This window comes from Vanessa cardui, chromosome 22, assembly GCF_905220365.1.
Source record: "Vanessa cardui chromosome 22, ilVanCard2.1, whole genome shotgun sequence".
NCBI classification, from domain to species: Eukaryota; Metazoa; Arthropoda; class Insecta; order Lepidoptera; family Nymphalidae; genus Vanessa; species Vanessa cardui.
Window position 1 is genome coordinate 10,633,286 of NC_061144.1, and position 144,179 is coordinate 10,777,464.

Sequence of the window (144,179 nt, forward strand, 5' to 3'; positions counted from 1 at the left end):
GTTTAATACTATACTAGCGACCTGTTCCGGCTTCGCACGGGTGCAATACTAATACTAAATATAGTACAGAATTTGTTTATTTACGACATCACATTGCAAACTTCTAAAATTATCAGTGTTTCTTTACTATATTGTTCATGTATTATATACACAACCTTCCCCTTGAATCACACTATCTATAAAAAAACCGCATCAAAATCTGTTGCGTACTTTAAAGATTTAAGCGTACAAAAGGACATAGGGACAGAAAAAAAGCGACTATGTTTTATACTATGTAAAGATAATGATATACAAAATCTATCTACATAAGTTGTTTAATACTTTCGAATTTATTACAGAAGAGCTGTGTGAAGGTTGAGTAAGCCAGTATAATTACAGAAGAGAGAACTTAAGCTCCACAGCTGGCAGCGCATTGGCAGTGTCACGAATGTCTAAATGTCAAGAGCGAGGATGAGGTGGCTGCTTTAAGGCTATGTATTTTTTATACAATAATTTGTTATCTTTGTCAAATGAAACAGTAAGCTATATTATTATAAGGTTCAAGTGATATGTTTCAAGCATAAAAATAGAGTAAAAAAAGTCTCTCAAATCCTCATATATATAAAAGACTATGACTGTCAGGGAATGTAGACACAGCTTAAGTCACATAATACCTAAAGACTTTTATCCCAGAAACTTTGTATATTTAAAAATTAAAAAAAAAAGAACATGGAATTTAAGACAATGTTCTAAATTTAAATGATTTAATATGAAGCACGTCTCATTTAATAATATTAAATATAAAACCTTTTTCGAAACTAGATTTTTTCAGTTAGGCATTATAAAAACAACCTTTCGTTACTTAAATATAGATTTAACATGATAATAAAAATGCAATAGACATTTAATAAACATCAAATAATATTTGTAAAAAGTTTCAAAGCAAAAAGGTTTTACTTCTACGATTTCTTCTCAATCATAATTAAACTACTACACTATGTTCAGCCGTCATAACGTCACTTCATTTACTTAAAATACTTTTTAACCGACTTCAAAAGTTCAGAAGTTATCAATTCGTCTATATTTTTTTTTTATTTTACCTCATCCCGGGGTGAACCGATTTTGATTTTATTTTTGTTTGAAAGTTAGTGCTTCCCATGTATGGTACTACGACCATTTTAATTTGATCCAATTCTGATGATGGTATCCATATGAAAATTATATAAGTCTTAAATTTGCGTTATGCATGTGTGCGACAAATGGATAAATAACTCAAAATCACGCCAACCAATTTTGATTATTCTTTTTTTACAGTTCTCATCATCCCTTGTAATATAAATTAAAATCTCTGAATTGTTTTGAGATCATAAAGTAAATGTTCCAACAGAACAAAATCTCCCCTTTACAGTCTGTACCTCAAATCTCTTTGGAAGGTAGATTTTTGACGCCTGCTTTAATCGGCTGCTTATAATACTTATAATCCTTGGACGTTTTACTTTTTACGTATGAAATTAATTCTTTACAATGTACAGACAGCATAAAACATATTTTTATTGTTTTAATATTTTCCAGGTGAAGCATTTCTAGTATGATTGTAATCCATTTTGTTTTTAAAAGTAAAGTAAGCCAGCCTGTAAATTTCCCACTACTGGGCGAAAGCCTCTTCTCCCATTAACGAGAGGCTTTGGAACATATTTTGTTTTTACAGAAGTGGATTTGTTTCATCTGTGAAAGATTTATAAAATAGCAATTATTAATAACAACATTTAATAATATCTATTAAAATATGAAAATAAGAACATTTTAAATAAATAAACTCAAGCATTAACTTAAAATTATTAAACAATAAAATAAATTTTAAAAAGTCAGATGTATTTTTTTATTATTTTCTATTTTAACATTTATTTGCCTCAGGTACGGATTACATCCATACACATATATCCATACACAAAGTGATAATCTAAAACATAACAACTAACTAAAAATATACAAAGATAAAAATTGTATAGTTTTGTTAAAATAATACCTTTCTCACAATGTCGTTGCTGACGGTACAGTTGTCAGAGTTATAAGCGGTTGGATTTAATTGTTCGGAACTGGGGTCCAGCTTATCTAAAAAATACCACATCCCTCCTGTTATGAAAATTAAACAAAAAGGTTACATATTTTGTGTTTATGGTTAAAAGATTATATTTTGTACGTGTTACTTTTTATTTCTGTGTTCTCTGGGATGTTTATTTATATATACATATATATACTGTACATTTTATACTTAGAAAATGTATATTTAACATTCTTTATTAAATATAATCAATACAAAGTATGAAACTGGATTATTACATTATACTTAAGAACTAATTTAAAAAAAATGTCGTATGATATCCAGTTGAAATGTAATTGTTTTCGTAGTACGTATTAGATTATTTACTTTTATTTAAAATCCCGTGTGAACAAAAAATAACTTAAATAATTTTGTACGAAATGATAGAAAGAGACAGAGCGGTTAGGATAGTGAGGGAAAGGTCGCCTAAAACATAACGCTTTTTCTTACGTTACCATTTCGGCCAGTTCTACTGTGAGGCGCGGGAAAGAAATTCGCTATAAGACGTAGAAATTATATGGCGTTTGCTTATGTTAGAATAATTTGATGTCCGAAAATCCACAGCGCGGTTTTTAAGACATTTTTTGCCTCCTTCAACCACCCTGTGGTAACAACAACAACAACAACAACAGCCTGTAAATTCCCACTGCTGGGCTAAAGGCCTCCTCTCCCTTTGAGGAGAAGGTTTGGAACATATTCCACCACGCTGTTCCAATGCGGATTGGTGGAAGCAATGCGGGTTGGTGGAAACCCTGTGGTAACCACACCGATATTACTTGGGAACCTTCAAGAAAAAAGCATCCTCCTTAGTTAAAGGCCGGCAACGCACCTGCAACGTCCACTGGTGATACAATGTCCATTGGCGGTAGCCATCACTTTCCAAGTAAAACATGTGAGCCTTCTGCTCGTTTGCTCGTTCTCTCTGAAACATTAAAAAATGCAATTATCGGTTTAAATGCCGTCTAACCAAAGAAACATGTTAGCGATTGATATAAGAGATGATAATAAGAAAAATCTTTAGGACATGTTCGGACATTTTTACAGAACCAGCGTATCGTATCAAATAAATGCGAACGAGATCTTAGTAGTTTTAATACCGTACTTAAGTAAGTGTAGTTACCAAATGTAAGTGGAACTAAGTCTTCTTTCACGCTAAAAAGGATATCTCGAAGTTAGCGCTGGTACAATCCGGATTTGAAGGGTCCGAACACGAAACTATCGCGTGTCCCGGCGAGATCTTGGCTAAGTTTCTCGACGAATTTATGTTAGTCGACCTTTTTGTTTCTTAAAAACTATTCCTGTAAACAATATCTACTTATCTTCTTTGATATATTAATGTATTATTCGTTTAAGAACCCAGTACTGTAATGTTTATGTATTGAAGTATAAACAAATCCTAGTATTTATTCATGGCTTAGGTCGGTTGTCGGGCTAATAGGCAAAATTATGGTGAGTGGTTATAGAGTTGAGATGGCCCAGTGGTTAGAACGCGTGCATCTTAACCGATGATTGCGGGATCAAACCCAGACACCACTGGATATTCATGTGCTTAATTTGTGTTTATAATTCATCTCGTTCTCAGCGGTTGAAGGAAAACATCGTGAGGAAACAGGAAGAAATTCTGCCACATGTGTATTAAACCAACTCGCATTGGAACAGCATGGTGGAATATGTTCAAAAACCTTCTGCTCAAAAAGGGAAAGGACGTCTTAGCCCGGTAGTGGGAAATTTATACATTGTAAGCATTTCAGGTACATATAGGTCTATGATATTTATTTCCAAACCAGTGGTACATTTTAGGCACTTAATTAGTATGAGAATCGCTTCTTTATCTGGGTAGGTGCTCCCCACTAATTCTACCGCCAAAAAGCAATCCTTAGTATATTTGTGTTCCTATTTGAAGATTGACCCTGTGTATCTACAGGCACAAGGGACACATAGGATTTATCTTTCCGAACGGGGTTTACTTTTTGACACATATTGATGTGTCTAAAAGTAAAACGCTTATATATTGAATACCGATTTGTATTTTGCCTTGTGTTGTTGAAAAGTTCTGGAGTAATCATAACAATAATTTAGATGATTACTTTAACGCCTGAAACATTCCATCCAACTATTTTATGGACCTGAGTAATAAACAAACAAAATAATTTTATATTTTATTATTTATTGATGTTATCAATATAAATCACAAATTATAAAATATAAGGTGCGCGGAAAATTCTTATATAATCAAAGAAATATAGATATTTAGAATTTATTACTCAATAAAGTTTCAATCGTAACTTTTAAACACACAATCCAACACTATTTTGGCCAACACAGCCAATGTGTACCAATTCATAGCCAACGTTAACACCAACTTTTAGTCTAACGTCATTTATAGGATATAGTTGAAAATAACGTGAATGTATATTTGGTCCGCTATGCACATCCTGAGAACAGTCAGGTGTCACGACCTATATTTTATTTATGAGATCCATTCCTGTGCTGTTCTAGTGATGTAGATTGTTTTTTCATTCACTTTTTTATTATCGATAAAATTTAAGTAAAGGAAGACCACCTTAAAAACTACATAATTATATCAATTATTTTTAACACAGTGTACAATGTGTGAACAAATTTCATACTTCTGTTTAAATACTTATCAAAATGAATCATATTGTTTTCAAGACTGTTTCAATTCATAGAACTTACAATAAGTCATATAAATAGTGTCATTTCTTTTTTTTAATCCTTAACCAAATAAATTAAATTGTATTCAAAATTGATTCCATACCTGTAGATCAATTTTTACATTTTTCAAACCGTATATTCCATTCAAAAGATATTAGGAATTTTAAATTAACATGGTTATTTTTATTACTAAAGTTTACTTAAGTTGTTTTATAAAGAACATGGTAAATATCTCGAAATTATTAACTTTAGATATTAGGAATTAAAAAAAAAAGAAAAATGTTCAATATAAAATTCGATAAAGCTAAAATCTCATAAGATAATAGGTTTATAACGTTTGCGAAAATTTACCATAAAATGTAGCATTTCACATTCGCATTTTTCCCAATTACCGGAAAGTTTTTTATGATTCTTTCAACCAAAAAAATTCAGCCAGCTTTAGTGCGGTATACATTAAAGCATTGTGCATTATGTATGAAGTTATAAACAACAGATAATAAATAAACTCATAACAAACAAAAGCGAGTAAAACTCGTGCACTGGAGCTTACATAAATAGAAATGTAAAAAGTAACTTATTTTATTTACATATTCTGACCCGACTTACTTCTTACTACGATTAACTCAAAATAAAAATAGACTAACAACTTAATGACAAACAGGTACAGATTAAACAAAATTTATCGATATTCTTCAAACATCACTACTGCACTTGTAGTGGAACCCTTTATGAAGAAATTCCAGCGTTTCGTTGCGCTCTTACAGGAGTTGGAGTTAAGACTATATTATATTTTTATTTGAAAAAAAAATCTCATTTGCTTCTAAAAACTATAGACAATATATCTTCGCTTATATGCTATCAAAGGATTCCTATAGATATTTGATTGGTAAGCCGGAATATCAAAGATTTTATGCACAAATTTGAAATTAGACATTATTCGATCACACGCCAAATCGTAATTATTCTGCCAAAAATGATTAGTAAAAATCAGATATACGTCACAAAATTCAATTATTAATTATTATCCTATTTTACTTTAAATAATATTAAATTTTAATTGACAACGAATAATCTTTACTAACAATGAATCCTGGGTAAGAATAAGTTCGAATCTTTCGAAGCTAAGTTCGACCTTGAACTCGAATTTAGTGTCAAATATGACACTGACAACAATTATTATTATATTTGAAGGGTCATCGCCTATGACATTGGCGAAATAATCTGTGCCCTCTCGACGCAAAGCGAAGGCACAATTTAAAAAAAAAAGAATTTATATATTTGAAGGGCATACCAATGGAGTACTTAGTGATATCGAGTGGATTATTTTTATTTATTAATTGTATTGTATTTGGGCACACAGAATCTTTATTTAATAAATAAACATAATAAAGAAAAATAAGTCTTCATAAAAGACCGTCTGAATTTGTTCGCGTATAATATGTATATAAGCAAAAAAGAGACTACGTCTAAGACACCAAGGTTGGTAACAGTCTGCGGAAGAAGGGTTTACCACATCACATTTACAATGCACTAGTAGTCAAGTAATTTAGTCTTAAGCCTGGTATCACACTGTACACAAAATATATGAAAACACTATTGTCTATCAATCTAGTGCATTTCCTTCAGAAATCGTATTATTTCGACGGTTAAATTTGAAATATGAAAGTTATTCCATTGTTCCATTTTCAAACTTCACGTTCCATAAATTGATTTGAATTTTACATTTGGAAGAAGTGACTTTAAATTGAAGGAATGGGGTGTTGTGACGTCATCATAAATTCAAAATGGCGGAGGTAAATACGTTTTTTTCTTCAGCTCTCTTTGAAATTCAAGTCAGAAATCTATTTAAATACATTATTTCTCCTTAGAGTCTCCGTCAAATGTTTGGCATCGCTCCCGAAACTCGTTCAATAAATAGGCGACCGCGTGACGCCTACGTATAGTCGGAAGCAATTATATGTATCATTTATACGGTTGATTGTGATTCCAACACTATGGATCTATTCTGCTTTCTACCGTAAAAACCTACCTTGCTTTTATTTATAATTTAAGCTATGATTGAAATTTCGTCATATTAATTTTTTTTTTTTAAATTACTTTAAGACTTGACAAGATAAATTAAATGTCAACCGATAAATCAATAATTCATTTTGTTTATTTATTTATATTTTATTACACTTATTATTATATATATATTTTACTTGGTGGTAGAGCTTTGTGCAAGCCCGTCTGGGTAGGTACCACCCACTCATCAGTTATTCTACCGCCAAATAGCAGTACTCAGTATTGTTGTGTTCCGGTTTGAAGGGTGAGTGAGCCAGTGTAACTACAGGCACAAGGGAAATAACATCTTAATTCCCAAGGTTGGTGGCACATTGACGATGTAAGGAATAGTTAATATTTCTTACAGCGTCATTGTCTATGGGTGATGGTTATCACTTACCATCAGGTGGCCCATATGCTTGCCCGCCAACCTATAACATAAAATAATAATAATAATAAAGTATTTACACAGTAAAGGAATCTTTGGTCAGTTGAATTAAACACTGTAATAAATTTGAACTTTATGAGTTGTGTGACCATTATTATTCAGCCAGACCCGACTGTGACTAGGTACTCATCTAACAAAAAACATACTACTTTGCGGCAATCACACGTATGAATGGTATGATGAGGGAGATTCACGATCAATTTTAGATATCAGTTTCACATGCGAATTCGGAAAGATTACATGATACATCACAAGTCATCAGACCAAAGTCCTCTTCCACCGTTACCTATGATATACTATCGATGTCTTGTGATCAGAGAACATCTTCTAAGAAGATAGATAGCTCATCGGAAAGCAGAGAAAGTGTTGTTACTGATCATCCCCGTTTAATTTCAATTTATGAGGCAATGACCAGCGAAAACACGGAACAGATAAATGAAGGTCTAGGTTTGTGGTGAAGAATTACTCTATGTCTTTGAGGACAAAAGAGGTTTAACTAAGAATGTAAGTGAGGATGGCATGATTAGTATGCTTACTTTTATTTATATGTAAGATGAAATCGTCACTACGGTGATAATGCGTTCGAAATTTAAATTTTGAAGAAGTTTGAGAAATTCAGATATGCCTGTAAACCTCTTACAATATCATTGTTTATAAGCATGTGTAACCTTTATGCGGAATATTGGCTAACAGCCAATAAAAAAACAGCCCCATTTCATGACTGATTTCACATAAAATACTAAGCTTCATTTGTTTTTTTTTATTATGCATACTTTTCATTTAACGACAGTCTTTTGTAAAACAGTTTGGACTGAGCACTTAAAAACAGTTTGTTTCAAATATATTTTTAAAATTAAGACGATTTTTGAAAACGATCTTAATATGGATATATTTTATTGTAACGATTTATATCAACTTGGAGACAGTATTCGACTACAAACTAAGCATTTCGAATTTACAATTCTAGTGACAGTTTGGCATCTCGGCGTTATGGGGTGGTTTGGTTCGATATTTGGACGACCCTGTGACGCCTTTGTACAGTCAGCGTAATATTAAACAACTAAAAAAAAAAATCTAATACGATTTTTAAATTCTTGAACTACGTAGACCAGACTTTATCAATCTGTATTTAATTATTGTAGTCTGGTAAAATTAAAAAAAAAAAAAAACGTAATGATACCTCATTAGAATTTAATATTTATTTTTTTATCATTAATTTTTTTTTTTTTTAATTAATGTCATAGTTTTTAATTGGTGATTTTTATTTTATGACCTATTATATTTTTTATACGTTTACTGTTTCTTAATCATAAATAAATAAAATGCATTAAGTTCTCAATTAAAAAAATAACACAAAAAATCATGAATCAGTTTCTTAATTAAGTATTAAACTCATTTAAATCTAGCTAATCATTATTTTAAAATACGCCGCTTAGTCGCTAACTGTACTTATTTCCTTATAGAATTTCAGCCTGCAAGTCTTTTTATTGCATTTCATTTCGGAACGATGACCTCACATACCAAACTGTCAACGGTCCCACACCCTTGCAACTACAGCCACGATAAAACCTTGTCGTAGTAAACACTCACGATTGCTTTTATAACGTCATGCGAGCAATTTATGTCGCGCCATTTTAAATTGTATAAAAATTTCAAGATGGCGCCACGCTGCGAAAGTCGGTACGTTTCGATTTACACTGTAAATGTTTTCATTTTCGTTTACTTAGGGTGCGTCGTCAATCGTAATTTCTTCGACGGCAAAGCAATTTTAAGAGGTGTAATAAAATTTTCATAAAGTTTTACGATCCAATAGAGCGTTATGACAGTAAAAATATAAGATCGTTCCTCACTCAACGTCTTATAGTTTCAGAGATTATTGTTACCTACTTGATTACTTTTAAGACGATACTCGATATTGACCTCGACTTCCCAGACTTACCCCTAGGCTGTTTCTAATAAACTGAAAGCTATTGAGTATCGAAATATTTGATGTAACCTAAATTTAAGATTAATATTAATATCTAGGTTTTTCGTGAAAACTCAGATTTCAAATCATCCCACAACCTACATAAATATTTGAATACAGACGACATAGCGCGAAACGATATTTCCGGTAACCAGCTAACCTGACAGCCGTTGATAAATATACAACCGCACGTTCTAACCGTTTTTCGATGAGATAAATTTAACAGTAGCATAATAACCTACCTATAGTATAAAACACTTCTGGGTCATCACGATATTAAGTACTAGCGACCCGCCCCGACTTTGCACGGGTGCAATCTGTGGCGTTGCTTTAGGGCCAGGTGGTGCGGTTCACAAGGGCCCCGGAGTTCAGGGGGCCCTCTAAACCAAACCGTGATATTCTAGCTTCTGAAGCTAGAAAATCACGACCCTGCGCACAAGATTTCTTATTTGATATCTGTAAATGTAAAAGATAATTATCAGTTAAAGAGGGATGGGAAAGAGAGGGTGAAGGCCTAATTATTTTTCTATGCACCAGGGCCCTTCCTCACCTAGCTACGTCATTGGGTGCAATACTGATTTAATTGTATTGCTTAGTTCAAAAAAATCAGTAAGTAAATAATAAAGACGTAATATAAAGATTATATAAGTTGATAGTAAAAAACTTTGACTTTCTATTGTTATTAGATATTTTACGAATTGTATTTTACGAGTTCACGGGTACTTTAAGTAGGTGCCTACATTATAAAAAGACAGTACGTATAGACTTTTCCAGATTACAAACAATAGTACCCTGTACTATAACCTGATTACTGCAAATTGAAAATTATAACTTGGTGCTGAAAATTATAACTTGTTTGTGCAAGCCCGTCTGGGTAGGTACCAATAACAGTACTCAGTATTGTTGTGTTCCGGTTTGAAGGGTGAGTGAGCCAGTGTAACTACAGGCACAAGGGACACAACATTTTAGTTCCCAAGGCTGGTGGCACATTGAGAATGTAAGGAATAGTTAATATTTCTTACAGCGTCATTGTCTATGGGTGATGGTTACCACTTACCATCAGGTGGCCCATATGCTCGCCCGCCAACCTATAACATAAAAAAATAATAATAATAAAGTATTTACACAGTAAAGGGATCTTAGGTCAGTTGAATTAAACAATGTAATAACTTTGAACTTTATGAGTTGTGTGACCATTATTATTCATCCAGACTCGACTGTGACTAGGTACTCATCTAATCTAGCGATGGTGACCACGTACCATCAGGTGGCTCATATGATCGTCCGCCAACCTATACCATAAATAAAATCGAACAGTTTTCCCAACAAATTATACACTTTTTAATTATAAGTTACATAACGAGTAACTGCAACTTTTGCCACAATAGCTGTGTATAGATTTCTTAATTTCATGTTAGCGCACGCAAATACTTCAATGAAAAAAAAAGTTTTATTTTTTTTTTAATTTGTCTGCACTCTGGTGTTTTAACTTGACTAAGAACTCTGGCGTAACATAGAGTAAGAAAACAATACACAAAACAATCGAGGACTAGTAATTATCAACGTATGTACAAGCGTGTTTTAATTATAAGTGGTGAATATATCAGGATTGATATTTTCTTGGCTGAGCTGGCTGAGCTGGCTGAGCTGGATGCGAGTAGCCGGAGAAAGACCACAGTGGCGTGCGCTTGGAGAGGCCTATATCCAGCAGTGGACAAAAACGGGCTGATGATGATGATGATGATATTTTCTTAATAATCATTTATGTCCTATAAGTTTATAAGTTGAAAGCAAAAAGTTATGAAGTTATTTTTATCATCTCCGTTCCTATTTTTTTGGATTTATACCCCTCTTCCAATTGGTGGTTCAATTATGAAGGCGACGAAACAATGAAAGTTTATTTTATATTTAAAAAAAGTTTTGTCTTATTTTAAAAATAAATTAGACTTTGTCTTTAAATTAGTAGTGTGATGGAGTAGTAAGTTATCTAGGGTCCTATCTATACTTATTACTCTATTATTCGAATCATTTATGAATAGGCTATTTGACAATGCGAAAAATAAACTGTGCATTTTTGTAATCAGTGTATATTATGAATTTAAAAATGATTATTTGCTAACGAAAGTTGAAAATAATACTTAATTTATTCAAAAATCCATAAATTAAAATGCATTTTTTCAAACGATTGTCACGTGTTTAGAGGAGAGTTGAGGCTCTTGAATAAAACTCTTGATGAGTGGTCGAAGGAATGATTTAATGAAAAATTACACCGATATATATACAAAAAATACAAAATAAATTAACCAATCAAAAAACAGTATAAAGAAATAACAAGAAATAAAAGAGACGGAGGATGTCGTTTCGTCTTGCTCGCACACGCTGACGTCACGCGCCGAGCTTCGCGCGCCTCATGCTGGGTCGCGTACTCGCTGCCGCGATGTTATAAATATCGCCCCCGCACGTCGCGTCAGCCATTTCGTTCGAGCGCCGCGCGGAGAGAGGACGACTGCACTGAAGATCGCCGTGTCGACTCGCCATGTGTTGTGTAGTGAAGTGTTGAAGAAAGATGAAGATATGAAGATAAACGAATCTAAAAACAGTCCTTTTCAGGACTAATCTTGTTTCGATACGACTTGAAAAACAGTCCTTTTCAGGACTAATCTTGTTTCGATACGGTATGAGTTTAACGGAGCTTGTAGTGTAGCTGCGTTCGGTATGTGGTCACGGTAGAAGTTAAGCATACCGAGAAATCTTCTTAACTCTTCTATTGTTTTCGGTTAAGATAGTCGACTATTGCTTTTACTTTTTCTTCAGGCGGTTTAATTCCCTCTTTAGAAACGATGTACCCGAGGAATTTGACTTCAGACTGGCCTAGGTTGCATTTGGCGGGGTTGATAGTGATTCCATTCTCTTCGAGTCTTCGTAAAACTGTTCGGAGATGTTCTCGATGTTCGGTTTCATTGTTTGAAGCGATGAGTACGTCGTCGATGAATGGAAACACGTAGTCTAATCCTCGAAGTACTTGATGTATAAAACGTTGGAATGTCTGTCCGGCGTTTTTTAATCCGGGACACATTCGGGGAAATTCGAATAAACCCATTGGTGTTATAATGGCGGTTTTCTCGATGTCTTCTTCCCTTACGCTTAGTTGTTGGTATGCTCGGTTGAGATCGATCGTTGAAAATATTGTTTTCCCGCAGAGATGATACGTAAAGTCCTTGACTCGCGGTACCGGATAGCGATCGGGTTTTGTAATCGCGTTGAGTCTCCGGTAATCGCCGCATACTCGTATGTCACCGTTTTTCTTAGGAACGATGTGCAGTGGCGATGACCATGGGCTTTTACTCGGTCTGCAGAGTCCTTGTTGAATCATGTTTTCGAACTCTTTCTTGACTTTTTCATATCGATGTGGCGGGATCGGTCGAGCGCGACAATGTATAGGCGGGCCTTGTGTCTCGATGTAATGTTCGACGTTAATCTTCGGTTGTAGTTGCATCGCAGTTAGTCGCGTAGTGCCGGGAAACTCTGCTAATATTTCGTGGTAGGCGTTGCGGATATCTATACTGCGGACTGTCGGCGTGTCTGTTGATGTTATAGGAGCGTTGATCTTGAGATTTGTGACGGCGTCAATCAATCTTCGATTTTTTAAATCTACGATCAATTGATGGTGGTTTAGAAAATCGGCTCCTAGTATAGGCTTTGACACGTCAGCAACGATGAATTTCCATTTGTACGGACGTCGTAGGTTGAGATCGAGTTCGAGTGTTTTTTCGCCATATGTTGATATTGTCGTGTTGTTCGCAGCGTACAGTTTGAATGGTAACGGCGTTGTTTTCTGGCCTTGTCTTCTTGGTAGAACGGATATGTTAGCCCCAGTATCTACTAAGAAGGATAGTTTCGTCTTCTTGTCTGTTACGAATAGGCGGTATGATGTAGTAGGAACGCCGGATTCCGCCGCAGCCAACGTTCTTTCTAGTTTAACGAAGCTTCTTTTTTATAGCTGCATGGTGTTGTGCAGCGCCTCGCTTGACTACCGAAACGACGGTGGTAGTAACAGTAGGGTGATGATGATGATTCTTCACGTGTGCGGGATCGGGACGAGCTTCGTTGGCGGGACCGGAAACGTTGACGGTGATAGTTGTATGGCGGTCTTGTATTCGGTCTTGCTTTTAACTCGGCGATTTCGAGAGATAATTTTCGGATTTCGTTTAAAAGAAATTGTGTGTCGGCTTGATTGGTTGATAGCATCGGCGATTGTATTGTAGATGGTTGCGTGGAGACGGCGGCGACCTCTTGTGTCTGTTCCATCATCTTGTCGGCGAGGAGTGCGAGCTCTTCGAGTGTCGTTTTTGAGCTGAAGGTTTCGCTGACGGCTAGGACAGACCGGACGTGTGCTGGTAGGAGTTTGGTCCACATCATACGCAGCGTTGAGTCCGAGACCTTGTCTCTAGCGAGATTTCGCATGCGTCTGAGTAGCTGTGTGGGTTTTTGATCGCCTAGCTCCATCTCGGCGAGAAGTTTTTGGAACTGACGGCTGTCAGATTCCTCGTAGACGGAGATGAGTCGCTCCTTGATGGCCTGGTATTGCTGTTCCTTCGAGACGTTGAATAGGATATCGGATATTTGTTCGATATCCGCCTTTTCTAATTGTACGAGGACCATCTGTGTGAGTTGAGCCTGGCTCCTCTTCAATTCCTCCGTTGCGGCTTCGAAGCTGAGGTACCACAGCCGTGGGTTTTCGCGCCAGAATGGTGGTATTCGCATTGACAGCGCAATACTCGATACTTCTGGGGTGCTTGCGAAGGCTTGTGGCAGAGCTTGCTTGTTGTCTTCCATGGTGTCGAACAGGGATTCACGTCGGGCAGGGATTCGTCGAGCAGGGATCCGTCGAGCAGGGATTCGTTCCAGCAGAAATTTTTTGTAGGTAGCTGGGCAGAGATTCTTCTTCTTCGATAGTATTATTTCTTCAGAGTGCTCTTGTCCGGGGTCACCACTTTAGAGGAGAGTTGAGGCTCTTGAATAAAACTCTTGATGAGTGGTCGAAGGAATGATTTAATGAAAAATTACACCGATATATATACAAAAAATACAAAATAAATTAACCAATCAAAAAACAGTATAAAGAAATAACAAGAAATAAAAGAGACGGAGGATGTCGTTTCGTCTTGCTCGCACACGCTGACGTCACGCGCCGAGCTTCGCGCGCCTCATGCTGGGTCGCGTACTCGCTGCCGCGATGTTATAAATATCGCCCCCGCACGTCGCGTCAGCCATTTCGTTCGAGCGCCGCGCGGAGAGAGGACGACTGCACTGAAGATCGCCGTGTCGACTCGCCATGTGTTGTGTAGTGAAGTGTTGAAGAAAGATGAAGATATGAAGATAAACGAATCTAAAAACAGTCCTTTTCAGGACTAATCTTGTTTCGATACGACTTGAAAAACAGTCCTTTTCAGGACTAATCTTGTTTCGATACGACTTGAAAAACAGTCCTTTTCAGGACTAATCTTGTTTCGATACGACTTGAAAAACAGTCCTTTTCAGGACTAATCTTGTTTCATTACGACGCAAAAAAAACAGTCCTTTTCAGGACTAAACTTGTTTCAACGACGACGCGAAAAACAGTCCTTTTCAGGACTAATCTTGTTTCAATACGACGCGTCTTAACAGTGCTGCTACACGTGTCACAAAACGCTCCTGATTGGTCGGGCTTATGATGAAGTCACTTTCTTGTAAACTTTGGTTTTCTACTATACGTACCACAGATTCAAATACAGGAAAGTAACGTCACCGACCCCTTTGCAGCGCTATATTGTTCAAGTAGCGTTTTTGCGCGCTTTTTAAATATGGAATTTTTAATATGATATTTTTCGGCAAATATGTACCGACTACAAATAAAAAACACAACTTTTTCTGGGTTCCTTAACTTCTACCAAATAATATAAAATGGATTTTAAAAAACAGTCAAATAACCTATTAATGATTCTCAATAATATATTTGTTATGATTAGGCATGCGCCGATTACAGGTTTGACCGACAAGCCAGCTTACCGGTTATACAATTGTACAGAGACAGATTTTACGGCGATTTGATGGTGTTTTGTGTCAAGTATAAAGTGTTAGTACTTATTATTTATTTTTTAATTAATAAAAATTATTCATATAAAAAATAAAGTATTGCTTATGGATATTTTTTTACCAATTGGATAATAATTCATTTACCTAATGAAAAATGATGATCTAAAATCATAGAAGTAATATACTAACGTACCTATGAATGGATTCGACTTTAATACTAATAATAATTGTAATATGCAGTTATTCAATATTTCAAGAATTAATCATAATTCTTAAAAATGATTATTTTTAAACAGTAGTCAAAATAATAAGTGTACATATATACATATGTCAAATAATTTTATAATTTATGTTATATGTAATTGACCCAGTTTTAGTTTGGATTAACGATTATTGCTTACATTAACAAAAATAAGCCTGTACACATAATGAATAAAATAAAATTGAAATCAACGAACAGAATATAACGTAACAAAAATTAAAATGAGCTTGGTATGTAAAGCGACATCTATCGAATAACCTTTAAATTAATTCGTCCTGAATATGCAAGTTTAATTAATTATTCGAATGCATTTAATTAAAAAGAACAGTGTTGTATTATTTATTCCAACCATAACATTTTTCTTTATTTTTAAGTACGGCTTGATGGAGTTTATCAATATGTTATGTTATCTGTCATTTCAATGAACGCAACCAAAGCCAACATTTACATTACGTTGGTAATGTTGGTACTTATGTTTTTCAATTTCAAACGGTTTTCGATTGTGTAGTGTTTTAGAGCGTTTGTCAAATTTATAAAACTTTTATGAAAGTGAAGTCCTTTTTCCAATTATGTCAATTTTTAATGAATTGCTTCCCAAAATCTGTGAAATATCGAATGCTTTTACAAAAAACTTTAATGATGATCTTAAGGTAATATAGTAACAATGTTCAATTTTAATTATAAATACGAACATCCTACAGCTTGAAATTTTATTCCCGCGATATTTTTCATCAATTAATCGAGATATATAGTGCATAAGTGTGTTAAAAAGTGTGATTCGTGTTTAAATGAGTGCTATAAATTCGTTTCCAGGCCGCGTTCCTGTGTTTTGATAAGTTTGAAGAAGAATTTCAAAATGGCAAAGGCAGAACGCGGGACAAGACTCAAAAAGATAAAAGCGCTCTAACAACCCTTCAGAGTATAAATGAAGACGATGGTACGTATCACTATTGTCTACATTCTTATTACTTATTATTAATGTTTATTAAAATTACACATTTAAAATTGTAATATTTATAAAATAACATATGTTCCAATATTTCAAAATTGATCAGTTAAGGTGTCTAACAAATGTATAACGTCAATTGGTTTCAATAAAATAGGGAAATTAAAGAATTTACGAAACGAATTTTAAATGTAAAATAATATAAGTCTCATTCCAACATACAACACAAACAAAATTAAATTATTTTTTATTGTAATTTTAATTGTTATTCTGTATGAATAAGGTACCTAAGAGGAAAAGCTTGATAAAGGTCAAAAATTAAAACAATTCTAAACATAACATTAACAAAAAAATTGACAAAATTATTAAAACTAAAACAATTATAAGGAACTTAACTTTTTTTGAATAATATTACTAAATATTCATAAAAAATACTCATCCTTAAGAATACAAACAAGCAAATGCTGAAACATTTAGATGATTTTTTATATTATCTATAGTTAATCACACAATCAAAACATATATATCATTACATAGAATTTTTTTTTTTTTATTATTATCTGAAAGGAATGTAAATCATTCTTCCAAATAATAATTAAATTTTTGTTAAAAATATTAAAAATAATTGGAAATAGAAATATTATTACTTCTACTATGTACTTGTTTAGATGATTCAGTGAAGGCATTAGAAGAAAAATCAAAACGATCCTCGAGCTCTAAATCAAACGATGATCGTACATCAACGGAAAGTAATGAACGTAGAGGCTCCAAGAAACGTAGCAAAAATGAAGTGGATGGTATGGAGAGCCCTGAACAAGATAAACGACAGAAAAGAAATGCATCAGTTAAGGCACAGAGCATTATTAGTAAACAGGTTTGGAATAATTTTTTATATATTAATATTATTTTTACTAAGTAGCAATGAATATAAATCAAAATGTACCCAATAGAAGCTCACATATCCCCTTTAGAATTGATTAAAAGTACTTTGAAATAAAAACAATAACTCAATCTGCCTACTTTTATTCTCAAATCTGTTGTTTACATCTTGGAAGACATACCATTTTTATGGTTTAGTACGACACAACTTGATGTCGCATCGGCAAAATTCGTAAAACCGATCACATCCGAATTCAGTATGCTATTCCAAATTATCAATATTTATTTCTCATGGAAATATGATCTTTGCACAATCGTAATAACTTGTATTATCATATTATGACCTAATATATTCGTCAATATGATGCGTTGATTTACATGCACTTGCTTTCTCTGACGCGTGATCTGATCTATAGCTACGAATAGCGTCGAATGGCGCGATAGGAAGCTATTTCTATTGGTTGTGTAAATTGGCAGTAAATGGTTTTAATTTCATTCCATTGCATTTTCTGATGCTACATCTAATTTGTGTCGTACTATACCTGTTGTACTGTATGTTAACTGATGCTAATTTTATGTGTTTTGCGACAAGTTGACGGTGTAACTATTTTAATAAATGTTTTAACAGGTGAATGTAAACCTCACTCAGAAACTTCGTCGAGAAGACTCAATTGACAAGTCTGGTAGAAGCCGTCGTCGGGGGAAAGAGGATGACAAAGAAAATGCTGAACCAATTCAACTTGTACAAGGTAGTTAAAATGTCTTCTTCTTTGTCTTGATATAATGCCACAGGTAGGTTTTTGACTATTCTGTTTGAAATCATCAATTTAAAAAATAAATACTTTATCCAAGTAGGCTCTTAAACACTTGTAAATCATCAAGTGTAAAAGATGCACACAATCAAAATTGGTATAAAGGATACTCAGCAAGAATATTCAATAGTTACTTTTTCATCATTAAAATTTAAATATTTACTTGGATTTAATTGATGGCCCAGTGGTTAGAACGAGTGCATCTTAACCGATGACTAACATCGTAAGGAAACCTGCATGTGTCAAATGTTATTCAAATACTGCTGCTACATGTGTATTCCACTTGCCCACATTGTAACAGAGTGGTTGAATATGTTCCAAAACTTCTCCTCCAAGTGAGAGGAGGCCTTAACCCTGCAGTTGGAAAATTACAGGCTATTGTTGTTAATGTTTGTTGGTTGTATTTAATTTGTATCATTGAATTATGAGTGAATTGCATGTTTAATGCATCACATCAAAATTTACAGTTAAACAGGAGAAGATATCCCTGCCACCCGAGCCGATGGACATGGAATGCTTGCCGCTGAATGTGGAGGTTAAACGAGAAGTTGACAAGGACGAGCTAGCCATGCCGCCGCCCTTCGCCCCCGTGCCCAGTTAGTGCAACTATTACTTTTATAACTAAGGAATTTGGATTCCATAGTTATGTTAGGATTAGAAATGACTTGTGCTGCCATACTTTGTATTAGGAATTTGGATTCCATAGCTACGTTAGGATTAGAAATGACTTGTGCTGCCATACTTTGTATTAGGAATTTGGATTCCATAGCTACTTTAGGATTAGAAATGACTTGTGCTGCCATACTTTGTATTAGGAATTTGGATTCCATAGTTACGTTAGGATTAGAAATGACTCGTGCTGCCATACAAAGTAACAAGGGGAATTGGTGGGGTCGAGGTCAGAACTCGGCCCCTAAGAAAAGCTCCATTGAGCTACAAATGGAGCATAGCATGTGAGGTACTTAGAACAACCTAAGTACAAAAAGTTAGTACTAAAAATAGAAAGATTGACGGGTTATTGTATTCACTTCTGGACTATTACTATTGAGTGAAACAAATGATAATGTGTTTTTTTGACTCTAAATCATAATATTTAAGCGTATATGTATATATATTTTAATTTTTATTAAATTTGATAATTTATATATACATACACTTTGCATCCTTTTAAAACCAACTACCAAGTTTCTTACTATTTAAGATTTAATATCATGTTATTTCCTTTATTGATTACTGAGTCAACGCCACTAATATATTACTGTAGAACCGCGTAAAGCTGTACCTAAAGAGAAACCAGAGGAGGTCCCAGAGGAAGAAACTTCAGGGAGACGAAGAACTACGCGAACGCGCAAACAGACAGACACGCTGCCCTCACAACCTGGTATGAATTATATATATATATATATATATATTTTTATGGTATAGGTTGGCGAACGAGCATATGGGCCACCTGATGGTAAGTGGTCACCGGCACCCATAGACAATGACGCTGGAAGAAATATTAACTATTCCTTACATCGTCAATGTGCCACCAGCCTTGGGAACTAAGATGCTATGTCCCTTGTGCCTGTAGTTACACTGGCTCACTCACCCTTCAAACCGGAACACAACAATACTGAGTACTGTTATTTGGCGGTAGAATAACTGATGAGTGGGTGGTACCTACCCTGCTTGCACAAAGCCCTACCACCAAGTGAATACGAGATTACATATAATTACGAGACAGCCAGACAGACAGGCGTCGCCACTTGCTCTAACGTATTAAGTATTATTGTGTTGTTATTTTGGATGTAAAGTTTATTTGTAAGTTAAAGATTATCTGTATGATATAAAATTATTCTATTTTACCTGTATAATTAATTTTAAATTATTTCATAATTTAAAAAGTAATCCTTAATAATAATGTTAGACAGTCTTAAAGACAGTCAAGCAACAAGCAATTTGTTTAATGTATTATTTGTTTTGCAGCCTCAAGCCGATCAACACGAGCGAGCTCCCGGTCCACGAAGCAGACCGACTCCGAAGAGACTCAGCCTGCGGAAGTTCGACCGAAGCGCACTAGAGCCAAAAAGGTGAATATCAAAATCAAAATAAACTTTATTCAAGTAGGCTTTTTTATAAGCACTTTTGAATCGTCATTTTACAATTAAGTGAAGCTACCACCGGTTCAGAAAGTAGATTCTACCGAGAAGAACCGGCAAGACACTCAGTAGTTACTCTTTTTTAACATTTAAAAAATATAACGTCATGTTAATTAAATACAATTATTTCAATTAATGTATCCTGCTTGGAAGTCAACAGGTATTAACTCCACGCTTTTTTATTATCTAATAATTTAATATACATTATGTGATCTTAATTTTAATTTAATTTTAACTAGTAGTCGCCCGTGGCTTCTCTCGCGTTTTAGGTTGTTGGTTGTCATGTGTCAGGCAAAAAAAGTAGCTTATGCCCTATATTGGAGTTCACGTTTGCTTCATACCAAATTTCATCAAATTCAGATCTGTGATTTGGTTGTGAAAGAGCGACAGACAGACAGACAGATAAAGTTACTTTCACATTTATAATAATAATAAATACTCTTTATTGTACACCAAGTAAATAAATCACATATACACGGTTAGATGAAATATGTACAAGAGGCGGCCTTATCGCTAACACAGCAATATTAATATAGATTAAAGATGTGCCAATAGTTCACTTGATGGTCATATTATGTTCTAAAAATTAAACAGTTTTGTTTAGTAGCTTAAATATAAATATGTAAAAAACCACTACTGATTCTATATTTAATATTATTGTAGGGAGCCGAGCCAGCAGTAACTGACACTGAAAAAGAAATCGAAACTCCAGTACAGAATGAAACAGGTATGTCGGTTTATATTATTAAATAAATACAATACAAAGTTTCTATTTTTTGACGACCTCTGCGGTCGAGTGGTGTGTACGCCACTCTGAGGTCCCGGGTTCGATTCCCGGCCGAGTCGATGTAGAAGGTTCATTAGTTTTCTATGTCGTCTTGGGTATGGGTGTTTGTGGTACCTTCGTTACTTCTGATTATCCATAGACCATAACACAAGTGCTTTAGCGACTTACATTGGGATCAGAGTAATGTATGTGATGTTGTCTCATATTTAAAAAAAATAATAATTAATGTCTTCTCTTATTTTCAGTTTCAGCTTCACCGGCTGAAAAACCAAGGACGAAACGCACTCGACGAATCCAGAAGCCAGCGTAAGTATAGTCTCATGTTCCATGGAGCCTCTTTTTCTGTTTGAAACGACTGTCCTCAGCATGTGTAATAGCGTGAAGGATAATGGGAAACGCAATTTATTCAAAGTTAAATGTTTTGTATGGTATTTATATGTATCAGTTAACATTCTTTCAAAGTGAATTCAAGCCTGTGAAATTATCCAGAATATATCAATGTTGATTAATGATTATACACAGTGCTGTGTTTGTGAATGTAATAATTTTTTTCTCAATAGTAAAATAAACACTGTAAATGAATCTCGACTAGAGAAATTTTTTACTCTCTCTTTGAGATAAATTTTGGAGCTATTTCCATCATGCTGCGCCAGTTTTTGAGTCATGGGTCATAGCCCGAATTTGACATGGAATTCTTCATTTTTTTTATGTCATCACTTTGAATAATCCAGTAAATACTATTAAACTCACCAAGCTTAGTCCTAATAATGAAAATATATTTACTTCCAGTGAAAAAGAACCTGAAAAAACTGAAGAAGCTCAACCGCAACCAGAAATAATATCTCCAAAGGAAGAAAGGATATCACAGCCGGAAGTCCATTCACCAGTACTGCCAATGATCAAAAAGACAAATGACAGTAAACTTAAATTACAAGATAATCTGACCAAAAAATTAGAAAATGAAACTGCGCAAAAGCAAACAAATGAAATAAATAAAAATACAGAGCCAGTGACTGATGAAACAGATAATATAAACTTGGATAAAACGAAAGTGATCGGTGTAGCGATGAATGCAACGGTTGTGATATCCAATGATATGGATAAAACTGTCGTTCTTCCCAATGGTGTGTATAACCATGCTCCGGTTACACCCAAAAATGTGGTGAGTGTATTTTCTTATCTATACAAATTAAACAAATGTTTGTCCTTTATTGTAATTACTTCTATCTCTAAAATCAATGTAGTTTAAGTGGTAGTGCCACACTGCATACCTCTCGGTTGCAGTCGAATGGGCCGGCACGCCCGGGGAAGTACCACTCTCTCACTTAAAATCGGCGTGAAGTGGTAGCTATGCTACCGCGTTTCGTCCGGTAAGTGAGAGTTCCGGAGGCCCGATCCCTCTCCCCCCAAAACATGGTTGTGCAGAATTTGGTGACATTACCCCAGGAGGGTACCATCAGCGACTGCGATGGAGAATCCCTCTCTGGGCATCCATACTCAGGACGTACACCGCCTGAGCAGGGATGCCCAGGCTGCCCTCCGAATTCTGGGGGGGGCAATTTTGCGCTCGCCACTGTTCGGGGCAAGCGGAGCAGGCATCATAAGGCAACCCCTACCACACTCGCTGTGGACTTCTGCAACATAAGGGGACTCAACTCCAACTTGAATGCCGTTCACTTTCACCTTGAGACGGCGAAGCCGGCCTTGCTCTTTCTTACCGAGACCCAGATATCTTCTCCTGCCGATACGTCTTTTCTCTCTTACCCCGGGTACAAATTGGAGCATACTTTTGTGCCACGAGCTGGGGTGTGCGTTTACGTCAGAGATGATATCTGCTCTCGACGCCTCGGCAGCCTTGAAGGGCAGGACCTATCAATTATCTGGCTGCGCGTAGACTGCGACGACCATCCGCGAATCTACGCGTGCCTTTATAGGTCCCATAGCGGTAATGCCGAAACCGACCGACTGGTTGAGCACGTCCAATTGGCTACAGATTCCGTGCTGCAGCAGACTCCATCCGCAGAGATCATTATTCTGGGCGATTTCAATGCTCATCATACAGAGTGGCTTGGATCACGCACCACTGATCATGCGGGTAGATCTGTTCTCGACTTCGCTTTGGCTTATGATTTGACACAACTGGTCACCTCGCCAACGCGAATACCGGACGTGGAGGATCATACACCTTCCCTGTTGGACCTTCTGCTGACTTCGCATCCGGACGGCTATAAGATTGTCGTCGATCCCCCTCTGGGCTCGTCGGACCACTGTCTCGTCAGGAGTACAGTGCCAGTTACACGATACTCACGACCTCGTTTCGCGGGCTGTCGTCGCGTGTGGCACTACAAGTCAGCAGATTGGGATGGGATGCGGTCTTTCTTTGCATCTTACCCATGGGGGCGAGTTTGTTTCTCGATGGATGATCCGAGCGTTGTTGCTGACTCTGTCGCCGATGTGGTGCTTCAGGGTATGGAACTTTTCATTCCATATTCTGCGGTGCCCATTGGTGGCAAGTCCCAGCCCTGGTTTGGTCGCCTCTGTAAGACGGCTTCACGCCGAAAATGGGAACGCTACCAAGACTGGGCTAACGCATCGGCGTCTCGTGATACAAACACCAGCACATTCAGAAAGGAATATAACTCTGCCTCCAGGTCCTTCAAAAACGTGATAGCTGAGGCGAAGTCGAAGTACATTGGCAGAATTGGCGAGAGACTGGTGCGCTTCCCATCAGGAACACGTGAATTCTGGTCTCTCGCTAAGGCTGTCCTAGGGAATTTCTGTCAGCCTTCTTTTCCATCTTTGCACAGGGACGGTGAGTCATTGGCCCATACCGCGAAGGAGAAGGCCGATCTTTTAGGGTCTCTCTTCGCGTCGAACTCGGCTCTGGATGACCAAGGAAAGTCACCTCCATCAATCCCGCGATGTGATACGACGATGCCGGAGGTTAAATTTCGGCAAAGTGCAGTTCGGAAAGCACTTCTTTCCTTGGACATTCACAAGTCGAGTGGACCCGATGGCATCCCTCCAATCGTGCTACGGACATGTGCTCCCGAGTTGGCACCGGTCTTAACGCGTCTTTTCCGGCAATCCTACGCATTAGGCGTCGTCCCGAACTCCTGGAAGACTGCTTTGGTGCATCCGATCCCTAAAAAAGGCAACCGCTCAGATCCGTCCAATTATAGGCCTATAGCCATCACCTCCTTGCTCTCCAAGATAATGGAGTCCCTTATTAACTGCCAGCTCCTGCGGTACCTAGAGGAGAATCAGCTGATTAGTGACCGCCAGTACGGTTTCCGTCGGGGTCGCTCAGCCGGTGATCTTCTAGTTTACCTTACTCACAGGTGGGCTGAAGCAGTTGAGAGCAAGGGGGAGGCATTAGCAGCCAGCTTGGACATAGCGAAGGCCTTCGATCGTGTATGGCACAAAGCGCTTCTTTCGAAGCTTCCTTCTTATGGGCTTCCCGGGAAATTATGCAATTGGATTACCAGCTTTTTGGCAGATCGGAGCATCAAGGTCGTTGTCGACGGTGCATGCTCTGAATTAAAATTCGTCAATGCTGGTGTTCCACAAGGCTGCGTTCTATCACCCACTCTGTTTCTTCTGCATATCAATGATTTGTTGCAAATCGGGAACATTCATTGCTATGCAGACGACAGTACCGTTGACACCTTATACACCGGCCGCGCTAATATTTCTCGGGAAAACGTCGAAGAGAACCGGAACAAACTTGTGTCTGAAATCGAGTCTTCGTTAAACGAAGTCTCGAACTGGGGCCGGCTAAATTTAGTCCATTTCAACCCCAAAAAGACGCAAGTTTGCGCGTTAACCGCTAAAAAAACACCATTTGTCGTATCTCCACGATTTGAGAACATCCCGATAGCCGCTACAGGTAGTATCGGAATACTTGGCGTTGATATATCGAGCCTCGTTCAGTTCCGCGGTCAATTGGAAGGCAAAGCCAAATTGGCTTCAAAGAAGCTCGGTGTGCTCAGCAAGGCGAGACAGTACTTCACGTCGGCCCATCGCCTAAAACTTTACAAGGCGCAAATTCGGCCTCACATGGAGTACTGCTCTCACCTCTGGGCGGGTGCTCCCCAGTACCAGCTCCTTCCATTTGACCGCATCCAACGTAGAGCGGCTCGAGTTATCGACGATCAAGCCCTTTCCGATCTCCTTGATCCTTTGGCTTTGCGTAGAGATGTTGGATCACTCTGCATCTTCTACCGAATTTTTCACGGGGAATGTTCCGAGGAATTGTTCGGATTAATCCCGGCTGCTGAATTTCACCTTCGGACATCTCGTCAAAATTCTAAGTTTCACCCGCACCATCTTGATGTCCGAAAATCCACAACAGCGCGATTTCTTAGACATTTTCTGCCTCGCACAACCACTCTGTGGAACCAGCTGTCGCCGGCGGTTTTTCCGAACCGATACGACATGGGAACCTTCAAGAAAAGAGCGTACTCCTTTCTCAAAGGCCGGCAACGCATCTGCAAGCCCCCTGGTGTTGCAGATGTCCATGGGCGGTGGTAGTCACTTTCCATCAGGTGAGCCTCCTGCTCGTTTGCCACCTATTCCATAAAAAAAAAAAAAAAAAAAAAAAAAAAAAGTTTTTATAAATATATTCTTGAAAGGTATGCATACAAGACAATATCTTAATGTCTCAATATAGCTTTTGCTATAAAGTTGGTAATATAATACAATAATTGTTTCTGAATGATATACTCAATTCTAATAATATGCCTAATTAAATTCCAAAATCAAGTGTTAATTAACACAAAGCCTGAAATTTGTTTCCAATCCTCTACCTAAGAGAGTGACTTGTCTCTTTTTGTCGTTGGTTGCGGATTATGAAAGTGAGAGAATAGAGTACATTTGGGTTTGCACTCAACATTGTATTCTATAATATACATATGTTGCGCAGTTAAATAGAATTAACTTGGCATTATAAGTCGAGATGGCCCAGTGGTTAGAACGCGTGCATCTTAACCGATGATTACGGGTTCAAACCCCCAACCACCGCTGTTTCATGTGCTTAATTTGTCTTTATAATTCATCTCGTGCTCTGCGGTGAAGGAAAACATCGTGAGGAAACGTGCATGTGACGACTTTCATAGAAATTCTGCAACATGTGTATTCCACCAACCCGCATTGGAACAGCGTGGTGGAAATATGTTCCAAACCCTCTCCTTAATGGAAGTGGAGGCCTTATCCTAGTAGTGGGAAATGTACAGGCTGTTACTTTACTTTTTTTTTCTTTTATATTTACAATTTATAACATTATTTCCATCATCAGAGTAATTTTTCATGATGACTATTATTTGATAACTAATTTATTATTTATTCCAGTGTCAAATGAACGAAACAGTTGTGTTGGAAACATGTAATCAGACGGTAGTTTTGGACAAACCACAGACAAATGCAATTATGGATGCTACAGTTGTCATTGATAAAGGTAAACGATTAAAATATGCACAATCTTAGTTGGCCATTCTAAAACTATGCTTTATGAGAGTTTTTTTTGTTACACAGTATTGTTACTGGTCGTATAAGTGATTGATTGATTATTGATATTAATGTAAGCAATATTTACATGTACAATACAAGACGACTACCTCCGTGGTCGAGTGGTGTGTACACCGGTTTTCATGGGTACGCCACGCCGAGGTCCCGGGTTCGATTCCCGGCCGAGTCGATATAGATTATCATTAGTTTTCTATGTTGTCTTGGGTCTGGGTGTTTGTGGTGCCGTTGTTACTTCTGATTTTCCATAACACAAGTGCTTTAGCTACTTACATTGGGATCAGAGTAATGTATGTGATGATGTCTCATATTTATTTATTTATTATTTATTTAAGACAAAATCCTGAGTAAAAGCATTTCATGCTAATAACTATACATTTGTCTGCAAATAGTAGTAGTAACTTGCAAAAATTTACAAACTATATTTCTTTTCCCAGATCCAAAAGTAACAAATGTAACGGAGGATAACTCGTTACTAACGGATGACAGTGACAGTATAGAAGTCCAGACTCCCCCCAAAATACCACCACTGCCGCAACCCACGTGAGTATCATGTACACAAAGATATATGTGTGTATGTTACACGAGTTACTGTTAGTTTAGCAGTTGTACACATACTATGTCTACAAAATGTGAATCTCAGCCAAGTCAGGTCAATTAAAGTAGTAATGAGTTTTCTTTCATATGAAATATGTGAAATAAACATTTTCCTCACAAAGTTATAATTTCCTCTCCATGAAATCAATGTGGGTGGGTTCCAAAAAGCTGTAAGAAAGATACTGTTGGTTACATTTATGTATAAGTTATAAAATTAAGCATAAAAGTTTCTCCATAAAAAGAAATGATTAATTAAACTGGTATATATAAATATCAGATCGGCTGTTAAAGAAAAAGTGCAGCAGTTTGAAGAAATGGCTACCCGAGTGACCAGAACGAAGACAAGAGCCATGGCTAAAAAGGTATGAAAAGTTAAATAGACTCAATGCACGAAGTTGTATATTATTACACTGATATATTATGTGATATGTGATAATAATAATGTAGTCCGTAAAAACTCTGCCGTGTGTGTGCGCAAACAGTATTTCCTTGTTTTTGTTTTTTTTATGGAATAGGTTGGCGGACGAGCATATGGGCCACCTGATTGTAAGTGGTCACCATCACCCATAGACAATGACGTTGTAAGAAATATTAACAATTCCTTACATCGTCAATGCGCCACCAACCTTGGGAACTAAGATGTTATGTCCCTTGTGCCTGTAGTTACACTGGCTCACTCACCCTTCAAACTGGAACACAACAATACTGAGTACTGTTATTTGGTGGTAGAATAACTGGTGATTGGGTGGTACCTGCCCAGACGGGCTTGCACAAAGCCCTACCACCAAAAAACTTATACTAAACATCCTTTCTTGGAGTTCAAGTTGGCTTCATACCAAATTTCATCAAATTTGGTTCAGCAGTTGGGCAAAAAAAAAAATGTGACAGACAGACAGGCAGAGTTACTTTTATATTTATGATATTAATATAGATAAATTAGTTAGAATTAATAAAATTATAATAATTGTTATTTTTTTTTTTTTCAGGAGGATAACACAGAGCAAACGCCTCCGGACAAAGTATCCAAAGTTATTCTCTCCGCCGAGACATTGACTAAGATGAACAGTATGATCTTCAACGGGAAAGTAACACAAGTAAGCTATATTGTACAGTTATAACATTTCTCTATATCAAGTATATAAATGTTTGACAAGTCTACATATAATAACAAAAAATATGAAACTATTGTTGATTGTTATAATAAATCTATAATATATATGTTCCTTTCTCTCCTGTAAAAAAAAAAAAAAACAAAACCAATTTACAAGTCAGTTTTACGTAAGGCGCACTTACTAAGCTGAGATGGCCCAGTAGATACAACGCATGCATATTAACCGATGATTGCGGGTTCAAACCCAGGGAAGCACCACTCTATATATTTGCTTAATTTGTGTTATAATTCATCTCAAGCTCGACGGTGAAGGAAAGCATCGTGAGGAAACCTGCGTGTGTCTAATTTCATCGAAATTCTGCCACATTCCACCAACCCGCATTGGAACAGCGTGGTGGAATATGTTCCAAACCCTGTCCTTAATGGATGAGGAGGCCTTATCTCAGCAGTGGGAAATTTACTAGCTGTTACTTTATTACTTTTTTACTTTACTTACTTAGCATTTCTAGATAGCAGATCCGATAACTTGCTACTGTCTCAGTCCAAGATTTACGGGAATTTTTTTTTTTCTTGTATTCCTACCTCTAAATTAAAGAGTTGATATTCTATATAAAACATTACAGGTATCGAGTTCTGCAACGAAGCCACGTGCAAACGTCATGTCTTCAACAAAAATTCCGTCGTCGACTTCGAAACTAAGTGCCATCAATAGAGCGAGAGAAGCAGAGGAGACCCAGACGAGAGAGAAGGAGGATGCCAGAAGTAAAAAAGAAGCGCTTCTCGAAGCAAAGAGAGAGTTGCAGAAAAAGTGAGATAATTAAAAAAAATTTTTTTTTTTAAATTAGTATGCCTATTATATAAAAAAAAAGAATAATTTGATTGTTTTTGGTTTAGTTAATTAGCTTTGTGGTTTCTTTTTTTTTCAACAAATATTTATTGACAAATTTCTAAATAAACTTGGTGGTAGGGGATTGTGCAAGCCCGTCTGGGTAGGTACCACCCACTCATCAGTTATTCTTTCGCCAAATAACAGTACTCAGTATTGTTGTTTTCTGGTCTGAAGGGCGAGTGAGCCGGTGTAACTACAGGCACAAGGGACATAACATCCTTAATTCCCAAGGTTGGTGGCATATTGACGATGTAAGGAATAGTTAATAATTCTTACAGCGTCATTGTCTATGGGCGATGGTGAACACTTACCATCAGGTGGCCCATATGCTCGTCCGCCAAACTATATCATAAAAAAAAAAAATCTTTTATTATGCAGCATTTTATTTTCAATTATTATTAAGAAATGTAACGATAACTCAATTGGAGCATCGAAATATAAGTATCTCGAAGAGTAACGAGTAACGGTGGGGTGTCGATTTTATTTTCAACTATTATTAAAAAATGTAATGATAACTCAATTGGAGTGTGTAAATATAAGAATGTCAGAGAGTAACGAGTAACGAGTATGTGTAAATATAAGTATGTCGAAGAGTAACGAGTAACGAGTATGTGTAAATATAAGCATGTCGAAGAGTAACGAGTAACGGTGAGGTGTCTCAGGCGGCGCGAGGAGAAGATGGCGGCGGCGGCGGCGGCGCGCGGCGCGGCCGAGCGCGAGCGGCGCGCGCTGCTGCAGGCCGCCGCGCGCGAGCGCCGCGAGAGGCAGGCGCACGCAGACCTCGGCAAGCTCGAGCGCCAGCGCGAGGCCGAGCGGGTACTGACGCTACGTCTCTTTACTCAACATATATATATATAACAACAACTGCCTGTAAATGATGGGCTAAAGGCCTCCTCTCCCTTTGAGGAGAAGGTTTGCACATATTCCGCCACGCTGTTCCAATGCGGGTTGGTGGAGTACACGTGTGGCAGAATTTCTATGAAATTTGTGAGATGCAGGTTTTCTCGCGATGTTTTCTCTCACCGCTGAGCACGTAATGGATTATAAATGCAAATTAAGCACGTGAAAATTCAGTGGTGCTTGGCTGACTTTGAACCCGCAATCATCGGTTAAGATTCACGCTTTTTAATCACTGGGTCATCTCGACTCGCAAGTTCGTACACATCTCTCACATCAATGATATGACTAAAAATATTGTTCATACATAAAAATACAGATCTAATTCTTCAAAGTATTTTACTTGTATTTCAATAAAGAACCTATGTACAAATTGTTTACAGAAAAAACTCGAGTTGGCGCGTAAAGTAGCGGAGACGGAGGAGAGACGGAGAGCCGAGGAGCAAGCGAGACAGCAGCGGCTCGCGGACGAACAGAGGCGGGCGGAGGCTGCGAGGAAGAAACAATTGGAGGAAGCGGAGGCGTCAGTATTTACATAATATCTTATTTATTAGTTATTACTAAATTTATGATTCTTAGCCATATCAAAGATGCTGATGAAATTCAGGCATTTTTTGTCCAAAATTACACATGTGAATTTGATTTAATTAAACACTCTTTAATTATCAAGTCAATTTCTTTCTCCACCTAAACTTAGGCAATAATTTCAAGCAATTCTACCTATAAAGTTATTATACCTGAGTGAATTTTTTTATTTAACTTATCTTACTTTTCGAGAAATGTTGTCTGTGATCTTTAGTTTATCGTACAAAACCAAAAATTTCATATGTGAATATTTTAGAATGAAGAAAGAGGCTGCAATCATGGCTAAGGAAATCGAGAGGAGACAAAAGGAGTTCATGGAGAGACAAAAGATGAAGCAGAGAATGGACGGAGATAAGAGTGAGTTACATGATTATTGAAGAGTTGTACAAAATAATGTTTAGCTAGATTTAATATTTGCCTTCACACTGTTTTTGTTTTGAATATTTAATGAGCCATTGTTATTATTGTAATGTGGGACATTTTAGTTCTAATTGACTTCTAATTAAATTGTTAGGTATGGTTAAGGATTGTCCGATGTATAATAATTAATATTTTGATATCATTACACAAAAGAATATCACATTTTTTTTATTGACTAACTACCAAAGTAATGACTAATAAAAAATATTCTATATATATATATATATATATTTTACTACTATGTAAGATATTGTGCACTTATAATCTTACAAATCCTTTTTTCTTTCAGTCATGACACCACTGAAAAACGCACCAGCTCTGGACCCCGTGTACATGGCTGATGGGTTCCAATACCTCAACTCTGACGAAGACGAAGAGCCACCAGAACGACCTGTACCCATCTGGTCTACATCAAAGGTCACTATTTGGACACAGTATATATTCTTTCATTACATAGAAATGTTAAGCCTGTAGATGTCCTATTGTTGAACTAATGTAGGCCTCATTATTTTAAATTCACCTTCAGCGTCTGATGGTGAATACACATGTGTAAAATTTTCATTGATATTAAACACACGCACATTTCCTCACTGCCGAAAAAAAGCTGAATTATACTGCTTACTGGGGCGTAACTCGCAGTCATCGATACAACGCATGAATAACTAACTACTAGATCATTTCGGCTTATTCGGCGAAATGCATCAATACAACAACAACAACAACAGCCTGTAAATTCCCACTGCTGGGCTAAAGGCCTCCGCTCCCTTTGAGGAGAAGGTTTGGAACATATTCCACCACGCTGTTCCAATGCACATGTGACAAATTTCTATGAAATTAGTCACATGCAGGTTTCCTCACGATGTTTTCCTTGACCGCCGAGCAATCAGCGGTGCTCGCCCGGGTTTGAGCCCGCAACCATCTCGACTCCTTACAATCAACGTGTGTATAATCAGTGCGTCAGTAACCCGTCACTCGCCCCCCAGGCCCGGCGCGCGCAGCTCGTCGCGCAGGCGCGCGTCGCGGCGCGGCTCGTGGACCGGCTGTTCTCGGTGCGCGCGCACACGCCCGACCTGCGCGAGATCTTCCCCGACATCGAGCGCGCCCGCCTCAAGCGCACCTCCTCCGCCGTGTGGCGCAGCCCCGCGCGCCCGCTGCCCGCCGTGCGCGAGTGACGGTGAGCCCGGGACCGAAGGGAGCCGAAGGGAACCGAAGGGGACCGAAGGGAACCGAAGGGAACCGAAGGGTGATCGTTATCGACGACCACTCTGTAGGAAGAGTTCATTAGTCTTATATGTTGTCTTGGGTCGGGGTGTCTGTGGTACCGTCGTTACTTCTGATTATCCATAGCACATGCTTTAGTTATTTACATTGGGATCAGAGTAATGTATGTGATGTACAATATTTATTTATTTTGTATGTCTACCTATTTAATAAAAAATAAAACAAAACATAACATAGTTAAAATAAAAAAAAATAAAATAAAGTTACTCTACCGCCAAATAACGCCAAAATCAGTATTGTTGTGTACCGGTTTGAAGGGTGAGTGAGCCAGTGTAACTACAGGCACAAGGGACATATAACATCTTAGTTCCCAAGTTTGGTGGCACATTGACGATGTAAGGTAATATATCTTACAGCGTCATTGTCCATGGGTGACGGTGACCACTTTCCATCAGGTGGCCCATATGCTCGTCCGCCAACCTATACCATAAAAAAAGCAATAAAAAATTTATTCTTATGTGATGAATACGTCGCCATCTTATTATTTCGTTTTTGTTTCAGATACATATACATATCTACACGAGTCGCTGGCGGCGAACTGTAAATATTCGAATGTAATGTTTATTAACAGTGTTACTGTGTTAATGTAATAAGTACGATCATGAACTCGACTTGACTGTTGCTGCACCCAATAAACGTATTTAATATTGGTTTTATTTTTATTGTTTACACTTATTTGTTAATTATTATCAACTCTATTATATAATCTACAAGAAGTCTAAGGCAAATATATGTATAGCCCATTTGAACTACTAGGAGTAAAGATTTGATTCGTCAAAGTTTTGTATAATCTATCGTATTATGGATTTGAGGAAAAATGGCATATTGAATGTCGGCCAGGCCAATATTAGATCATCAAAAACTTGCAAGTATAATTAAACTGAAATGGTGTTTTATTATAAATAAAGATATATTCATCAGAAGACGCCTGTAATAGGTTGATTTAAGTTTGGTTTATCTTTACTCCTTCGATTAGTCAAAGCCTTATTGTACTGTGCGGCTTTCATGTCAAGTGATCTTTTTTTGTATACAAATATGAATTACTAAGATAACTAATATAAGCTATTACGTAGGCTAAACAGTTGATTGCCTAATCCAAAAAGTTAAAAAAAAATGTTGTTACCACCCATGTTAAGTTTTATGATTTTTTGTATTGTCTACAATGATACAAAAGACTTGAAGGCTATTAAAACCACGTATAGTAAGACACAAATTAGATGTAGCATCGGAAAATGAAATGGAATGAAAATAAAACCGATTAATGCCGACTTACACAACGAATAGAAATATCTTCTTATCGCGTCATTCGACGCTATTCGTCGCTATAGATTCACGCGTCAGAGAAAGCAAGTGCATGTAAATCGACGCGTCAAATTGACGAATATATTATGTCATATGATATTACAAGTTATTACGTTAGTGCAAAGATCATATTCGCGTGAGAAATAAATATTGATAATTTGAGATAGCGTACTTAATTCGGATGTGATCGGTTTTACGAATTTTTCCGATGCGACATCTAAGTTGTGTCGTACTATAACTGGAGTGAAAAGTTTTAGTATAACATCTATGCATAATTATGTTTCAAATAAAAGGCTCTGTATTTCGAAAAAGTTTATCATCACAAATTTCACTAAATGTTAATATAATTCCTACACATTTTTATAAGGTAGTTTATAAAGCCAAATAATTCACACTACGCAAGAAAACTTGACTTCAGCAACATAGAATTTTAATATATAGACAAATACTATGTTATTATGTATATTAAGGTAATTTTAGGTCTCGATAAGATATATTTTTTGTCAAAATTTATGTTATGTGTGTGTATTTGTTACGACTTACGGCGCGAATGTAAATGGCCAGTTCCGACCACTTACTATCAAGTGGCTCATTTCAGCAACCGCCTAACAAAATAGTTTAAAACAAAGAACATGTACCTCTACCGCCATCCATAAACGAAAATAGTCTACATTTTAAGACCACAGATTAACATATTTTACAACTTAATAACTTTTTTGAAGTTGTAAATAGGTGATAGATATAATTTACACAGACTAATTTAAAACATTTAAATTTGTTATTTTAAATATGGAACGAGTAAAGAAAGGTATATAACAAAGTAAACCCTATTTTTTAGGCTCTATAATCATGATTGTTTGATTTTAAGTTATATACTTAAGGACATTTTAATACCAACGTGACTTAAAGAAAAAAAATTAAAATATTTGCATCTGTATGGTAAAATTGCTTGCGTGCATGTCACGTGCCAAACATGTATATTTTTTTTTAATTAAGACTGCCATGTATTTGAGAGTATCTTAGAAATAAAATATTACACTTAGTAATTTATTGATTTTATTTCCACCAGGTGTTTTTATATTTTGGGGATATTAATTCGTAATAAAAGAAATGAATAAGCAATTAGTATTCCAAACACAGTCTACAAGCCAGTGCGATATAATTGCATGATGTAAAACAAAAATGTACTACTTTTTTTTATAATAAGTAATCTTTTTTAATAATATTAGTTTTGCGCATTTTATAATTTATATTAAGCAAGGGATTAGCAAAAAATAGTAACTCAATTTTGTAGCAAACTGGTGTGAGTACATAAAGTACACAGACGCAAATTCCCCTTTTAAATATTAGTTTTCGTAAATACCCTGAAACAAATATATTGTTTTTGCATTTATAGGCCTACGTTTATTTTGCGCCTTTTATGTTAAGGTTATAGATATTAAAAATACAATTTGCATTTCGCTCTATTAAATATGCATTAAAGTTTAATAAAAACTAAATAACGTCGCGTCGAGTTTTTTTCCAATATTATTTATTACAATTTATTCTTCTTAGATTGACTTATTCTGAATATATAACAATTTAGTTATTCAAAAACAGATCATTTGTCTGCAAATCTAAAATTCCCGTATACTGCTATATCTGACAGGGCTTACATACGTGTAAATAAAACTCTTTTGTTATCTAAACAGTACTTTAATGCTAACCACCACTTGATCCTTATAAGTATTTCATAAACATTCAGCCAGGGAATCGAACGAGTGTTTGACCACTTGTAAAGGTAGAAAAGCCAGTTATGTGTTTGCGTGTGAATTTACAACCAACCAAAACACTCGTCCGGGAATGTCGGCGTTGTACATTTCGCTATTGAAAACACGGCAGTTACGGGATAAATACGGTATAGAAAACGGTTGACAAAATGGCGCATTTCATAATCCGATATCATCCATCACATATAATATCATTCCACATATTAATCAATGATAACATATTACACTTAAAATAATCGATTCGAAATAATAAATATTTCCGTGTAAATTTTTGTATTTTTATAAATAAATTATGTTGTAATTTGACAGATAATCGGCCGCCAACCGCTTCAACTGTAGTGATTTTATTCCAGAGCGGCAGCACCAGAGATAATTTCGATAAGTTCCCTGGTGATGACGGCTTGGCGGGTTCTATTGAAGGTCAGAGTAAGTTTTTCGATCATCTCTCCAGCGTTCTTGGAAGCGTTGTCCATAGCCGTCATACGAGAAGACTGTTCGGAGCAGGCGCCTTCCTTCAGGGCGTAGAAGAGCATAGAAGCGAGCGAGAATTCCATGTATGATTGAAGGACGTCGGAGTCCAATGAATCGTAGACAGCCAGTTTGGGTGCGTTCTGAAAAAAAAATCATATAAAACAAATCTGTCTATAAAATATAATATAGTAATTACAAAAAACATGACATTTAATGGGTCGGGCACACAATGTTAAACTATTTGTGTTTAAGCCTAACTGGATTTGACTTTCATTAGCTTCAGTTGTGTTTTTTTTTATATTTTTCTACTGACATTTTATAATATACTTTTTCTTTATGATTAATTGTTTGTTAATTGTTTCACCACATCATTTGTTTTCTGTCTTACTGTGATGAACTGCTATGCACGGAATATACTTGTATAATCCCTTCATCTGATTTACTTAGATCATATATATTTTTCTATAATTATGATATACATTTTCATGTCTCTAGAACCAGTTGTTAATTAAATACCTTAAAGGCATATCAAATAAAAATGGAACAGAAATATTTAAATATTGACTTGAAATATGTCTAAAACATGCAATAGAGATAAAAATAATATCTTAATTAGATGGCACAAGATTAAGCACAATTTATAAATCTTTTTTATTGGCACAGACTATATATATATATATAAATAATAATAGTATTTCTTTTCCTACAAAAATATATGAAAATTCTAATACTTTAATAGGAGTGTAAAGGCTAAAGGTAACACCATAGTTACACTATACCTCAATAGCTTTTTGACTGAACAGCGGCAAGTCAGCCTGCGAGTAGGACACCACAGACTTAAATTTGTTGTAGATGATCTTGCCGGAACCAAAGTCGTATCCAGAAGTCATAATGGCATTGGCGATCTTGGCCGCGTCCAAGAAAGTAGGGGGAAGACGACCAATCTGGAAATTACAATTTAAGAGTTCAAAATACTGCATAGTATTTAAAAACAGATGGTAGTTTTTTTTTACACAGAGATTTTTTTAACTACACTTCTTCGAAGTTCTAGAAGTAGTTTTTTTTTTTAAATAAATATCGTATGGCAAATTACCCTCTTGGTGCTAAGTGGTCTCCATTGTCTATAGAGATTGGCACTAATTTATTAATCTTTTCTAATATTCAATTCACTACCAACATTTAGAAATAAGTCAATACAAAAAAGACACATTGCTTTAAGCTATCAAAATCTTTTATAGTAGACTTAATACAACGTCGATCTTGGTCTATATTTCTAGAAATAAATCTCTTCTCACCTCATTAGCGACACTAATGATATGCTTCCCGTACAAGCGTTGCAGGATACTGCGAGACTTGTCACCAACGCAGATAACCTTGATGTTCTCCGCTCCTGGCTCCATGAGACGGTTACGGATAACCTTTGAGACACCAGTGTGGACGGCTCCGCAGAGACCTGAGTTAGGGCCACAAAAATTATACTGATGACCAGGATGGATAAGATGAGTTTCTTATACAAGATTTATACAGACTTACAATCCATAATTTTTAAATACATTAACAAATTAACATGAGTTAGCATTCAAAATTCACAAAGCTTGAAATTAAAGAAGGTGGCGTCATCATTATTCACAGATTAAAAAAAAGGCAATTTTGCTGTTAAACCTTCAATTGTTTTTAAACACCAATTCTTTAAAATTTTTATGCCCCTATACTAATCTGATAACATAGTATACACACTATGAAATTGAGTGCAAGTTTTAAATTTAGAATTTTTATTTAATATTAATACCTATGTCTTTTGTTTTAATATAATTTAAAATAAGCGTTTACCTCTGTCAGATGTCATTGCAATGTAAAGCTGTTTGGGTTCATCCTCAGGGGCGACAACCTGAAAAAATTATATAATTCTTGCAAAATTATTAAGACCCATAAATATGTTTAATTAAAAGTTTTATTAGAACTAAACAAATTGCCTATATAAATTTAAATACAGAATAAGTAATTATAGCAACATTAAATGTTAGAATATTCATTTTCAACGTAAATTACCTCAGCTTTTTCATAGAACTGTACTGCACCTTCACCATAAGGACGGGCAGCCCTTAAGTCACGTTCAGCACGGGTATACCTATAGAATAAGTAGTAATTAATGCCATGTCATAATCAATCATATACCCTGAAACACCCTCATATATCATGCATAATAAGTTTTGAGTCAAAGTATAGTACCATTATCAAGTTCTATAAACAACTTTCCTTATTATATTTCAACATAATCAAGCTTAATTCAGGTTACTCGGAAATAATGAGTATTTAGAGGAATTGTAATATTTGACATTTTATCAATATACATTATTCAACTATTCATTTAGTTTATCTCATTATAGGGCCGATTTTTTAATCAATATTCTGGTTATTTTATGATGATGTGGTTCAAAGCTTAAATATTATTTTCATAATTGTTTAAAATAAGAATTAATTGAACTAAACGTCAATTGATAGGGAAATTATATGACATTCCAATTTTAAATTTTTGAAAATTTCTTTTTTTTTAATAATTGTTTTAACTTACTTGGCAGCTGACACCATCTTCATGGACTGGGTAATTTTCTGAATATTCTTTACAGACTTCAATCGCATAGAAATGGCTTTCAATGTGGCCATGTTACGGTTCTGCTGCTGGTTGACCCCCATGGTCACCTGGGTGCAGACACCCGGTGCAAAACGGCCCAACATTTTCACGGCTCTATAATTGATAATTAAACACAAAATCAAATTAAAAAGATACAGGTTAGGTATCAACCAGCTAAGTTATGTAAGACTGCAATCTTGACCGCCACTGTATATTCAACGTAATACGATTAATATTTCTTTTTCTTATAAATGTAAGCTGTAAACGTATTTTTTTATACCAGAATTAAAAATTGAAAGGGCTCCAATACTAACTTTTTTGGGACTTTTTTGATCAAATTATGTATACCAGCCGATGAAAATGTCGCTGGTCAGAAGGACGACGACGTTCGTTCTTTCGGGGAGGACAGCACTAAAAATTTGAATTGAAAAAATATGAAAATAAGATAAAATTAATATTACTTATATGTAATTGTTAAATATGATTATATCTTTTCATACGTTACTTAAAATTTCAAAGTTATATAACATATAAAATAGTAAAAAATTATATATTAAAATATACCACAATTACAACTCTGCTACAACTCCAGTTAAATGTTTTTTTACGTCAAATTACATTATAATTTTAAGTAATATGAAATATGAAATCAGTGAGCAATTGTTAATTTTGTAGTTTCTAATGATGTGAGGATTAAAGACCGTCAGCAATTTAGCTCAAGATTGGGTATATGCATTAAATTAAATTTGAGTGTATACAAACAAAGTATTGGGATAATTATTACTACTCTGCGACTTGCTAATAGGAATAACACTAGAAATTTTATAAGCATATCAAGTACGAATATTTTTCACTTGAATTATTTACATTTTAATATTTGGGATTTGCAGAAAAGTTGACTTTAAAATATAAGTATAATTCGTAAAATAAATAATGAATTGTAATTGATTATGTATACATAAAAATGTATAAGTCTGAAGTTTGAGTGACGACTTCATACACTAAGATATATTATTTTTAATTCCCTAAATGTATCGTTATTTTCAATAGTAAATATTTACAAAGAACAATAATGGTATTATATATTTAATCAATTGTATATAGCATATAACTAAAAAAGCAGTATTGATTATTGTTCTTAGACTACCTACGCCATCAAACTTTCATTAAAGGACGAGTTTTTATTTTTCGTTTAATCTATATATGAATAATAAAGAATTTATGAACATATAACGTTAACTTTAATAGTTGAAATAGCATGAAACAAATAATCCGACCAATTAAAGATAAGTGGAATTATTTTGAAAATAGAATAGAGTACTTGGAATGTAATTAAACTATTTCAAACAAAAATTGATTAAAATCTACACAGTCTACCTTTTTATTTATGAATATGTTTAGCAACTGCAGCTTATTGATGTCATAAAAATGACAACGTCAAAATGTGAGAATACGATAAAAATAAAAAGTAGGTATCCGGCATAGCGAGACATTATTCGTGCATACCATTGACATTATTAAAACTACTACTTCATTAAGTCGGTTTAAGTTTATATTTTAAATCTGTTGTATTTGTTTAGTTAACTGTCAGTTGTCATTTGTCAATTGTGTTTATTAAAATAGTAGTAACTAGTAGAAAGTAGAAATACATTAACAATGCCTGCTCCAGAAGAAATCGTTGAAAATAAACCAGAGCAAATACAGGAACAACCTCCGCGAGAAATAAGTCAGACCGATCATTTAAATAAGAAATTATTAACGTCGCTTTTGAATAGGATGAATGAAGGTGGTAATTCTACGTTGGACAAAATGTTAGAACCTGATAATAATGAAGAAGACAGTGACGAGTGGAAAGATTAATTATTACAGATATTTAACGATTGAACGATATTGTGTACTATAATATTATAATAAAGTATTTGTAACAATAATGACGTGATAGTTTTTGTTGTTTAATTATCTAATGTCAAATATTAAAGTTTGACTCATACTTATAATAATTTATAGTTTTAGTTACTATTAATAAAGGTTCATTATTATAAAGATTACTATAATTACTAAAAACAAGAGAAGAGAATAAACAAGTTTGTTATCATATTTAGAGATCTGCCATTGCTCATTAGTTGTCCCAAGTTATCCAATATTTTCAAAATATACCTATTTCAAAGTATTCACTCTTTAGCACCTCATATTTTGTACAACTAGCTAATCTTAGAGATTAGTCATTGTGGCACATTATTTATATCCTCAGTTTATTTATTCATAGAACAAGCACACAGATATATCTTTTTTGGTTTTCCTTGTTTTGTAGACATTAGCATTCAGACAGATAAACATTGCAGTTTCACTTAACCCTAGCTAACATTTAGCTGCATGAGCAGAAAAACCAAATGACAACATAACTGTTTGGCAATTATTTGAATATGGCTAGTAAGTTTTATCATTTGGTATGTCACATACTCATAATATATGTTCTAGCTCTTTATCTGTGTTGAGTGATTTTATCTTTATATCTGAGGATATAAATATCTTAGCTTTCACATAGCTAAGATGATCATACCCTTTAAATTATATTTCTTTTCAAGTAATATATAGGGTACAATTATACCTTAAGCTATCAACTAATCTGTTTGGTGTTGGTGTCATGCAGAGTGGCTTCTCACTGAATGTATCACTCACCTGATCCTCAGTGCTACTACTACTCATTCAGCTCTAGGATATGATGTTTATCTCATACTGGTCCATACAATTAGTGAAAGAGTTTTTATTAATATTCAGGTTTTTAATCTAACTTTTTAAGCAATTGTTTCCCTATAAGATATAATTAGAATAAAATTTAAAAACCTAAAAAAGAAGAAATGATAAAAGAAAACAAAATATCAATAGTCAATTTTTAATTGAAACTAAATAAATAAAACATTTTGGTTGAATAAAACAAGCAGGAACAGTAACTTGAATAATATTTTATTATGTACTACACAAGTTATAATGAGGAATGTTCTTATTTACATAGCATTTTCATAAACTCCAATATAATTTATTGAACAATTTATTTTATACAGTGTCGCAAAAAGATAAGGCTACTCTATAACAACGCAACTTTAATACTGAAAATAAAATTGTTGCGTTTACGAAAATATTTTCTCATCCGTCTCACGGAATACGTGGCAAAGCTCTTATTTTTTTCTTCTATAATGGCATCATAAATAGTTATATTTATTTTTAATTAAATACATAAATAGTACAGCATCAACATGCATTTAATATAATAACACACAAAAATTCATTAATTATCTGTACAGAGAAAAATAAAAGTGTAGAAATATTTATCGTCTTGATTTATATAGAACCAAAGAGGTTTGTTAAAATTTTAAAGAATAATTGTAACTATTGCTTGCTAGCACTTATTCGGACAAACATACAGCAGCTCGCCTGGTAACATTACCTGAAAAAAAAAAACAATACTGACAGATTAGATAATAATCAATATAAAAACAATAATTATTTTTCATCATGGATTAAAAAAGGCCACACAGCCTTATTTTGTATAACTAACTGATAGACATCAGGGATGGTTTTAAGTAGATAATGTTACAAGTAATATTATATTAGAATAACATATTAATAATTTACCTATAAATAATTGTAATGCTGACGGTACTTTAGGCTTTCTCCACCATGTCGATGTTGATCTTGTAGAACACGTACGGGAAGTATTCGGACTGACCGAACCCGAGACCCGCTAATTCCGCAGTCTGTTACAGAAATATATAATTTAAGTCTTAACGTCGTACACATAAAACACATTTTAATTTAACAGAGTATTATGTCAATGGATTAAATAATTATTTTGTAAGCTTTATACAATAATTGGCATCAACTCAAAATCACTACATGTACGCGTGTAATGTAATACCTGGCCAATCTAATTTTGTAACCAAATTATAGATTTAAATTTCAAAATGAATGAGCATTATGAAACATTGTGATTTATAGCAAATGTGTACATATTTTGTTGAGTCTTTATGTATGTATGTGTGAGCTAGTGTGTATTTGTGTTAAGTTGGGTGCGGGCGTATGCGTGTGCGTGTCAGTGTGTATTTCTGTCTAGGTGTGGGTGCGAGTGTATACACGTCTGTATGAGAGCGTGTATTTGAGTCTAAGTGTTGGGTACTTGTGTATATGTGTACGTCATAGCATGTATTTGTGTTTAAGTGTGGGTACGTGTGTATATGTGTACATGGCAGCATGTATTTCTATCTAGGTGTGGGTGCGAGTGTATACATGTCTGTGTGGAAGCGTGTATTTGTGTCTAAGTGTGGGTATGCGTATACGTGTGCGCTCGAGCGTGTTTTTGTGTCAAAGTGTTGGGTATGTGTGTATATGTGTACGTGATAGCATGTATTTGTGTTTAAGTGTGGGTGCGTGTATACATGTGTATATGACAGCATGTATTTCTGTCTAGGTGTGGGTGTATACATGTCTGTGTAGAAGCGTGTATTTGTGTCTAACTGTGTGGAAGCGTGTATTTGTGTCTAAGTGTAGGTATGTGAATACGTGTTCGCGCGAGCGTGTATGTGTTTAAGCGCGAGTGGGAGTGTATACGTGTGCGTGTGAGCGTGTGTATGTTTAAGCGCGGGTGGGAATGTATATGTGTGCGTGCGAGCGTGTATTCGTGTCTTAGTGCGGGTGCGCGTGTATACGTGTGCATGCGAGCGTGTACTCGTGTCTAAGTTTAGGTTCGTGTGTATACGTGTGCGTGCGAGTGTGTATATGTCTAAGTGCGGGTGCGCGTGTATACGTGTGCGTTCGAGCGTGTATTCGCGTCTGAGTGCGAGTGCGCGTGTATACGTGTGCGTGCGAGCGTGTATTTGTGCCTAAGTGCGGGTGCGCGTGTATAGGTGTGCGTGCGAGCGTGTATCGGTGTCTGTGTGCGTGTGCGCGTGTGAGTCGTGCACTCACGTCCTGCGCGTTCTGTCCGTGCGTCTGCGCGGAGTGGTCGAGGTGCGCGTAGAGCTGCTGCAGCACGTCGCGCAGCTTCTTCATACTCTTGCGCGCCGGGACCATGACCACGGCCTGGAAGTTCACTGGCAGACCGTATCTGGAAACACACCAATAATATAACACAATGCAGTACGCCATTTGATTACATTTTCATATCATATTGATTTTCATGGAAATTTTTGTTTAAAAGACAGATATCATGAACTATACCTAAAATTTATAGTTATATAATATATGTAGCTGAGATGGCCCAGTGGTTAGTACTAGGGTTGCTGAGGATTCCTCTTCCGCTTCCTCATAATGCGAAAGTTCCTCAATATTTTGAGTTCCTCAACCGATACCGCATCCTCATAAATAAAAATTAAAAATCCTCTTCCGCTATCGCTTCCTCAAAATTTAAGAGCAATTTATGAGGAATCTGGAGCTGTAGTAGACACATCCTGCCCTACAGCCACCGCTTCCCCGTTTACCAATAGAAGAGAGGTGCGTGATACTAAAGCTACTATTAAATAACGACATTAAAGAAAAACTAATTAATATGCATGAACACAGTCTTTTATGGTGAAAAAGTGATCCGAAATATTTGGGAGCTTTAAGGAGCTGTACGGCAATATTTATTTTCTCCTCTATCAAGTATGCCCAGGGAACGACGTTTTAGCAGTACTGGATATGATGAGCTAAGAAGCCGGTTGCCAGGAGAAACAGCGTCCAAATTATTTTTTATAAAACATAACCTCGCTATAATTAATTTTGTTTATTTATTAGTATTCAATTCCTTTATTTTAATTAATAAAATATTTGACTTAAGTAATTAATAAAGATATAAAGACTTCATTCTTATTATATACTATATATCATTTGAATTCCTAAAATAAATTGTACTCATCTACTCATCTTTTTTATGTGCTTGTGTTGTGTATGTTATTGAACTCATTCATAACTGCTGGACCGATTTTGATGATTCTTTACTGTGTGTTTTGAGAATAGTTTATTTTTTTTAGTGTATGTATGTTATGTACAGACAGAATAACGGCTTTTCGGTTTGGTCTGCTAGTTAATAAATTCCTATCTTCCTAATCCGCTTTCTCTGCCGCTTCCTCATCCGCATCCTCTTTCTCGAAAAATATCCTCATCCTCATCCGCATCCTCTAAATTTGCGTTCGACAAATCCTCTTCCTCCTCCTCTTCCTCATAATCACTTCCTCAACAACCCTAGTTAGTACGCGTGCATCTTAACCGATGATTGCGGGTTCAAACCCAGGCAAGCACCACTATATATATGTGCTTAATTGTGTTTATAATTCATCTCGTGCTCGGCGGTGAAGGAAAACGTCGTGAGGAAACCTGCATGTGTCTAATTTCATCGAAATTCTGTCACATGTGCATTCCACCAACCCGCATTGGAACAGCGTGGTGGAATATGTTCCAATCTCTCTCCTTAATGGAAGAGGAGGCCTTATCTCAGCAGTGGGAAATTTACAGGCTGTTACTTTTTACTTTACTTTTATATGTAGTCTATATAACTATAGTCTTGTTCTTTGTTGTGTATTCTCAATAATTCTTCAATAACACTAAATAAGGACACGATTTGTGTGAAATATTTCAGGAAATAATCAAGAAAATATCTATAGCAATTTAACAGTGTAATAAACCGGTCTTACCTTAGAACTGATTCGACGAATACTCTTAAAGCCTTAACGTGTATCCAGGCGCAGAAACATTCAGAGAAGTTCACTTTTAACCATCGCACCAAGGGACCCTGGAATTAGATATAATACAATTTAATTTAAAAAAAAACAAAGAACAGTTTAAAGTGGCCTACAATTGGGCTAGGCGTCTGCTTTTCTTTTGGGAAACGGTTTGAACTTGCTCCACATTGCTCCAAGAATTTTATCTTTTTTGTCTGCAACATGCAGGTTTCCCCTTAAGATGTTATCTTTCACCTCTGAGCTTAAAATGAATTGCTAAATAACGATATTAAAAATAAGAGGGGCGCTTGTAAGTGTGTAGACTATTTTTTGTGAGAATAGATCATTTTAGAACGGTATATTGAACTTCTAAACTCTTTAGTGGAGCAGAGTTCTCGTTGGGTGGGCAGTAAGAGGCCGTTATAAATAAATAAATATGAGACAACATCACATACATTACTCCGATCCCAATGTAAGTATCCAAAGCACTTGTGTTATGGAAATCAGAAGTTACGACGGTACCACAAACACCCAGACCCAAGACGACATAGAAAACTAATGGTAATCTACATCGACCCGGGACCTCAGAGTGGCGTACCCATGAAAATCGGTGTACACACCACTCGACCATCGAGCTTGTCAAAGTCGTCGTCGTTATAGTGCTGTGCGTGTGTGTGTGTGAGTGTGTGTGTGTGTGTGTGTGTCTGTGTGTGTCTGTGTGTGTCTGTGTTTGTGTGTGTCTGTGTGTGTGTGTGTGTGTGTGTGTGTCTGTGTCTGTGTGTCTGTGTGTGTGTGTGTGTGTGTGTGTGTCTGTGTGTGTGTCTGTGTGTGTCTGTGTCTCTGTGTGTGTCTCTGTGTGTGTCTGTGTGTGTGTGTGGGGGGGGGGGGGGTACTCACGAACTGCTTCTTCTTGTCGGTGACGAGCTTGGTGATCTCGTTCTTGCCGGCGGCGAGGTCGGCCTCGTTGTACGAGAACTCGCGCACGATGAACTTGCGCTCGCGCGCGTGCAGCTTGAACTCGTCCACAACCTGCCCACACACTCGCGATCAAGCTTTGCCCTATATCCAAATCCTGCACGAACTATCCTCGAGAAAATACCCAACATTTTGCATTTACAACGGTGGGCTTTGAAAAGCGGATCAGTGTCCTCTAGTAAGGTTATATAACTGCAGTATCAACAACAGCCTGTAAATTCCCACTGCTGGGCTAAAGGCCTCCTCTCCCTTTGAGGAGAAGGTTTGGAACATATTCCACCACGCTGTTCCAATGCGGGTTGGTGGAATACACATGTGGCAGAATTTCTATGAAATTTGTCACATGCAGGTTTCCTCGCGATGTTTTCCTTCATCGCTGAGCACGAGATTAATTTTAAAGACAAATTAAGCACATGAAACAGCGGTGCTTGCCTGGGTTTTAACCCGCAATCATCGGTTAAGATGCACGCGTTCTAACCACTGGGCCATCTTGACTATCTACAACTGCAGTATCACATTTACATAACCCTTCCTGCTTCGACAATCAAATCAAAATATTATTTATTCAAGAAGGCGTTTACAGGCACTTTCGAATCGTCATTGAAGAAGAATATTAAGTGCAGCTATATTGTCTAAGGAATCTTATGGAGAGCACGTAAAATATTCTTTTGGGGTATGTACTTGATCATATAGGCACCAATGATGCGCAATATGTCATAGAGTAATCCAATCAAGGTTTAGGTTACTTATATTTAGGTGACATTTTTTGTTGGCAAAATGGATAACTTTGTCGGCAAAAATTTGTCATATCATCATCGCTAATTGGATTGAATTTGCCGTTCCTCAAATTTGACGCCTTACTTAGTCCACTGACAAATCCTATGCTTTCTCTAAGTCAAGGTCCTGACCTCAAAAGCCACTGGATATTGTCGACATTTCTAACGTCTCACTACGTCTGCTGATAAATCCACCGCTATGCTCTATCTAATTAACAAACAATGCCCTAAACCTCAAAAGTCATTGGATATTGTCGACAAGTCTAACGTTACCTTCTTGAAGAGGGTTACGGTGAAGAGTCCGTAGTCGTTGTCCTGGTGGATGAGCTGAGTGGAGCGGGGCACGATCATGTTCGTGATCTTCTCGTAATTTGCGTTCCAATCGTTGAACATAGACCTAATAAGAACGCTCTAGATATAAAAATGTCTTTAAGAATTATGTCATGTACAATGTTTTTTTTGCAATGATTTGACGTACAGTAAGATATCAAAAATGTATCATGTGTGTTATTTCTTACGTCAAAGATATACTCTATCAGGAAGGAGAGGATAGCTAGATGCCATTTGTTGATTATACAGTTTTGGGATGTATTAAAAATGAGTTAGATGGACAGTATTAAATTGGATCTTCATGACATGAATATATATTTGAAACTTAATTTTTATTAATGGAGATTATCAAATTGACCATCAATTTTAAAAGTGGAAGTTGAAATGAACTTATTAAACGAATTTATTTATTTATCTTATACCATAGGGTCGGACTTTAACAGTAAAAAGCTTAGGCCGATTTCTAAATTAGAATTTACAAATTCAATAATATCAATAAAAATAATCTAAAGATTATTTGAGCATTATTCTGTAATCCTAAGTTTCAGACTTAACCAGTCCCATTGGATTTTTTATCTGTATGATTTCTTACGTCATAAATAAACTTTATTTCTATGTACATCTTTATTTATGTATATCTAAAAGTTAAAAAGTATAGCAAGAAATTATGTGCTGTTTGTTTAAATATGTGTATCTGCAAAACTTACTTTGGTACAATGACGAGCAGCGTCGTTAGGTATTCGCTGTCCAAAATAAAATGCTCCTTCTTGACCAAATCGGCCAAGTTACGAGTCAAGAGACTTCCGCTGAAACAAAAACAATGCCATCAATATCAAGCAACATCTCATTTAAAATTTTATGGCTTAAATTTGAATTAAGCCATTTAACAGCAAAACTGTAATGAGTGCACAGATTTCTGCGTGTGACAAGAATAACAGTAAAATGGTTTTTTTTTTTAAGTTTGCAATATTTAAAGAATGACAAATAACATGGTTCAGTGATCATACTTACGTCTGTTTCTTCTCTAAGTTCTGTAGATTACCCTTGAGAGCATTGTAAGCAGATGACTTCACTTTCAGATCCGCATCGATCTGACCCACCTGAGAGGGAAATAATACTGTTAGGGAATTGTTACTAAAAGTAAGTCAAGTAACAGCCTGTACATTTCCCACTGCTGAGGTAAGGCCTCCTCTTCCATTAAGGAGAGAGTTTGGAACATATTCCACCACGCTGTTCCGATGCGGGTTGGTGGAATGCACATGTGGCAGAATTTCGATGAAATTAGACACATGCAGGTTTTGTCACGATGTTTTCCTTTACCGCCGAGCACGAGATGAATTATAGACACAAATTTAACACATATATATAGTGGTTGCCTGGGTTTGAACCCGCAACCATCGGTTAAGATGCACGCGTTCTAACAACTGGGCCATCTCAGCTCTCAATGGCTAATATTAAACAACTATCTCTGATGGCTCAGTTAATAGAACAGTAAATATTTAAGTCATCAGCTTTAAATTTATAAGGTCTGTGTCTACAACATCTGAACAGCTGTATCGATAAGGGAGGCGACGAGGCGAGCTTATTTAACCTTTCAATTAACAGCCCAGCCTTTTAATAGTGTGGTTGTTAAATCAGCAACCTCACAAGCATAAATGCTCAAGTCACACTTTAAAACTTTTAATAAAAAAAATGTAGGTTTAATGTAACCTAAACAATATAAATATATTTATTTTCAGTCATTATATATTTCTTAGTATTTTTGTGTTCCGGTTTAGAAGAGAGAGTGAGCCAGTATAACTACAGACACAAAAGAAAAAGATCTCAATTTCCAATGGATAGAATTGGGAGGTGGTGACAACGTCGCCCGGTCACTCGAATCGATTAATAAAAAAGACGATTCTATGAACTTAAGATGTATTGACTGACTCAAGTCGCTCGAACGACGCCGTCTAATAAAACGACTAGGAAAGACTAATTAACTTGTTCGATGCAAAAAATGATGACTTTTTTTGCACTATCCACTTGATCGCTTCTTTCATTCATTCATTTAGGTTTAATTATGGCAGCAGCGGATATCATGATTAATATAAGATATATTTATAACATATAAAACGTAACTCATTATTATTATGTATTCACTTAAAATTTACTTCCTTGATGTTTAAAACGTCATACTTTCGATAGACATAGATTATTCAAGTTCTTGACCAATGATAAAGCTTCAATTCGATGTCAAATGTTATTCATTTGGTCTCTTGTGGTTACAAAGGTCGTAAGTATCTTTGTATAGGATAAACAAATTTATGCTTTATGGTTACTGTACCTGTTTACTGATGATGTCGGCGATGTTGCGGAGGCTCTGCTTTATGGGATACTTTGCCATGTCCCATTGGAATCGAGTCAAATAGGTGGGCAGGTCGCCTGTGGAGTCATACCAACATATTATTAATATTTTTTATTATATAATTATCATTGTGCAGACCGAGATATTATTTTATTATTGTATCGGTATTGAGGACTATGCCGGTCACCATGTGTAGGTGACGTTTGTTTGTAGTCTTGTCACAGATTAAAAATATCTTTTTAACTTTTTTTTATTTAGTTTATATGTGACAAGGACAACAAAGTAAAAATCATAGTTATTTTATTGCAAATCATAGACAGTTAAATAAAATACATATTATCTTTTACTATAAACGATATTGTTTTTAAGTCTATGAAATGTCATAAAAATTGTTCGTAACAATATGTTGTGAAAATATTTTAAATACAGAACGCAAGTAAAACATTTTCACCAACTTTTTAATTCATCCATAAATTTCATTTTTTTTTTTGCTGCAAGTATAAGTGCTGAAACAAAAATTGACAAAAATAAAAAAGCCAACATATACATCATACATTTAAATATAACCTAAACTAATCCTATGCGCACACGCATGCAAGTTACACATCAGACATTATATTACGACATATTCAACTATCATTACACTACAGGTACACCATCCGTCAAAACTGATTATGATTTTACATAATCTGTGATTCGGAACTGTGTTCTTAAATTTAAAAAACTCTTGTTGCCAATTTGTCCAATTGAATATAATTAAATAAAAAAAGAAACACTTCATCGTGAGTACGATCACTCATATACATATCTGCTACACGCGTATTATTTCGATATTAATTATTCTTCATTATCTGTACCTGTATGGTGATTAAGGTTCCGATCGCACTATCAATAAAAAAAAATACACGTATATTAGAAAATAATTTGACAGATGATGTTTATATTATATAAGCATGCATATAATATATTAATATACCATTCACATATACATATAAAATTTTTATAAGTAAATTAAATCAATAGTCTAACGTACGCTAAGCTCATAACGACATACATCAATATTAATTTATTAATAATAATTATATATAAAACACTTTAAAAATTATCGCAACATTTGGGGGCGATAAACGGAGAAAAAAAAATTATATATTTTTTTTCGTCAGACATCTTGTTTTTTCTTTAAGTAACATAAATGGTATAGTATAATAGCACATTGTTATTACTGATAGCAACGTGAACATATAATATTGTTGTTCAAAAATGTGAGTTAGATTCGTGTAATTATGAGAAATGCAAACGCTCATGAGAGAACGAAATGTAATGAATAATCATCGAAAACAAACTCGTATTTTATCGAGGTCACCGGGTAGTATGGCAAAGTGGTATAAGACATATTTTAGTTTTAATCGTGTTATAAAAAAAAAACGCAACAAAGTATACAGTACAAACATTGCAACTGAAATTTAAAACGGAAACAGCCAAAATAATTGTAATGTAGTTGACAACGTAAGATTTAGAACACATAGTGAACAAGTAAATAATCTCAGAAGGCATTCATTTTATTACCTTCATATTTATACAAGAGTTTATAAATACAAAAAACAATCGTCGTGCATACGTTAATAACATCATTAAGTGATATAGTAAATACATCGCGTCCACACACATTTTCAGGCGCAATATATTCGTAATATATTGCGCCAATGTTCCAAATCAAATGTTTTTTATTGATTCCACAAGTTCACAGTGGCTGGTGGATATTTTGTTAGATATACTTTAAAATATAAATTCTTAGTATGTTTTAATTTTGTTATATTTAATTTAAAACTTATTCACTTTACGTGACTTTTAGCCTGAGATATAGTTACGATTGTATTTATTTTTGTATTTATAAACGTTTCAATTTTATAGCCGTCAAAAGCAACATTCACAAAGTGATATGTGTCAGACATTTGTTTATAAGATCACCTAAGTGTTTGCGTCACAGCGTCACCCTAAACTTTTGACATTATCCTTGCGATCATTTAATCTATAATAAATGAATGTACTCCCGGAATATACAAATGTATGAGAAAATGAAATTCAGGATGGCGCTTTCAATATAATAAAACGTCCAGCGCCACCTGTAGGAATGTAAAAAATTTAGCAAAATGTTTGTCTATTAAAATTATTATACACGCAACCACTGCCTCCACGATTACTGTATTACAAAAAATACATTTCGATATATTAAGTTTACTAGACAGGTAGCGCTAGCGCTAATTATCAGAACCTTTTTACAACTAGCCAGAATACGACCTACCGATTTTCTAATAAGCATTTTGAACAGTATTTGAGACTCAATGTTTTGTGTACCAATTGTATTTTAGCGTTAGTGTTAACTTCAAGCTCGATTAAAGCAAAGCCTCAAATCCCGGTCAAATAGGACAAGGGATTACGGGTTAGGGGAGGACTTTCGATCCTGAACCTTGCGTCAGGATGTGATGCGGGCGGTCTTCTTCCTCGTCATCATCCCATCGCGGCGAACTGCGGCCACTGGAAGGTTGCGAGGGGTGAGACGCCTCGCAATCGGAGTGTTCTCGGTGTTCGCAAGGCCAACAGCCGTGGTGTTCCGAGTAAGCGGAGTCGCAGACCGGAGACGTCGGCGTGGGGGGAGGCTCGCCCCCGCCGGGGTCCGCGTAAGAGTCGATGCCTGGATTCGGCAGAGTTGGTGTTGGCATACAGGCTGATCGAGCAGCCTCCTTTATTTTTGACTTAGTGATATTAAAAATCTGGCCGACTTTGTATTGATCGTGCCGTTTCGAACTTCGATTTTGCGAGTTCTCTACCAACTCTGCAAAATATTACGTTCGTATTTAAACTTACACGTCACGAAATTCCGTTTTAATAGCGGCCATAAAGTTATTTCAAACGCTCATCCTTGCGCGTAAGTGTCGTATTTAGAATCGTAATTCACGAAATGATCCATCAAAATGTTAAATATTTACGCTTCCCTATAGTTAACGCCTCTCGCTTTTATTAACTTAGGATTAAACAAAAAAAATATACAGGATATTAGTAAAGGAAAGGAGCGAAGAAATATAAAATAAAAGAAAATAAAAATAAACTAAATCTTAATTACAAAAAAGAAAATATAAAAATAAGAAGCGAAAAGCATGGACAATATGTAAGCTTCATATGACTAAGCTACGAATGTATGTGAGGCAGTGATTGCGATGATCTATCGTAAGAAAGTAAACGACCTTAATTTATTGAATACTTGCAAGAGTTTATTTAATATTCAATAAACAATTGCAAATTATTATTACTTAAGACCTGTTACTATATTTGAAAAAAAAAAGAAACAACAAACCATACTTTTTATTTACGGATGGTATAGAATTGTCTAATCGACATTTTTATATTGAAATACTATTAATTTTTTTACATTATTCGTAGCCTTCTGATTCATAAGTTGTTTATGAGTAAAGCCTTGTAGCCAATTCTATTATATTTATTTTTATATAGTAACCGGACATAAGTTTACCAAATTAAAACAATATGGAAACCATGACAGGCGTTGCAACTTTCAATATTTCCACATTGTTGTACACGCTGATTATGAAATTCCAGAAACCTGTACATAGCTTACAAAACTATTTATAACGGTAAACATATGGGTGTTTTGTTCGACGAGCTTAAATTAATATTGACGCATATCGTGTGTGATCTCTATAACATAGTAACATATAACTAACACATTAAACATTTCTTTACAGCAACGTTCATACATTCGGTAACTAAATTACGCAATTCAATGTCAGATAAAAGATTACTTTGATCTGTTATCTATTACTGGATATAATCTGTAATACAAGTTTTTTTTTCATATTCAAATTGATGCCTTTTCGCTGTCCTTGATATAATATTTATCAAATTAATATCAATATAAACAAAAAAAATACCTTTTTTTATTTTACGACATTGCCCCATTATAACTGCTAGAGTATTCAATTATTGTTTAGCTTAAAATGAGACAAATCATTACGCGTTTATACTAAAATAAAAAGCTTAAGCAATATAATAATTTATATATAATTTTAATAAAACATGTCTGGCTGAATAGCATGTTTTATAATATAAAATAAATAATATATATTTATCGGAACTTATCTTCAAAGCTCTATTACGTAAAAGCTATTACATAATACACTCCAATACATACAATACAAATAATTACTCACTTCCGCAAACTTTTTTCCATTTTTCAGACACTGAAATGCAATTCCAAAAACTAACATTCACAAATTCTAAGTGTATTATCATATCATCTAAAATAAACGTGATAAGAACAGCCCGTGAAATGCATAAAAAAGCTATGAAAAATAAAAAAAATATATAAAATATATATTACATATAAGTAATATCTTTAGAAATATCATTTATGTACAGTACAATTTCGAAAAACTACTTAGAAACAATTTAATAAAATGCTCCGCATACAAAGTGCTATTAAATTGCATTATGATATTTAATTATAATAAATACAAAATTACCTTTCGTGATATGCCTAAAATGAATTGATGTATAATGTGTGCAGACGTAACATACACTATCATCGAACAAATAGATGAGAATTACATACCACACGATATTGAAAATAATTTCAGGTTCAAAATAGTTCGAAATAAACGAACACTGTCCACTAAACATTCTTAGCTTAAGATTTTAATAAATCAACGAATCTTTATGATTTTTTCTTCATTCAGTTATTGATACTAAAAATCTTTTACAAATTAATTCCAGTCAAAACACACCGTTTTATCTTATTTGCTATATTTTGGATTCGCTGATTTTTTTTACAATTATTTGATTACATATTACATAATTAGTGCTGATAATAAATTACGTGATCAAGTCGAATTGTAGAATGTTATGTGTTAATGTGTGATTAAATTAAAAGTATGTATGTATATACAAACTTAAAAAGATTTCATTTGATACAGTGCAATTCGTGTAATTGCAAATAAATGTACAGATATATATAAAACGGGAATTAATAAAAAATAATTTCGATAAATTCATAAATATCTTTCAAAGTAATTAATAAATTAAAATAAAACATGCAAAGTATATAAAAAAATAAAACTTATAAAATAAAAAAATAAAATGAAATAAAATGATAAGAAAAAAATTTAAAATAAAATAAAAACGACCACCGAAATCCAGCGTCATGCTAATATTTTTCGCACTACTCTGTGCTTTTAAGAATTATTCCTCTACCTTAAATCCATCATATCTCTATATTAATTTAGTTTTCATGCTGGCAACATCATTTCGTGTAATAAACCACTGCTTTATATATTTTTTTTCTAATCAAAATTCCCCAAACATGCTTCTGATTATATTCTGTATATAATTTGAAATAATCTCATGCATCTTAAAATTCTCAAAATAGTTTAACACTAAACTCTATTATATATTTTATTTAACTATTTCATCAAACATGACGTAAAATGGCACTAAACAAAATATTTTGAGAGCACGTGAATGAAAAATAAAAAATAAAAATTTAAATGATGAATATGTTTAGTGCCACAACTTTATAGTCTCAAACAAAAATTAAAAATCAGACTTACTGTTGTTTGCCATCAGATTTTCGTGCAGTTTGTCGCGCTGATCTTCAAGTACCTAGTAACAAAAAAAACGGTAACTTTTAAATAAGGTGAAATTTTTCAATGAAAATTTATTATTTACAGACTTCCCGGACACAAAATAATTTTAAGTAAGATCTATTTCTAATCAGTTGTTTATAAGTGTTTGAAATTTACAACTAACTACCTGTTTGTTACGATCGTAAATTCTGGAGCCGTCGAAAATTCAACCATAAATTATCAACTAATTACTTTAACAGCTTAAAAATTTATAATGATTTAAATAAATTTAGAGGGTAGTGTTTAAACCCGAGTGTTTCTGTAGTTTTAAATATTTATTTCAAAGATAAAATGAGACTTCATGGTTTATAGTTTAAATTAAATAATTATACAGTTCAGACATTATGTTTAGAATGATTAATAATTATACCCTACAGCAGACAGACTAACGTGTCTGTACAAGTAAACAGGTATCATGAGCATGCACACATAATACTACAATCATTTATTTAAGGGGTCTATCTCCTTCACACTATTACAATTTAAAAAGCAAGTAACAGCGCATTAAAACTTTATACTATTAAGTAAATCCTCAAAAACTTACCTCGCCGAGGTACTGAGCGACTTTCCTAGTGACACCCTCGACGAAAGTGTCGAGCTTGCCAAGATCATCTGACAATCCAACCAACTGATCCAGTGTACCGACCTGAAGGAAAATAAAAAAAGATTAATTGATTAAAATAACATTTTTAAGGTGAGTCAAAAGCGAATTTGCTTGATGATGCATTACTAAACTTGTTGAGTTGAGTCAGAAGTACAAATAGTTCTACATATTTAAAATTATTTTTTTAAATTTATTTCATGTATTTATGTATTTATCATGTATTTATTTATTTTATGTATGATTTAAGTTAACATAATAGGCGGATTTTAGTAGTGCATGTTATTTATGATGCTTGATAAAATTCTGAAATTCCATTTTCAGGATTGACCATTCTTACATAATAGACTAAAAAAAAAATCACTTTTGTAAATAATTTAAGTCGACATATTTAACATACATATGTTAAAATCAATTACAGCATACTCATTTGCATCATTATCATATTATATATCTCTGGATTTCTGCAAAAAATTATGAGTATTTTAGGAATAATGTTCCAAAAAAAAACATTATTATGTATTGTATTTCACAGTAATTTATTTTTCCCATATGACTGTCTGTGACAATTGAATTAGTGTAATCCAGTTGTGTATGAGTAAGTCTCAAATTTCAAGACAAATGACAATATTAACCAAAGATATTGAAAGTAGTTCAAATGGAAAGGCCAGTAAGTGTTCATGTTTGAATCTTTGACGTGCTTTCAGACATTTATGAAAACACAATGAAACTTATACATTGCTACAAAATTCTTCATATATCAAATATGAGTGAAAAAGAAACAAATTTCCTTTCAAAAGAGAAGAAGCACTAAGAAGTAGGGTATTATGTATTGTCATGTAGGTTAATGATCTTGCACTGTAATAGGTTGGCATATATATATGTCATTTTCATGAATTCTACAACTGCCAAATGCTTATTTGATGCCAAAAGATATTTTTTCTTAATCTTTAATCATGAGGAACTTCTGATACAGATCCATCGTCTATTAAGCGAATAATTTAAATTCTTATGTACTATAGTATGCTGAGGCAAAGACACAAAGATTAATTTAATACAATCAAGTTTAATAGGCATATTTAGCCATTAATTTAAGTACTTTCATAACATGTGATATGTGGTTTACCAATTGTAGGCACTTTAATTTTTTTTTTACATAAGTCCATAGTAAATGTCACTATCAAGATTGTTTAAATTAATTGATTGAATGTTTAAACAAGTAAGTTATGAAAAATGTTGCAATATTATAACTAAAGAAAAACATTTCAGATCTTACTACTTTTTATATGAAAATTGATCGATGTTGGAGAAATTAATAATCTTTTTGTTAAGTCATTTATCTGAAATATGAAATATATGACATGAAATATACTTTTCAAAAAAAGAAATATCTGATTCAACTATTTAAACAGAATAGTTATCCAATCAAATAAATGTCTAATGTTACCTGCTACACTTTTTGTTTTTTTTAACTGAATATGTTTAATAAAAATACTTACCTTTAGGTCAGGTATGGGGAATTTATAGTTGACACTAAGATTGCCTGATTTGGTGGCATTGTTCAAGGTGTCCCAGGTCTGCTGGCAGGTCTTGTCGCCAGGGGCACTTATCAGCCAATATTCACTCATCTTGATCACTAAAACATCATAATTTTATGATTAATAACCACTGGTATAGAACATTTTACAGAATTATGACTATTCGAAGTTTCTACCACGGCCTATACATATCTATTAACACAATAAAAGTAAGTCTTGTCCGAAAAATCGATTTTACGAGTCCTACATCCATGGATGCAAGACGCTGTGTGATATTTTTAACGCTAATTTCCCACTATAAGTACGATGCAGTGAATCAATATCGAGTCCAGGCCAACAGCGCCCGCTCGGCCGTCAGACATCCAGGCGCCCGTTCGTCTCACCCAAAAATACACCCCTTATTCACCCTAATGCACCCTTACCAACAATTTTGACAATTTACAATCGCGCGCAAAAGCGTCTTTCACATTAAAGGGGCTTGTAGATAGTCATAATAAGTCGTAATGCTTACCCGGTATTTAAAATTTAATGCTGTTTAACAATAAATATTCGAAACAGCAATTTTTTGGTGAAATCACAAGACGAAACGGGACTAGCCCTACAACACCGCCATGAAAATTCACGTGATGGTTGATGATGTGCTGCCATCTACAACAAATAATATTGAACACGGACAGCTGATTTACGTCAATTGTCTATGGTGTTTTGAAATGGTAACTTTTATACGAACATAGTACTAAATTTCTTGATATTATGCGTTCAGTTGATAGAAACTGAATCAAAATTAGGAAGCCTCATGATACTTATGCATTATTATTATTTTTTACAACATTGATTATGAATTTTGATAATTTTTAATGTAAGCTAATCATCACAAATGAAACTTAATCATTTTCTTTTATGTCAATATTTTTATGAAGGCCAGTTGCAATGCCTCTAGCAAATCTATTATATTTTAAATTATTGTAAATTGTGATTCTCAATATCTAAAAATGTAGTGAATAATTAATAATTATCATATGACCATTCTTTTTTAAATATTGAAAGTAAAATAAAATTAAATATTTGGTTTTCGTTGTATATGCTTCATGTCATAATCATCTGTAATTTTCTTTTTGTTTATCAGGTTGGCAACTTGATCGTATGTCATTTTTTATATAAATAATTATTTTGACGTTTTCTACGAACTTGAATTCAATAATAAATAAAAATGCGATTATACAACTTTTTATGTAAAAAAGTAGGCGATTTAACGGTTAAATACTCCAATTTGCCTGAATCTTATATTAAACGTAGTTATGAGCAGGTAGGTACTGATTTTATACCTTTTCTACATGATTATAAAACATAACCTACAATTTATATATTTTCTTTTAAAGGTATACTGGAAGAATCCAAAGGGTTATCCTCAATATCCAGCTGCACAAGTAGCTCGTAAAAAGTACCGTTTCACAACAAATAGGCCATGGACTATGCAATTTGCCAGGCAAAATGAACGCACTAAACTAAATAAAAAAGTTTTCTTGGAACCTGTCGGAGAATGGAGTTTTTTCAAGTAAGGAATAACGATTCAAATAAAAAAATGGGATATATGAATAATATTCTATTCTAGTATCATTAATGTTTTTATCGAAAAAATATTTTCTTTTACAAACTATAAACATTAATGATAATGACAGGTTTTAAAAACCTCAAAATATCTTCTATTACAGAGGTGATCGAGTTGAAATAATGGTTGGCAAGGACAAGGGAAAGCAAGGTATTGTAAGCCAGGTTATACAAGAAAGGAACTGGGTTATAGTGGAAGGGCTAAACACACATTTGAGAGTGGTAAGATTTTATATTAAAACATCATCATGTTAGTAAAGTCATATGTTATATCTTTTTTGAATAATATATAAAATTTTTGTCCATAATTATTATTCCAAATTCAAATTGTTGATAGATTATTAAAGTGTTGGCAGAATTGGTAAGAAAAGACCTTTTGAAAAAATGATCAGTATTTTTTTATTCAAAAATGTTGACACTGTTTTGTAACTGATTGAATTAACTACCAAAACTTATGTATTCTAGACTGTTCAGTTAATGGACTGTGTTATGCAAAATAGATCTATTTTATTTCATAACTCACAAATACATTAATTAGTGTAAATATCAAACGAATATATTTATAAATTGTTTAATTTTCCTTATTCTAGGTTGGCAAAGATAAGGAATTTCCAGGTATAACAATACAATCAGAAGCACCATTGTTGGTCACAACCGGTGTTAAGCTTGTGGATCCTGAGACTTTGAAGCCAACAGAGGTAGAATGGAGGTACACTGAAGAGGGGGAAAAGGTAACTGTTTTTGTAATCTTGGATAGCTCAGTGGACTACAATTAACACTAGATTATTTGACTGCACATAAGTTTAAATAAAATAGTAATTTATAGTATAAAACATTGTCACTTACCTGTGTCTGTCCATATGTAAACTTAAATCTTTAAAATTATGCAGGATTAGGATTTTTATGCAGTTTCATTTTTAATGGATAGAGTGATTCAAGAGGAAAAGGTTTTTGTATAAAATACATGTATTATCATTATAGTATATGTATCATCCTTTGTGCCCTTTAGTAGAATTTACATTAGCTACCTGTCACAACAACATTGTCCACATGGAATGAGAATTTTATTGAATTCCATATCGCAGCACCACCTACCGGTTCCAATTGAAAACATCAAAAACATAAATAATGCCATCAAATCACTCTTACAGATTGCAAAGCATGAGGAAAGAGTTTCATTCACTTCAATAATGTAGTAGTAGTCAATCAATCAATCAATCAATGAAAATAAACTTTATTCAAGTAAGCTTTTACAAGCACTTTTGAATCGTCATTTTACAATTAAGTGAAGCTACAGTAGTAGTACACTAGTAGTAACAGCCTGTAAATTTCCCACTGCTGGGCTAAGGCCTCTTCTTCCATTAAGGAGAGGGTTTGAAACATATTCCACCACCATCAATAATCATCAATAATGTGATATGTTTATATTTATTAGAAAAATTTTACTACAGTGTAATGTGTTGATTTTTATATTTTCATTTCCGTAGGTGCGTGTTTCCTTAAGCAGTAGTCGCATAATACCATTACCGAAGGCAGCTGAGGAAACTATTGACTATAAGAGCAAGGAACTCTATGTGGAAAACCCAGCAAAGGATACAGCGGCTGCAGATGTTACAAAGGTATGCTCTGCAAATATTCATTACTATGTATAAACACCATAGACAATTTTTATTTTTATTATATGGTTGGTAGCCCTTGCTTTGAACAGGTATGGTATCGTTTGATTCCATTTCACGCACAATTAAAAATAGAACTTAAAAAATTAATTAATATATTTTATTTAATAACAGTACATGGAGTCGTTATTTTCTAGTATTTATTTACGTAGTCGGTACAAATCCAGGTGATACCAATAAATTTATTAAGATTTTTTTTTTTCAGATTACATTTCAACCAAAACTATGTACCTTCGAAATGGATATAATGGAATCAATGGGTATAAAGGAAGACAGAGTGCCGGCCAAGTCGTATTGGTACTAGAGTCATAGACAATTAAAGATTATAGATAATTTATAGATTATATGTTAAGTAAGGTGTTAAATAAAGATTTCTCTTACTGATTTTTTTTTTTTATTTGATAGAATAATTAAACGTGAATAATCATAGTATTCTATTCAATATTAGTTTTTAAGTGAAGTTACCACCGGCGCCAAGATTCTGCCGAGAGGAACTGTCAACAAACTGACGTTTTAAACCGTTATATGCGGGTGTGACACGATATTGATAAATTATAGTAAGCGTAGTAGACCGTGTCTTGTATTATTTTTCGGACCTTATTTGTTCAATTTTATTCATAGTACAGTCCTTGTATACATAAGACTGTGGGCAGGCTCCAATTAATTACATAGTATGTATTTTCTTTGCAATATTTTTTTTTAAATATGTAAGAAATTATATGTAAAGTTTTGTTTACAGAGTTACATTACGAGACGATAAACTGTATTGATTTATTTAAGATCATTTATTTATTTTTTTGTCTAGATACTGAAAACAGTAGCTCAAAATATTTTTTTCTCTTTTTTTTTATTTTTTATTTATTGAGTTTGCTAGCGATTTTACATTTGTCATTCTAACGTAAATATACAATTAGATGATATGCATACAAAGATTATTTAAAATCATTTAAAAGCAAACACTACATGCTAATGTAACTATTAATTACTACTCGCTACAACAAGAAAAGTGAAAAAAAAAACAAAACGAAAAATGAGCAGAAGAAAATATGTATACACAAATTTTGGGTTAAATATTACTTTGATACATACACAGACACTTGCTTAGACTAGTAAAAAATAACGAGATTAGATTAACCAAGTAGGTACCTACTAAAATACAGTTATAACTAAAATTTTATTTTATATATTTTTTTATTTGTCTTGTAAAATGACATAAAGTAATCCTTGTGTAAGGTTTTCTATTCGTCACAGTAGCATGGGAAAGCGATTCCGTATATAATCCGAACATTATCCGAGCCCTAAATGGTTAACTAGAAAAAAAAGAAACCAAATCTGTCAAGAATCATGTTTTACTAATAATATTTAATTGTTCAATTAGATACATAATAATTATCACAACATATTCGTAATGTATGTTATTAAAACTTTATATGACTAACAGATTCATAAAAGAACATTGCAAACTAATACTATGTCAACAATTAAGTAATAATATTATGTTTTAAAGGACGAAAGTCACTAATTATTATGACGAAGTTAACGGAAATTATAATCCAAATATAACGAATATTATAGTCAAAGAACCAAAGTCATCGACATAGCCCACCGAATAAGTAAGCTGAAGTAGCAGTGGGCTGGCCATCTTGATATCGTAGATATCGTAGAACCAATAACCGTTGGGGAAAACGTGTTCTAGAGTGGAGACCGCGTCTCGGCAAACGTAGTGTAGGACGTCCTCAGGCACGGTGGAGTGACAATCTATGCAAGAAGGCAGGCAGGAGCTGGATGCGAGTAGCCGGAGAAAGACCATAGTGGCGTGCATTTGGAGAGGCCTATGTCCAGCAGTGGACAAAAAAGGGCTGATGATGAATGAATGAATGAAAACTAATCCATTTTTATTTAATCCTAGGAAAAAATTGCCAAGATTGTATGTTTAGCACTTGATTATTATTAGTAGGTAATTAAATTCGGTAAATAGTTATATATGTTATGTTGATATTATCAAAAGATAATACCTGTGCTACCTACATAAAAAAACCTTAATTAATATGAATGACGACGAGTAAATGCATTTGGTTTTTTTTTTCTTATGGTTTAGGTGGCAAACGAGCACAAGGCTCAACTGATGGAATGCGATTACCATCGCCCATGGATATCTCATGACAACATCTAAAGGCTTGCAGGTGCGTTGCCGACCATTAATAAATGAGTACGCTCTTTTTTTGAAGGCTTCCAAGTCGTATCGGTTTGGGAAACCGCCGAAGAAAGCTGAAATGATAGGTAAAATTTCATATCCCTTCATGAGTCCGAAATATTTACTCATGCCGCCCGGTCAGGGGACCGCGATGGGTATATGGAACGTAACCTAGGCCATAAGGGCACCGTGCCAGGGCCTAATGCCCTGTCCTACCCACTAAAAACATCCTCGGGTTTTCACCACGCCGCTGTGTGGTGAGGCAACAGGATCGCCCAGGGCATGCAAACGCGATCGACCAGCGTCAGCCCGTAATTTACCTGGCTAACCAAAATTCTTAAACAAGAATTTGACGGTAAGATATAGAAGAATGGATATTGATATATACTGTACATACATATATAGAAACGTTTATGTAAACAATTTGTTCAAGTACCAGTGAGAGCTAGATCTGCTGATTCTGTTCTGACAGTATTGACGGTAATAATTGGGTGCTATGACCTTCTAATACGACCGTTTGATATCGTTGACAGTTGATAAAATATTTAAAATAATTAAAAAATATGATATGTTATTTTTGTAAATTTTAATAGAGGTAGATAAAATAAATTAAGGAAATGATTTTATGAACTTCGTCATTACTTAATACAGAATTATAGGTTTTATTTTTTTTTAAGTTACCATGTTTTACTAATATTCTAGGAATGTGTGTTAGCCTTTTTTGTTTAGTTTTCTACAAATCTTTGTTTTCAACGTGTAGCTTATTAAAAATATTTTGATAGGCTTACTAGTAAGAATGGAATGGCGGTTTTTTTAATATCATACGCTAGAGCGTACAATTGGGCTACCTGAGTCACTTTTACTTGGTGGTGGGCTTTGTGCAAACCCGCCTGGGTAGGTTCCACCCACTCATCAGATATTCTACCGCTAAACAACAGTACTCGGTATTGTTGTGTTCCGGTTTGAAGGGTGAGTGAGACAATGTAACTACAGGCACAAGGGACATAGCATCTTAGTTCCCAAGGTTGGTTGCGCATTGACGATGTAAGGAATAGTTTCATTGTCTATGGGTGATTGTAAGCGGTAGGTAATATTTCTTACGTCATCAACGGTGACCACTAACATCAAGGGTCCCAATTCTTTCTTAATGTAACATCGCACCTCAGGAATTCTTCATTCACCTAGCTGACATTTGCATAAGATACCAGATTACTTAATATGTTGTTCTACAATGGTCTTATTACTCGTGGGTCTAGTAGGATTATGGCTTGATTAACGATGCCTACAGAGCATGAGTTCCCCAACAAAGTATGCCCCAGATATATTCTACCCAATAAGAAGATTTTCCCTGTAAAAGTTTTCAGTAACAGACCAGAATTCGTACGTTGTGTGAGCTTGATCTCTTCCCAATCGTTAATTGCTGTTCCATCGAATTCTGGAAATAGGCAATGCTTCTAGCTCTTGCATAGATTCTTCTTTATGTTTGAAGGAATATCTTTTATTTTATTACGAAGGAATTGTATATTAAAATAAATAATTAATTATTTATTTATTTAATTAATTGTATTTCCTCGTGTATAGGACTTTAAAATATATTTTTTTAAATAATTAAATTGCAGTCACATTCTTTGTAAGCATATCACATAAAAGATTCAAGGTGTTTTATGATAAACTATTTATTCATTAGTCAAATAGTTATCGGTATTACAGGTTTATATATGCAACCTTGTGACAATTATTTAGCGATAGTAATAGTATCTATGCTTAGGGCACGGAAAACTAAAAACGATATTTTCACTTTCAACCTCGAAATGGAAGTCCTACTAAGTATATTAAATAAATAAATAAATATCGGACATCTCATACATTACTCTGATCCTGATGTAAGTAGCTAAAGTATTTATGTTATGGAAAATCAGAAGTATCGACGGTACCAAAAACGCACAGATCCAAGACAACACAGAAAACGAATGAACTTTTCTACATCGATTCGGCTGGGAATCGAACCTGGGACCTCGGAGTGGCGTGAGCATTAAAACCGGTCATTACACTACTCGACCACAGAGGTCGTCAAATTACTTGATGGTAGGACTTTGTGCAAGCCCGTTTGGGTAGATGCCGCCAACTCCACATATATTCCACGAATTGTGAGTTTGCCTGTGTTATTACGTTCACAGAGGCCAAAAAACCTTAGTTCCCAAGTTTGCAAGGATTGGTGATATTAGGAATGATTAATAATTTTTACGTCTATGTCAGGGCACTGGTGACAATTTACCACAAAAAGGCCCATTTGTCTATCTATACAAAAAACTACCACTAAATTTTGCTAACTAAACTACAGTATATAGATGAAATAAAAACATGTTTTAACTCGATTATTATATTTTATTTTGGTTACTCTATAATACGCTATAAAGCTATAATCGCATCGCTTTTGAAAACATTGATAATCTGTTTCGAAGTAGGACTTAACAATAACAGATAAGATTGTTGTTATAATACTATGATAACAGGTCGTGGGGGGCACTCCATATGTAGCGCATTATAAATAATATGCTAAAAATAATAACATATTTTTAATGACGATAAAGTCATTAACAAGCATAAATATCGTCATTCATATTTATTTCATAACAATTTTGTAAGACTTTATCCTTTATTTTGTAACATACATACACACAAAGGCAAGATAGATGATAAAGCATGATGTCAAAATACGTTGAAATAGAGGTCACCCTCTCTACTTTTGTGTCTTTGTGCTTGTCTCTTCGTGTCTATACAACAACAACAACAACAGCCTGTAAATTCCCACTGCTGGGCTAAAGGCCTCCTCTCCCTTTGAGGAGAAGGTTCGGAACATATTCCACCACGCTGTTCCAATGCGGGTTGGTGGAGTACACATGTGGCACAATTTCTATGAAATTTGTTACATGCAGGTTTCCTCACGATGTTTTCCTTCACCACTGAGCTCGAGATGAATTTTAAAGACAAATTTAGCACATGAATCAGCGGTCCTTGCCTGGGTTTGAACCCGCAATCATCGGTTAAGATGCACGCGTTGTAACCACTGGGCCATCTCGACTCACGACTTCGTGTCTATGCTCTTTGTAATTGTTATTGTAGGTTGAGATATTGAATGGGGATATCAACCTGACATGTTTAACTCATCCTTTTAAACGGGCCTTACTTATACATTAAACACCACCCCTGACCCCACTGACTACGTAATGAACTAAGATGCTATCTTATAGATGACATCCTCAGGATTAACCTCAAAATTTCATGGATAAGTCTAGTATATACTGAACCGTCAAACAACGATGTTAAGGATTTTTGTGTTACGCTTTGAAGGAATAGTAAGCCACTGTAACTACATACATAGTCATATTCAGTTAATTGTAAAATGACGATTCAAAAGTGCTTCTAAAAGCATCTACTTGAATAAAGTTTATATTGATTTGATTTGTGATTTGATTTTATTCTGAAGTCTGTGGCGCTGATGGTACCAATATATATGTGACGTGGTGACTGCTTACCAGCAGTGTGGCTCTTTTGGTATCTTTTGGTGGTGACCTATCTAATGAACATTTATAAAAATTGAAACATACAAATTTAGTCCATATGTCTTAATTAAAATTTATTTTAAATATTTCAGTAACGGGTCGATTATAGTACATTAATAACAAACTAATAAATGCTAGTTACGTTTTTATCATCTTTATTTATAATCTTATTAGGTACTTTTTTACTTACAAAAAGTAAGTGAAAAAGATTACAATTTATTACAATTCCAAAGTAAGTATTTGCGCAATTATATTAAAAAGACGAATATCTCATCAGGAAGTATGTATTTATATACAAATTCAAGTCAGAATATTAGTGTTTATCTTCACATCTTGTGTTTATGTAATGATCGTCACTAATTTTATTAAAACAATCAATATTGTTATTAACATAATATTATTGGTAGCAAATTGTGACGCAGATCTAATAAACTGAAATAGAACAAGAATTGATCCCTGTGGGATTCCTTATAAGACCACATCTGTTTCCAGAGTCTGTTGATCGATCTTTGTTTATATCATATCTGTGAATTCGATTCGTTAATTTAGAAGGAATACTCACTTATATGCGTAAGTCTGGTCGATTGTAATATAAGGAGAAGTAAAAAAAAGCGGCCAAGTGCAAGTCGGACTCACCTTTCATGGGTTCCGTAGCAGCAAGGTTTATGACATTATTATTTTCTAATTTTTATAATATTTGAGTTAATTGTATGAGAACCGAATTTACTAGATCTCGTTCAAAACTATTTAGAGGGAGTGTCCATACTTCCAAATTCCAGACTGCCACTGATAAATTTTTGTAAAAAAAATTCATTAACACTTTATCGGTCCCATCAGCCTAAGACGTTGGGATTTGCGTCTTTTTTATTCTCTAGAGTCTAGAATCTAGACCCACAAGCAGTTGAATAAGGATATACATGGACCGAGGACTATGGTAGTACACTACATACTACAATCGTGTGACATCGGATTTTTTAATTATAAATAAATAAATATGAGACAACATCACATACATTACTCTGATCCCAATGTAAGTAGCTGAAGCACTTGTGTTATGGAAATCAGAAGTAACGACGGTACCACAGACACCCAGACCTAAGACAACATAGAAAACTAATGGTAATCCCATGAAAACCGGTGTACATACCACTTGACCATGGAGGTCGTCAAAATGTATAACATTAGTGAGATGTACGCTGTTTAAACGTAAACAACATATTGATATGTGACCTCTAATTCATTCGCAATGTGAGTAAATACTCTATCAATGCATTTCCTTACTCGTCGCATTGATAACGGGCCAATGAAATGCTCATATTTATAATCGCACTTATATTTAAGTAGTTAGAGTTCAAATTCATTTAAACAACTCAGGAAATTTAATTTGTTAAATGAAATAAATGTTGCATTCAAGGAGATAAAGCTATTTTGTATTGGAATCTTTTATTAATGTAAATGTTTATGTTTTTATATATTGAACCTTGTGTACCATCAGAATTTTAAATTACCCGCAAACATTCAGATGGTCCCATAGATAATCACTACTTTTTATATGTCTAGCCCAAGAAATAATACAAGATAGCTTGTATTTGTTAACATGTGAACAATTAATAATTTGCAAGTAATAAGCCTTCTTTAATTACGCTCGTCATAATCTGCCCTTGACAAATTTTCAAGAGCAAATGATAATTACTTTAATCAATGACGATACAAAAATCTTAAGTAGCTTTATTAATTTTGACATATATAAACATTTATGTGTATATACAGGTTGTTTGGTAGATGGTCCGACGAACCAAGTAGGCGTGTTTGGGGACTAATTTGGAGAATACAAGTTGGCCAAAAAAAATTCCTAACTATCCATGTTTTTTGTTAAGTTTTCGTTGTTCCCCGAAGTTGGACCTATTTGCCTCCATAAAACTATTATAATCTGTTTCTACTTCAGCTTGGTCTCTGATACATCTTTAGGCATCGAATAGCAAAATAAGATACAATCAGAACCAACTAACTGATGTAGAAGTCATCAAGTGAAAAAAAAAAAACTTCACATCAAAAGTCAACTTTGTCAAAGTTGCCAATTTGTATTCTCCAAATGGGTCCCCAAACACACCCACTTGGTTTGTCGGACCCTCTACCAATCACCTTATATATCATTATACAATAAGCACTTCAAAAGAACTAAAAGAAACGAGCTCACATCATTATAGCGCGTCAAGTGTAAGTTGGCGTGTGGCAAAAACATGTACTAATTTTTTTTTGTTCCTTTAATATCTTATTTGTTTTATTTACCCTTATTAAGAAAACTTATCCAAAATCTATTAAAAATGAGACGTAGAGAATTATTTTCTAGGGAGATATTGGTAAAAACAAAAAAGCGGCAAAACAAAGGTGTAGCAGGTGCTGCCACAGGAACGCCAACTTATACTTGACAGTCTATATCTTGGTGTGACAGTTGCGTTTGACAGTCACCAAACTTTATGCCAATTTATTGGTGTTCGTGAATTAAGTACTTAAATGTTGGATCCTATTTTTATGGACGCGTTCTCAGCTGTGACAGTCTTTCGAGACATATATTGTTGTTATATATACCTTAGGTATAGCTAGTCAATATATCTTTTATCCCTTTACTTTCTAAAGATTAAGGTACAATGTCAAGGTCGAGTTTGAGTTTTAATTTTATAATTAACTAGCGACCCGCCCCGGCTTCGAATGGTCGCAATACTGATACTAAATATACTACATGGTTTATTTACGACATCGCATTGCAAACTTCTAAAATTATCAGAGTTACTTAACTATATTGTCTATGTATTATATACAAAAACCTTCCTCTCGAATCACTCTACCTATTAAAAAAAACCGCATCAAAATCCGTTGCGTAGTTTTAATGATTTAAGCGTACAAATGGACATAGGGACAGAAAAAGCGACTTTGTTTTATACTATGTAAAGTTATACTATTTTACTGATACGGAATCTTACGCAAAACAATTAAATTCAGTCGGTACTTATATTTTCTACTTATAAATTTTTATGTATCAATTCCTAAATTATACAAATTATAAGCAATGTACTAACATAAGAAAATTGTTGATATTTGCATCGGTTACAATGTATTTGATAATAATTATTGCACACATATGTAATACGTACACAAACACACACATTTAAACAAAGTATCGTGTAAGCTAATATGATTTCGTATAGAAAATATATAACAATAGTTCATAATCTTAAGACAATATAAAATACAGTACAATAATCCATCAATTAGAAACCAATAACTTTCACTCATTGATAACAGCCGACCCGTTATCGGTCACGACGACTCACACGTGGTCGTCACAACCCTAAATCGTGGTCACGTCGTGACCATTATCACGAAACCACACCGAGCGGAAAAATTAATTCATAAAACTCGATATACTTTTAATTAAGACAGTTTATGATATATGTCTATAATCCTACTAATGGATGATGGATGGATGTATGTTTGTTACTCTTTCACGAGAAAACTACTGAACGGATTTGGATGAAATTTTACATGAATATAGGTTGTACATCGGAATAACACATAGGCTACAATTTTTAATGATTTTCCGTAATTTGGTCATAATATAACGATACATATCAACTACCCATGCGAAGCCGCCGTGTGAAGCCGGGTCGCTGGAAATATATAAATTAAAGATTAATTTAATACCTAAATATTTGCGAGATTTTTATAAAAATATTATTATTAACATTAAGACCTTAACTATATACACTCATAAACATAAGGAATAGCTGTACATAACCGTGTGGAATGGTGGCAAGAATGCTGGTAAAGAAGAAAGAAGAATATCCCCGTTAAATCTCATTTGCGATTCTCTACATTAAAAGAACAGTTGAGTTCAATACTACTATGTTTATCTAGTCTATGAACTATATAGTATATAAATACAGTAAGCGGCTCGGCTCGGGTCGCTAATATTAGAAGTCAAATTTCCCTCTAGTTATGACGGATAACTCGACACCGGTAAGTATTGCTATAACCCAAAGTGAAAAAAAAACAATGAAAAAGTTTATGGTCATAATTTTCTCAGAATAGTTTTACCGCGAAATATTTTAGTTTGAATTTTTTTACAAGATGGGGGATATTTAAAACTCCTACAAAATATGTAAAAACGATTCAAATGCATTTTATATATATTGTGTTTATATAATAATTCAATAATTATTATTATTAACTATTAAGTCTCGTGTTTCATAAATAAAAACAATACTTATAACTTGTATTAAATGTCTATTTATAGTCCATACGTTTATCAGTAAATAAACTATATATGTTACGATTATGTAATAATAGGGTCAAGTGTCTAAGAATGCAATTAATTTGTGACAATTTAGGTGGACGATAAGTGATTTCACGTACATCAACACGTCAACAGGCGATCTGCAGCGAATTTGCTCAGAGGTCATTTTAATAAAGGATTTTGTTGTTTTATCAATCTTAAATGAAACTAAAAATGAAATGAAACTGAAACTATATGCACTCTATTCTAACTAGAAAAGGAAAGAAGCCAAATACACAATATTTGACACTACATCGTGATGCAATAGGCTATTTGGCTGGTTTTTAAAGTCCATTTTATATTTATATAAGAGTCGAGATGGCCCAGTGGTTAGAAAGCGTGCATCTTAACCGATGATTGCGGGTTCGAACCCAGGCAAGCACCGCTGATTCATGTGCTTAATTTGTCTTTATAATTCATCTCGTGCTCAGCGGTGAAAGAAAACATCGTGAGGAAACCTGCATGTGACAAATTTCATAGAAATTCTGCCACATGTGTATTCCACCAACCCGCATTAGAACAGCGTGGTGGAATAACCTTCTCCTCAAAGGGAGAGGAGGCCTTTAGCCCAGCAGTGGGAATTTACAGGCTGTTGTTGTTGTTGTTTGTTATATTATTTAGTAGAGGTTAAATAACCTAGTAAAATTTGATGTTTATATTTCTAGTACATATTTGCCGAAGAAGTACATATTAAAAGTTTTAAATAGTAGTATACTTGGACAATATAGCGCTGCAATGGGGTCGGTGACGTCGCTTGCCTGTATTTTAATCTGTGGTACATATAGACTGATGCTAGACTTATGGCCTCCTCTCCCATTAATGAGACGGCTTCGAACATATTCCACCACGCTGATCACCGCCGAGCACGAGATGAATTATAAACACTAATTAAGCACATATATACAGTGGTGCTTGCCTTTGTTTGAACCCGAAATCATTGGTTAAGATGCACGTGTTCTTACCACTGGGCCATCGCGGCTCTTATGTAACATGAAATACGTAAATGCTTAGTTTCTTTATATTTTTCCTACTTAACTGAAATATTAGGTAACTATTCCTTATAACGCCAATTCACCACCTTGTGTGCTATTGCCGCTGAGTCGATGATACTTATGAAAATAGTCTTGCACAACGCCCTACCACCAAATGAGTTACTGATCTACATTTACCATTCGTTATATATAGAACTATATGATAAATGTTGACCCGAAATTATATAGCGTGTTGCAAGACCTGTTGTTTTTGTTATATCGTATATTATCAAACAAGTTATATGTTTTTAATTTATAACAGTTGTTATGAATAAATGTCCTCTGATACGAAAGCCTGGACACGAGATAATTTTTATTTCTTTGCACTCATATTCATTTTATAATTTATAATTTTTCATAGGTAAAGGTTGTTGGTTTGTATGTTGGGTCTCCTAATAATCTAATTCTTTTTTTAAACACTTAAAAAACTATGTTATCTCTGATTTCTATAAAATTGAAAGTAACAGAAAGCCTTTCATTTTAGGCATTAAATTAAAATTATTTAATGAATTTCATTCAATTTAAATGAAATAGTATCCCCTTTTATGTGAGGGTGAAGGCCTCCTCCAGTCTTTTCTATTTGCTTCTATCTTTGGCGATTGTCATCCAGTTTTCACCACCTATTATTAATATATCGTAATTCAAACGTAATGTTCATCAATACGTAAGTGTAATGCTTCTATGTTGAATAAAGGAGTTTCAGTCTGAATGGAATTCCACCATCCATTCCATCTAATCTCTTGATAAATTATATTAAAATTATATCTTTTTCATAGTAAAAACTTCACTCATGTGAAGCTTGGAGGATTGATAGCACATCATAATAACTTATATCGTCATTTCGACAAGTCATAAATAATATTAGTGTTTAAAGAATTGATATTATGTTAAGTACTTATCAACTAGACAATAAAGAAGAAAATCGTTTAACAAGATACCACGCACTTGTTAAAATAAAAGTAACAATAAAAATTAATTTATTGCTCATATACTTTTATTATAAATAGATAGTGACTGTTACTTTATGATTTTAACTTTGGAATATGCATCGTCATATTGCTTATAAATAAAGGACCTATAAAAAGCAATATTCTCCCGAAAATTTGTTGTATTATATCTCAAAGGGATAGGACGGCGTTTCCAAAGAAAACTCCCAGATGACTTGATTATTTCCGACATGTTTAACACTTGTTGTTCTGTTTCAACTTATTCCCACCAAAACCTTAATAAATTATATATCTACTACATCTACTAAATCTTCCTCATAAATCACTGACTTTTAGGGAAAATCGCGTGAAAATCCGTCCAGTAGTTTTGGAGTTTAACGCGAACATACAGCCAGGTAGACGCGGCCGGGGGAAGATGTTTTTAAAATTTTATATTATTGTTATATTAAAGAATAATTAGAAAAAAATACATTATTGTGTAAACGATATAACTGTAAAATGTGACAAAAAAGGAGTTTCGTCGGTTCTTTTTCAGTTCGAGTGTCAGAAGCGACCTTATGCCAATATCATCATCCTTTATCCCAATTTTATTTGGGGTCGGCGCAGCATGTCTTCTCCTTCCATACTTCTCTGACAGACGTCATCTCACAAGTCGCTCCTCCATGCTGCTAAAGGTTGTGGCTTGATTTTTAAAGCCGGCCGCCTGTCTGACGCTATTCCTTGGGAATATTCGTGGTGGTTTACCCGCCAACGTGCCACGGAATGCCACTAATACATAAAAATAAAATACATACAATACTCAATTATATCTTATTTATCAATAGCATAAACCGAAATTTGTCCCAGTGTTTAAGGGACGATAGCTTCACGTAGAAGATCGATCATGGTCTCATTTTGAAGAGCTGAAGTTGAAGATTTTCAAATTAAAAGGATTCTTAATGTCGATTTTTTTTATTTTTTTTTTATGGTATAGTTGACGGACGAGCATATGGGCCACCTGATGGTAAGTGGTTACCATTACCCATAGACAATGACGCTGTAAGAAATATTAAGTATTCCTTAAATCGTCAATGTGCCACCAACCTTGGGAACTAAAATGTTATGTCCCTTGTGCCTGTAATTACACTGGCTCACTCACCCTTCAAACCGGAACAGAACAATACCGAGTACTGTTGTTTGGCGGTAGAATAACTGATGAGTGGGTGGTACCTACCCAAACTGGCACTACTTGCACAAAGCCCTACCACCAAGTATATTAAATTATGTTATGATGACAAAGAATTAATTTCAGTGAGCAGAAAAAAGTTACTGATCTGGTTGAGAGGGGCGCTATAGCTGCTCGCATACATACGAACAGACGTTGACAGTTAAAAATGATTTAATATTTTTATAGTTTTACAAACTGCTAGATGCTTATTTATGTTATAGTATGTAGCTTCGCATCGTTATTATATACGATCTAACTGAAAAAGTTTTTCTGACAAATTCTTACTTTATCGCAATCGAATTTAATCCTGATCGTTGTTTTTCTTTTCTACTAAAATAATGACCCGTTACGGTCGATGTATCGGAAAGAAATCGTCAACGTATATATGCATAATAATGGGCCCCAGGTAAGATTCAATTGAGGTACCAGTGAGGAATAGTCAAAGTAAGATCCGAACAGTACCTATTGGTAAATTTCGTAACCGTTATAAATAAGTTAAATAAAACCCAAATTGATGCATAATCTGAGATACATTCGTTCAAACATTCAAACCAACTTTTTAATGTACAATACAATTTAAATATTTGCTACTATCGTGTAAAAAATTGAAATAATTTTAAAATAAATAATAATACGCTCAAATTTAGGCTGTATCCCTGTGGTATTTATTTATTTTGTCTTTGTGATGTACAATAAATAATAAAGTACCTATAAGTACCTATAAAGCATACAATGTCTAAAATAAACCTTTTGATAAATTAAAAGGGATATAATTAGTAAAAAAATTAGGATTATATACATAAATAGATTACTAATAATAATTGTGTTATAACTTTTAATATGTTTGTATTAAATTATTTTTTCATTACACATAAATACACAAACGTCTGTAGGGTTTATTATTTCGTAAAAATAGAAACAAAATGTATTTTGCGTAAGCTCTTTTATCAAAGCACGCACGGGTATGGTGGAAGATACAGATTATACATCGCTTTACTTTTACTGCATTCGCGGGTCCGCCGTCGAAGTAGAACGTCGCTTGACGACGCCATTTTGAATTTTGTATTATTGTGCGTGTTTGAAAAATGAGTTTTTTAAAATTAGTGCTGTTCTTCTTGTGCTGTAATTTAGTTAAGGCAACAGTAAGTTTATTTTTCTTTTTTTTATTATATCATTTACTTTTATAAATTTAAATACAAATAACATATTTTTTATTATTTATAATATAAAGGTTTGTACCTATATATTAATCTTTATAAACTTTTTTATAATATTTATACCATTTGTAAATAATTGCGAAAATTGTTTGTATTTATAATTATGAATGATAATTATAATTTACAATTTATAATTAATATTGAGGGTAGGTAAAAATAAATTAGGTAAATATTTTCCGCTGATGACGATACTTACAAAACAAATAAACATTTGATTACTTTTTGTAGTCTGGTTCTATTTATTTCTCTTAAATATTTTAATATTATTATATTTATATTTAAATATTATTGTGTGCAATAAAGGACTTTAAGAAAATTGATATTATTAACAAATAAATGAAGCGTTAATTCAAAATATAAATGATATGAATAATTATATTCTGTAGAAATATTCAGATAGATTTTAATAAACTTTAATTAAGTAATATATGGGTATGTAAAATAAAATTAATTAGCTATACAAACTACGCCCACTATTATTGTATATATATAAAAAAATTGAAGCGTTTTTGGGTTGGGTTTAGCAAACTTCTGCACGATTTTGGGGAAACAAATTATTTTATATGTTAGAGGATTAGTCACTGATTACAAAAATACCACTCGCGTCCTGCGAAATTCTGCACCATTTTCGAGAAAATTAAGAAAACTATCATAACCTATAAACGCCGAAATACGTCAAATAGATCGTAATAACAGTTTAAGAGCAGGATAAGTGACATATTTTGCTCTAGTTCGACAAGGATGCAACATAACAGTGCTTGTCATATGTCAAAACGCTTAATTCATGTGTCAAAAGTCAAATTGATAATTGTTTTATTTGTACCTTATATAATTGACCTGGAATATATAATAAAATAGAAATAGAAAGGTTACACTTGTATATTAAACTTTTAATTGAAACTTAACTCAAAGCTGACTATTTTTACTCCGACTCTATGTAGTCTTGTCGGTCTTACCCCTAGAGTGTTTTTTAAGAATCCGAAGGCGCGAAGGGGGTGCAGCACCCGCCTGCTGTAACAAAGCACAGGCACGAAGTGCCTGTGCTTTGTTACGAAAGGCGAAGGTGCTGCACATCCCGTAGCGCCGAAGGCCACTGAGTTTCTAAATTGTTGATAAAATTTTAAGGTTAGAATTATGAGATTAGTTTTTGCCAATATCTCAAGAACGGAGCAAATTCGCATGATGGGAATGGTACAGGGGGATAGGGGGAATAGTCCCCCCCCCCCCTCCTCCCCCCCCACATTACCCCCCCTAGTGCAGAAGTTTTCTAAACCGCAACCGCGTTTTTTTTTAATTTAACCGAATTGTCGAAGTAAATTTAACACAATTTTATAATACAGATAGTATTGACTTACTTTCATTGTTATGGTATGTAGAATAAAATTAATTGGCTATACAAACTACGTCCACATATATTTGTATATATTTAAAAAACATGAAGCGTTTTTTTTTTAATTTAAGCGAATTGTTGAAGAAAATTTAACACACTTTTATTATCTATATTGACTTACTTTTATTGTTTATCACTAAGTAAAGGGAAAAATATTCTCTTAATTATACATACGTTTTGAAAAAAACAAATACACTGGAATATTTACATATTTTAAAATAAATTAGACTGCTTAGATAAAGTCGTTAATATGTTTGAATTAAAAAAAAAACTTCACTATAAACATGTACGGACGTGCTAATCTCACGTACGCATAATTATTATTCATTCGTTATAAATAATTTTACATTAAAGGATAAAAGTATTTATCAACAATTTCCTCTGTTTATTTCTTTTATCACACCTACTATATAGCGTTACAAAAGTAAAATTAGGAAATAACCTCAGGTCCAAATATATTCACAGATTAAAACATATTTTAATGAACTGAAAATTTATTTTAAAAAGAAAAAAAATTTTGCATTTGACTGTAACGTTTCTGGACTAAAAAAGTTTAACTTCTGCCTACTTTTATTGTAAAAAAAATACTCTTCGTTTGTTTAGTCTGTACAGTGATGGTATTTTGACGTATTTGTTTATGTTTTGTAAAATCGTGTTTAAATTGAATGACGTAAATGACTGAGGGCTACTTTGTATGATAGCCGTAAATATATATATACAATATATATGTAACTTCATTAATAATAACAGTACGTAATAATTAGGGAAGACTACTCAACAAAGACAAACATCAAAGCAATGAAGAAATCCAAGGAGACATTTTTTTGGCGTTAATTTACAAAATTAAATGTATATGAATAATAAACAAATAAATAGATTGTATTGCAGTACAAATAAATAGTGATGCAGGCACATTAAAGTAACGTCAATATATGTAAATGTAAATAAGATATGACAAGGGTACGGACCAAACATCTGTGGAGATATATGTACATATATACCTTCGTTGATAATGATACTATGTACAAGTAGGTACGATGTATGTTAAAAATATGTATTTTTAACTCATACAGCGGATTAGTAATAACACAAGCTTAAATAAAATGTTCTTATTTTAGACATGAAATAGTCATTAAGATTATGTTTTTAAGCTACAACAAAAGAATTAGCAAGAATTCTTGTAAAGGAACGTTAAACAAAAGTCAAACGCATAAAAAAATGCGACGTGTATACGTGACTTAATATCACGTAGCCCTCTAAAGGGATTTTAGAACGCACTGTTAGAGTGAGACAAAAGACCGTACCTATTATACGAGGAATAAAAGGCATCACGTGCACATTGAATGCATTTTTAGGGACGCCCTTGTGGTATAAGTTTAGAAAGAGACATCGAATCGAATTCGTAATGTATCAGAAAGGGATGGGTGATATCACGCCGCGGCTGTGTGTTGGGTTAATGTACGATCATTTGGGAGAAGGAAATCCCTCTAGGTCATCTTTGTTTATCAACAAACGAGTGTCTCAATATAGAGCGAATCACTTTCGTTCTCATAAGGAAACGTTTTGTTGCCGCACATGCGTGCAAACCATCACAACTGGGCATAGCAGACATACTTATCATAATGACTTTTATCGTTTTTAAAAATGATTATATTTTCTCCGAAATTACTTTTGAAATTAGTCTACATAGAAACTACTCAACGTAACAATACAAATGTATGTTCATGTATATAATTATTCTCTATATATGTATGATTCTGAACTTAAACGACTGGATCAATTTTGATGATTTTGCCTTAGTCCTCTTGGGCTTTTGTTTACATAATATACATTTTAAAATGTACCTCGTGTATTTTTTCTTTGGACCCTGAACGAGTAGGGATCATCGACTACCTGTACAGGTAATCAGTTAAACCAAACTCGAAACTAACACCAGAATATGGTCGTAAAATGTCAGAAAGTATTCGCAGCATTAACTAATTATAGACAGTTTAGGGCTGAAGTTTTAGGTATGGAGCAAAAATATTTGTGTTATGTTATTTAGATAATAATTGACAATAATTATGCCAAATATATAATACTATCGAAGTATTTATTATCATTCTAAATTAATTATATCAGACTACGGCAAAACCGGGGATGTCTTTCCACGATAACTTTCAAGATTGTATCGTTTTATATTTAAGTAATTTGGAATTCGATTGTTACACGATGTTCCTTATCAATAGAACATCACATGATACTGTTTTAAAGTGTATATATTTTTAAAATGACATGATATCAGATTAAAGATAAATTTTATTGGCTTCACAACCATATATTCAATTGATATTGCAGTTTTTTTTTTAATTTATGACGAATGTATTACACACGAAAGAGGTCGATTTATAAAAACAGTTGGGAATGTGTCTATTTAATAATCTATGGACCATTATGGCCAGTGGTGACCATACGACCATTTGCCCGTCCACCTAAGGCATATGTATGCCTTAAAACTAAGCAATGAATGAATGGTTTATCACATTAAAACCCTTTGATTAGTTTTATATTATTGGATATCTATTATTTGATAGTACGCTAGAAGGACATTTATGAGTATGGCCTTTGTACTTGACCTTTAAAGTATAATTATAAAAAATTAGGAACGAATAGTGATAAATATGCACTTGTTTGTTCAAAATGATCATGGAAATAATTTTATTTACAGAATACATACAAAGCAGCGGTAGTGGACGTATCGAGCCCAGATATAAACCCCGGCAAATATGCTTCCCTGATACGTGAAGCTGGTGAAAAGGTAAACTTACATTATTCGCTTGAAGTCATCTTCATCATTTTTGGTACCATTTGTGTACTAGATCTTTTTTTACATAAGACAATGTAAGTGGTAGGGTTTTGTGTCAACCTGTTTAGTTAGGTACCAATCGGGTAGGCAGATTCTATCGCCTAGAAGCGATAGTTATATTTGCGATGGAATATTTGGCGATGTTACTAACAAGAGAAATGATGAATTAATATCTTTACAAATAACCGTGAAAACTGTTATTATGAACGACAAAATCGAAATTACGAGATTTGCGTAGGAGATACAACTCAGCTTATATTAACTTATTGATGATAGTAGAAAGTGGGCCGGAGTAGCCCCTATGCTTAAACAACTATTATTTAATCTTTATTATTAGTCAGAGGAAAGCACTTGTATTCGTCAGACATATCCTGTAGTCACAATTTATATTTAATAGATATACGAGTAGCTGTAGCGTTTTAGTGCTTCTTATTATTTCGATATGACTCGCAAAATGTAAATGTAGCAGCTGTAAATACAAAGCACTTATTTTGTCTTGAGTGGAAGATTTGGTAATTCCATCTTTTCAATTTGGTCAGTTTAACCATAGGAGTTGAATCGAGATAGAGTGTGTCAATTAAAGGTAGGTAAAAACAATACTCAGTAGATTTCTCCCTAAGAGAAATGATGGCCTTATTAGCAAGTGGTAGTGCCACACTGCATACCTCTCGGTTGCAGTCGAATGGGCCGGCACGCCCGGGGAAGTACCACTCTCTCACTTAAAATCGGCGTGAAGTGGTAGCTATGCTACCGCGTTTCGTCCGGTAAGTGAGAGTTCCGGAGGCCCGATCCCTCTCCCCCCAAAACATGGTTGTGCAGAATTTGGTGACATTACCCCAGGAGGGTACCATCAGCGACTGCGATGGAGAATCCCTCTCTGGGCATCCATGCTCAGGACGTACACCGCCTGAGCAGGGATGCCCAGGCTGCCCTCCGAATTCTGGGGGGGGCAATTTTGCGCTCGCCACTGTTCGGGGCAAGCGGAGCAGGCATCATAAGGCAACCCCTACCACACTCGCTGTGGACTTCTGCAACATAAGGGGACTCAACTCCAACTTGAATGCCGTTCACTTTCACCTTGAGACGGCGAAGCCGGCCTTGCTCTTTCTTACCGAGACCCAGATATCTTCTCCTGCCGATACGTCTTTTCTCTTTTACCCCGGGTACAAATTGGAGCATACTTTTGTGCCACGAGCTGGGGTGTGCGTTTACGTCAGAGATGATATCTGCTCTCGACGCCTCGGCAGCCTTGAAGGGCAGGACCTATCAATTATCTGGCTGCGCGTAGACTGCGACGACCATCCGCGAATCTACGCGTGCCTTTATAGGTCCCATAGCGGTAATGCCGAAACCGACCGACTGGTTGAGCACGTCCAATTGGCTACAGATTCCGTGCTGCAGCAGACTCCATCCGCAGAGATCATTATTCTGGGCGATTTCAATGCTCATCATACAGAGTGGCTTGGATCACACACCACTGATCATGCGGGTAGATCTGTTCTCGACTTCGCTTTGGCTTATGATTTGACACAACTGGTCACCTCGCCAACGCGAATACCGGACGTGGAGGATCATACACCTTCCCTGTTGGACCTTCTGCTGACTTCGCATCCGGACGGCTATAAGATTGTCGTCGATCCCCCTCTGGGCTCGTCGGACCACTGTCTCGTCCGGAGTACAGTGCCAGTTGCACGGTACTCACGACCTCGTTTCGCGGGCTGTCGTCGCGTGTGGCACTACAAGTCAGCAGATTGGGATGGGATGCGGTCCTTCTTTGCATCTTACCCATGGGGGCGAGTTTGTTTCTCGATGGATGATCCGAGCGTTGTTGCTGACTCTGTCGCCGATGTGGTGCTTCAGGGTATGGAACTTTTCATTCCATATTCTGCGGTGCCCATTGGTGGCAAGTCCCAGCCCTGGTTTGGTCGCCTCTGTAAGACGGCTTCACGCCGAAAATGGGAACGCTACCAAGACTGGGCTAACGCATCGGCGTCTCGTGATACAAACACCAGCACATTCAGAAAGGAATATAACTCTGCCTCCAGGTCCTTCAAAAATGTGATAGCTGAGGCGAAGTCGAAGTACATTGGCAGAATTGGCGAGAGACTGGTGCGCTTCCCATCAGGAACACGTGCGTTCTGGTCTCTCGCTAAGGCTGTCCTAGGGAATTTCTGTCAGCCTTCTTTTCCGTCTTTGCACAGGGACGGTGAGTCATTGGCCCATACCGCGAAGGAGAAGGCCGATCTTTTAGGGTCTCTCTTCGCGTCGAACTCGACTCTGGATGACCAAGGAAAGTCACCTCCATCAATCCCGCGATGTGATACGACGATGCCGGAGGTTAAATTTCGGCAAAGTGCAGTTCGGAAAGCACTTCTTTCCTTGGACATTCACAAGTCGAGTGGACCCGATGGCATCCCTCCAATCGTGCTACGGACATGTGCTCCCGAGTTGGCACCGGTCTTAACGCGTCTTTTCCGGCAATCCTACGCATTAGGCGTCGTCCCGAACTCCTGGAAGACTGCTTTGGTGCATCCGATCCCTAAAAAAGGCAACCGCTCAGATCCGTCCAATTATAGGCCTATAGCCATCACCTCCTTGCTCTCCAAGATAATGGAGTCCCTTATTAACTGCCAGCTCCTGCGGTACCTAGAGGAGAATCAGCTGATTAGTGACCGCCAGTACGGTTTCCGTCGGGGTCGCTCAGCCGGTGATCTTCTAGTTTACCTTACTCACAGGTGGGCTGAAGCAGTTGAGAGCAAGGGGGAGGCATTAGCAGCCAGCTTGGACATAGCGAAGGCCTTCGATCGCGTATGGCACAAAGCGCTTCTTTCGAAGCTTCCTTCTTATGGGCTTCCCGGGAAATTATGCAATTGGATTACCAGCTTTTTGGCAGATCGGAGCATCAAGGTCGTTGTCGACGGTGCATGCTCTGACTTAAAATTCGTCAATGCTGGTGTTCCACAAGGCTGCGTCCTATCACCCACTCTGTTTCTTCTGCATATCAATGATTTGTTGCAAATCGGGAACATTCATTGCTATGCAGACGACAGTACCGTTGACACCTTATACACCGGCCGCGCTAATATTTCTCGGGAAAACGTCGAAGAAAACCGGAACAAACTTGTGTCTGAAATCGAGTCTTCGTTAAACGAAGTCTCGAACTGGGGCCGGCTAAATTTAGTCCATTTCAACCCCAAAAAGACGCAAGTTTGCGCGTTAACCGCTAAAAAAACACCATTTGTCGTATCTCCACGATTTGAGAACATCCCGATAGCCGCTACAGGTAGTATCGGAATACTTGGCGTTGATATTTCGAGCCTCGTTCAGTTCCGCGGTCAATTGGAAGGCAAAGCCAAATTGGCTTCAAAGAAGCTCGGTGTGCTCAGCAAGGCGAGACAGTACTTCACGTCGGCCCATCGCCTAAAACTTTACAAGGCGCAAATTCGGCCTCACATGGAGTACTGCTCTCACCTCTGGGCGGGTGCTCCCCAGTACCAGCTCCTTCCATTTGACCGCATCCAACGTAGAGCGGCTCGAATTATCGACGATCAAGCCCTTTCCGATCTCCTTGATCCTTTGGCTTTGCGTAGAGATGTTGGATCACTCTGCATCTTCTACCGAATTTTTCACGGGGAATGTTCCGAGGAATTGTTCGGATTAATCCCGGCTGCTGAATTTCACCTTCGGACATCTCGTCAAAATTCTAAGTTTCACCCGCACCATCTTGATGTCCGAAAATCCACAACAGCGCGATTTCTTAGACATTTTCTGCCTCGCACAACCACTCTGTGGAACCAGCTGTCGCCGGCGGTTTTTCCGAACCGATACGACATGGGAACCTTCAAGAAAAGAGCCTACTCCTTTCTCAAAGGCCGGCAACGCACCTGCAAGCCCCCTGGTGTTGCAGATGTCCATGGGCGGTGGTAGTCACTTTCCATCAGGTGAGCCTCCTGCTCGTTTGCCACCTATTCCATAAAAAAAAAAAAAAAAAAAAAAAAGCAAATAACAGCAGGAACAATTTTAACGGCTGTGAATGGTTATAGCCCATAAAAGTGTTGCTCCTGTTCCTGCATGTTTTTATCTTATATTGTATTCAATTTGAAAAACTAGACTTGAAGCACTAGAAGTTTCTAGATGAAAACAGATTCTCAAGATGACATTTTCAATAAATCGAAATGTGTCTTTGAATAACTTGTGTTTTTCTGCTAGGGTAAAAGGTTCAGGTTACTTTTATAAAAAGTAAATTAAGCTAAGTAAGATGAGATCCATCTGATGATTTCCGTTTACGTGCAGGGATAAAGTCTTTAATAAAAATAGCGGCGACTTATAACTCGTCTTCTTTATATTCAAGGAACCAAGAATACAATTTATTTGTAATAAATTGTGTTTCAGGGTGTGGATGTATTGGTGCTGCCGTCTCCCCGAAATATCGCATCAGAGGCCGAATTTGATTCCTGCATAAATGAATTAGATAATTACGATGAGGTGAGTTCAGATATAATTACATTATAGTATAAATAACACTCGTAACAGTACCATATATATATTTCTTGATTTAAAAATATTTCAATAAAATAAAATAATATGTAAAACTCAAACTAAAATTCCTTTATTCAATATGGAAGCATTACACTTATGTTGATAGTCAAATATAGTTTATATATAGTCACTATCGTCGGTTCGGAAATGGAAACACCCAGTGCTGAGTAGAACCGGCGAAAGAAAATCAGCGGGTCTTTTTTTTGTCAAACTTGTTATGTACATGTATTGAATATGAATAGAAATATCCAGGAGGGCACTAACGTTCGTTACTATATATTTTTTTAATTTGGCACCAAAAGCATTTTGAACGCTTTGTGGGATCCTGTTATAGAACCATACATTGCCCCACAAAAGAGTCACATGAGTAACAAGTTTGTGCTTGTACTAATGCTATGAGTATCACATTTTCTCATAAATACATTAATATTTTACCATACATGCAAAACACTTCAGAATATATATTGAAAAGCAACAGTTAATATCTTGATTTCTTTAAATTTATACCTTAAAATATTGCTTAAAATAACGTCAGTCTTTAGTTTAATATCATACATTAACGTGTTTAACATAATCAAAACAAAACTGAAAAATGAAGAGAGGATTATTCAGTTTATTGAAAAAACATAAGCTCAGTTTACAATTTATCGATAACAATATTCTTATTACGACTAACCGGTGTAAATCGAGTCAGTCTTTCTGGGTTTTGTAGAAAACAGTTCCTTGATTAGCCATATCTAGTCATACCACAAATACTATATGTGTTTGTCTGAAACTCTATTGCGCGTTAAAAACAAGATAATATTAATAGCGATTATGTTTGTTTATGAGCTACTTTAGGGATTTACTTCACGATATAACTAATCTAAGGGGATAAGTGACATTACTGTACTTAATTGAACAATAATAATAAAATGATACTCATATGTATGACATTGTTTGGGCGTTATCTCTAGTTCTGGGTGGGAAGTAATTTATGAGTTGTGTTGCCTCCAACGCCATTTTTATATACAACGGCAAGCGATTCTCTTTGTTTATAGGCAATAGGGATATTGCCTGTTAAAATGTAGTTTAAATTGCATTGACGATGACAACACAACAACAACAACAGCCTGTAAATTCCCACTGCAGGTTTCCTCACGATGTTTTCCCTCACCGTTGAGCACGAGATGAATTATAAAGACAAATTAAGCACATGAATCAGCGGTGCTTGCCTGGGTTTGACCCGCAATCATCGGTTAAGATGCACGCGTTCTAACCACTGGGCCATCTCGACTCCCTACTGGGCCATCTCGATTCCCTTGATGATGATTGACGATGAAAAAACTAAATATTTTGTAAACCACTTAGCCCTCGGCTAGGTTATTTGTTTATTTTTAAAATGTAGTAGTCGGAAAGGCTATAAAATGTACAATATTAGACAATATTGCTAAAATATTGTACGTAGTTCTTCATGGTCATTTCTCATGGTCGTTCTCTTCATTGCTACTTTAGCAATCTTATCTCATTGATTTAAAACTAACGTCAAGTTATTAAGTGTTTTAATTAAATCAAATTGTATGATGTACCCTCTATTTTTTATGTTTTTGAAACGGTTAGAGTCAGGTTAATATTTCCAACAACCAGAATCATTTCACAAATCTAATCTAATTTTTACTTGAAATGGCAAGTTGATCCACAAATGGGCATCAGATAGTAAGTGCCCATATAATACCGCCACCGCTCATAGATATTGTAGGAAACTGTTACTGTAGAAAATATTGCCCATCCTATATCTCAAATGCGCTACCAACCGATTCTAACTTTTACCGATATTTCTTTAAATAAATATAATTGTTTCAATTTCTCCACAGATAATAAAAGCTGTTTCAAATGCTGCAAAGGATGCACGTGTTTACGTCGTGGCTCAATTGCTTGAGAGATATAGTTGTCAAAACCGGGAGGAACTTATAAGGAGTAACGTAGTCTTCGATAGGGATGGAGCCGTTATCTCTGTGTAAGTTCATTTGTTAAAATTTGTTGAGAGTAACCCAAAACTGATTTCAGCATGACTGCTGTTCTCAAAGTTACAAATTTCTTTATAGCTCGCTCTTGCATCAAGTTAACGAACTTCACAATTGTTATAGGGTAAATAAAGTCGCGTTGTTTCTTTGCGTATTAAATAATGACGAATATTGCATACAACAAAGACGAAAGCCTGTAAATTTCCCACTGCTAGGCTAAGGCCTACTCTCCTTTTGAGGAAAAGGTTTGGAACATATTCCACACGCTGCTCCAATGCGTGTTGGTGGAATACACACGTGTCAGAATTAGCCCTATAATATGTATACATAAATAGTAATATAGCATATTATCTATTATATTTAAATTGAGGAAAATATCTGAGATGAATAGCAATAGATTTTCCTCTGGTTGATTTTCTTTCAGCCCAAATGTTATTGTTTTTTTATTTATTTGAATAGTGCATTGATAAAAAACAAGTAAATCATGCTGTGTAATTAATAATATATTTTATGGTATTATTCGGACACTAGATCGACTAAATTATAAGATAGATCTCACGATACTGAGTTTAAGCCTTAGGGCCAGTTAAGTTATAGATACTAATTAACAGAAACAAATTTGAAAGTCAGATTTATTTACAATGGAATTATACTAGCCTATTATATTATACTATGCCCCTTTATCGCATCAATACGTAATTGGTCTTTAACGATTTTCCTATTCTAGTAAAACGGTGTTCCAGTTGCGCTTCGGTCGAAATAGGATCGAATAAGAATTAGTAGGGCAGTGGCTGCAAAAATTGAATAGCTGACTAGCCTAATAGCGGAAAATTTGTAAATCCGCCACTGCAGTAGGGAACATATAGTTTGAAAATAACTGTTATAACATAAAAATAACCCAGTTACGGTTCAGATGGGTTTATCTCTCTGAGGAATAGAATCCTAATCATATTTCACCCGTTATAAGATAGTAGAATTTGCCCTCAGAGCCCTTAATAAGCACATCTAGCCGTTGGTAATGAACTGGTCTTTCTCCGTATCGGATTGTTATAACATGTAATTGGAAATGAGTGTACTAGAATTTGCGCACAAGTTCGTATGCTACAATATCTCCTGAGTAGTCGACTATTATAGTCGCAAGTGTAACCTTAGCTTTATAATTTAGCATCACGGTTGTTTCAGTAAATTGATCGCGATGAGTTTTGAATTCCATAAGGAAGGATAAATATGGACACGTAGATTATATCGTTTCCTTGTGTTTCGTTTATTCATCAATACTTGCAATAATAATACCTACTTTTAAAATAGCTACTCTAATAGATACTCTAATAGAATGTAGATTAAATCTATATTAATATAATAATCGCGATACTAATTTTGTCTGTTACGTCTTCAAGCTTAAACCCTCTAACAAAGCATTGTATCTATCGGCAGTGTTTATGGTATATTATCGAAATCGTAGACTCAGATTTGTATTACATTATATTGACCATGTTAGTCAAAGAATGGTTACGTGGGGTTTGGCACAGTCTGACACCTAAGACTGAAAATAGATAGCTAATATTGCAAATTAAAAAGTATATAGTTTTTTAATTATCGTCATGCCTTTTCGGAAAAATCTAATTTGCGTTCTTGTATTGATCGTAAAATCGAAATCAATATATTCTTTATTCAAGTACGCTCATAAAAGTACTTTTGAATCGTCATATTACATTTTTGAATTAAATTGAAAACAAATCGGTTCGGAAAGTAGATTTATCTACCAAGAAGAACCGGCAAGAAAGTCAGTAGATACTCATTTTTAACATTTTAATTATTTTTATACACATGCCTAGAAGTCAATAAGTTAATATAGAGACTCTTTTTAAGAAAACTCTTTGATCGAATCTTGATTTTATATGTATGTATTGCTTTAGTTACAGAAAACCTGTTAGCAGTAGATCGAAATGCAATACGACCAGTTCAAAAATGGCTCGCTTCACCGCCGACTTCGGAGTCACATTTGGCGTCCTCATGGAAGACGATATTATACTGACAAATGTAAAGGAAGCTAACGGTATTAAGAACTTCATTGTATCTTCATCATCGGAGACGACTTTCTTATTTAGTAAGTTTTGTAATATATATAATCTTAAAAAAATATATAAGTATGTATTGCAGTTGAGTCGAGATGGCCGCGTGGTTAGAACGCGTGCATCTTAACCGATGATTGCGGGTTCAAACGCAGGCAAGCACCGCTGATTCATGTGCTTAATTTGTCTTTATAATTCATCTCGTGCTTAGCGGAGAAGGAAAACATCGTGAGGAAACCTGCATGTGACAAATTTCATAGAAACTCTGCCACATGTGTATTCCACCAACCCGCATTGGAACAGTGTGGTGGAATATGTCCAAACCTTCTCCTTAAAGGGAGAGGAGGCCTTTAGCCCAGCAGTGGGAATTTACAGGCTGTTGTTGTTGTTGCAGTTTCATTATTAGATATTATGATCTCATAATCCTTTACCGTATCATTGATATTAATAATACATTTAAACCGATACGTATAAACAATCAAAAACAGTATGGCGACTAACCCGTTATATTGAAAATATATCAGTAATTATATTGTCCAAAAAATCTTAAGTATATTATTGTACGACACAAATTAGATATATCATCGGCAAAATTCGTAAAACCGATCACATCCGAATTGAGTACGCTCTCCCAAATATTTATTTCTTATGTGAAAATGATCTTTACACAAACGTAATAACTTGTAATATCATATGACCTAATATATTTGTCAATTTGACGCGTCGATTTACATGCACTTGTTGTCTTGGGTTGAACTGATGCGAGAATCTATAGCTACGAATAGCGTCGAATGACGCGATAGGGAGCTATTTCTATTGGTCGAGTAAATCGGCAGTAATCGGTTTTATTTTAATTTCATTGCATTTTCCGATGTTACATCAAATTTGTGTCGTACATACATATGTCCGTTTATGCAAGAGACTACGAGATAAAATTACTAAATCTTGTTACTTATATAAAATTATTTTATGTTTTCAAAGAATAATATTATATATTTCTTACAGCTAAACAATTTTCTACATTCTGGGCGTATACAAATAACGTCAACCTTATAATTGATAATGGAAAATTCATTGGAAATATTGATACGACGAAGTCCTCCAATGGTTTAATTGTGGCAGAATTTGAAAGCTGTGGAACTAATGGTATGTTTTATGATAACACATTAAATGTTAGTTTAGATGAGCTAGTGGATTGTGAAGTAATCATTGATATAGCTAGTTTTAGTTTAAGTGACTTAAACTCGGTGGAAAGGAAAATGTCGTGAGGAAACATATCTTGAATTAAGTTGTGAGGTACTGGACAAAGTGCGTTTGAAAATGATTATCAAATCGATTTTAAGATTTTTGTTTTCTTCAAAATTATTCAACGGCCATAGCTGATCTTAATAAATCGAATATAATATTGGTTCATAATATCATTTTCATACATGTTTTGGGCCTATTACAAACAAATAATCGTCTGCTGCATGTGTACCCAGCACTTTGTACTTTGCTCTTTATTTGCTCAGTATTGGCATATTTGAATCCAGTATTGGCATTTCTGGTGTCTGCTTGTCTGGTTTATATTCGTAGGTAATTTTTGGTGTCTGCCAAACGATAGTAAAAAATCAATAGTTGTATTTATAGTTCCAATATTTATTGCAGATATCTCAAAAACTCTAACCATCGCTCCCCCCACCAATTACTACCTTGGAGACATGAGTCAGTACATCATCAGACCACTGAACTTGGAGGCCAGTTCGAAGGGTTACACTGAAACAGTTTGTCAAGGGGACATCTGCTGTCAGTTTTATGTGAAGACAAATTCAATTGGTGAGTGATACGACTTCATAATTAAACACACAAGTTTAGATTACTTACTTGATTATTTACTTGGTGGTAGGGCTTTGTGCAAGTCTGTCTGGGTAGGTACCACCCACTCATCAGTTATTCTACCGCCAAACAACAGTACTCAGTATTGTTGTGTTCCGGTTAGAAGGGTGAGTGAGCCAGTGTAACTACAGGCACAAGGGACATAACATCTTAGTTCCCAAGGTTGGTGGCACATTGACGATATAAGGAATAGTTAATATTTCATACAGCGTCATTGTCTATGGGCGATGGTGACCATTTACCATCAGGTGGCCCATATGCTCGTCCGCCAATCTTTAACATAAAAAAAATATAGATAGGTTATATAAAATTAATAAGCAATCGTAGTATTCTTCATCAAATCCTAAATTAAGTTTTCTTATAATACTGCTCCTAATGGAAAAATATTGGACTATATGATGCAATCTACAGTTTTTCAGTATTTATTTTAGAGCAACTTCAGGCAAATTCAATTGATTTATTCAATATAGAACCTTACCTTTAGAAGAATATATAAATTCAAGTACCTTCCCAAGGTTCTGAATAGAAAATAACTTTACCTAAAAGCAAAGAAGAGAATTAGTTAGTTTATCTAATTCTCATATTCCCATCCGACATCTTTCACACTTTTTCCGTATCTTCTTCTTATTAGTTGAGAACAACACAAAACAAAATTAATCAGCTACGTCGGGAATAAATCATTAAAACCTTATTTCATTTCTAATACATAAAATTTTTCCTTTACAAAAACAGTTATTGGAAGCGTTTTAAACTTATGAGACACTTATTATTCTTATATCATTATTTCATTTTCATCAAAGTGCTCACTCCCAAAAGACAAATCCTATTCTTCTACCTTTCCGGTAAAATGCCATTCACCGCCGTCCGTATAAATATTCGTCTAAAAAGCTCCAAATTGTTTATAAGTAGTTGACGTTTATAAAATTCAAATCAAATCAAAATAAACTTTATTCAAGTGGGCTTTTACAAGCACTTTTGAATCGTCATTTTATAATTAAGTGAAGCTACCACCGGTTCGGAAAGTAGATTCTACCGAGAAAAACCGGCAAGAAACTCAGTAGTTACTCTTTTTTAACAATTAAAAAATACAAAGTCATGTTAGTTAAATAAAATTATTTAAATTAATATATCCTGCTTGGAAGTCAACAGGTATTCATTTCATGTCTTTTGATCATCTACAAAATCTTGTATCGAATAAAATGCTTTTTCTACCAATGTATTTTTTTGAAACGAATTTACGAAACGGCAAAGTTAAAAATGTCTGCGGAATTTAATTATAGAAACGGATACCTTGCCCCAAGAAGGACTTATTGACTTAGCTTAGCCGGAAACTTGGCGTTATAAGCTTATCCTTACTCCTAGTGCACATACAATGATTATCACTGATTTTATCAAAGTGATCAATGTTACTGTTAATATACATGATATTGTTGTAAATATATTGCACGATCATTTAAATATTTCCCAGGAGACAAACATCAAGACATTGCCTACGGGCTTGTTGTATTCGACGGCGTGCAGAGCTTAGGCAACAGTCACATCGGCGCGCAGACGTGCTCGCTCGTGGCGTGCGCTGGACTGTACAAGCGCTCCTGTTTTGTTGGGTGAGAATATTGATTTATCCTCATTACAATGTATGAGCTGTGATGGCCCAGTGGTTAGAAAGCGTGCATCTTAACCGATGATTGCGGGTTCAAAGCACCACCTGTTTCGTTGGGTAAGAATTTTTTAATGTTATGAATATCGATTTATCCTTATTACAATGATGAACGCGTGCATCTTAACCGATGATTGCGGGTTCAAACCCAGTCAAGCACCGCTGATTCATGTGCTTAATTTGTCTTTATAATCCATCTCGTGCTCAGCGGTGAAGGAAAACATCATGAGGAAACCTGGATGTGTCTAATTTCATCGTAATTCTGCCACATGTGCATTTTATCAACCCGCATTGGAACAGCGTGGTGGAATATGTTCCAAACCCTCTCCTTAATGGATGAGGAGGCCTTATCTCAGCAGTGGGAAATGTACAGGCTGTTACTTTACCTTTTTACTTTTACTTTACATTACAATGTGTATTAAACTAGTTTTCGCCCGCGGTTTTGCTCGCGTTTTAGGGGTCGGTTGTCATGTGTTGGCAAAAAAATTGGCCTGTGTGCTGTCTTGGTGTTTAAGTTTGGTGCATACCAAATTTGAATAAATTTGGTTCCTTGGTTTGGTAGTGAGAGAGTGATAGAAAGACTTTATAATATTAGTATATATTATTATTAATAACACTAAGACGCTCACTAAATAATACTACGCACAATTGTTTTAAAATAAGTTTTTTTTAGCAGACTCAATACAAATTTTGTTTTTTGCTTACAGGTCTGAAAAGAACAACACCAAAATCGTATTTGAAAATGTTTTGATCAAAGGTAATTTCTCAAGCGGCAACACCGCACATTTCCCCACAATCCTCACCACAGCCCACAGTGTCATAAACAAAGAAAGCTTTAAATTCACTCCTCTGAATAAGAACTCAAAGTATGTCGCTGCCGAGTTGCAGAGCACAGAGAATGTGCTAACTTTCGGTATCTTTGGTCGAGTTTACTCCAAAGACTACCAGACTTCTGAATTTGGTAGTATTAACAGTACAGGTATTATTAACGAGTTATCTGATTACATTTCGAGCGATAACGTCCAAGAGTTCTTCGATTATGTCTGGATAAGGTTGAGAGTTTTAATTTTCGTTGTGTCCATTTATGTTTTGGAAATGATGTAATTATTGCTAGCTATAAGTATTTGCTGATTGAACCAAGGAGTTTTTATAGAAATTTGTAATTATAATGAAACCTCTTTTATTTCCTGAAATATTCGTCAATTTAAAAGATAATTTATCCTTGTTTCAGTCAATTATTTTTAATTGTTTGATTTGAATTAGCTATTTGAAGTCGTCCCTTTCTGAATTTAGTTACTGAAATATTTGTCCTATAAATAATGCTACTTCATTGTATGTACTAAACAATAACACGTTTTTTTATAAATAGACAATATTCAGATTTGTCAACTAATATATAGTCACTTAAAAATAAAAGTTTAAGAATGCCATCATTTTTTACGAGGCTATTTAAATAATTAATGTATCGATTAGGTAAATTGGGATTGTTTTTTAATTGCTTTTCCTTAGCCTGTATATTTATATTTCTCAGATTTTCATTTAGTCTATACCAATCGTAGAAGGAATAAGTGTAAACAAACCATAGGTATATGTATTTCATGCGATTTGCTCATAGATCAACTCTATTACAGTAATAGTTCTTGATTAATATGCTATTATTTATACAAAACAATTCACAAATAACAGTTTTGTCATCGAAAACGCCATATTTTCGGATATTATTATAATATTTTTTTTTATTACATATATTGGACAACATCACATACATTACTCTGATACCAATGTAAACAGCTAAAGCACTTGTGTTGTGGAAAATCAGAAGCAACGAAGGTACCACAAACAGCCAGACCCAAGACGACATAGAAAACTAATAAACTTTCTACATCGACTCGGCTGGGAATCGAACCCGGGACCTCAGAGTGGCATTCATACAACTCGACCGCAGAGGTCGTCAAATCCATAACGGTTGTCTTAAATTCAAACTCTCGACCAATGAGATCGCTTTAAATTAATGTCAAATGTTGATTTGACGTTTGTCCTGTTATGATTGGAATAGACTATTTGGTATATTTTTTAAACATTAATAATAAATAGTATTTAATTGAATTTTTCTAATGAAGTACATTGTTTAAATAATATAGGTTTTAGTATGTGTGATTATGATTTAATGATTTTTATATTTATTATTAAGTCGATTTCGAAGCATTTAATAAGGATAATTATCTTGGTAGCTCTAATTAATATTGTTATTATTTCAATTTCATTTTGTATTTTAGAATTTAGAAAAAATGCGATACAAAAATTATTTCCGAAATTTTTAATAATTTTCTTTTTCTTGATTTTTTTTAAATTTAAGTATATTGTCCTTATTAATAATTACTTAATATTTGCTTTTCATATTTATTGTACGTAATATACTAGTACGCTGAAATGTCAATGTTTCCGAACAATGGGTGTGTTTTAATATAATTGTTACTTTTGAATGTTGCCACTGTTTGGGTACTGTAACAGACAAATGACTGATCTCTGTGATATTAGATAAGTGTGCATGAGTGATAATAAATACTTTTTTAAATATTTCTGACATTTTTATTTAAAACCAATGTATATATTATGCTCTCCTTAATGTTTGTTTATTTGGCGCAACATGTGTTTTCTTTCCATCCTCCTCTATTATTCGTCACCACAACTAGCTATCTCTCTCTATCTTACTCCATTCGTGTGTTCTTAGATATCGTCTTCTCCCTGCCTCTACACTATTTATGTGTTTTTTCATAGCACCTCACATATGACATAACACCCTTGTAAGAAAAATTGACCATTCCTTACACCGTCAATGCACCAACAATGCGAACTAAGATGTTATTTTCCTAGTGTAGTCCTACGGTAGTTACACTGGCTCACTGACCTTTCAAACCGGGACAAATTACTGAGTACAGGCTGTGGAATATCTGATGAGTGGGTACCTATCCAGACGGGCTTGCATAAGGCCCCACCGCTAAGGACTCCTCTCTGCATCTCCCATGACCATATTTTTCAGGCCACTGGCATACATTACAGGCGCAACTTTCATCTTCTTATGAATTCGTTTCTTATTATATGTATCCTCGTCAATCCGTTCATCCATCATTCTCATCTCTACTACATGCCATTTCTATTCATCCTTCTTTATGGCCCAGCAGGACCCATCAATGAAGATAGGTAACGTATATTATAAAAAATTTAAAATGTTACAATTATATATATTATCAATTGAATAAATATTTTATAGTGGACGTTGTCAAATGACAAACGATAAAATGCATTATATTTTATTGGACTTTATGAATTTAGTAATTTATATAATTTACAGCTACAATTTATTACATTACAATCTTAAAGATACATTTATTATCATGAAATCTTATCTAAATCTCTTTTATTAATAATTCAAACAACTATAAATAGCAGCTTTACTTATAAATATTATTAGGTGTGTAATTAAACAATTATGTGTCTCTTTCTTTCGAATGACAATTTACTGATGACAAAAAGAGACAACACAAAAGTAAGGTCGGGAGAATATAATTAAAATCTTATTTCATATCGTAAACAAAAATAGTTCTAATTTGATAAAACTTTTTTTATATATTAATCTTATTAATCAAATATTATTTAGTTTTTCAATAAAGAGATCACTCTCAAAAGACAAATCCTATGCCTCTGACAGTAGAATGTTTTTGACGTTGTTATCGCTAAATTTAGATTCAGTGTCTGTTTGTTTTTCTCCTATTTTGAAGGAACAATATGTGCTCCTCATCGTCATCAAGTAGTGTCTTCTCTATCCAACTCATGAAGGCTTCCACCTAGAAATGAAAAAGATGCAATACATATTAACTTAAGAATCTTGGAATTTAGACGATTGTGAATATTTGCAGAATATATGGCAATTCGAAAATGAAATATTTATAAATTGAAATATTTTATAAGTAGAAATAATTCAAATAATATCATTGTGCTAACGGCTTACTTGATCGTAAGCGATATTTGTCTATCATGAATACTGGCACTGTAAGAAGTGCAGTCAGAGTAAGAAAACCTTCGTCAGTTTTCAAATTCATTCCTTTATCAAGTCTTAAACTTAGTACCTTTCGAATCTAAACATCAAATCATCGCGACACAATATGTCATTCTCGACCGGTAAAGCAGATTATACTGAGCACACGAAAATAGATCTTAAGGGGACAAACATTTTCTTACCCCGACTGTACAGATCATTTCTTACAAGCAATGCCATTGCGCCACCAATCATGACTCTTGGATGTTATGTCTCATTTGCCTGTATTTTTACTGGTTCATCTTCAAATCTGAGCACAGCAATATAATGTCACTTGATTAGAACTCTACAACACGATAATTAAAAGCTTATAATCATACAACCCTAAAACGGGAGTGTGCTGCGGGCGAGAATAAATTTAAAATAATTTAGATTGTCTTACTTTTGTATACACGTCCGGTTTTCCTCTAGCACATGGGATACCCCACGATACAACTCCAACCTGACGACCTTCTCTCACCAGAGGTCCACCTGAGTCACCCTGGAAGACAAATTAAAGAGTGTTGAAATTAGAATTGCTTGGAGAGGTATCCAAACATATGGGGATCATGGCCAATTTTCCAAGCCATAATATTTTTCCAAGAAGTTTTTTTTTTACTATGTATCTTTAGAAGACCGTGTAAAATCTTTGGTGTACCTGAACTTCTTTGGTCAAATTTCTTTGCAATCTTAAATCATAAGAGTAATAAAAGACTAGAGAACACACTTGTGTTTGGGCGTATATTTGTGTTCTGTAATGTGTCTGATACAAGTTGGCTCGTCTATATTGGATATCTTAGTACTCTAGGTACTGGCCATATGCATCTATCAATAAGTCATGAAAATAAAATATTAAGAATATAATTTATAAATTGTATGTATTCACATGGCAAGCCCCTTCTCCAGCCTTTGTCATCGCACAGATCTGAGATTCAAAGACCGCATTGACACTTTTGTGCGCTTCCTTGCAATCTTCGTAGCTGACGGCTTTCAGTTCCAGCTGCATCAAGTCATTGGGCAGGTGACCTGGATACTGTAAACGATAGTATTCACCTTGGTTACTATTTTCAATAAATAAATAAATAATATAAATAAATAAATATGAGACAACATCACATACATTACTCTGATCCCAATATAAGTAGCTGAAGCACTTGTGTTATGGAAATCAGAAGTAACGACGGTACCACAAACACCCAGACCCAAGACAACATAGAAAACTAATGGTAATCTACATCGACTCGGCCAGGAATCAAACCCGGGACCTCAGAGTGGCGTACCCATGAAAACCGGTGTACACACCACTCGACCATGGAGGTCGTCAATAATATATAAATAAACTATTCATTTTGACTAAGAATAATTGGAATGGAATTTATGTCGTTTTTCTAATGGAATCTAAACATGTAATGTCTATTATTTTGAAATATTTTTATCACTACGAATACATAGCCTTTTAAATCATTAGTGCTACCTATCCTAGTCTTTGAAATGGGTCTCCAAAAGAATATTTGTGTTTAATACAAAATCGCCTTCCAAAATTGAATAGCAATAACATTGATTTAAACAATTGCTGCTATTTTAATAACTACATTTAATTTGTGATAATGTTATACTTCAGTACTTACAGAAGTAGCTCCCCACCCCGTAAGAAGTAAATCTTCCCCCTTTTCCACGGGTTCATCATTCAACTCAATCGCTTCGACTGCACTATTGAACTGTACCTCTTCCTCCGTAAAAACAATGGCTATATCATTTTTAATTATGTCGTCATCGTAATCCTCATGTTGTACAACTTTGCGGATTGCATACGCTGTACCACCACTGCGGAGCTGATTGGTTCCAACTATTGCTTTGAAGTATTGAGGTTTTAATCTGGAATGAATTTCGTATGATGGTTTCTGTGAATTTTGCGTCAATCACGTGAAAACTACAGTTGATATAACAAACTACTAGTTGCTCACAAAGTTTAAATATAGAGCACAGTATTTACCTATTTTTTAAAGTGGCTAAGGTAAATATAAGACAGATAAAGATATATGTTTATTAAAAAACTTTTTTGATGCGTCAATCACAAGATAACTAACAAAATAATAATATAGGACAATAGTGTTGTATGCTTATTTAATCTGAAAAAAATATCTTTCATATTACTAAAGTTATTAATTTCGGGATATTTACGATGTTTTTTATTTTTATTTGGTGGAACTCGATATTTCGACATTGTATACGAATGTCTTGTTCACGAGACTCTTAACTTTAAACTCTTAAATATCTTTTAGAGTTTAAATTAAGCTACAGCGAACTTGAAAAAAAGTTAGTTAAAAGTTATGTGATGATACTATTAATTTAATTTTACTTGAACTCAGTTTAAATTCATCTAATTTAAATTTCATTAACATAATATGAGCGCATAAATATAGTTAATATAGGTATGTATTAGTTATAATGAAGTATAATTAATTTTTAAAATATGCACATATTTAATTTTCTTTATAATTTCATTAAGTAATTGGAGAGTAATGTTTGTCTATCTGGTACGCTTGACGGTTAAATCTGCTGAACCAAATTTGATGAAATTTTCGATGAGGCAAGCTTGAACCCCAAACGACCGAAACGAGAGACAACTGCTGTTATATAACTTAAATTATAAACATAAATTTCTCTGAGTCTCATGTTCTTAATTCTTCTTTAACGAAATCGACGTTTTTTCTATATAACATCTGTATATGACAGTTTTTAAACCTTGTTTTAAAAATGAGTGCGTATAACGAGTAAGTCGAGATGGCCCAGTGGTTAGAACGCGTGCATCTAAACCGATGATTGCGGGTTCAAACCCAGGCAAGCACCGCTGATTCATGTGCTTAATTTGTCTTCATAACTCATCTCGTGCTCAGCGGTGAAGGAAAGCATCGTGAGGAAACCTGCATGTGACAAATTTCATAGAAATTCTGCCACATGTGTATTCCACCAACCGGCATTGGAACAGCGTGGTGGAATATGTTCCAAAGCTTCTCCTTAAAGGGAGAGGAGGGGGAGGATTACACAGATTTTCATGCGATATTTTTTTTATAACTTAACTATCTTGACTTTAATTATACATATAATAAAATTGGAGTGTCCTTTTTTTAATATTAATATAACCGCATTATATTAAATGCATATGTATGTGTAAACGGTACATTAAAAAAAAATTACAATTTTTGTGTATCTCTGATACGGCTGGACCGATTTTGACCGGCCTTTGGCAGTAAGCTGATGTAATAACAATGATATTCTAATAAACAGATATGTTCTATCCATACTAAACAACAGAAAAAAGTGTGCCGCGCCGGGGACCGTTTATTTTAGTTTATTTTTACATTTCGTTAAAAGTAAAAAGGATAGCTTGATAAAAACAATAAGTAAAAGGGATAACTAGATGTTTTAATTACGCAAATCGTATTACTACGTAATTATGACGTATAATAACGTATTACTACGTAAAACGACTAAAGGTAAACGTCTCAATTAGGACGGTTTCTAGTCTTCACTTTTAACGCGTTAATAACATATCTATTTATTACAACATCATTGAAGCTGATGTAATTAGGAGTAACTTAGGCTACAACAAGATATTTTTTAAATTTGGTAAATTCAATATCTTATCATATCTACATTAATTACCTATCAACGCAATGAGCGGCGGTTAGAATCACTCTCGGCGTGATTAAGGATGCCCCACAGAAATGTCTCACACCGTATATACGAAGAGACACCTGGTAAGGCACGGAGCCGTTGGGTGCTTTCGTACCCCCCACTATCCTCTCCCAATCTTCACGAGCATCTTCTGAGGAGTACAGCTCAGGAGTGACTAAAAATAAAAAAAATTAAGAATTATCATTACACTTTCAATAAAATTAAATATAATGTTTAAATTGACTATTTAGCTTACATAATTTATTGTTATATAAATCAGTTAATAATTATAAATTTTTATTTTATTTTTTTTAGTAAATATAAAAAATAAAATGGAAATAAATGTAAAAAGAATTTGTCAGAAGTGGGATTCGAACCCACGCCCACAGAAGTGGACTGCGACCTGAACGCAGCGCCTTAGACCGCTCGGCCATCCTGACATACCATATGATGTCGAAATTGAGATTCATATTAACATGTCAGCCAATTATGCAGTTATTACGTAATTAAATCTCATATCTTCAGGACCTTGTCACAGTTACGTCAAATTAAACTACAATACAAAAGAAAAGACATGATTACTAAAATTATTTTTGAGATCGTTCTAAATATAAACGTAGTGAGGACGTATTTAATTAAAAATAAAAAAAAACCGTCGTTAAGTTAGTAGACAAGAATAAATTATTAAAATAATGTTTTAAATCTAGTGTGATGTATAAATGAGGTTATAATATTATTAAAACAGCGATACGATCCTTTTGAACAAAATTGTTTATTGTTTATATGAATTCAGAATAGATTAATAATATATTGGTGTTGCCATTGAACAGAAAATAACATTTGTTTAGTGTTTGTTTAGGAAAAAATAGCAAAAATTATAATTTATTAAATTATACTTTACCGTATATAGGAAATATTCCTACAAGTATGACACAAACCACTACTCTGAACATTTTAAAAAGACTCTGTATTTTAAAAAAAATAAGACTTTTATACATGTTCAGTAACGAAAAGAATTCATGTGTTAATTTACTGAATATTCTCTTCAAAACGATCTAAATACCTTTGATAATACCCCTATGTTTCAGTACACGTTTTATTTTACATGACTTAAATGCACTATGTGTTTATTTTTGTTTATTATGAAGTAGCGTACATTCATGAAACCAATTCGTATCAGAAATTTTAGTCATTCCTTACTTACTCCATAAATATAAATAAAAATAAAATAAGAAAGCCTTTTATTCCATGCATAAATTTACATATTACGTTATACACTTTTTTTAAGTTATATAAAAATAAGGTTTTGAATGTTTAAGTAAAACCAAATATTGATTAATATTTTGAATTCGTAGGTAAGGTTAATGATATTCTAATAAACAGATATATGTTATACCCATATTAAACAACAGAAAACATTGTGCCGCGCCGGGGACCGTTTATTTTACATTTTTTATTTTTTTTTTATTTTATTTAGGTTTACCAACAGTTGTTTACACTGAATATAACACGTAAAACATTTAAAATATATACATATATATTTAAAATATATACATAGAATAGCGTAACAACTAATTATAGGTAAACACCGCTTGTACACATAAAAAGTAAAAAGTAGCTACAGCAAATTCATTTAACACAAAATACAGATAAACTAAAACTTAATTACAAAAATAGACATGAAGAAGAAGAAAAAAAAAACTGTTTAACAAAAATATGTATACATAAAAGTGTCTTATAAAAGTAGTTATTTTATTAATCAATGTAAGATAAGCCAGTACAAGTTGCTTTCAACTTAGTGAGGGATTCGTAATGTAGATCGATTTGATCACTGCAAGCATTTATCACTTTACATAATCTAGAACAGGGAGAGTTGGCACCTAACACAGTCTTTCTAAGAGGTGGACAGAGCGGTGTGATCGAGCTGCGAGGGAGCCTAGAGGGTACACGCAGCTTGAATAGGCCAAGAAGCTGGGGACAGTCAATTTTGTGGCAAAAAATTTTACCCTCAAACATTTCGTTGCAAGTAAAAAGGATAGCTTGATAAAAACAATAAGTAAAAGGGATAACTAGATGTTTTAATTACGCAAAACGTATTACTAAATAATTATGATGAAAACGACTAAAAGCAAACGTCCCAATTGGGACGTTTTCTAGTCTTCACTTTTTGCGCGTTAATGACGTATCTGTTTACTAGAACATCATTGGGTAAGGTGTTTCTTCTTGGAAAACTTGTGTTTGCATGGACCCCTCTCAGGTGAAGGCCTCCTCTTCTTCCTCCAATATCTTACTGTTAATCTGTAGAGCTTACCCTTCAAATCGGAATATAACTGTACAAGTATTCTGCCGTGGTATATCTATAATGCCGTTATCTACCTAAATTCAATTGTGAGTTACTACCCGCCCCGGCTTCGCACGGGTGCAATACTGATACTACTATACCTACTACAGAATTTGTCAATTTACGACATCACATTGCAAACTTCTAAAATTATCAGTGTTTCTTGACTATATTGTCTATGTATTATATACAAAAACCTTCCTCTCGAATCACTATATCTATAAAAAAAACCGCATCAAAATCCGTTGCGTTGTTTTATAGATTTAAGCGTACAAAGGGACTTAGGGACAAAAAAAGCGACTTTGTTTAAACTATGTAAAGATGAACAAAAAACGCGGTAGGAATGTAAATCTATTTAACTTTTCTATAATAAGACCATCAAATTATTTCCAGAAATAATCAAGGTATCAAAAAACCGCTTATATATGTCGATAGATGATAGAGAATCTTCTTATTAATATTCCATGAAAAGTGAAAATCGATCCGATGTTAGCAAGCAGCATTGTATATATACCACAGAAGTACTGCTGTTTGTAAAGACTGCCAATGAGTTTCGTGGTGGAAAGGGATTACCATAGACATTGGCATTATGTTATTGGTATGAAAGAATAGCCATTTTAGTAATGTCAATGTGTCATTGACCTTAAGTACTAAGTATCTTATAACTGTACTTGTGGCTCACTTACCCTTCAAACCGGAACTCTGTTACTGTTGTGTTACGGCGCCAATATGCAGTGGTGGCGACTTACCATCAGATGTCCTATATGCACGCTTGCCTTCTTATGTCAATAAAAAAGTTTAAGCCTTCACGTTGTGTACTATTTGCACGCTTGCCTTCTTATGTTAAAAAAAAAATCTTCTCATTTCTCGACTGAGCTTTGGTGTTTATGGCTAATAACATTTAGACATGATTGTGCAGGTTTCAAATGCTTTCCTTCGATATAGGGAAATTCAAAACATTAAAACCAAGGGCGCTTTGTATTTACAGTAATGTCACTGTTGGAATAAGATCTTCTCTCGTTTGATTCTCTAATGGAGAAAAAATTTCAGTAACATTACAGACATACAGGTTTCCTTACGATGTTATCCTTCACTGTTTTATGATGTAGGTTGACGGACGAGCATATGGGCCATCTGGAGGTAAGTGGTCATCATCGCCCAAAGACAGTGGCACAATAAGAAATATTAATCATTCATTGCATTACCAATGCGCCAACGTTGGTGGTGCATTGGAACTAAGATGTTATGTCCCTTGTCTCTGTAATTGCACTGGCTCACTTAGCCTTTGAACCGGAACAGAACAATACTGAATACTATTGTTTGCCAGTAGAATATCTGATAAGTGGGTTGTTCCTACTCAAACGGGTTTGCACAGAGCCCTAAGCCCTAACGTAGCATAAGAAAATTCAGTGATTTTAATTAAGTAGCACGCGTTGTAATTAATGGATCTTCTTAAATCTTGCATGTATAAAATTATCTTAAATTTTAATCAATAAAGGGTACTTAGAGAGGGACATCCTTGGGACGAGCACATTTTGCAGTCTCCCAGACGTCATAAAAAATCAAATATGGCGGCGTGTCAATTACTTACTAAGCACCCATAGACATACAGAATGGACTGAATGTTCATCCTGCTTCAAGTGAAAAGTGTAAGAGGGACAAAACAATCGTGCAGTCGTTAAGTATCCTGCCATTACAGCTGAAATGAGACTATTGACGGAACAATCGCTTTGTTTTTTAGAGAGTGGTTAATTTTGTGTCATCGCTGCCGACTCTCGTTTCGCATTCCATCTCTTTCAAAAGTTTGACGTAGAAAAGGATAGCAAGTATAAAACTGACAAATTAGTTTAGAGATTTCGAACAAGAGAATTGACATCGTGTCTTCGTTGTCTATGCTCGCAACGTATATCCAAGTGTCGGGTAATGAGCCTTCCGTTAGAATAACCGACAGAAATGCAAATGTTACGGTATGGTGACAATGTCTGATGGCGGATGTCGGCAATTTAGCGTATACCTCGATGTGACGTGCGCTATGCAGATTACTATAGCGGTCTTAGGTGATTTTGTAATAAATCGGAGCTACGAATAACTTGTCTGCAGATATATTCATTGATGATAGTTGTCTTTGAAAACAGAAAAAAGTTTTTAATGGTTAATATTTTGAAGACAACGTAGAGGTTTGAAAGTGTTTATAACACTTCCAACACTCGAAAAGTACTTAGAGCTAAAAGTCAAAATTTCTGCATTTTTACTTTATATACATGATGTCTTGAATACGATTAAAGAGAGCATGTATAAGTGAAATTCCGAATCATCAGTCATTCTACTTAAATAGATTAAGTGTAGATTCAGTGGCTGTATTTTAATCCAGCCGCTGAATCTACACTTAATCTACTACACCTACTGCACCATATATTTCAAATTTTTGATATTAAATTTAAAAATATATATTATAGAGAAGCATTTTATATGGGGTCGAGACTGCTCAGCTGCCTTGCAAGATACCACAATTATTTATTCATACATTAAATGTGCAACAAACATCTAAACATAAGGTAAATGTAATAGTTTTAGATAATTATCGTATAACCGAAAATTTGATTATTCTACGAAAAGAACAACTAGTGTTATCAGTGCTATATATTTAAATAAGTTTTAATTATGATAATATTTAAATTCATTGATACATTATAAAATTCAGGTCAAGGGAAGCTCGATAGACGCGAAACTCGTGAACTGTTGATCTTACACTCACTCACATTAGACTTCACTGAAATATATTTTTAAATAAATATTTTTTTTTTTGGTATAGGTTGGCGGACAAGCATATAGGCCACCGGATGGTAAGTGGTCACCATCACCCAATGAAGCTGTAAGAAAAATTAACTATTCCTTACATCGTCACTGTGCCACCAACCTTGGGAACTAAGATGTTATGTCCCTTGTGCCTGTAGTTAAACTGGCTCACTCACCCTTCAAACAATACACGATATAATGCAATCAATATTGCCTTATCCATATGTTACGAATCTTTGAAGCAGCTCTACTCAACGACAGCGGCGCCAGAACATCGTGCGTGAAATAACGCACGTAATATTATAATCGTAATAGATTTACAGCTGATTTCGCTCATATAGAAAAATATCACAATGTACAGTCAGAATAAGAAAACCTTCATCAGTTTTCAAATTAATTTCTTTATCTCAAATCTTAAACTCTTAGTATCTTTTGAATTTAAACGTCAAATTATTGCGACGCATTATGTCATTCTCGATCGGTAAAGCAGACTATCGCTCATACTGAGCACACGAAAATAGATCTTAAGGTGACAAGTATACGATGTACCTGTATTGATTATTTCTTATTTAAAACGTTTAAAAACTTTCTAGTAATCTAATAATTTAAGTAATAAAAGGCCAACGACACGCGGTGTTCCCAGGCGGTCACCCATCCAAGTACTGAACGCGCCCGACGTTGCTTAACTTCGGTGATCGGACGAGAACCGGTGTATTCAACGTGGTATGGACGTTGGCGATTAACTCACAAAAAATTAAGATTGCTAGATGGAATAATTCCTTTATATATTGCCACTACACAAATCTAAGTAAAACAGGCTTCAATAATCATTTTATATTATAAATAAAATAACGTACATTCAGACTGTGTAAGCGATTATATATATACGTATACGATGTCGTACATAATGTATATCACACGAGCACAATGATATTCGTGAAAGCAATCACCAACTTCCTCGCGATGTGTCGGTATGTCAATTGTTTTTGATATAGGTTACTAAGTGACAACCTATTTGAAATGATTGATTGGGATTAAACAGATCTCGTAAAAGCGGTTCGGTCCGTTATATTTTATTCATTTAATTCTGCCAATTAAGAAATGTATATCGCATTTTAAAATGTTGTTTTATGACCAATTTTCAATGTATGAAAATGTCCTACTAATATTATAAATTCGAAAGTTTGTGAGGATGGATGTGTGTATATTTATTACTTTTTCACGAAAAAAATACTCATTTATAATGATTTTATTTAATGTTGTTTCAACATAACGATATATACCAAGAAGCCGAGCGAAGCCGGGGCGGGCCGCTAGTTATGATCTCGCAATCAATAATACCTAATTGATGTATATTGTTTAGTATTTAATGCTTAAAACAAAAGGAAAGTTCAAAATCGCTTCAACAAATGCGAGTAAGCGCCTAGCTACCGGTAACATTTATTGAAATAATTTTTAATTGATAATACACCATAAATAAAAAATAATTAATTGTTCTATGTTAGTTATATATAAGGTAAAAATTCTCAAAAACTTCATATCAAATTTGAACTCAAAATAACGTAAAAATTTAATCTTTCCTGTTAAGCTTTGCACGATATTCTCGTTTTAAATTTTAATTAATAATTATCAATATTGGTATCGGAACCAATCCAATATGAATTGACAATATAAGATAATATTTAGAATTCTTTTACAAATATCTGGGAGAAAAATGAACTTGTTCGCATCTCCCATACTGCATCTATTTCGGAGAAACACATCCGCATATAAATCTGACTACATACGAAACGATATTTCTCAGTTGTTAGTTGTCTCAGATATTTGTAAGTTGGAATTCGCTGTGACAAATTTTGACGGCAATGCCTAATCATAAGTCAGTGTAGTGAATAAGTACGTACCTAAACATAGATGCGCTCCTTCTTAATTCGATAGGACGGCAGATACCCACGACTTTAAGGATTTCAGTGGCAGGAAAAATGTAATGAGAACTTATTGAAACAAAAATTCAAAATTTATTCATTGACCGATTTCACGTTTGGGCTTCATATATTGGATTATTTATCGGAACCAAGTCTAATGGTTTTGCGATTAATAAATACATAATGTATTAGTATATTATATGCAAAATTATAGTTTTTCAATGTTACCTATTTTCATAAATTAGTTTACACACAAGATCGAGAAAAATGGACTTTCCTAGAGGACCTTCACCTGAGGAGGGGTTCTTGCTAAAAATACTATAGATTGTAAAAACTAGTATGTACTAATTTTCTTTTTGTTAACAGTCATAATCATTATTTTTTCGAAATTGTACTTAATGCAGCATTGTGCAAAAAATAAAAGGCTCTTTATTTATTTATTTATAAAATTATAAATGCGAAAGTAACTCTCTGTATCTTCGTTTGTTACTCTTTCTCGGTTGAACTTTAGAACTGAATTCAATTCAATTGGAATGAAGCAAGTTTGAACTCCAAGGATCCAATTCCTAAAAACAAGCGAAGCTGCGGCAAATATCTAGTGTGATATATTATCGGTTGATCATTCATTTCTTTAATATTTTATATGATACGCAACAGCTTTTATCTTAAGAAAGTTATCGCCAACGCTTGATAGATTTATGCATATTAGATACCAAAATTGTGTGTGTATTTGTTTCTATAATCCATACATGTAATAAACCTGTAATGGTGTCTGTACATTTAACAGTTCTAAATCATCAAGAATAGAAATAATGTTTGTTGTATGATGTTAATAAGAATGATGTCTTACAGACCGATTTTTGATGCATCGTCCACGTACATGGTTAACTAGATTAGTGCACAGGACATATAATAGTGCAGGATCATATTATAGTGCACACGACGTATGATAGTGCATAGGGCATATTATTGTACCCAGAGAATATTATATTGCACAGGGAATATAATACTGAACAAGGCATATTATAGTGCACAGGTCATATTATATTACACCAGTGAGTGCACTTAACAAATGCTCTTACTTTTTTCTCATACACATTGATGGGACAGCAAATCCTTTAAAATTAAGGAGCGCTAAATTTTCATAAATTAATGCTCCATATATTTCTTTTACCAAAATTGTAATTGGCAAAGTTTAGGGAATGTTAAATCCGGGGAAAGTCATAAACACAGCTAGTGCAGAGCACACTCCTGTACAACTGGTTCAGTTTATCTTACAGATACAGTATATGTCGATCGATAAGAACTTAAACTAAAACACGTTTTATGTTTAACTATTGCGTATTTGTTATCGGTCATCTTAACTATATTGTAACTTCGGTTTATAAATGTGTTATCCGTTTTGAAATAAAGCTGTTAAAATAGAAAGTAATTTATAACTTGACACATGGTTTAGAATATTATTAAATTGAATACTAGAATAATACTAGATTGCTCTACCTTGATGTAATCGCTAGGTTACAACACAGCATTTGGTTTTGGGTATATTGTAGTCCGAAATTATGTAGTTGCTTGATTTTCCGTGGCTGACACTTGTAAAGCCCGCTGAAGAGACGGAGATGGTACCATTGATTTTATAAAGTGTATTTCGGCGTACTAGGGCGTGCTAGCTATCCTGGGCATCAGCGAATTCTATATAAATCTGATGTTCTTTTCTTAACTACTATTTTATTGTGTGTATGCCGATGGTGTGTCTTTTAAATAAATAAATAAATAAATAAATAAATAAATGCATTTGAGGGAAACAAGTAACGCGTTTTTCTAGCGAGAAAAAAATAAAATAACATCATGGATAGCGTATTACCATTTGATTATAAGAATGTGGTTATACTTTCATGTACATGGCTATGGCATTTTATGAAGTGGTACAAATATGATAGGTTAACAATTTCAGATGCCAGAATGCCTTCAGTACTGGCATTCAAATAAAAAATAAAACAAAATTACTCGAAGTTACTGATATGATTGTTGTAATAGAAATGGTTAAGCTATGCTTGAGGGTGAGGTGATATAATTATGAAACTATATTGTTCAGTGATAGTCAAGAGCGCGAGCGGTAGATTCCTCACCTACGAAGAGGCACCTACCGTAGGTGAGGTGAGGTCTTCCCTATTCCTGACTAAACTCCTCATATGAAACTATTATGAAGATGAAAATAATTGGTAATATAATGTTTATCTAAACGTATGATGATTTGTTCATTTATTTTATTTCAATATAATAACTAAATTTTATCAAGTTATTTTGCTGTTTGTTGAAATATAAAAGATGTGATTTAAGACAACATGTTTGTAAGCAGCTTAAAACGAACATTCCTTCGACCAAACAAGAGCGAATAAACAGAATTCCCGAGCATTTATTGACCATTCACGTTACGAATGTGGCGCGTCGTGCTCTCGGTGATATTTAGCGGTGAGTACTAATTAGTTTTGTACTTAATTAGTCCAAACAATTTGCCGACAGTGGACTGAGAAACGATGTCAATGTACTGTAGATAATTTACTTGATTAATAGCTTGTTATATTTTTGACTTTGTGATATTTATATTCACATAATTTACTCAGAAGTCACCTTTGGTAATAAACCTAATGCAAAAGTTTGAGTAGTATGTTAATAGAGAGATGCTTGCCCGTAAAAATAGGTATCTAATAGGTATCTCATAAAATTATTAGGTTTTAGATTAAGGAAACGTCAATTTTATTTGAAATAGATTAACATAATCACTAAAAATCACCGTTTCAAGAATGAAATGTCAATATGTATTAGAAACGCTGATACAGAAATTTAGTAAATTACAAATCTATTCAGTTAAAAATATTATTTATTATTATTATCTTATACTTCTAAAGGGTTAGTAGTCTGCCAATTTTTTGACTGCCATGATGACCCAAACTTCGAGCCAGACGAGGGTCCTCTTACGGAGCTCCAGTTCACGTGGCTTGGAGCTTTGCAGTACATACATGGTAAGAATATCACTAGGACATTTATGAATTTGTAAAAGGAAACACAAATCAACCAATAATAGGTCCACATAATTTTCCACCGTTCAATCGTCAATCTTCAATCGTTGTTCAGTTTTGGATTATATAATCGTTTATTAAAATTAAACCAAATAATGTATAGTACTGATGTTTTGGCTAATGTTCGGGTACCTTCCCACCTAATCTTTAGTTCTCTTCCTAATGTTTTGTTCACAGTTAAGAATGGCACACCACACTACTTCAGAGTTCCGAGGGTGGTTCTCATTAGTCGGCAGTTTGTTCTCTCAACAGCTGTGGATGCAGCACATATTCCTGACGGTTATGCTTTGTTAGTATGAAAAAAATATCTTTGCAGCCTGTTTTTCAACCAAAGAATCAGAAATAAAACTTAACTGTACTAGAACAGATATACTAGTTATACTTTTTTTAATCTATTCATATTTGATAAACAATTGAAAATAAAATAAATAAGAAAATGGTATCGTAAGAATTAAAGGATGTTGATAGCCTAAAGATTCAACTTTTTGGACATGGGTTAAATATAATTAATCTTTATAAAAGTTAAGGGTTCCAATTTGGACACTTTGTTTTTTGAAGTCTGTGGCAAAAATTGATAACTATGCATAATACTGCAAATATGCATGATATGATATATGATACATTTAATATCAGATCTTTAATGTAGGTTACAAAACGTTTTAAATTATAGGGGTAACGTTGTCTTCGGAGATTACGAACGTGATGAAGCCGAGTGTAAAGTATCGATAGAAGAATTGGCAGCGGGCGTGGAGTGCGAGCCTGCTGTACTGTTAATGCCGATAGCTGATGTCCTCCTACACCCTGAGTACAAACATTTCGGGACAAAAACAAGCATCGCTTTATTGAAACTCATCACCACTATAAAATCAAGTGCTTAATACCATATTTGTATATTTTTTCATTATATTCTTGGTGGTAAGGCTTTGTGCAAGCCCGTCTAGGTAGGCACCACCCACTCATCAGTTATTCTGCCGCCAAACAACAGTACTCAGTATTGTTGTGTTCCCGTTTGAACAGTGAGTGAGCCAGTGTAACTACAGGCATATGGGACATAACATCTTAGTTCCCAAGGTTGGTGGCGCATTGACGATGTAAGGAATAGTTAATATTTGTTACAACGTCATTTTCTACGGGTAATGATGACCACTTAAAAAAATCAAATGATACTATACTTTTTAAAATCTAGTTACTAATATTTTATATTATTTTCAGCATATATGGTGCCAGCTTGTTTACCGTTTAAGAATTTTTTGGTGGGAAAAAATGGGAAACAGACCAGTGAAAAGATTTATCACGTCGATTTTGTAAGCGGTTGGTATTTTTATATAATTGAGTTGTGTTAATAAATAATAAATAAAAGGTAACGATTTATCTTGTTAAATAAAATAATACTACTACAGAAATTTGGGTTTAGGGGAATACGAAATAGAGCTACCATAGGTTTGCCAAAAATCAGATAATACTTGATTCAAGTAATATATTGAAGCTTTAAAAACTAGTTAAAAGATCCTTTGTACTATGACCAGACCAGTGTTACTGCTTACCCCGTACATCCTCAAAGACGAATAAAAGTACAAATATTTTACAATCCTGTAGTAACAAAATTATTGGACAAATAAAAATATTTAACTTAATAAATGCTCGGCATACCATTATAGATGTTCCGAGAGATTTCCTGGATGAAGAAAAGGAAGTGTCCCGTTTACATTTACTGCCAAGAGAACTATGTTACTTGTATGAAAATCCTACGGTAAGCCATTTTGTTAATATGTTCATTCTTACATTATAAGGAGATTATCAAAACGACTTTTTTTCCAAATAGAATGCAACCCGTGGACCTAAGAACCGTATGGCTTGCACGACTGGTTGCGGATTTCATTCAGGATCACCGTGCTTAGTACATGAACATACTGGTCATTGGTCTATCGTCTCCATAGCCCAAGGTAATAGTTTGATTCAGTGTCGTTTAGATGCTATTATGCAGGGGCTTTGTTAACTCCAAAAACATTTAAAATACGTACACTGATATCATGTTCTGAAATTCCTGTATTTTTTAAAAGTTTCAATTATTATATATCTATTCCTGACATTTACTAACGTGTTCTGAAGTGAATTTCGATATCTTTTTTACGAAATATGTCATTAAGAGTATTCACGGTCTACATTATGGACTATGTCCATTTAATTCCATATTTCACATAGATCATATGCTATTAAATATCATATAGTATGCATGTATTATGTATGTTATACAAGTAATAGCCGTATGTCGTCCAACACATCCTGTTTGTCTAAGTTTTTCTTCAATACCATAATAAATTTAAGTAATAAAAATTGCTTTTGCTAAGAGATTTAGACTTTGGTCCTTCGATTAAGATTCACGTGTGCTATGACCTAGGTCGTTTTGGTACTGGGTAGCATATTTGGTAGCTGTTCGTGGAGGCCAACCGTCATGTCATATTTTGCGAAGGAATCAGGACGATATTGTGAGGAAGGTTTTATCTAATGACGTTATGGCTGGAAATAATGTTACTTGTGAATTGTCGTCAGAAAAATAATGGAAGTATAGAAGAAGAACATTTGTTGACAGGAAAAAGAAAGAAAGAAAGAAATATTTATTAGGACACGAAACACAATAAAAAGAATAAAAAAGTAAAAAAAGAAAACCAACAAAAAGAAAACATTAACTAATTAGAACAACTGACTAACTTAATCTAAAAAAAAACTACAGCAAAACAAAACAATGTTAATTAACGTGTCCTAGAAGGTGTACCATTCAGCTTCCAAGAAGGATGATAAGGTGTTTACTAAGACATATCTATTCTTCAGGTGGTTCACCATGCCCAGATCCGTTACGTACCCGCCGACCTCCCTCGCCACCTCGACACACACTCATACACCCGTATGTTCCTTGGATCACCGCTGCGATTACCGGAAAGGCAGTTGGTGCTTTTGCAAAAGACGACCCGTTTGGTAAAAAATATATTTGTGTTTGTAAACATCTGTTATTGTTAGGCTTTTCTTCAGTATGTAGTACGACATCAACCATGGCATCTGATTCGTTATCTATCTCGTTTCTATTACTAATTATTAAAAAAGTACCTTTTATGACCGAATACATCACTCTTTAAGCTTGTCACTTATTTGCGCTGATGTTCTATCAACCAATGAAATCAAATCAAATCTATTTTATTCAAGTAAAATTCACAATGAAGCATTTTTGAATCGTCAATAATTAAATACTTCTACCGTTTCGGAAAGCAGCTTCTAGCGAGAAAAAGGGCAAGAAACTCGCATAGTTCTTCTTTTCAAATCAACAGATGTACAATGATATTTACAGTAATTAGTGTCTTATGATGGAACCCGAGCCTAACTCCAGGCGTTTAATATTAGCTGTAGAGGTATAATCAAGGAAGATGGAGTGGTATTGTCTTATATGTTTAAATATATTGAATAAGCATGTGCGCAGAAGCAAGTACCCACACTATTCCTCTGCACTTGTTTTATTAAAAAATAGTTTAGATGTCAAATTAACCGCTGATGGTAAGTGGTAACCTTCAACTAAATATTGGAGTGGTAATAAATGCTAACCCCTTATACTGTGAAAGTGCCGACCATGGTCACTAAGATTTTCTGTCTATTGTGCCAGTAATTACACTGGTTCATTGAACCGTTAAAACGGAATACAATACTAAATGTTCATATTTTTTGGTAGAATTTGTCACGAGAAGTGTTGTGGCGTACACAATACCTAAGTAAACATTACCTGGTAAACTTATCACATAATATCGTCTTCACAGGTTACGTAATGCCACGCAGCTCTATATATGACATCCTCGGGCACAGCTGGGTCGGTCACTGGTGGATGGGTGGTCTCCGCTGTCACGATAGAGGAGAGGCAGCTCAAGATTTGTTTAAATTTTACCATGAAGTATTCCAAGTGAAGCCCGTCACATTTACTTACCTTACTTACTATATGGAGGTAGGTAGCATTGAGAGGTTTGCAAACTGGGTCATCAAATTCAAGATAAAAAAACCTTTATTTATTTTCTTTTATTTCAAATACAAGATAACAATCAACAGTTACCTATTGATTTTATTTTAAAGAGTCTTTGCCTGTTGATTTTGAAAGAAAATTTACATATATTATGCATAAAGCACGATATCAGCACTAATCGTTTGTCTAATATCAAAATTATGTATTACATATTGATTTAATTGAATGACTCTTGGTGATTATATTGTTCTACAATTTTGAAGTTGTATCGCTTTTTATGCGTAATCTTTATATCCCTACTGGTCGGTCTAATTTAGAAGTATCTTTGTCTTATAGATTAAGTTGTGTATTCATAATAAAATCAATCTGTCCAGACAATGTTATATTTATGTATTACATTTGGGAAATCTTACTCACAATTAGATGTAATCATTGCTAAGTAAACAACTGCGTAATGAGTTGATTTTTTGCTTCTTCGATATTTATATGTATAGTTTTTTCGAAACAAATGATTAGGTTCTCACTTTTTGGTATATGTCCATATACCAAATAGAGGCCATATAAAACACATTTATAATACGAACTATTTACGATTCTTTTCATCGCCAATGCGCCACCAATCTTGAGAACTAAGATGTTATGTCTCTTGTGGCTGTAGTTACACTGGCTCACTCACCCTTCAACCGGAATACAACAATACTCAGTACTGCTGTTTGCCTGTAGAATCTCTAATGAGTGGATGTTACCTACTTTTATTATTCCTAATTTTTGTATTAGGTATCCAGTGCTCATGAAACGATGATAATTTGCGTAAAAGTTGGCATGCCATATCGACTGGGGCAGCCTAAGGTCTGGCAGTTGGACAGTCCGGAAGTGAAGGTAAGTATAAAATGTGTTTATAGAATTAATTTGATTATAGTCCACCTTTCTGGCCTAAAAAAAATAAAAATGTCGACTGGCAAATGTGTGCCACCGCCCTTAGACAATTGCGCTGTTGGAAATATTCAGCATCTTTTATATCGTTGATGCGTTACTCCTTTGTAACTAAGGATTTATATATTTCCTGTACCTGTAGTTATACTGGCTTACTTAGCTTTTAATTAAATACTGACTTGTAACTGACTGTACTGACTTGATACTGACTTGTACTTAAAAAAATGAGATAAATACACTGGTCTAAACAATATACACAAAGTTACGTTAAAAATACCGACTAATATTAAGTACTGTAAATCTATTGCATTAAATATATATTAAATTTGAGTATGATGAAAATAAAAGAGAGATTTAAAATTTTAATATTTTTAAAAGCATGGCGAAATTTACTCAGTGTTAAAAGCAGTTGAAAATAAATGATTACTAAACGTTTTTCAGTTGAAGTTTTAAATATATATTCTGTTATATCTCTGGATACCAAGGACTGGATATATTGAAATTAATTTATTGTGTTGATGACTTAGGTGCATTTGGAGTATAGAATATCTAACTATTGGCTTGAATAAGATGACTTTTACAAGTAAAGTTATTACCAGTTCCGAATATATATTCGGTCGAGAAGGAATTCAGCACCCTTTTCGAGACATTTTAAAAATAATCTATATTAATAATATAAATGTGAAAGTAACTCTGTGTGTCTGTCTGGCGCTATTTCACGACCAAACCGCTGAGCCGAATTTGCATGAGTATGTGTGATAGTAAAGCTAAATTATCAATTTTCTCACACACATGTACAAGTTGGCGATATTTCACGACCGAACCAGAGAGAGATACGACTAACGGTTTTGAGAGCCACTACCTAAGGCTTAGGCTGCTATTTAATATAAAATCCTACAAACTTCTATAAACCTTTGTCTAGATAGTACGCATACCTTATTGATATTTTTACTTCATCAATGGGATTTTTTGAAAGTATGCAGAAAGAGAAAGAAGAAATTCTTATACATAACGAAATCGCAATACAAGAAAAAAAAGTAAAGTAACGGCCCGTAAATTTCCCACTGCTGAGACAAGGCCTCCTCATCCATTAAGGAGAGGGTTTGGAATATATTCCACCACGCTGTTCCAAGCTGGTTGGTGGAATGCACATGTGGCAGAATTTCGATGAAATTGGACACATTAAGTTTTCCTTCACCACCGAGCACGAGATGAATTATAAACACAAATTAAGCTCATATACATATATAGTGGTGCTTGTCTGGGTTTGAACCCCAAATCATCGGTTAAGATGAACGCGTTCTAACCACTGGGCAATCTCAGCAATACAAGATATACGTTTCATTTCAGGTTCAAGTACCAGTCGTGACGTTCTCTAACCTCTACAAGTTCCAAATAGAGGCTTGGGCGTACAACTCGACCGAATCAGAGACATCGTCGGAGTCGTCTTCAACGGTAGAAAGCGTCTCGAATGAAGCTGGAGCTGAAGAGGGATAGAAACGAGAATAACCATAACTTGAAATAAAAATGTAATAAGGATTTATTGGTTTTTTCTTAGCACATTTAAAAATCTATGAATTTATTTTGTTCATTTAGTTGTACTTAACAACGAATCAAATTTGGTAATAGGGCTTTGTGCAAGCCCGTCTGGGTAGGTACCACCCACTCATCAGTTATTCTACCGCCAAATAACAGTACTCAGTATTGTTGTGTTCCGGTGTGAAGGGTGAGTGAGTCAGTGTAACTACAGGCACAAGGGACATAACATCTTAGTTCCCAAGGTTGGTGGAATAGTTAATATTTCATACAGCGTCATTGTCTATGGGTGATGGTGACCCCGTACCATCAGGTGGCCTATATGCTCGTTCTCAACAACAACAACAACATACAACAACAGACTGTAAATTCCCACTGCTGAGCTAAATGCCTCCTCTCCCTTTGAGGAGAAGGTTTGGAACATATTCCACCACGCTGTTCCAATGCGGGTTGGTGGAATACACATGTGACATAATTTCTATGAAATTTGTCACATGCTGGTTTCCTCACGATGTTTTCCTTCACCGCTGAGCACGAGATGAATTATAAACACAAATTAAGCACATGAATCAGCGGTGCTTGCCTGGGTTCGAACCCGCAACCATCGGTTAAGATGCACGCGTTCTAACCACTGGGCCATCTCGGCTCATTCAATTTAAAAATCTATGAATTTATTTTGTTAGTCATTTTAACCTTAATGTAGTACACTTAATTTAGTTGTATTTAATAACGAATCATATTTTACTTGCATAAAGTATATTTTCGTCGGTGTATGTGTTGTTTTCGATATACATATTGTCAATTGTATAACACTCTCTGAGTTCGAGATTTGTTGAAAGTATTATTGTATAAATTCGTTGGAGCCACAAGCGAATAATAATAATAAATAAGGATAGACATACATTTATATACATATAGATCACGATTCCTACGATACTATCGATTAATCTGTTGGGCGTGTCTAATAAATCGTTTTGCTAACTAGCTCTTAGAGTATGGGGTAGGGTTGGAAAAAATATATCTTTCAAATAATTTTATATTAACTTTAATCGTGTAAGATATTGTTAGTACTTCAATTTATGATTAATTTCAAAGTCAAAGTCATGGATTGGCTTAAGGCAAAATGGCTTTTACACTTGGACATCATGAAACAATTTTAAATTTCATACAAAACACATATTTTAAGGTATTTGCGGCTTTGTAAAACCACTCGAAAGAACCTTAAAAGGATATTTTTTAAGATTCCCTAGAGTGGTAAACTCAATTTTTAAAGGCGAGCAGTGCACCAGTAAGCTTTCCGGTGTTGCAGATATTCATGAGAGATGATCCTTTTGTCAACGTTTGCTACCAAAAACAAATTAAACATCAAGCATGCTATATAAAAAAAATCGATAAATTTATTAACTGAAATTGCAATGAATATTATGACTTAGCATATTTTAAAATACTAGTTGGATTAGTATTAATTTTGGCTTGTACCACCTAGTGAAAAGAAAGATAATTAGATTATTTCATCAAATAAAAGCCTCGAAACTAGACCAGACTTTTTAAAAAAAATATATTAATTTTTGTCGTTTTATGCTAACAGTACTATTACGTCTGCTATTTATACAATAAGAAGCAAAGGGTAAATCGCATGATTCTAACATCAAATTAAGATATAAAGTTGTTTTGATAAGCGGAATGATATGAATGTTATAAGTGTTATGACGGTACAGGCGAGTGCAAAATAATAATCAAATAAGTAATCACTACATAGTATAAAACAAAGTCGCTTTCTCTGTCCCTTTTTCGTATCTTTAAAATTAGGCAACGGATTTTGATACGGTTTTTTTAATAGATAGAGTATTTCGAGAGGATGATTTTTTGTACATAATACATTTTAGAAGTTTGTAATGTGATGGCGTAAATAAACAAATTCTGTAGTATATTTAGTATCAGTATAGCACCCGTGCTAAGCCGGGGCGGGTCTTATACAATATATAAATAAATGTATGTTGAACACTTGATATCGTTCACCCTAAGGATACTTGACCACCAATCCGGAATAAAGCAGACTGATGAAATAAGCTCTAAATCTTCTTAACTGCAATGAAGTTCTTAGTTGAACATTTACGGACTGTTAGTAAGTATTTCTATTGTGTTTTATTTGTGTTTCACGGCAGACTTTGTCTTTATTCATGGTGAATCCTAATTATTTTTTGTACGTGAAAGAAACCTAATTTACTCTTTAAAATATTACCTATATATCATTGAATGTCTAGTCATAATTGATATAGCCATTTCGGAGATTAAACGTAACAGACAGACAGACAGCCCGATAGACCGACGATTTTTAAAAAATTGTATTATTTAAGGATCATCAACAATCAAACGCATTTATTAATACTGTATTAATTTAACATAACAAATAGACACTACAATTATATTTAGTTGTATAGATTTTAAGCATTTATCCAACATATCCGTTTAATATTTTGGATTATATTATATGTATTTTGTGACAGCCTTCCCACAGAACATCAGAGAAGTGTTAATTTGTTGGATCCCGTTACTTGTAACATATAGTGAACCAATATGGCGCAGAGAATGCTTGAATCTAAGTCGTTCATTGCAGTATTTGATACAAAAACCAGCATTATTGAGTTTTCCTGAACTTATTTTTTATCTGTTTATTCTGTATTCGCCTCGTTGAAGAAGAATATCGTGAGAAAACCTCATTTGTGGAAAGTTGTCACGTGTACAAAGTCCAAAAGTAGCGTAGAGCATATTGGCAGCTCCAAATTTTCTTCTTTCTTGAGATAGTTAATATTCCCTTAAGTACCAGTGTCTATGAGAACTGTTGACCATTTGCCTTCAGATGGTCGATTTGTCTGTCTATATGCTTATTTAGTCGAGATGGCCCAGTGGTTAGAACGCGTGCATCTTAACCGATGATTGCGGATTCAAACCCAGGCAAGCACCGCTGATTCATGTGCTCAATTTGTCTTTATAATTCATCTCGTGCTTAGCGGTGAAGGAAAACATCGTGAGGAAACCTGCATGTGACAAATTTCATAGAAATTCTGCCATATGTGTATTCCACCAACCCGCATTGGAACAGCGTGGTGGAATATGTTCCAAACCTTCTCTTCAAAGGAAGAGGAGGCTTTTAGCCCAGCAGTGGGAATTTACAGGCTGTTGATGATGCCTATTTTAAAGTTTAAATAAATCTTTGCACGAGCGGTTGGATCTCTATGATACATATTATTTCTATCATCTTAACTGTTAATAAAATTTTTATATAAATGTTTTATCACATAATATTTTTTTTTGAAAAGTAAATATATTTTTTTTTAAAATAGCTTGAAGTAACAATTGACCAAATGTAGATGTCGGAAAAATTGATAAAAATAAATTAAAAATCGTCTTCAGACTTTTAAAATATATATTTTAATTATATTCGTAAACGAAAAAAACTCGTTAAAAATTCAATTACGTTTACAATAAATTTAGATTGAAAAAATTATAATGCAAGAAGTTCCTGACTGTACTTTTAAGGGAAATGCAAGTATCCAAAGATAGCAATTCATTTATCACGGATTGCATCGTACATTTCTGACCGAGACTGTTTTTAAATATCCGTACGCAACTACAGCTTTTATTTCCTATAGTAAAAGGATCACATTTGTTTGTATTAATAACAATTTATTCGACCACAAACTTTGGTATACTGTAAAGGTACAGCTCTTCAAAAGAACTCGTTTAAATATATAAGTCATGCAATTGTATATCTAAATGTTATAAATTTTAGAATGAAAATTGCATGAACTAATTATGATTTGTTTTATTATGGATGAATAGTGAGTAATGGCGTGTTTCTTGCTCTGAGAGCAGTAAATATGATATTTAAATGGACGTGTTTACACTCCATGAAGTTTACATTAAAATCAGGTGTACAAGTCAATTAAAATACGAGACGACATAGCTTAATATGCACTTACAATAAAGTCAGTAATAACGTTATATTTAAAGCAACATTAATGACGTGAACTGCGGAGATGGTGCAGTGGTTACGATACATGATCCATACCGAAAGTCGCCAGTTCAAATCCACAAACCAAAGCTGAATTGAATTTTAAAAATTAATTTTCGTTCTCGGCGGTGAAGATCGCGAGGAATGCTGCATGTGCCAGAAATTCGCTTCTGTATTCACTCGAAAATAATGCCTGAAATAATATCTAAGCCCAGCAGATTGTCACATACAAGCTATCATTATACTGGTATAATTTTGGTGTAATGGGGTATGGTGTAAATAATAATAACATTTATACAGATGATTATAACTAAATTTCACTGATATCATTTTGTTGCAAAAAAATGAAATTCTTATAGTAATTGTCGTTCTAAGATTTAGCAGTCTCAATTTGAACAAACAATATTAAGGCATAACATTCGTCTAGAGTTATCAGGATAATAAGAGTTCCTTCAATGCTCGCTTGTGCCCATATAACAAATACAGTTGATATTTCCCTTAAGACGAGCTGTTTTATCCGAAACCAATGAAGAGGACATTATTATCAAACTAAGCACTAAACTCAACTCAACCATAGGCGGTCGAATGTCAAACGGTAGCCGCTTTTTTATCTGTGGTTGAATAGTTTTTACATCATAAGTATCATATATATATGCGGCTTCTCTTTTCCTTTTTTTAGCCAAAGGAATCGATATTAAAAAAGTATGGGACAAAAGTATACAAACGCCTACGTGTCCGTTGTCGTGTGTTGACACGTACCAAGTTTTTGCATTTGATTTTTTTGGAACTTTTCTCATTGATGAAATGACTGTGAGAAATAACAAATACTTCATACGTTAATATCTATACTTTAATATGTTTACAAAAACACCGAAGCAATGTGTTCCATATATTTTTTACAGTAAGAGGAGACCTATGAACACTTGGACACTTTATGATTTAACTTAATTCTTTTGCTGAGTGAGTAATATAATAGTCGGCTTGGAGATAGATTTATAAACCAATTTTTCTGAACTTGCGGAATGAAAAATATTTTATATCAACTCATTTACAGGTCTAATTAAAATAGGTACCACCCACTCATATGTATTCTACCGCCAAGCAGAACAACTTTATATTGGTGTGTTATAGATAATGAATGAAAGAGTCAGTGTAACTACAGCCACAAAGGACGTACCTAATAACTTAGTCCCAAAGCTGTATTTCATTGAGATGAAAGAAATGGTTAAAATTTATTTTGGCATCATGACAATATGTATGGCGGTAGTCGTGACCACTTACCATCAGGTGGACCATTCGTCCGTGACAATTCAAGAAAATATTTAGTTGGTTGTCATATGTTAGGGTTATGTTAGGTTATAAACGTAGCCTTATATATCCTTTCTTGTAGTTCAAGTTTGGTTTATACCAAATTTCATCACATTTGGTTCAGCGGTTTGTTCGTGAAAGAGCTACAGACAGACAGAGTTACTTTCGCATTTACAATATTAATATACTCGTAGATATATATGTAACGTAATCTATGGGACATTTACGCGCTGATACTCTCAATTTTTTTTCAAGAAAACATTTGAAATACTTTTATGTAATCTTATCTAATATTTTTTAAATAAAAACCACACTCGACTGACTCGGATCTAAGTGGAAATATAATCTCTCGAGTAAAAAAATGTCGGTTTCTTTCTTATCATGTGGAACAAGGAATTCCTTTATCTTGGCACTTAGAGACAAACTGCACCGGCTTACGTTTGTTATTTGAGATGTTAATTAACAATGAAATAACAATAACAGCTGGTTCTCATGTTATTGTTTGTAAATTTACTTTTAAGATTCCTCTTCGGAAACAATGAAAATTTCAAGTGTTATATTGCTTGAAGTTTAATTGCTGTACACATCAATATGTTAACAGAGTTATGACGTAATCAAATTTGATTGGACGACTAGACGTGTTTATTTTAGGGAGTGTTTTATATTTTTGGCTAAAGAGCAAATTTTTTTTTGTAATAGATGGCTAAATGGGGTCATATCGAATTGGTGGTAGCACTTAATTAATTATATAATGGGTGAGTGACCGGTGGTAGCTTTACTTAATATAAAAAAAAGTTGTTAAATGAAATTTATATTCACTGGTGCTTTTAAAAGACTACATAAAAAAGTATATTTTGATTTGATTTGATTGTTATACTGCAAGCATAAGAGGGGTTAGATCATCTTAAAACAATATGTCTGTGGGTGATGTTGGTTAGATAGTATCAGATGACGCATTTGCCAGTCTTGGTAAAAAGTTGGATACTATTTAAAATTCTGGAAGAATGAGCAGGAAAGGGTGGTTGTCAAGACGACTGGTCATTTTTTATATTAATTAAGCGTTTTGCTGACAAACAATCTTATATGTTACATCCTTGTTGATCTGAACCAACATACGTTATTTGTCCTGCTTTCATAATGACGATATTTAACATATTTCCGCTTTAATAGGTTATGCAGTTCTTAATTTTGTGGAAACGATTGGTGTAATAAGACTATAAACACTTTGTGTCTCCAAAAATGTTTGTGTTTTTGTATTTTTGTATTCATATGTTTGTCCCCGTTCCATCAATCTTTGGTCTATTAAATATACTCGTAATCGTAATTCGATGATGCTTAATTCAGATTATTACTGAATATTTATAAACACGTTAACAAACATAAACCAAAATCAAAATAAACTTTTTTCAAGTAGGCTTTTACAAGCACTTTTGAAGCGTTATTTTACAATAAAGTGAAGCTACCACCACGCTACCATTACATTTCATAAGAAGATTCTACCGAAAAGAACCGGCAAAAACTCAGTTACTCATTTTTAACATTTAAAAAATACAAAGTCAAGTTAGTTAAATAAATTATTTAAATTAATATACTGCTTGGAAGTCAACAGGTACATAATTAACAAAATCATTTTTCAATTTATATATGTAGATATATTTTATAACGTGACGTTGCATGTAAGTTTATTGATCATGTAAACATTATTAATCAAGCAAATATACTCTATTACTGTTTAACGTTCACTCAAGTAAAAAGTTTACACGACCAGTTTAAGTGATGTTTGTTAAGTTAATATAATAACTATTTTTAGAAATTTTTCATTTGAAGTATCATTATTTATTCGAGACGGTTTTTTAATAGCTGTTTAATTTTTTGCCTAGGTCTAAAGTGCAATTCGACAAATTTTGCCACCAAGTGCTATCTTTTGGTGCTGGAATGATATGTCCAGTTCGGTATCACGAGTCGGGTTAAAAAATATATTACATTTTTGACAAATTGTGGATAGGTTTAGAAGTTGATAGCGATGTATTTCCGTGCCTTGGAAAATCAATTAGAAGGCCTGATTGGTGGAGGGACTTTGTGCCTCAGTCGGTACTTCCCACATTGTTTATCTAATCAATCACCAAAATGTACCTAGTATTTTTTGTTTTCCATTTAGGTAACTGAGTCAGTGTCACTACAGGCACAAGGGATATAATATTAGTTTCCAAAGTTGGAAAGTGGCACATTGGTGCCAATGTTTGCGGGCGTTGGTGATAATGTAGCATCAAGTACACCTAATTAACCGGCTACCTATTTTATACTAAACAAACTGTTTTCATTTTTCAATAAGTTCTTTTCCCGATGGAAATCTGTGCTTATGTATGTGTATGTGTATGTATGCACACCCGTGTACTTATTTATGTATGTGTGAACGTAAACACAATGACATTTAAATATTTCTTCGTATTAATACGAGCGGACTGCTTTCCTATTTATCCACTAGTGTTTCTATCCATTCTACGCAGCTGGCACACATACAGACAGGTTTTGTTTTTTATACGGAGCGACTACCAACCTTGTGGAGCGTATAAGTTCCTACAAGCTACATACCTCTTGACAACTAGACTATATTGATGGGAATGTCGATTCTTAAATAATAGTGTATTGTATACAACATTCACTAATATTATAAATGCGAAAGTTACTCTGTTGTCTCTTTAAATAAAGTAAGTAAAAAGTAAAGTAACAGCCTGTAAATTTCCCACTGCTGAGATAAGGCCTCCTCTTCCATTAAGGAGAGTGTTTGGAACGTATTCCACCACGCTGTTCCAATGCGGGTTGGTGGAATGCACATGTGGCAGAATTTCGATGAAATTAGACACATGCAGGTTTCCTCACGATGTTTTCCTTCACCGCCGAGCATGAGATGAATTATAAACACAATTAAGCACATATATATAGTGGTGCTTGCCTGGGTTTGAACCCGCAATCATCGGTTAAGATGCACGCGTTCTAACCACTGGGCCATCTCAGCTCATGAATAGCTCTTTAAATAGCTCTTTAAATAGCTGAACTGATTTAGATGAAGTTTGGCATGGAGATTGTTTGAGTTTCGGACAAGGACATGTTTTTTTATGATATAAGTTGGCGGGCGAGCATATGGGCTACCTGATAGTATGTGGTCACCATCACCCATAGACAATGACTCTGTAAGAAATATTAACTATTCCTTACATCGTCAATGTGCCACCAACCTTGGAACTAAGATGTTATGTCATTTGTGCCTGTAGTTACACTGGCTCACTCACCCTTCAAACCGGAACATAACAATACTGAGTACTGTTATTTGGCGGTAGAATAACTGATGAGTGGGTGGTACCTACCCAGACGGGCTTGCACAAGGCCTTACCACCAAGTACACATATGATTATTTCAATTCACTCTTGTAGGGGGTAAAGTTTAGTGTGACGCTTTGTGTACTGTAGGCAAATTATAGTAAATTCCATTAACAAACTTACATATTTATTTATTTATTTATTTATTGGGAAACAAACAGCACATACACATCATAATAGTTTTCACATATAAAAAATAATTACATAAGCCAACAAAGTTTCCACTTTTGCACAGTGTCATGGAGTGAACATAGAAGTAAGAACATGTAAGTGACAATTGTATGTATGTAGATGTACCTCGATAATAATAAAAATTAAACCGTTTTATAATTCAGCAAAGTTAAAATTTAATTATTTTAATTATAATAATACTAATAATGCAGAAGGCAGTACTCTTCGGCACGGCTCGTATTGTGAGGAAGTTCCTCTCTCTGGAGCCCTGACCACCGGTGGCTTGGACCCTGTTCCCGTCACTGGTTGGCCTCTGTATTTTAAAATTTTAAATATATTTTATATGTATGTATTTTATATTTAAAAATGTATTATATATGAGTAAAAAAAAATAAAGACTAATAATAATAACAGCCGTTAAATTTCCCACTGCTAGGCAAAGGCCTCCTCTCCCTTTGAGAAGATGGTTAGGAGCATATTCCATCACGCTGCTCCAATGCGGATTTAGTGGATTCACATTTGACGCAATTTCGTTGTAATTAGACATATGCAGGTTTCCTCACGATGTTCCTTCACGGCCTAGCTCAAGATGAACTATAAATACAAATTAACTACATGAAAATTCAGTGGTGCTTGCCTGGGTTTAAACTCTCATTCATTGGTTAAGATGCACGTGTTCTAACCGCTGGGCCATCTCGGCTCATTATTCATTCTTATTCGGTGTAAAATATGGGCCATCAAACAGACGTCGTCTCTTCGGATCTTAAAACACTCTTGCCAATTGAAACAAGTTGCCATTGACGTGTTTATTTACAAAACGCGAAAGCATAATTTACGATAATATTAATTTGGTCGTAACGAAAGATTTGAAATTTGAGTGCAACTGTAAAAACGCGGCTGAAACGATTTGCAATCTCTTAAACAAATAAACATATACAATAACGAAACTGAAATCTTGTTTATTTTTATTACTTTTACGTCTGCAAATCTTTTCGTGTAAAATTAAATAATAATATCATGTATATTGAGATGAGCTGAGATGGCCCAGTGGTTAGAACGCGTGCATCTTAACCGATGATTGCGGGTTCAAACCCAGGCAAGCACCATTATATATATGTATTAAATTTGTGTTTATAATTCATCTCGTGCTCGGCGGTAAGGAGAACATTGTCAGGAAACCTGCATGTGTCTAATTTCATCGAAATTCTGCCACATATGCATTTCACCAATCCGCATTGGAACAGCGTGGTGGAATATGTTCTAAACCCTCTCCTTAATGAAAGAGGAAGCCTTATCCCAGCAGTGGGAAATTTACAGGCTTCACTTTACTTTACCATGTATATACGTCTATCTCACGATTTTTCACGAATGGATGCAGCGATTAGTGGCGATCACAAATGAAGCATAATATAAACAGTTATAAGCATAATATAATATACAGATGTTGGGATTTGAACCCGTTCATATTTGGTTAAGATTCAAGTACTCTAACTACTGGACCATTCTGGATCGTTTTAACATTTATCAAACACATTGCATAGTTCTAATGATGTCAAACTAACAAATAAGTACTTATAGTCTTACCATAGAAGCGAAGCAGAGATTATTGTTGTTTATTTAATGACAATAGGTCATTAGAATAATCTTAATCCCGGAAAAAAATAAAAATAACAAAATATTCATTACAATACATTTTATAAATTCCGTATTGGAAAAAATTATAAAGGGCACGCGAACGCCAGGTGCTGCCTCCGTTGGAAAGGGCTTTTATAATAAAGGAGATTCCCTAAAAAGGGTGACCATACTTAAGTAATGTAGTAACTTAATAAAGTGCTTTAAATATTATGTAACTTTACTTTTTTGTGTCGGCTAATAAATGTGTTACAAAACATTTCAAATTTATATTTTTTTCTAACTTCGCACTCAAATATTTTTAAATTAAAAGATAATATTTTAATGGCATATTTAACTTAAAATAACTAGACATTCAGGAATTTTTAAGATTATTATTTTATAAATATTTCTAAAATAAAAGTAACTTTTGTTTTTTTTTTACAGTAAGTTTTTTGTTTTTTTTTTTGCTCACTTGATGGAAAGTGACTTCCAACGACCTACACACAACACCAGGGAAAAGTCTAAGTTACGCTTTATTAAATCAGCTATATGCCAATGAAAGTCTCTTCAAAATCAGTCCAGTCATTCCTGAGATTAGCCGGAACAAACAGACGGACAAACAGTCAGAAATTGTAAAAATACATGCATTTAGTGAAAAGCGGTTATTTTAATAATACAACCAGAGACTCCAATTTTATGATATGTATAGATGGTCGCCCTAAGTGTGTGTTAGGGTAGGTCCACAATGGTGTTATTTTAGCGAAAGCGGTTAGGTGGAGGGCGCGCTACTAATTGTTATTATCCGTCTAGTTGAATAGTCGAGTGCGCTTGCCTTTTGGTATTATTAACTTTATGCAACTATTTATATCAAGTACAGAAGTTCGAAAAAAATATAGTACGAGTATGTAAAAAGCTAGCTTTTTGGTCTAGGCCGTCAACTGTATCAAAATCAATCTGAATTAATTTAAATATTTGTAATAATATAAATGATTGAAAGCAAAATGTTTACGCATTTATTTTATATATTTATTTAATAAATAAATAAATAACTAATACAAATGAAACGATTAATGTTTTAAAGTAATAATAACTTTATCAGAATATGAAAATAATAAGCTAACTAACTTGGACTTTGTGCAGCAAGTTTAAACATGATATGAGAAAAAACATTAAATTTTCTGATCTCGCTGAGTTTCTTTCGCCGGTTCTTCTCAGGTCTGAGGTGTTAAATTCCCAACCGGTAGTAGATTTTTTGACTTTGACTTTGACAAGCCCGCTTGGTTTGTATTCTAATGACAAACAGCAATACTTAGTATTATTGAGTGAGTGAGTCACGGACCCCTTATACCTGTAGTTACATCTTATCTCCCAAGGTTGGTGACACACATTGGGACATTCATTGCATATTTTTACAGTTGTTCAATAATAATTAAAAGTTTGTAGATGTTATGAACGCAGCTTTATCTTAGCAGAAAAAAATGCGTAAAGTTTTACAGCACAGATATTTTATAGCACAGATAACATTTCAAAGTTAAAGATTTGTCCTACATTGAACGATGAAATGCGATCGTACCCCGTAATGATAAAGCTTAATAAACCGATCCCATAACCGTTTCTGCTTTCTTTAAATTAAGCGAAACTTAAAACTGCAAGGAATTTAATCTTAGTGAAATTGAAACACCAAGTAATCAAAATAAATTTATATGACTGTCGAATTAAGTCCATTATTCAAATATTTTTGGGTAGACATCCTCCTATAGGAAATCTATATAAATTGCCTACAATTTAGTAATCACTAACGTAATATTTGATTCCTAGTATCCTATCGAGGAACATATTTACTACACGAACCGTGTTAACAGCACACGCCGGCTATTTAAAAACAATATATCATAATACAAGTGAATCTCAGAACTTCTCTCTCCACAATCAGTTATCGGGCTTGACCTATATACCGTGGCCTCTGCGACGGCCACTTGCGACCGTCGCAAGGTACCGTCAATGTCAGATTGATATATTGGTCAAAATTGCACTTTGAGGTCAGACGGAAAAAAGGCATAAAATTGATCATTTGTTTAAGGGCGATTTTATGACCCTTTTAAGTAATAAAATTGTTCTGATATTATACGACGCAACATCTGTTTATTTTATTGATATAAGTAAAACATCTAAAAATAAAAATAAGTTCTAAAATGTCTTACTGTTTCTGCAAAGATCTGCTCTTTCTAACAAGAAGGTTTCGGAGGTTTTCAGTACATTTTTGTGAACATTTTGCAGAATTCCATTTGACAAATTCAATTTTCCTGTTGCTGTTTTTATTAACCACGGAAAATGGAGAATATCCTGCTTACTATTCCCGTAATATTTGGTCAAGATTCAAAAGTTAACAATGCGCCATTTCGGCTTTTTTGGAAAAACACGTGAAATTCGGCACGTATGTCTTCAACTTGGGGCTCGTTAAGGATTCCCCGAATTCGCTCGATATGAAAAAAAGGTTCTAGAGTATTCAACTTTGATTGACTCAAAATATTCATCTCCGAATGCTGACGTATGACCATCGTTGGTCTTATGCTTACGTAATATTTAAACGGCTTGACCGGTTGAGGACAAATTCATACTATATTTGTTTTGATGTGCACTTATGTACTGTAAGTGTAGCTGAAATTTATATGATGTGGTGTTTTTATCTTGCTTCGTGATTTTTCTAGCTTTTAAGGCTCTTGATTTTAGGAGCGAAGTTTGGTTTGAACCAACAATTAGAAACAACAATTTAAATGTTGAAAAAGAGTAACTACTGTGTTTCTTGCCGGTTCTTCTCTGTAGAATCTACTTTCCGAACCGTTGGTAGCTTCACTTAATTGTTAAATGACGATTCAAAAGTGCTTGTAAAAGTCCACTTGAATAAAGTTTGTTTTGATTTTGATTTTGAACAATCATTAATTATTTAAAATGTCAGAAATGTTGACGTATTACGTACGACGATTCATTTGGAACTACCGTAAATTTTCGAAGGATTAGATTTTGATTTCACTTTTGTTGCTTCTGCCTTTTGTTTTATAATCAGAGGCTTCTGGAATGCAATGGACAGGGCCAGGAAAGAAAAATATTGGGTTTTCCTATAAATACAATCTTTATGAAGCTGAGTTTTGAATTTTCGGATATCTACCAGGAAAACAGCGTCTAATCTTGATTGTCACTACTGAAAAATGTTTAAGCAATAATCTCTATTATACAATACTTTGTATTGTTGTGTTTTAGTTTGAAGTACATGGAATTAGTATTGTTTAATTTTTATACAGAGAAATAATGTAATTTGATTCCTTTGCATTTTTATTATATTTTTTTTATATACGTTTCAAATATAAAATATTCGGGTTTGATTCAGGTATACCTTCAATTAATTTTGTATATCATCAATTTATGACTGTTTGTGAGAGCGTACTTTAAGTCAAAGCTCATGAATGTGTCATTTCGCTATTAAGGACAGACATTTTGCTATTAAGGAAAATATTTGCAGTCCATTCCTCTGCTCTACTGATCGTCAGTATATAACAGATTTTCCTTCGTCTTATTCAAGTTTTTGGAGTATAAGTAATTTTTTTTATGTTTGGTTGAAAACTATGCAAAAATATGCCATTTACAGCGATAGGCGAATTCTAAAGTTAGACTTTAGCTCCTCTCTATTGCCGAAAATCGCGTTAAGCGAATAATAACAAGCGATCGCTCCCATTTCGAGCGGATACGGCGAAAGTGGGCCGCGAACATTCAGAGCACCGAGCGCACCCCTGTTAGACGTCGACAAATCAATTTCAATTCAATCACATCACATTAAGGTTCATATTCGAACATCACTTCAAGGAATTAGGCACTATTTCCGTACTATATGATACGTGAAATGTTTTGATTGTCAAATTCGTTGCAATTATATAATGTTTTGCATTTCCCGCCTGTCTGACCGATATTTTTTTGGCGGGATACGATTTGACACGGTTCATTACATGTGATATAACATCAACTATCAATAGCTTGGTATGGTTTGCCTGGATTTTTGTGTAAAGCTACGTAACTAATCGATGGGTTTTAATGCGGTTTCATTTTTACTTATGGCTTTTAATATTATATCTAAAATTCGAAATTTGACTGTTATGTAAGTACTGTTTGGGACACCGAAGTTCTATCTGAGTGTCAATTATGACAGTAAACTTGACACAATTGTTTAATTACATATATTTATTAATGTTTTTACACAGGAGACTGTAACATATTACCGCAACTCCACATTACATACTTTCTTCCTTGCTTAAAGCATTATTGTTTCTTATTATTATTTGAAGTCGTCTTTCCAGTGAAAATACTTCATTGGCATTAATTAGGCTATAATCTTTGGACGAGAAGCATATTTTGCTTGCTAACAATTATTTATATTCAATACTTAAATAGGTTTAAACAAATCTAAAATGTATATATGCATTTATTTAATCTGTAGTTATTAAATTATTTAGTGGTAGTGCTTTGTACAAGATCGTCGGGGTAGCTAACACTCTTCAAATATTCTATCGCCAAATATTTAGGTTCGAAGGGTGAAATGCTGAATGAACTTGTGTAACTCGAGTATAAAATTTCAGTTCTCAAGGTTGTTGGTGGATTAATGATGTATTGAATGATTAGTATTACTTAAAATGCCAATATCTACAGAGTATAATGACCACTCTCCAAATCTGATGAGCCTTCAACAACAACAACAACAGCCTGTAAATTTCCTACTTCTGGGCTAAGGCCTTCTCTCCCTTCAAGGAGAAGGCTTGGAACACATTCCACCACGCTGTTTCAATGCGGGTTGGTTGGAATGCACATGTGGCAGAACTTCTTTGAAATTAGACACATACAGATTTCCATCACGATTTTTTCCTTCACCGCCGAGCACGAGATGAATTATAATCACAAATTAAGCACATGAATATTCAGCGGTGCTCGCCTGGTTTTGAACCCGCAGACATCGGTTAAGATGTACGCATTCTAAGCACTGGGCCATCTCAACTCTCAATGCCTACAGTTTAAGTCAAATGATTACATTTGCAGCTTTAAGTTAAGGCTCTAGCAGATTCTGTTATCAGTTATGGCCTAAGCAGTCATGGTAGAACATATAAAACCTACCTATCTGAAATTTATAAAATTCAGTTAAGAATGTTGAAAATACTAGTTCCTAGAAACATTAAAGTAAATTATAATGACAGTGAAGGAAGTCTATTTAGGCACTGTAATATTATGAATATATATGATAAAGTCAGCTACCAAATTCTGTACGAAGTTAACGAACTTTCATATTTGATAGAAATACAGAGACCGAACAATCTTAGAATTATTGAAAATTCTAAGAAGTTTGAGGTACCTAAGGCAAATAATATTTATGGAAAAAGAATGCTTCAAAGTGTAATACCTAAGTTTCTAAACAACTTACCAGATCATTTACAAAAACTGTATAGAAATAATACAAAATATTAATGTATTAAAAAAATACTACCTAAGTAATCAAATGCACTTACCTGAATAAAATTGTATATTACTAATGAATGTCTACGCATAAAAAAAATAACAATAATATATATATATATATATATATATTTATACAGATACATTTATACAAAATCTTATACGTATGAAAATTATCTTTATGTAATGTTTACGTAATATAATACTTCTACTGTTATATGTACCGACTGTTACTTGTGAACGGCAACTTGCCCAGATAAACCCTTTAGGGGTTTTCGTGGCATTTTATATTGTTAATATAAGCTGTATTTTCTTTTGTATTTTGAACAATAAAGAGAAAAAAAAAAAGTTAAAATACATGAACGCGTATGGTTTTTATTTTTTATTTTATAATTAATTTTGCTGTACTGTTTTTTACGGATAATTTTACATAGAAAAAAAAAAAAAACAAATGTTTCGTATAAATATTTCCATTGACAAGGGTTTTAAATCGTGGCGTTAAACAAACAAAGAGGGAATATGTTTGAATAAATTTAACACAAATAGAATTATCTGAAGCTGTCCATGTGTTTGTGTAGGGTTCAGTGACAAATTGCTCTCCCGCTGAGGGCCGTACTTTTTTTTACATTCGACAGTAAGGTAATATGAGTCACGTGACTCTTGTTTTTATTATTTAACGCTATTTGAAGAATTTCATAATTTGTTTAAAAGAAGCACGAAGACTAATATCTTCATATGTTCTTTGAAATTGACGTTGATATTTTTTTTATTATAGCTTGGTAAACGGCCAATGGGGTATCCGATGGTAAATGGTCACCACCCAGAAGCAAAAGGTAACCCAGAAGCATTTGTGCTATTGAAATATTTAACACCAGTTCACCTCGGCTTCGCACGGGTGCAACGACAACAACAGCCTGTAAATTCCCACTCGTGGGCTCCTCTCCCTTTGAGGAGAAGGTTTGAAAAATATTCCACCACGCTGTGCCCAATGCGGGTTGGTGGAATACACATGTGGCTGAATTTCTATGAAATTTGTCACATGCAGGTTTCCTTACGATATTTTCCTTCACCGTTGAGCACGAGATGAATTATAAAGACAAATTCATGCACATGAATCAGCGGCGCTTGCCTGGGTTTGAACTCGCAATCATCAGTTAAGATGCATGCGTTCTAACCACTGGGCCACCTCGACTCACAATTGCACGGGTGCAATGCTGATACTAAACATACTACAGATTTTTTTTTGTTTCTTTACTACATTGTCCAATTATTGTAATCAAAAACCTTCGGCTCTAACCACTCTATCTTTTCAAAAAAACCGCATCAAAATCTACTGCGTAATTTCAAAGATCTAAGCATATAGACAGATAGCGGTAAGCTACTATTTTTTATACCATGTTTTGATTGCAAATATCACTAATGTGTCACCAACTTTATGAACTACCCTTGTGACTATAATAAGAAGGCTACTAAGAAATAATCGTTAACTTATGATGCTGCGATCTTGAGTTGCGCTGTTATCTTGAACGTTCTTATTTCAGATTCAACATCGGATTACAAAGAATCTCTTTACGTTGAATTGCTCATTTAGTGAGAACGATTTTAGATTAAGTAACATCTTGTTCAATGGGTTCAGTAATGTTAACTAACTTACTAATTATTATTACAGTTTTATACATATAAGTGAGATGGAGAATGTGGATATATTTGTATTTTATGTTGGTTGTCCTAATGAAAATAATATAAAATTAGAGCTTGTGAATTTTATACGATTGTTATGAGTTCAAACTTAGACAAGCACCACAAAATTTTCAGGTGCTTGATTTGTGATCATAATTCATCTCGAGATTGTCGGTGAAGGAAACTATGACGTTAGTATACTTATATATTTAAAATTTATTTTTAGGGGCTTATAATTATTTATTTTGTTTGTATTGCCTGTATTGTATTTGTATGGCCTTAAACCTGTCTGTTCTAGCTTAAGTGTATTACTTTTTATTTAATTCAACAGTTCTATAAATGCCTAGTGGTGTATCACACTGCACTGGTCCTTGTACTTTTATTACATAAGTGTTATTGTGAATATGCCGATGGTGTTTCAAATAAATAAATAAATAAAACGTTGTGATGAAAACTGCACGTGTCTCGTGAAGCTTGAGCCCAGGAGTGGGATAATTAAAGGCCGTTTCTTACTATATAATACGTTATTGAATGAGCATAAAATTTGTCACTATTTTTTAGTTACATATCGATCTGGCTATCTTTACATTTATCTAGGAAAATTATCTATCGAAAAGATTGTAAGTTTACTTGAAAAAAAGTATTTTTTTTTTAATATTAATCTGAATTAATACTAGATATATTGCCCAGTAATTAGGTAAATCCTTGAATGACTTTCTTTCCACTAACATCTGCTGGCAGACTAATTAATAAATAAATATGTAACAAGGTCGAAATATGCGAGACAGATGTTACATGATTTCCTCAGGAATTTCCCATCCGAACCCCACTTGGGTATTTATTAAAGTTCCTTAATGGAATATTGATGAAATCTGGATTGAAAAAATAAACGGATTTCTGCCATGTTATTACAGATACAGTATGGGTTTTGAACGCATGACCTTGGGAACACTAGAAAAACAGCCAAGGGAACAGATCTGAAAACAATTTGTACTAACTGTTACATTACGTTTAAGAAATGTTAGAACTTAGTGTTAGGGCTTAGTGTAAGCGCATCTGGGTAGGATATATGAAGAGTAGATCATTATATATTCTACCGCCAAGAAGTAATGCTATTTAATCTTGTTCCGGTTTGAAGGATATAACTTATCCGTACAAGTAAATCTATAGGTAATTTGCGGGCATTTCCCTTTTTTAGTATGTTGGCTTTAAAATAAGTCAGTATATTTATATAATATGTAAAATATACCAATGTGTGTATGCCAAATTTTTTTTGTAGAATTGTGTGTTTGAAGTAATTCTATATTTGTCCACGAGGTTATTGTTTTCTATGTTACTTAAATGTACTTCTAATTAAAACCTACTCACTCACTACTCACACACTACTCACTTCAGTTGACATAAGATGAGTTCCAAAAGAAAAAAAAGAATTCGTCGCCTCGGTTTTCCCCGCAGTTTCTGAGTATCGGTATGCTATTGTTTTGTCGAATGATATCATAGTTTACATTCCGAGACTTCTCGTTACGAAATGTAAACGATAACTTTGCACCATAAATAATAAAAATAGAATCGCATCGACGGTTGGATTTGCACGTACTATTTTATTTATTTACTCTATAGTGTATTTTTATGATAAAGGTAGTTGGACGAGCAAATGGGCCACCCAACGACATTGGCGCTGTAAGTTATATTAATCATTCCTTTCATGGCCAATCGGGACCAAGATTTTATGTCCCTTATGCTTGTAATTACACTGTCTCACTTACTCTTCAAACCAGAATACAACAATATTCAGTACTACTGTTTGGAGGTAGAATATCTTATGCGTAGGTGGTACCTATTTGGACGGGCTTGGAAAGACCCATACACTTGGTTCAGTGGTAGTGAGTATATATGTAAGTCTTAATCGATAGTGGATTCAAGGCTATACAATTATCACTGCGTTTTGTTGATTAAATTATAAGTCTTATTAGATCAAATCAAATCAAAGTACTCTTTATTGTACTCTAATAAAAATATACACAAATCTCATGAATCACAGAAGACCTTATCGCTTAAACAGCAATCTTTTCAAGGCAACACAGTGAAAAGAAACAGGTAAAAATAGTTATAATATGATGTAACATTAATACTTGTGGACTTTCAGGCAGGATAAATTACATACATATATAATTGTCATTAATTAACATTACTGATTTTATTAAATGTTGTAAAAGAGTAACTACTGAATTTCTTGCCGGCTCTTTTCGGTAGTTTTTTCTTTTACTTTCCGAACCGATGGTAGCTTCACTTAAAATAGTTGTTAAACAGCGATTCAAAATTGTTCGTAAAAGCCTACTTGAATAACGTATATTCTGACTTTGATTTTGATTTTATAAATACATGTAATTATGTCTATAAATATATAAAATATATGTATCAATTAATTCTCGAAAAATACAGCAATAGAGTGCAAGGAAGTGTTTTTATAAGGTGGTTTAATTAAACAACCTGCTTTAAAACAGATAAATATTTGCTCAGCTTTGGGGCATAAATCGTTATTGTGTATCGTATCGTAGGTTTATTATATGTATCTATGAATAACCCAATTAATTAAACATGTAATTATTGTAAACAATGCGACGGTTGTGTAAACATTAAACACTTCAGCGGATAATCTACAGTCTAGTTTCCTTACAAAATTTCTCGGTAAAGATCGGAAGTGCGATGTCTGATGTCATCGTTTGCATAATGAAGTAACAGTATGTAAACGTTCCATTGCTGGGATGAGGCCTTTTGAGGAAAAAGCGTGGAACTTAATCCATTATGCTGCGTCCATACCGATTGATGGCACACGTGGCACGATTTCATTGAAAATAAACACATGCGGATATCCTCACAATGTGTTTGTTCATAGCCAGACACGAGATGACACCAATAAAGCACAATACGATTCAGTGGTTATAGGTTTGAATTCGCAATCATCTGTTAAGAATGTAACAGCCCGTAAATTTCCCACTGCTGAGAAAGGCCTCCTCTTCCGTTAAGGAGAGGGTTTGGAACATATTCCACCACGCTGTTCCAATGCGGGTTGGTGGAATGCACATGTGGCAGAATTTCGATGAAATTAGACACATGCAGGTTTCCTCACGATGTTTTCCTTCACCGCCGAGCACGAGATGAATTATAAACACAAATTAAGCACATATATATAGTGGTGCTTGCCTGGATTTGAACTCACGTTCATCGGTTAAGATTCACGCGTTCTAACCACTGGGCCATCTCAGCTCTTTTAAGAACGCATGCGTTCTAACCACCGGACCATTGGCGTAGGTATCTTAATGTATTAGGTATATCGTATATACGTTATTGGACCTCGCGGTAGATACCTTGGGGTAACAGTATAGTACAGTACAGTAAAAACTAGAAAATTTCCCACTGTTGGGCGAAGGCCTGTAAGGTTTGTTATTATATATTTTTAAGTTTTATTTTAAATGTTGAAAGACAGCGTTTTAATTACATTTTTATTATTAATTAATTATTTGTGTTTATAATTCATCTCGTGCTCGGACTTGAAGGAAAACAGCGTGAGGAAACTTGCATGTTTCTAATTTCATTGAAATTCAGCCACATGTGTATTGCGCCAATCACATCGGAACAGCGTTGTGGAATATATTTCAAACCTTCTCATCAAAGGGAGAGGAGGACTTAAAGCTTTTAATGTAAAAAAAACAATTGATATATTTCCTAATTTTTTTAATTTATAAAATTTTTTTTTTTTTTTTTTGCAGTAATGTTTATGGCAGATATTGATCTTGTGGGCTCGCTGTCATCTTAAATATTTGTATTTGTTTGTAAACGGACATCCCATTGACGCTCATAATGTAGTGTTGTGTTGTCGAATCGATTTATCGAATTTAAATCGATTGATTGAATTGGTTTGACGATGAATTTGTAATACCTTAATTAATTTTGATCTTTGTCTTTTTAATAATTTTCTCTTCTTTATAATTTAATTTTAATATAATCTTATTACATTGAAAATATCGTATATGCGTTTTCTATTATTTAAATTAAATATTTACTATATTATTTTACTCCCATCAGGGCCTAAGAATTTAACGCCAAAATTAACGTATCTATTTTTCTAATAATTTATATCATAGTATAGTTGTATTTAATTTAGTTCATTTTGTCAATAAAATCGGAGCTTTGCACGGATGAAAGAATATTCTATAAAGAGAAATATAACATTATAACGTTTTGAAGACTTTGTTGTAAAAATAATAATCTACCTAAATTAACGTAAATATACCTTGCATACTGTTATATTAAAACATCGATATCGATATTATGTATCACGTAACTAGCGACAGATGTACACACAAAAACTTCGATCTGGTATTTCCAATCTGCTAATAATGTGACACGTTCCTGAATGCTGTAACTGAAAGTTATTGAGCGGAATGTGATTGTAGTTTGTTGATGATTTATCGAAGTGACAGTCTAGAAATGTCCCACAGCTGGGCAAAGAGTTATTTGATTTAACACTTGTATCACAATGACATCTGACTCATAGCTTATGTCAATTAATTGCTGTAAAAAAATATGCTGATATAATTTAGGTTACAATCATTACTTAGCTACCCGTGCACAGCTAGTTTTCACAAAATTTGTGATTTCATCTTAACACATAGACATACGGCGTGGAGTTCTTTACAGTTATTTTTAATACCTACTACTTATCCAAACTTAAAAGCCGACAATGCACCTGTACGCTTAGTGATGCAGATATCCATGGGCGGCTGTAGTCACTTCCCATCAGATCTCCCTACATGTTTACCAATAATGTCATTAAAAATTACCCATTTATAAATGTGCAATATAATAGTGCAAAATTACTACTGGTATATTTTGACATCACTTTTAATACGCATATATAAAAACTTTTTCTAAGTCGTAGGAAGTATTACATTTTATTTTCATACTGTATTCGCTTCCCGGTTCAAGGAATGCCACGTGACGACCACATGCTTAAGGATACAATTGTGTGCTATTCTTGTACCTATAAACATAGAACAGTAGATATATAGAAGTAGCATACATGTGGAAATTCGATGTTGATTTATGAGACAGTCGACGTTATTGTCAAAGTATTATACGCTAGCTGAGATGTATTGTAAATAAAGGAACACGTTTCAATTATGCTTTAGAATATTCTTTGATATTCATTAGGGTGTATCTTTTGTTGGAAATACTTATTAATAATTAAAATAATATTCAAATAATAAAAATACGATGAATTTATTATATTCATTATTAGGTTAATATTGTTGTTTAAGTAAATATATGTATTGGACATACGCAGACATTATTATATAGGTATACATATATGAACTCAAGTTACATGGAATTGGAGATGTTCAGCATTACAGCGATATACCATTCCCAATAGGGATGTAGGGGGTATGTTAGTAATTCCTTAGTAAACTACTTGCAGTGTTTAGTTGCGTTTTGAGCATTAACTGTATTATTATAAATTAATTAATTGGTAAAGTGGAATTTGATTTGAGTTGAATTGCGTTAGAATAGTAATCATTTTCTACTACAAATTGAATAATAGTTACGCAGATCTCAACCAAAGATCGTGAAGTCAAATCTAGAAAAATATTTTTTGATTGAAATTTCACGTGAATAATTCGATATCGATGAAATAACACATTATTTAATTCTCTAACCAGATCGTTGTGGTGTAATACGCTGCAAGTAAAAATATGGACTTTGTACGAGATGTAAATTAACGATTTTGCATTGATCATTATTTTGTATAGAGACTTGCTAAACACACAACACACGTAATAAAGTATGTATATGATTAAAATCTTTGCAGTGATTTTGATTTAACTTAAAGTTATGTAACTTACTTTTGTTGTGTGTGTGTATTTTATGTGCAACCTGAAAAGTATTCTCGAATATTAGTGTCATATTGTTACAGCAGTTTTAATCAATATTAAATAACATCGACCACTTTTGATACACTGTAATAGGATAAATATATTTCGGTTTATGCAGGCATAAGAAAAATGAGCCACCTGATACTAAAAAGTCACCATCAGCCATAGCCATTGACATCTCAAAATATTAACCATTTCTTACAGCATCCTATATCCCTTGTGTCTATAGTTACATTGGTTCATACATCTTTTTAACCATTCGTAACAATACTGTTTGGTAGTAAAAATCTGATAAGTAGGTGGCACCTAGCCGTTGACTGGCTTGCTCAAATCCCTACTAAGTAAAGTACAATAATAAGATAAATAATAAAATAAAAAGTATTCTAAATATATACGAACGACATATAAGGATAGAACGAGATATAGATTCTTCTATGTTCCATAATTTTTAGATATGCACATGCCACTTCTAAAATAATTTTTGATCTATGGTTATTCCAATACAAAATATACGATTTTTGATCGGACTATTTTTGATGCGCTTGCGCAACAAGTCTGGTCGGAGAAATGCTTTATCACACTAATTAATTATTTTAAATAACAACTTTTTCTTAAAGATATTTGTCAACCTGACTTAGATATATCAATTTATATGTTTTAAATTCACTATTCTGCAGTATAGTTTTCTAAGAAGTTACTCTGCTTACTGTGATACGTTTTTGAGACGTCTTATTATTGTAAATGATGCAACTTTTTGTCGTTTTAGCGTGAGTTCTGCGTGCGAGTTTAGTTTTATTCTTACCGAATAGTTCTGCTCACTAACATTTTTTTTATAAACGCACAATTTAAGGGGAAAGTTATTCCCTTATATATATTCCCATAATCTTTAAATTTAATAAATTATCCCGTTAAATGTGGTTTTTTTAAGTTCATCTAGATACACAGATATTAAAGTTATTTGGATAAGTTAATAATATTTTATTATTAACTTATCCAAATAACTTACTAGTTATTTTTTAGTTGTAAAAACCGCAATAAGTGAAGTTATTACTTTAAATTTAATGTAGTTTTAATTCAATGAAGTGCCATAATAAAATTTTAACCACGATCACCAATTTCATTGGCATATGTATCTAAAAGATTTTATAGTGGACTATTTTTAGTAAACAACCATATACACACGTACCTACATTATAATTACACCGTTACGCAACTCTTTGGGATTTAAGATTTTATGTTCTTATTTGTAGTTATACTAACTCACTCACACTTTACTGAACACATAGTGGGTATTCATGCTTAGATTAGACTATGTTATGAATATATTACTTTACCTAGTGGTAGCCAGGTGAGGTAACATATTCTAACACTTTCATAACCGGATAGGATGGAAATCAGACACAACGTTCAAGCTTTTTTCAAGGTTTTCCATTAGTAAAGTAATGTGTTAGGCATACCGCACTTTGTTATTACATGCTCAGATGGCTAGCCTTCATTGAGTATAACCGCCATGTCTAAAGTCGTTCAGGAGAGTATCATAAAAACAGTTTAATAGAACTTGAGCTTGCGATAGATGATATACATAAAAGGTAGGTTTCCAGCTATTTATTATCGAATATCGCGAGTTACATCAAATCAAAGGGTCAATTCACAAATGATTTTAATTTACAATTTGTCATACAACAATTTAACCTACATATTTGTTTACAGCTGTCACATACAATAAAACGTCGATTATTTCTCATTCAGGCCCCATTCGTGATTCAAATACTAAACGATAGTTACCAAACAGTAATACGTTTAAATTCACATCTGCTATTCTATTGTCGGGCGGTCTGTTTGAAGAATTTGATGTGTGGTTTTGAGGAGGTTACCTATTTTGTACGAGTGATTTTATTTAGGATAATTTTGGTATGTTTTTTTTTTATAAATCATAGTTTTACTTTGTTTAAGGTTTTAGGTTGTTTATGATTGCTGGGTTACATAGGTACGTGAGCACCTAATGGTAAGGGGTTAGCACTACCCATTTGGTGTTGCAAAAAATATTAACCATTCCTTACAGAGCCATCACCATCTTTGGGAACTAAGATATTATGTTCCTTGAACCTGTAGTTACACTGGCTTACTCGCCTTTTAAGACGGAACAAAACAAAAATAAGTATTATTACTAACCGCACTAACTGCAAAGTATATGTACGAGGAGGTAAATCTGAGTTAGAAAAACTTTTTGGAATAATCGAAGGTTAAAATAATATTAAAATGGCGAATAAGACCTAAGATATGGTAGATAGTTTTTAGAAATGACCTTATTAGAAATATAAACCATACTTTACTTTTTATCTATAAATGTTTCATGATGGAATTATCATCATCAGATTATAAATACACACAATAATTAAACTTTAACTGATACTTGCGAGCTTAAACCTAGGTTGGTAACACTGAATTTCCATGTGCTTTTTATTTTGAATTAATCTCGCGAGGAACATTCATGTACTTAAAGTCATTGATATCCTAGTATATATGTATCCACAATAATTTAGATAAGCTTGGTAGACTTAGGTCCACTATACCTGTTGACTTCCAAGCAGGATATATTAATTTAAATAATTGTATTTAACTAACATGTCTTTGTATTTTTTAAATGTTAAAAAAGAGTAACTACTGAGTTTCTTACCGGTTCTTCTCGTTAGAATCTACTTTCTGAACCGGTGGTAGCTTCACTGAATTGTAAAATGACGATTTAAAAATGCTTGTAAAGGCCTACTTGAATAAAATTTATTTTGATTTGATTTGATTTGACAAATGGAGGTTTTTGCCTATCAGTGGTATATGTATGAGTTGGTACTTTTTATATGCTATGTTTTTTTTTAAATTGTTAATCATAGAAACACATCGAAGCGTATTGCTCGTTCATATCCTAAGTACTCCATACATATGGGTAACACGTTCAATTCTTAAGACATGAAAAATTTCATTGGAATTATGACTGTTAGGAAAAATCAAAGCTCTAAATATGTAGTATCGCTCGCTCGTATCACATCGCACGTGATGGAATTACTGATGTCCTGACTGACTAACGGCCTGACGAACAGACGAAGTATATTTGACTTTCTCTCTAATCGTATCGGAAAAATGAAGTTCTTTGAATTTTGGGTGAAGTCATTATATTAAAACACGATGGTGAAAGAATTGTGATACTGGTAAATGGTATATCGGGTTTTCATATTTTTTTATTTAATTCAAATGAATCGTATCTTTTATGTAATTGAATACGATTTAGTTTATATGATTTAATCTTCTGTAAATGGTTTATGTATGTTTAGATTTAAATTATTGTATTATTAAATCTTTAACATAATATCTTATTATTAATTAATAAAACGTAAACGTCGGGATGATAAAAATAATTAATATACGCGATTTAAATCCGTTAAAACTAGTTTTCTTGCAATTTGATGATTTGATATTACTCAATCAGTTGTTAGAAATTAGATAATTGTATATGATTTTAGATTCATACCTTGTTTTTAATGTATGTTTGTCTATGCGCGATACAGAACAAGGTTTTCAAACTACGGCCTGCGGGCACACACCGACCCTGTGACAGCGAGCCTTCATATCGAAACCTAATTATTTAATATAAGTAAAAATTTTATATAATTTATTTACTGCGGATTAACAGCTCGTATATGTTAACGGGGCAAAAGCTGAATGTCATAAGGATGTTTGAGACTTATTCCATCGGTTTGGTGGATGTTGGATGGTAATCTAGCAGAGTCACATCAACATTTATTTTCACGATATTTTCCTTAAAACTCAGTAACGCTTCCCTGAGATTTAACTACTACGGCATGACAAGTGTCTCACACGATTGTTTCGAAAAATTAAGAATGACTTGGATCTAGGGCAGCTCGCTGTTAAATTAACATATTGACAGAGGTGTTACAATCGTTCAATTAGTCGGATTGAGCTGACGAAGCGATTTCTATGACTTTTTATTCACGGCCAAAATTTATTCACGAAACCAAAGTACTTATATCATTTTCATTCATTACTATATTTTGTATAAGAACGTGAGTCGAGATCGCCCAGTGGTTAGAACGCGTGCATCTTAACCGATGATTGCGGGTTCAAACCCAGGCAGCGGAGAAGGAAAATATCGTGAGGAAGCCTGCATGTGGCAGAATTTCTATGAACTTTGTATTCACTAACCAGCATTGAAACATCGTGGTGGAATATGTTCCAAAACTTCTCCTAGAAGGGAGAGGAGGCCTTTACCCAGCAGTAGGAATTTACAGGCTGTTGTTGTTGTTGTATATAAGAATGTTATCAATTGATATGTTAGTATCTAGGCCACAGACCACCGCCTCGGAATGTAGATTCAACTGAGAATTACCAGCAAGAGACTCCGTCACTGTTTCAACACTTAAAATACAAAGTTGTTCTACCTGGAAGTGAACAAGCATTAGCTACACAATTTTTTATTATCTATGTAATCTTGTATTGAATAATTATTTTTTGAATTATTA

The 144,179-nt window shown here is 34.2% G+C and overlaps 7 protein-coding genes and 2 non-coding genes across 9 annotated transcripts; 4 read left to right on the forward strand and 5 right to left on the reverse strand.

The window, feature by feature from the left end:
- Window positions 1–16,045: 16,045 nt before the first annotated feature.
- Window positions 16,046–33,166, forward strand: LOC124539450 (inner centromere protein). The gene is made up of 21 exons (XM_047116845.1): window positions 16,046–16,200; window positions 16,364–16,487; window positions 17,165–17,370; window positions 18,004–18,124; window positions 18,655–18,783; window positions 19,452–19,568; window positions 20,156–20,259; window positions 20,992–21,055; window positions 21,361–21,421; window positions 21,905–22,277; window positions 26,465–26,570; window positions 27,076–27,181; window positions 27,513–27,597; window positions 28,222–28,329; window positions 28,970–29,154; window positions 29,898–30,051; window positions 30,516–30,655; window positions 30,974–31,074; window positions 31,427–31,554; window positions 32,121–32,311; window positions 32,920–33,166. The coding sequence occupies exons 1-20, from the start codon at window positions 16,120–16,122 to the stop codon at window positions 32,307–32,309; spliced, it is 2,682 nt and encodes an 893-aa protein (XP_046972801.1). The 5' UTR covers window positions 16,046–16,119; the 3' UTR covers window positions 32,310–32,311; window positions 32,920–33,166.
- Window positions 33,167–35,399: 2,233 nt separating this feature from the next.
- Window positions 35,400–39,003, reverse strand: LOC124539356 (ATP synthase subunit gamma, mitochondrial). Its single transcript, XM_047116727.1, has 7 exons — window positions 38,907–39,003; window positions 38,533–38,706; window positions 38,010–38,088; window positions 37,791–37,848; window positions 37,256–37,413; window positions 36,740–36,904; window positions 35,400–36,100 (listed from the first exon to the last, which is right to left on the reverse strand). Exons 2-7 carry the CDS (start codon window positions 38,694–38,696, stop codon window positions 35,834–35,836), a joined length of 891 nt encoding a protein of 296 aa, XP_046972683.1. The 5' UTR covers window positions 38,697–38,706; window positions 38,907–39,003; the 3' UTR covers window positions 35,400–35,833.
- Window positions 39,004–41,535: 2,532 nt separating this feature from the next.
- On the reverse strand, window positions 41,536–58,192 carry LOC124539260 (V-type proton ATPase subunit C). The gene is made up of 13 exons (XM_047116580.1): window positions 58,056–58,192; window positions 57,506–57,642; window positions 55,950–56,051; window positions 55,331–55,382; window positions 49,692–49,789; window positions 48,377–48,465; window positions 48,073–48,171; window positions 47,309–47,432; window positions 46,182–46,313; window positions 45,258–45,355; window positions 43,555–43,693; window positions 42,226–42,347; window positions 41,536–42,037 (listed from the first exon to the last, which is right to left on the reverse strand). Exons 2-12 carry the CDS (start codon window positions 57,632–57,634, stop codon window positions 42,255–42,257), a joined length of 1,155 nt encoding a protein of 384 aa, XP_046972536.1. The 5' UTR covers window positions 57,635–57,642; window positions 58,056–58,192; the 3' UTR covers window positions 41,536–42,037; window positions 42,226–42,254.
- Window positions 58,193–58,665: 473 nt separating this feature from the next.
- LOC124539285 (probable 39S ribosomal protein L24, mitochondrial) lies at window positions 58,666–61,212 on the forward strand. The gene is made up of 6 exons (XM_047116621.1): window positions 58,666–58,850; window positions 58,924–59,099; window positions 59,257–59,374; window positions 59,743–59,883; window positions 60,640–60,771; window positions 61,034–61,212. The coding sequence occupies exons 1-6, from the start codon at window positions 58,755–58,757 to the stop codon at window positions 61,130–61,132; spliced, it is 762 nt and encodes a 253-aa protein (XP_046972577.1). The 5' UTR covers window positions 58,666–58,754; the 3' UTR covers window positions 61,133–61,212.
- Window positions 61,213–83,708: 22,496 nt separating this feature from the next.
- LOC124539215 (vanin-like protein 1) lies at window positions 83,709–93,006 on the forward strand. Its single transcript, XM_047116512.1, has 8 exons — window positions 83,709–83,765; window positions 83,948–84,040; window positions 85,948–86,090; window positions 88,014–88,204; window positions 89,166–89,315; window positions 89,817–89,984; window positions 91,513–91,648; window positions 92,409–93,006. Exons 1-8 carry the CDS (start codon window positions 83,709–83,711, stop codon window positions 92,803–92,805), a joined length of 1,335 nt encoding a protein of 444 aa, XP_046972468.1. The 3' UTR covers window positions 92,806–93,006.
- Window positions 93,007–95,346: 2,340 nt separating this feature from the next.
- On the reverse strand, window positions 95,347–100,507 carry LOC124539466 (chymotrypsin-1-like). Its single transcript, XM_047116863.1, has 6 exons — window positions 100,356–100,507; window positions 99,443–99,629; window positions 97,405–97,651; window positions 96,663–96,809; window positions 96,180–96,278; window positions 95,347–95,546 (listed from the first exon to the last, which is right to left on the reverse strand). Exons 1-6 carry the CDS (start codon window positions 100,450–100,452, stop codon window positions 95,448–95,450), a joined length of 876 nt encoding a protein of 291 aa, XP_046972819.1. The 5' UTR covers window positions 100,453–100,507; the 3' UTR covers window positions 95,347–95,447.
- Window positions 99,811–99,894, reverse strand: Trnal-cag. The gene has a single exon. It is a non-coding gene; the product is annotated as a tRNA-Leu (tRNA).
- Window positions 100,508–105,209: 4,702 nt separating the features above from the next.
- On the reverse strand, window positions 105,210–105,328 carry LOC124539516. The gene has a single exon (XR_006967063.1). It is a non-coding gene; the product is annotated as a 5S ribosomal RNA (ribosomal RNA).
- Window positions 105,329–108,895: 3,567 nt separating this feature from the next.
- LOC124539391 (CLIP domain-containing serine protease B9-like) lies at window positions 108,896–116,025 on the forward strand. The gene is made up of 11 exons (XM_047116780.1): window positions 108,896–108,985; window positions 109,423–109,536; window positions 109,771–109,882; window positions 110,264–110,463; window positions 110,806–110,904; window positions 111,252–111,343; window positions 111,416–111,536; window positions 112,423–112,566; window positions 113,394–113,575; window positions 114,368–114,469; window positions 115,874–116,025. The coding sequence occupies exons 1-11, from the start codon at window positions 108,952–108,954 to the stop codon at window positions 116,018–116,020; spliced, it is 1,347 nt and encodes a 448-aa protein (XP_046972736.1). The 5' UTR covers window positions 108,896–108,951; the 3' UTR covers window positions 116,021–116,025.
- Window positions 116,026–144,179: the final 28,154 nt, after the last annotated feature.

Excerpts from the sequence above, each read along its gene's own strand:
- LOC124539285 (XM_047116621.1), top strand. The coding sequence starts at position 58,755 with ATGCGATTATACAACTTTTTATGTAAAAAAGTAGGCGATTTAACGGTT. Across the intron at positions 59,884-60,639 it reads ACACTGAAGAGGGGGAAAAG|GTGCGTGTTTCCTTAAGCAG; the intron begins GTAACTGTTTTT and ends TCATTTCCGTAG. Across the intron at positions 60,772-61,033 it reads CGGCTGCAGATGTTACAAAG|ATTACATTTCAACCAAAACT; the intron begins GTATGCTCTGCA and ends TTTTTTTTTCAG.
- LOC124539466 (XM_047116863.1), bottom strand. The coding sequence starts at position 100,452 with ATGTATAAAAGTCTTATTTTTTTTAAAATACAGAGTCTTTTTAAAATG. Across the intron at positions 96,810-97,404 it reads CGGGGTGGGGAGCTACTTCT|TATCCAGGTCACCTGCCCAA; the intron begins GTAAGTACTGAA and ends TATCGTTTACAG. Across the intron at positions 96,279-96,662 it reads CTGGAGAAGGGGCTTGCCAT|GGTGACTCAGGTGGACCTCT; the intron begins GTGAATACATAC and ends TTTGTCTTCCAG.
- LOC124539450 (XM_047116845.1), top strand. The coding sequence starts at position 16,120 with ATGTCAATTTTTAATGAATTGCTTCCCAAAATCTGTGAAATATCGAAT. Across the intron at positions 20,260-20,991 it reads AGCGCACTAGAGCCAAAAAG|GGAGCCGAGCCAGCAGTAAC; the intron begins GTGAATATCAAA and ends ATATTATTGTAG. Across the intron at positions 22,278-26,464 it reads CGGTTACACCCAAAAATGTG|TGTCAAATGAACGAAACAGT; the intron begins GTGAGTGTATTT and ends TATTTATTCCAG.
- LOC124539391 (XM_047116780.1), top strand. The coding sequence starts at position 108,952 with ATGTGGCGCGTCGTGCTCTCGGTGATATTTAGCG. Across the intron at positions 110,905-111,251 it reads TCACGTCGATTTTGTAAGCG|ATGTTCCGAGAGATTTCCTG; the intron begins GTTGGTATTTTT and ends ATACCATTATAG. Across the intron at positions 113,576-114,367 it reads ACCTTACTTACTATATGGAG|GTATCCAGTGCTCATGAAAC; the intron begins GTAGGTAGCATT and ends TTTTTGTATTAG.
- LOC124539215 (XM_047116512.1), top strand. The coding sequence starts at position 83,709 with ATGACATTTTCAATAAATCGAAATGTGTCTTTGAATAACTTGTGTTTT. Across the intron at positions 89,316-89,816 it reads TGAAAGCTGTGGAACTAATG|ATATCTCAAAAACTCTAACC; the intron begins GTATGTTTTATG and ends TATTTATTGCAG. Across the intron at positions 89,985-91,512 it reads TGTGAAGACAAATTCAATTG|GAGACAAACATCAAGACATT; the intron begins GTGAGTGATACG and ends AATATTTCCCAG.
- LOC124539260 (XM_047116580.1), bottom strand. The coding sequence starts at position 57,634 with ATGAGTGAATATTGGCTGATAAGTGCCCCTGGCGACAAGACCTGCCAG. Across the intron at positions 56,052-57,505 it reads TCCCCATACCTGACCTAAAG|GTCGGTACACTGGATCAGTT; the intron begins GTAAGTATTTTT and ends ATTTTCCTTCAG. Across the intron at positions 48,172-48,376 it reads AACTTAGAGAAGAAACAGAC|CGGAAGTCTCTTGACTCGTA; the intron begins GTAAGTATGATC and ends TTTTTGTTTCAG.
- LOC124539356 (XM_047116727.1), bottom strand. The coding sequence starts at position 38,696 with ATGTTGGGCCGTTTTGCACCGGGTGTCTGCACCCAGGTGACCATGGGG. Across the intron at positions 38,089-38,532 it reads AAGATGGTGTCAGCTGCCAA|GTATACCCGTGCTGAACGTG; the intron begins GTAAGTTAAAAC and ends CTTATTCTATAG. Across the intron at positions 36,101-36,739 it reads TCAGTCAAAAAGCTATTGAG|AACGCACCCAAACTGGCTGT; the intron begins GTATAGTGTAAC and ends TTTTTTTTTCAG.